General features: G+C 32.9%; 5 protein-coding genes across 6 annotated transcripts; 3 read left to right on the plus strand and 2 right to left on the minus strand.

Moving 5' to 3' along the window:
• Positions 1–7,143: 7,143 nt before the first annotated feature.
• LOC127879401 (uncharacterized) lies at positions 7,144–19,529 on the plus strand. The gene is made up of 6 exons (XM_052426185.1): positions 7,144–7,224; positions 7,525–7,638; positions 7,881–7,988; positions 8,142–8,261; positions 18,397–18,450; positions 19,038–19,529. The coding sequence occupies exons 3-6, from the start codon at positions 7,917–7,919 to the stop codon at positions 19,314–19,316; spliced, it is 525 nt and encodes a 174-aa protein (XP_052282145.1). The 5' UTR covers positions 7,144–7,224; positions 7,525–7,638; positions 7,881–7,916; the 3' UTR covers positions 19,317–19,529.
• Positions 19,530–19,891: 362 nt separating this feature from the next.
• On the minus strand, positions 19,892–54,372 carry LOC127878438 (acetylcholine receptor subunit beta-like 1). Its single transcript, XM_052424962.1, has 7 exons — positions 54,100–54,372; positions 33,161–33,285; positions 32,562–32,690; positions 32,174–32,341; positions 31,696–31,803; positions 25,950–26,129; positions 19,892–19,903 (listed from the first exon to the last, which is right to left on the minus strand). Exons 1-7 carry the CDS (start codon positions 54,290–54,292, stop codon positions 19,892–19,894), a joined length of 915 nt encoding a protein of 304 aa, XP_052280922.1. The 5' UTR covers positions 54,293–54,372.
• A 19,970-nt stretch (positions 54,373–74,342) lies between these two features.
• Positions 74,343–82,405, minus strand: LOC127878439 (acetylcholine receptor subunit beta-like 1). The gene is made up of 5 exons (XM_052424963.1): positions 82,213–82,405; positions 77,055–77,179; positions 76,441–76,569; positions 76,053–76,220; positions 74,343–75,762 (listed from the first exon to the last, which is right to left on the minus strand). The coding sequence occupies exons 1-5, from the start codon at positions 82,403–82,405 to the stop codon at positions 75,205–75,207; spliced, it is 1,173 nt and encodes a 390-aa protein (XP_052280923.1). The 3' UTR covers positions 74,343–75,204.
• A 26,302-nt stretch (positions 82,406–108,707) lies between these two features.
• Positions 108,708–123,194, plus strand: LOC127879376 (uncharacterized). Its single transcript, XM_052426156.1, has 10 exons — positions 108,708–108,760; positions 110,760–110,886; positions 112,641–112,726; positions 113,218–113,322; positions 115,470–115,556; positions 115,755–115,839; positions 116,121–116,234; positions 116,685–116,810; positions 117,855–117,965; positions 118,096–123,194. Exons 3-10 carry the CDS (start codon positions 112,656–112,658, stop codon positions 118,384–118,386), a joined length of 990 nt encoding a protein of 329 aa, XP_052282116.1. The 5' UTR covers positions 108,708–108,760; positions 110,760–110,886; positions 112,641–112,655; the 3' UTR covers positions 118,387–123,194.
• A 6,880-nt stretch (positions 123,195–130,074) lies between these two features.
• Positions 130,075–137,787, plus strand: LOC127879375 (uncharacterized). 2 transcript variants are annotated; one of them, XM_052426154.1, is made up of 10 exons: positions 130,075–130,245; positions 132,000–132,123; positions 132,320–132,423; positions 132,921–133,007; positions 134,288–134,374; positions 134,577–134,631; positions 134,923–135,036; positions 135,481–135,606; positions 137,002–137,112; positions 137,243–137,787. In XM_052426154.1, the coding sequence occupies exons 2-10, from the start codon at positions 132,007–132,009 to the stop codon at positions 137,531–137,533; spliced, it is 1,092 nt and encodes a 363-aa protein (XP_052282114.1). In that variant the 5' UTR covers positions 130,075–130,245; positions 132,000–132,006; the 3' UTR covers positions 137,534–137,787. The 2 variants fall into 2 exon arrangements, with proteins under 2 accessions (XP_052282114.1, XP_052282115.1); XM_052426155.1 differs by lacking the exon at positions 130,075–130,245 and adding an exon at positions 131,335–131,356.
• The last annotated feature ends 6,392 nt before the right edge of the window (positions 137,788–144,179 follow it).

Below are 144,179 nucleotides of genomic sequence, written 5' to 3' on the forward strand. Positions count from 1 at the left end.
GACCGTATTGTCATAAGAGAGGTTCAGTATCAATTTGAAGTCAATCGGTGTAGAAATGAAGAAATTATAGTAAAAGGCAAATTTGGGTGGGCGTGGCCTCTGTGGGCGGGGCGCCCCAGGGTTGGTAATTGGGCCAAGCATAGTTGAGATTGACCATATGGTCATAAGAGGGGTTCAGTATCAATTTGAAAACAATCGGTGTAGAAATGAAGAAAATATAGAAAAATAACCTTCAAAAATGAGTAAAAATCTCTGACCCGGCCCCACCCCAACCCCCATAACTTTTAACCCAGGGGTCAGATCAAAATTCCAAATAGTTCCCCGTCGCACATATGCTCATAGCTACCATGTGTGTAAGTTTAAAGGTTCTTGTGCTAATAGTGTAGGAGGAGCAGGTGGCCAGGACGGACGGACGGACGGACATAACCACAATATCCCCACTTTTTCTCCGAAAAGCGTGGGGATAAATAGACAGAAATGGACATCCTAGTACCAATTCACTGAAAGTGACTAATACTTCCACATACCGCTTTTACGACGACATAAAGCCTTGACAATAAATACGGCATGTTCACGTTTAATCTTCGAGTACCAACGTTAATGCGGCGATGTGTGTTTTTGTGAGCGAAAGATACAAATACGTAACACAACGAACGTCAAAAGTCCCTATATGCACCACCAAATGATAGAGATGAAAGGAACACACTTGTTTTAAACATTACAGTTCTCAGGAGTTGGCGTTGTACTCACCATTTAATGTATATTTGAACATTTGTGCGACGTTATTTAAAATCATTTAAGAAATTCAAGTTATATAATGGATAGGTCCTTTTGGACAATAATGTCCATAGTTTTACATTTAATTTCAACTTTGAAAGCTTTCAAAAATATTTCGGTGCATGGTCAAGCTATAGAGCGGAACATACCTATTTAACAATAAAGTTGTTAATTTTGCATTTGACCATACATTATGACATACACTTTTATTTTTATTTCCGGTAGTAAAATATGCAGATAATGCTGTACAAGCATTTCAATACTGTTCATGTATCGAAACATAAGCATAATTTTGAATTATTATATACCAGATAATCATGAAATAAGTTGACTATAAAGATTGAGTAATAATGATTTTATAAGACTAAAGAGAAAAAAAGAGATAGAGAAAAAGATTGATGTTTAATTCTACTCAACGAAACATTTAAGTTTCTATTTTGTACTCAATAAGAACAAAGGTTCGATCGTTTTCAATATCGCTGAACTCCCAGAAATATTGTCGACTTTTGAATATCAATCCTGAATACCGATATTAATTTATTTTCATTAAAGCGATGAGCTGGATGAGTATAAGTACATAGATTTTTAACGCGCGTTACGGATAATCACGAGATTTCAGGGTAAAACGGAATTTAAATCAGTTGATCGGTGTCTTAACAGTTAAATGGTGTATAAGTATCTCAAACGGTTTTGGCCGGATGGGCACGTAGCTTCCTCAGTTTCACACTATCATAAGTTTGAATTTAAATCATTATTCAATAAATTTCGAATAATTTATCATTCAACTTCAATCATATTGTGTTAGTGATCACAGGTCTTAGTTATGAAAAAGTGTAATAAAAGACTGCTTAATAAAAGTGAAAATACTCAACACTTTAAAACGAGCAAGAACTTCATTAATCACAAAATCACATAGATTCTCGGAAACAGACAAACGTGTTATTCAATATACGAATGTACAGAACATTCAACAACTAAAGAAGCAACTACAAAATAATTAACACGACCCTAATTATAGCTACTTACTGCGAGTACGGCTTCTGCATGAGCAGTGTCATTGTCAACATTAATGTATCAATTCCTCAAGCATATAAGGTTTCTTTTGGTATAACCTTATATCATGTTGGTCACTTTCAAGTAATGGCTAGTTGTGAATGAAATGCAAATCTGTTTTTTGAGATATGCGATGAATGTACTCGATTTAAATTTGTCCGAGATTGTTTAAGCCAAGCACAAAATTGGATTTGTGCATATTCCAATGTGTCATGTATCAAGTAAATTAAGTGTTTGAAGTATTTGACCTGAAAACAAGCCTAGCAGTTTTCAATTTCAAACATTATCACCAAAGTTATCACCTGAACGGTTGACGTCCCGCGTGATTGAGTATCAAGAAAATGAGGGTCTTAACAGACAAAAACCTCTTATACAATTTTTTTGTCAATAAAGTGTTGGTCTGTGTTGTTTTTTGAAAAGGTAACAATCTACTACTTCCGCCTTTGAACGTTTAAAATCAACCAGGTATTTTTTCACTTGATTTTTACATCGCATTACTTATAATGCTTTCAGCGAGGGCGTCGTCATTTAATGAAACAGAAGGTGTGCTGTGAGCAAAAAGACGTCAAATTCTATGGAGGGAAGCAAACATATCATTAACAAAGATTATAGAAATCACCCTAATCTAAGCCTTGCGGAATTGTGACCCTAAACATACTTGTTAAGATCTATATTTTAAATAACAGGATATCCATTTTTATTTATATTTGAATTCCTCTGCATGTTGATTTTTGATAACGTATTATGATTGAAATATTTAATTATACATATCAATAAGTGGATAGACTGTAGAATAGTTATATGTGTATTTAACGAAAATTATTTGAGTAACATGCTGACGTTGCTTCTGAGTTATATGACGGAATGAATATTGCAACCTTTTTGATAAAGTGGAATAACTTTTGCTGCTTTCGTAAATGATGGAAACTTATTTTCACGTATCGATCAATTAAATTGAATTGAATTAGTTAACTTATTGATTTGTACGATAAAATACGCGACAAACTGTCTGATATATGATACCATTTGTGTCAAGTTGTTCAAATGTATGTTTAATTCACGGTCAAGTTATGAAATGCACCACCTCTGTTTAGTAATAAAGTGCTGCTATTAGACCCTTGACATCAACGTGTTGTCTTAGCACAGAAGCCAGCCGTATGTTGAGTGCGGGGGATACAACTTATAGTAATGGTGAACAAGAGCAGAGTGCATTGACTTCCTTCAAACGACGGGGAATGAACTGTTTAAACACGTTTCGGGACAGTAGGATATATCGACAGACGGAAAGACCTACTGTTATACTATTAACTACATACACTTCTTGTTTATCATATGCATGAATTGTTCATATTAATACTGCGCAAATTTGATATATATATATATATATATATATATATATATATATATATATATATATATATATATATATATATATATATATATATATATATATATATATATATATATTGTTCGATTAATGTCTGTTAGTCAATTCTGTTGTGTGAACCATAGTACTTTCTGTTATATTGACATTCGATGAGAATGAGAAGAAGAACCAATCAGTCATGGGACAAACTGAATATAAGTCGACACGTGAAAAGGTCGATGTGAAGATGGGTTCAGACACTTCAACGTGCGTAATTATTTGTTGTGATTGATGCTATGTGTGTTTGTGCAAATATGTAAATATATATAACATAGACATTTACACGTTTTAATTTCATTCGCATAGTCTATCGATTATCGTCTTTACGAGTTGTTGCAACATGTCAAAAGTACGGTTTGGTACAGAAAACCATATGAACAACTAGGTTCATGAGGATAACAGTTACACATTTATAAACAGTGTGTTTTTGTTCTTTCAGTATGTTTATGAGGAGCATTATTTAAGAGCGCAATCTTATTTTAATATAAAAGCTAACTTATTTACAGTCGTTTTTGAAAAGCAACGGTATGCTAATTGTTATAAATGTTTGACGAGCTTTTGTTTTGATCATAACTGCTATTTTATCGTCATCCATAGCGGTCGGTTGTTTTTATCTTGTACACTTGTTTTTGCTAATTTTGATTTTGGCTATTAGCAGTACCTTATAGGTTTCACCGTATGACTCTATTTTTCACTTTCCGTCAATTATGTCTGTCTTTCCCTCTATCCGTTTGTCCGTCCGTCCGCAAAAAGGGTCCGTCGGTTTACCCCAAAAAACTGGTCACACTTATATGAAACACGCCATACCTATAATTTTTAAAGGAATTAAGCAATTTAAGGATTATTACCATCTCTTTTCGTCATAGGTATGTCTATCCGTCCGAAAAACTAGAAAAGTATCTATGATAAAGCAGGATCAAGCGATTTCTCAGACAGTATTGTAGATTCGAAGACGAAATTGGTTACACTTTTTAAGTGTCACGTGGGAATAATGGGAGACTGTTCGCTCTAGGTAAAAAAAGATCACGACTGTGACTTAAAGTGGAAAATAACTTAATATTGTCATTTCTGTACAATTACATAATATATCATAACGACTCTTTGTATACAATAATTTCTTTAGAGGGAAATCCCCTAAACTGTTCACCTGTCCGCCCAACTTAACCCCCGAAATCGTTTTTAAATAAATAACTCGAAAAGTACATAAAAGTACATAGAATTGTATCATGAAACTAGGTAAACATATCAATGAGATACTAATGCGTGACCCACCTTCAGATGTCAAATAACAGGTAGCTGCTATTAAGATAGTATTTATCATAATCAATTTTATTATAGAGACATGCTAATGAAATATGGTCATCGTAAGAATAGTAATGTAGGGGTCATATGCACAAGCCATCTTCATCACAGGCCAATCGTATGGGGACTGTTTAAAACAATGTTGTATTGATGTACCTAGTGGGTATTGGGTGTTATTAATTTGAAAGTTAACCACGTTTTTAATAGATAGGTGTTTTCGATGGACCGATCAGGAATCCTAAATAACGTCCGGCACTGTTAAAGCCTTCTTTGCATGTTTTTCACGCTAATTGTTTTGGAAGGCTGTTAAAGTTTGCACAGCGCATAAGATCGGCAATAAAATATTGCTTTTAATTGTTTGTAATACTATTTTAATTTGAAATTTTAACACTATCACATAAGTTTATAACAGCATATCGTATAACGTATTGATTTTACATACACGTATACGTATATGTACGTAAAACAACATTTTTTTAGTATGATCTTATAATTTTATGCATGCGTTTCAATCACTTAATTGCGGCATCGCTTGCAATCTTTTATTTGGATAGTGCAGCTGTAACTTGTGCAGACTGGCAACTAAATTAAATAAAGAAAAAATACAACTTTAGAGAAATCATATAGAGAGAAATTATTGCTGTCATCTTTCACTAAAAACGTGTGATTATTTGCCATATAAAACAGGACAAAGCATACAACACTACACTAACAATATAATGTTTTACTACTTACAAAGGTTGGAATCTACTATTTATGTATCTGTAAACATCGTGCATAGCACGTTTTGTAAAGGACTTTTATTAAACGTATAAGAAAGATTTTACGGAAAAAAAACAACAAGGAGATACAGAAAATACAACTGGGTAGGTATTATCTTATCCGTGTTAAAATATCTTTCAGATATATTCTCTATGGTCTTCATTAACACTTCATTACGTCATAACTGTTCTTCAAACATCAGTTAATAGTTATACAAATAGAATACTATAGACTCTATAGACGTCTCCCAATTTATTTCAATATATTCAATACTCGTCTTCATTCGCATTTTTTAAATGGTATTCATAATTATTATGAAATTTTTAAGGACGAAAATTTTATACAATATTTTGTGGTCATTATCTATTGATTCCTCTTAATTGATACTCATTGCAGATCGGGTCGTTTGAAAATTACCAGTTTGAGCCAGGAATACGAGGAATTGAAACGAGAAGTTAAAGACTTGGTAACGCAACTTCAGCGGTCTAAGTAATTTAATCAGTATTTTTGATATGGTAAAAGAACACGAATGTCGATTCAAATAATTGCTTTATTGTGGCTCGTTTAAATTCATAACTGGCTTGTAAATGATATTATTTAAGCTTTAACTTGTATTTGAGTATAAAATTCTAGTGTATGTCATAAATTATTTTCAAACATCGAAAGTGATTCGTACATGCCATAAATGGACGTTAACACGAAACGAAAAATATGTATGAACAAGTCAATATGTTGTTAATAAACGTTATCCTGTTCAGGCTATATTAAACATGTTTTTACCACAAATACCGTGTAGACGCTGTTCGGTTGATGAATAAAAATACACTTGATGTAGAATTAATAAACAATTAGTTTAACATGTATTTAATTATACCCCACTTATTATTATTCCTAATTCAGGCCAGCTTCCAAACAAGATCTCGATGTAGTAAAGGAACAGCAGATTAAAGCAGATCATGATGAACTTGATGAGACATTAAACAGGTTTGGGCTTAAATGTTAATAATAATTAAGAAGAAGCGAATAAAGGATGTAAAAGCATCTGTCCTATATAAATACTAAAATTCATGCTTAAATCGAATCTGAACTAATTATGTCCATTGATTGTGTTAACATTCGAAAGTTCCTGCTGCACATAACTCTATAGTTTGTCAGAAGAGCGATTCTACAAATGTGTACTTAAAACGCTTTATGGTCATAAAAACTAATAAGTTAATTAAAAAGTATTGCATAGTTATTACCTATAATAAATTCGCATTCCCGTGCATTTTTATTTGGAACAAGATACGGAAATTTATACATAAATTGGTTTAGCTTGTCAGTGAGCATTTTGCAGTGGAAAACGAAGAAAGAACAAGAGGAGTGACAATAAAAGTTAGCAAATTATCATGCAAAATATATAATCCATTATTTGAGCGCACTTTGAATATTTATATGCTCATTTACATTAAAAACAATTATTACAATTTATTTTTATTAAAACAAATAAATAAAATTGTTCACGTAAGTTTGTTTTGCTGTAGACTTGCAAACGCAACCAAGCGCTTGGAAGAAAAACTCGGAAGGGAAAAGGAAGAAAATAGCGTTATCAGCGGATAGATAAACTGACAAATAGGTACAATTTAAACGAAAACTATATAAACACATTTAATTCGTCAACTTTACAATCCGTTTGAACTATTCATTCATTTATTGAAAAAGCTTAATAAAAACATTATTATATATGCTATTTTTATTTTTAAATTCATTGATACTTGATTGAATAATATCTTGAATGTAACGATTTATATCAACATGTATTGCCATTGTTTAAACACAGACTATCAGCGTTCACGGCTAATCAGTTAACAAAGGACAATACACAAATTGCTGACCTAAGTGATCAATGCCGACCAACCAAACCGGTAAAACATTTCGTCTCGAAGCATCCTTTCAATAGCTTTCAATTGATTTTCATTGGTATAACATGCAAAGTATCTGTCTGTGTTTATTTCATATTAGCAAAACTCAAGTCGATGTCTGTATCTCTTATTTCCATTAATGGCAGTTAATTCATGTGTGCGTAATACTGTCCAAAGAAATCTAGTTTTAAGAAATCGTTGCTACAGGCTATGGGCATATATGACATACGTATTGTTCAATTTAATGTTCAAAGTATATGAAATCAGAATTCCTGTTAAAAATTTTCATGTGATGATTCGCAGGCAGAATGGTTCACCCAACTTTATGAGAATCAGTGGACCGATGTATTTGAAATATTGGACAAGAACGAGAAAGAGGAACGTGAAATAATCAACATTATTTCTGATACTATTAAGGTAATTTAACTATTTCAAAATCCTTATTGAACACACATAAATTGACCATGGCAAGCTGAAACTTGAAACAATAAATTTAAAAATTGTGTTCAGTTTACTATGTAACTTTATTAAGGCAGCATTTTTTTAATTTCGTGATATCATTCTTTTTACGATAACACATGATACATAGATGAGTTAAATTAAGATAAGTCCATTACACACACATAATTTGTTTCTTTATATTTAAATTGCACCCTAAGCAAGCAGATATATTCTGTGAAAAAGAAAAGACCGACATGACTGAGCGCATCCTTGTTTGCGTCGCTTATGAAATAAACAACCAAAATAGAAGCGCAATAGACCGTTCAGTGAGTACTTAGATTCAACCACGATAACATAAATGTAACATGAAATGTAACTAACAAAGCATAAACAAATACATGTTCATGTATACAATACATATCTAAATTTTAAATATTAATTCAAGATCACTCAAACAATCTGTGTTTGTTTCATATTAGCAAAACTCCAGTCAAGCCAGTAAGTTTACTGGCATGGAAGAGACAAAACAAGCCGCCGAAAGGTATATCAAATGCATGATGAAGGCTCTCGCTTTGCAGTCAAGTCAGCATACAGCTAAGGTAATAGGATTTGGTATCATCATATAAGAATGGAAATTGTGGAATACAAATATTGTTCAGAACGCACTACCCGTTTAGTTAATTTGAAATTTGTACGCAGAAATTTATTGTATTCATTGCATACAGTGCACAATTTGCATGAACATACTGTCGTGTAATATGCCTTTTTAAAACCAGTTTTACTTTGCCATCCAATTCGATCTAAGTAAAAAGGATTCTTCGTAAGTGGCCTATCTGTTTTTTTTCCCGGAAACTTTCGATTTCTTCCGTTCGTCCTTCTCTTTTGTCTGTATTCCGTCCAACCGTCTTCATGCCCGTTAATCCATTCGACCGCAAAACTGTATCCTGTGAATCTTTGATACACATCGTGCTATAGGTTTTCCATTAATCTGTATTTAAATATATTCCCCAATTCATACGTCTGTCACTCTATCAGACACCAAAAACTGAAATGAAAACGTACATTATTTACAACGGAATCCAGCGATTAATAACCAATGTTGAATAACTTGTAAGGAGCTTAGGGTAATGATAAAGAGCAATATGAGAGCTATGCAAGACCTTTTGTTTTTTACCAGAGGTCAAAGGTAGGGTCTCTTTTTGCTAAAAACGGACACAAATGTATATTATCAACACGCCAAAATTACGTTTGAGATGATAATGAAACTTGGTACAAAAATAAGGTTAAAGATCTGTATGTAAATCCCCACTTACTTTTGTATGCAAGTCTTTTTACCTCTGCGTAACATAAAATAACTTAAAACGTTCATACAAATGAAACTTGAAATACACAGTTTATATATAAATAAATAAATAAATAAATATATATATATATATATATATATATAAATATATATATATATATATATATATATATATATATATATATATATATATATATATATATATATATATATATATATATATATATATATATATATATATATATATATATATATATATATATATATGTGTGTGTATGCCAATCTGTTGAAATCTACCGAGTTAATATGTATTAGATTAACTACTGCAATAACAGAATAAGTACATGATATATATAATCTTGAAATTTGTTATTCACCATGACATAAATGTGAGGTTTATGCGAAATATGTTTCATCACTAGACATGTTTTGAAAATGAAAATAAATAAAAACAAATCTTAAAACAACGAAGATATGTAGTTAATCGACGATCAATATGATTATAAAAAAACAAGAGCACCGCATAACGGGTGCCAACGCTCGGCTGCGGGTGCAGTTTTGAATAATTTTAAAGCTTGTCAGCCTTTTTTTTAGAGGTCACAGTGACCTTAACATTTGACCCAGTGACACAAAAATGGGTGTGGCATGTTTAACTCATCAAGGTGCATCTACATATGAAGTTTCAAAGTTGTAGGTGGAAGCAATTTTATTTTAGAGCCAATGTTATGTTTAAGCACGACGGCTACGGCGGACGACACGACACGACACGACAAGACGAGCTTGCTATGACAATACCTCGGGTTTTCTCCAAAAACAGCCGAGCTCATTAATGTGCTTTGGTGGCAGTATGCACACTCTTTAATTAACATAAGTCTTTGACGGGTATTGGATTTCTGCATTGTTTGTAACACTGACAATCCTTGTTATAAATCCGTAATTAACCACACACGTGGCTGTAGTTATATTTAAGTGCATTGTTTATTTTTTTGTTTTATACTTTTCCATGGTTGATTTATGAATTTGCTCGACTAAATAATTTTTTACGTTTGGCATATGCCTTTTTGATCATTCTCTCTTAGATTATTCTTGACGGCCCTATGAAAGAAGTCGCAAGTAATTATAAAATTAAGGGAAAGCCTTCGCAGCTCGACACGTATGCTTTGGAGGCAGCAAAACTTGTTTGGGTGATGAAAGTCCAGCAGCCGCCCGTCGAATTGCTATGGGCCGAACCAGGAAGTCGCTTTACCAAAGAGACTTTTACATCCTACACGAAGATGGGAGACATCGTTGATCAATGTATATGGCCAGCGGTTCTGTTGCACAAAGGCGGACCAGTCATGGCACTCGGAGTCGTCCAAGGAAAATAACAGCGATGTTGTTAAACTTCAAAGAGTTGAACATTTTGATGTTCTTAAATATTATAGTGTTTTTAAACATAAAAGAGTAGAATATTTTGTCAACATAACAACTTCATTGTTCACTATTTATAGACATAATCTTTTATGCGGACGTTTTTGCGAATATTTTGTATTTCTGTAGATTAATATTTATTTCGGGCCGTTGATCGTCTGTATTAACATAAAACTATTTTGTCTGTATTGTTATTTACTTGAAATGTTTTATCAAACTTTCTAATCGAAGAACAAAGCAACTTTATATTGTAATGTTTAATTAAATATATTGGATCGTATTAGAAAAATATTCATAAACGTGGACCGTCTAACTCATATAAATGGTTACAAGCTAATCCGAAGCTGTAAATCTTTGTGTGGAACTATTTACCTTTGTGGGATAACAATATTCTTTATTGTGTTCACATGAATTAAATTATCGCTGATTTTATTAAAATAGAAGAACATTTTTGACATTGTTAATACATCGACTAAGCTTTGAATCACTTGAAGAAAACGGAAAATAGAGTCAATCGAAGTACATATTTTTAAAGTGTACAAACTGCGATAACAATGTTTACATGTTATGTCAGTGGTTGGAAATTGAATAAATTGATTTCAAAGTTGATTTTCAAAAGAAACCAACCTACCAAATAAATGTAATGTTCATAAAATGCCTGTTCAACTTTAGTGAATACCGAAATTACTATTTGAAAAAAATATTAAATAGTGACTGGTGGAAAATTACTTTAGGTCAAGCAAAGAAGAAATTGTCTATAAGAAAATGCTAACTAAAGGATTTAATGAAGTAAAAAGCCAATGAATGAATAACATAGAACATAACACGTGCCTTCTTGAATTATTTAACCATGTTTAAAGTTAAATGTTAACAACAAGCGTGTTTTCGATATTTTAACAACATTGTTTGCACAAAATAGCGACGAGCGAAACATGCAGCTCAATCGAAACTACTTTAACTAAATGCAAACATCACTATTTTATAATTGTACACTACTTGAGTCATAAACAGATTAGTTGATACAATACTTGATATCGAAATTCCTACAATTTACTGAAATGCTTTTTAAATCCCAAGAGAATGGCGGATGACGCTGTTATGCTTTGTTTTGTGTTTGTTTAATAGTAATATTTAAGTTGTGCAAACAATTTCTGTATGTATATTCTTTTCTTAACTTTGTTAATATTTAGAAAAACAATGTATTTGTGTTGATTTTTTTCATATTATTTTATTTTGCGTATGGTACAAGTGTCAGTACAAACCTTTATAACATATAAATAACGGAAACAAAATTAAATGTATAATTCTTAAAATTTTAAGAAATGTTATATGAACAAATTTATTTAATAGGTACTAACAATTACCTCAATTATATCTTGAACGAATGCACCGCTCAGGTTGTATGAATACATTAGCACTGTAGATATGCACACATTGTTGTTGTTACGCCTTGTACGTGTTTTTACTTTAATGTTTGTGATTGTAAGAACACATTATTTGTTGCTGTTGTAGATTTTGTTTAATGTAGATCTACAGTAGTCGTGTCAAATTTAATAGTATACTATGTAGTGCATAAGATTTCAGTAGACGACAATAAGCTATTGGGCGTATGCATGTTACAATTAACACAGTCATACACAATTAAAAGCACACACACGCACGCGCGGACACATACACGCACTGCTTTTTTTGTAGACACATCCACTGAAAATATGCCATTATGGCTGTCTAAATTTTCGATTTTCGTGTTTAATACATACTAAACAGTTAATAATTATTTTCTTGTTTTGCTTGGTAACCATAGCGTCAATCTAGCGTGCACTAGGTTGCCACAATGTACGGGATTTTTTTATTCATGAAATAAAGTTATGCACACATGCATACACACACGAACATACAAGCATGCGCGGGAGCACGCACATACGCATAGGCAACCATCTTAAACAGCAAGTACTCCTTAAATTGTTCCCAAAATTATGGTTACTGTAAATGCACTATTACCAATTTTACGACGATAAGGAATTAATTGTAGTTTGTTTAAACTGCACTTCGCTGTATTTCTTACTTAAGGGTATCGAATAGATAATGGCGGATATTGTTAAAGGTGTTTTTGCGGGCGAAAATTTACCATTTCATTGTAAAGTAATATCAATACTATTTAATAAAGTTGATTGTTTTATACTAACATGGCAAAAACTGTATGCATTTACAAAATGGTATTTATAATTGTTTAAAAAATATAAAATATGTTTTTATAGGATGACTTCCACGTATGTTTTAGCACGTTTATAGATGTATATATTTTTGTGTAGATATACTTTATTCGCCAATATGCATCGTAAATTTACATACAAACATGGTTGGAATAATTAGTAGACACCGTACAGGCAGTCCTGTTACAATAATGCATGCAAATGTTATAAAACTATAATACAAGAGGTATGGTAGTTATGAAGGCAAATTAGTATCCCAAAGACATTTAACCAATTACCACGATGTTTTGTTATAAGTGTTTGATAAATCAGTCATTTTGTATAACTGCAGAGGCTAGTTCATAGCTACATGTACTTCGCAAATCATGAGTTTTATGGGTTACCTTTTTACGTCTACAGTAATATTTCAAGACATATATGGTTATACCTTTCAGAGTATTTACCAACTAAACATGTTAAAAGGATTTAACAATACAAAAAATCTATGTTTTTAACAGCATACTTTAAAACCAGATTATTTGGAATATTTATGTAGGTTATCGAGGGTTTATTTACTGTGTTTTCACTTCCATCTAGCATGCAATGCAGTATTATACACAACATGTGTTATGTTATATTCCACCTAATGAAACAAACACCTTTGATGTTCATGATAGTTCTAATCCATTGTTTTGTAATGCTCGTTTCTAACGTGTGTTCATGGGTAAGGTTTAACAAACACTTTGTAACATGTCGGTCGAAGGAGCTTCGAGTTAAAGCATGGCTTCCGACAAAATATATAGAATTGAAAACAACATAAAACATATGATTTTCCTGAAGCTACATATCTTTATGATTTGCAATTGATACATTGATTGGTTTGGGAAGGTATATCAATGCTAATTAAATGTTACTTTCTCTGACCTCGAACATTTTTTACAACATTATGCATTATGTGTATACGATTATACTTCGGGTATTATTTATTATCTCGCTTTTAATCATCAAGCCAATGTGTCAGATAAAGCACACCTCGAGACAAGCCAACGGGTCACGTAAATACGACCTGTCTTCATTATGAGGATCGAACCCTATGTTTGGAACCTAAACAGTATTTAAGAGTGTGTTTACGATTGCATTTGGTATATATATATATATTAAAATATTAGCTAACAGAGCTATTAGGGCTTTAAGGCTTTTGGCCTAAATTCGCCTTCAAATGTTCTTCATTTCCTATACTTGAATTTATACATTTAAGGCATACATTGAAAACTTACAATTCTCATTAACTGTGAACAAACCGTGTGTGTATATATATTTATATATATAATATTTATGTTTCTTGCCTATCAGTCTTCACTTTAGGATTTATCCATGTTTTAATAAGAGTTATATTAGTAAACTTTTATGAATTTATGGTTTAACATATGTTAGTTCATATCAATGGTTCATTTACGTCAAAGTTCTCAACAATGAGTATTAGGCTTCTATGTTGGAAAACATGATGCATGTTTAAGATGTTTATGTCAATTGCTGGTATTAAGTTTTTTACCGGAACATTTCAATGATATTAATGCCAACATACTCTTACTTTTCTCTTCACAGTTTCAGGTGATTGTGAACTAAGGCGCAATCTTCAACGATAATTCACAACTTAACTGTTATGAATAGTGTAAATGCGCATAACTGTTTTTTAATGCATATGTCTGTCATAACTATTTTTAACTAATACTAAGTCTCCCCGCCCTAGTTATACTATTGTTTTATAAAACAGAACATTTCTTAATTATGGTGGCTTAACTAGATCTTTTACTGGTTGTAGGCGCGGTCGTCAATCCAATATGCATAACCGTTGTTTACATAAACGCTACATATACAAAAAAAAAAAGTAGTGAAGGAAAATAGCAAAATAGTAAGATTTAAACATATTTTGAATATTTAATTATTTAAATATTTATTATGTTAATGATATGCAGCGGGAACACTGACTCGCACTAGAAATGTTATGTATGGGTTAATGCTTACTTTCTACACTAGTTTAATGCATAAATCAATGCTGTCAATAAATGTATGTTTAACTCATTTAAATATGTATTCACATCAACAAATAGCATTTTTATTACGCTTGTAAAACGACGCTATAAAATTTCAATTGTGCAGTGCACGGGTTAGAAAGTTAGACGTTTTAAGTTTTATGAACGCGCCATGTCTTCTAAGTAATACATGTTTTATGTTTCACTGTTAAAATAATAAATGATTAATAGTTAAATTTTTGCTATTTTTCAAATAAATATCAAAACAAGAATACAAATGAAAACGACGGTTATTTTTCGATGATTAGCTTGGTCAATTTCTGGGTTGATAATGTGGAAACGTGTTAGTATAAAAGTGGCACTTACATGAAAACGCGCTGTAACAAAACAACAAGAACATATTTGCATGCCCAACATGTAGTGATTCTGCATAAAAAAGGCAATGTGAGTTCACACACAAATGTTAACGATTTCCTTTCATCTTTGTGTAACAATAGTATTGCCCTATGATACTATCTTAATAACAGGTTAATTACTTCTAGCTTGCTAGGTAACACAGCTGCAAAATAAAGGGAATCTTTTTTAAAAAGCGCGCGGCTCTGTTAACTTAAATTTAAGGATAATAATGTACGTTCTGGTCGCGATCTAATATGTATAAAGACTTACTTAAAATTGCAAAATTATACCAACATTTTTACTAAACGTGTTTCCCGAAGTATTTTGTGGTGACAAAATGGTGCTCATAAAGTTTCGATCAGGTATTGTTTTTGTATCGGATATGTGGTTAGTGTCTAGTGCCTGGGTGCAGTGTCACGCTCGTTGCCACATGGTCCCTTGCTATACATAAAGAGCCCTGGGCTACACTTCTCGCCTGCTGGTGACACTGACGTTTCTGTTGGCGTATATTTGTCATTCAACAACAATATTGATCTAGTTATGTTATTTAACGCACTCAGCGTGAAAATTCTTCGTATATGAATGGTGCGTACACAACATTTTAACATAACTACATCTTAATACATTTTACTGGTACACCATAATGATCATATACTCTTGCTTTTTAAAAAATTGCCTAATAATTTATTTATAAATAAATATAATACAAAGTGGTTTAAGATTTTTCTCACTAGTAAAAATATGGTTTTGTATATGATCGCATTATCTACGGCACAGATGTAAATAATAATGGAGCTAATCATTAAACTGTTTGATTGAATCTCAGGACTATCAACCACACCTTCACTATTTGTATGATTTGTGATTTGTATGATATGGTTGGGACATATAGATGTCATATTTTGAAGGCCTGGGTTTCTACGTCAGTTTTAATAACAAATAAACACGAGTAATATTAAAAATTGTTATAATACAAAAAAATACATGTTTATATATATATATATATATATATATATATATATATATATATATATATATATATATATATATATATATATATATATATATATATATATATATATATATAACTTTAATACGTTTTTGTTTGCCCAAACCTTACGTTGATACAATTATTTTAGTACAAAACGACTGGTAAGTACATAAAGTCAAATGACAAGACGTTGGTTTGACCTTTGAACCTGGATGTCTTCGAGTTTGTCGATATTCAAAGTAGAAGTGTATATGATATAAATAAATTAACTTTATTAAGATCCTACAAAATGTTAAATATATGCGTAATCATTTTATGTTCAAATACCATGTGATTGTTAAAACTGTGTCATTTAACTTTGTTGTTTTTCGACTTAGCTTACATTATTTTTTACACATTTCTTTAAATAATTATGCAATGGGAACATTTCTGCCAAGAAGCTTGAGCAAGAGATTGTATTTGTAAAGGAATGAAAACATAAAATATTGCCGAGTGTTAATGCGAAATGTTTATCTATGAAATCATCAGTTTATTAGCATGCTATTCCGCTAGTCCTTTATTTAAGGCGAATGCCTTATAGCCGTGATTAGCATGTCTTTTCGTAGTATCGGCCCTCTTAATGACTACATACGCGTTTTGGAAGTGAAAAAATACAAAATCACGCATGTTTATATATGTCAATGTATAGTTAAATGTGTATTCTTGGACATAACACCGAAAACTGCGTTTTAATCGGCATTGTTTTGACAAAATACTGGATAAACATAGCTCATTGTAGTTATCTGTTTCATGTACAAATTGTCTCCATGTATCGGCCCTTCTGATTGGTTGCTAAGATTTGTTACTATGCGCATGTGCTTGTCCTAAAAAAGCTTGAGAGAAAAACGAAACTGTTGCTCATGTTGTTCTTAAAATACTTTTACATTTTATAAAAAAATAAGCGGCATATACAACATTTGATAAAGTTACTTAAAATCCATTAACAAACTGAAATATTTGTGTGCAACGTAACTACAAATCATAGCATCACCCTGGAACATACATGACCTACTTTCCAACGAACTACGGAAAGCATGAGAATGATCGTAGTTATAGTCATGGATAACAAATAAATTACATTTTCTAAGAATTAAAAAAAAATAACTTTCAAGCACTTCTTGAAGGTTTTTCGTTAAAGGCACGAAACTATGAGGAGGGCCGATACTATGAGAGTAAGGGATTAATATGAGGTCACCGCCCTGGAACGATCAATGCAAAGGATTGATGGCTCTAATCGATTGAAGCGATCGCTAACTTATCACATAGCCCATATTTCATGTCAAAATATTCACGTATAAATAAATAAACAGACTATTTCAAACACAGTTGTTAATAAAGCTTACCAGTATGTTTTTTTTAGATAAATATTTCACCATGTGTTATATTTTACAGATGAAAAAATTATAAACACAAATATCATTGAATTCATTCAATTTACCGTTCAAGTCTTAAGACATCGATTTGAATGACATATGCTTTGCAGACTGTCCAACCATCCATCCAAGAATCCCCCCCTCCCCCTCAAAAATTTTTTTTAGGCCCCTACTGGCTTCACCTTGTTTTATATAGTTTTTAATTGTTGAAAGATAATGTAATAAATGACCACAATCCCACACTATACACCCCTCTCAACCCCACCACTAACCCCTTTTATGATCGGGGGTATATTGTTTCTGGCCTGTTTGTCTGTTTGTTTGTCATTCTGTGGAAAACTTTAACCTTGGTTAAAGTTTTGCAATATTGAATAACTTTTGCAATATTGAATATAGCAACTTGATATTTGGCATGCATGTGTATCTCACGGAGCTTCACATTTTGAGTGGTGAAAGGTCAAGGTCATCCTTCAAAATCAAAGGTCAAATATATGGCTTCAAAGCGGCGTCAAAACTTTAACGTTGGTCATATCGTTTGCAATATTGAAGATAGCAAATTTTTATTTGGCATGCATATGTATCTCATGGAGCTGCACATTTTGAGTGGTGAAAGGTCAAGGCCAAGGTCATCCTTCAAGATCAAAGGTCAAATTTATGGGTTCAAAGTGGCGCAATAGGGGGCATTGTGTATCTGACAAACACATATCTTGTTGATTGAAGTATTGAAATGGTCCCTTCACCTTTAAAAATAAAAATAGATGAGCGGTCTGCACCCGCTTAGCGGTGTTCTTGTTATTCATCTTTATGACACCGATACAAGGGTTATTTAAGTAACTAAATAACATACAACATTATTATGTTCAGCAACAGAATGGCATCACTCGGTTAACAAAAATCAACATTTTACATCATTACTGTTTTTTGTCAAACTTTTTGGTAATTATAAAATTTATGTACAGAGATTTTGTTCCAATATGTGTGCTCTGGCATTTTTCAGGTTAAAGTTGGAACAAGTTTTTTTTTCTGGACATTGACAACGACCGGAATGAAGGTAAGGATACCTGTCCGCCATTCTTAAAAAAAAGTGTGTGTATTTAATTTTGATTATTGTTACTATAACTACCCTTTTATGAATATCTTGCCAAATTGAATTTAATGTGTATTGACATACTTAAAGATGTATTTGTGTAGATTAAATCTATTCAAAATGGACATCTGATTCTTTACAGTCAGCATCTTTTAATTAATTTTTGGCTTAATAGAATTTCTGTTCTGCAAGTTTAGTTGACTTTATGCCAGGTAGGTATGAGTCCTTAAATATTATGTTGTTTATTAACCATGTGTGCTTTTGACTGATAATTTCCATCCTTACTTTTCGCGAAGATAGATAATTGACTTAGTATGTGTGTTGATAATACTATTGTTTTGTTGAAATCTTTGCCACTCTTGACAACTTCCTAAACTGGTTAAGCTGATAAAATTAAAGGGTAATCATATGTAGGATTCTGTATAATTATTAGAGCTAAATTGTCAAATTTTGCATGAAGATTATTAATGTGCATGATTTGTATTCATTCAAAGAAACTAATATTTATGTCTTTACGTAACATATCCTATTAGTGCTTCTGTGGTCAACAGCGTCTGCTGTTGTTCAGAACAACATGCATCTTTCTGACGATTGGGATGTCGAGATGGTGGCGACAGAAGTTTAGCTTAGGAATAATCCACACAAGGGAAGCTCTAAATGTCTGCTCAGAAGAGGACATAGCAAGCTGCCACCATATATACAGCATTGATAATGGGGTGGCAACTCAATACTGTTCTTCATCGAAAGCAGAAGCGGATCATCTTTGTTTACAAAGTGAGATTCCACAGGTTAGGCTTTCCATGCCACTTGCCCCTGAAGACATGTTATGATTCTAACAACAAAGTGCATTTCATTTAATGTAGGTAGATATTTTGTGTACTGTGAACTTTTTGTAGTGGTGCGATGTTTTATATCTTCCATTTTTACCAGCTTGATCTATTTTGTCCTATTATATTTAAAGTTTAAGTTTTGACATTTTGTATTTGATTTGTTTTAGTTTTTATCTGAGCATCTGTAAATTAGAAATAAATGATATGAATATCTGTACGACTAGCTAAATTTTTAGCTCACCTGAGCACAATGTGCTAATGGTGCGCTTTTGTGATCACCTTTTGTCCGTTGTGCATCGTGCGGCGTCAACATTTGCCTTGTTAACACTCTAGTTGATTTTCACTTATGTAATAAGTTATGCTAAGAAATGTGCAATGTTTGGTGAAACGTTTGTAATTTAGTTTTGAACATTCTGATTGTTGAGTCTGTGTATTCAATGTGCTGGCAAATTTGTTATGCACATGATTTACTCTGAGTTCTGCACACTTAACCGTTTGAGTATTATTTGTGTATATTATACAATATGGGCAATTTGTTAAGCCTGCGATTCACTTTATGCTCTGGCGTAACTTTTTTAGTACGACGTCTGAAATGAAAAATAAAAGAAAATTTGTCAAGCAAAGATTCATTTTCAGTAAAATTGTTAGGCATTGAGTTACTCACACATTGAATTGTATTTTGATGCTGGCTTCAGAAAATTTGAAAAACAAATTGTAATATATGATAAGGCGATTAATTTTTAGCTCAGCCGTTTTCGGGGAAAACATAAGGTATTGTGATAGCAGGCTCGTCCGCCGTCTGCGTAGTGCTGAAACCTTAACAGTGGCTCTAAAATCAAAGTGCTTTCACCCACAACTTTCAAACCTCATATGTAGCGTCACCTTGATGAGTTCTACACGCCATACCCTTTTTTGGGTCACAAAGTCAAAGGTCAAGGTCACTGTGACCCCTAATATCAAACTTTAACATAGGCTCTAAAATCAAAGTGCTTCCACCTACAGCTTTGAAACTTCATAATAGATGCACCTCGTTGAGTTCTACACGACACACACATAATAGTTCGTATTAATACGAAGTATAAAAAATGTTGATTTTTAATGCAAACAAACTGACTTTTTAGCCCTGGAAATGTTTTTATTAATACGTACATTGATGACATTTTCAAATAGTTTGTATTAATACGAAGAATGAAAACATTTGAATTTTACTGCAAAAAATACTTTTTGTTCGTGAAAATGTTCATAATAATGCGAACAAGGATGACAGTTAATAATAGTTCGTATTAATACGAAGTATGAAAAATGTTGATTTTTAATGCCAAAAAACTGACTTTTTATTCCTGATTTTTTTTTAATATATACATACACTGATGATAATTTATAATGATTCGTATTAATACGAAGTATCAAAAATGTTGATTGTTAATGCAAAAAAAAGAGACTTTTTTTCTCTAAATGTTCATACATAACGAACATTGAAGACAATTTATAATAGTTCGTTTTAAAACAAAGTATCAAAAATGGTGATTTTTTTCGCAAAATAACTGACCTTTTTTCCCTGCAAATGTTTGTATTAATACGTACAATGTTGACAATTTAAAATAGTTCGTATTTATACGAAGTATCTAAAACTGTGATATTTAATACAAAAACACTATAAACATTTACTTTTTATCCCTGAAAATGTTCGTATTAATACGAACAATGATGACAGTTAATTATAGTTCGTAATAATTCAAAGCATAAAAAATGTTGAATTTTAATGCAATAAACACTGACTATTTATCCCTGTACGAACAATGATTACAGGTAATAACAGTTCGTATTAATACGAAGTATCAAAAATGTTGATTTTTAATGCATTAAGCACACCGACTTTTTATCCCTTTACGAACAATAATGACAGTTAATAAAAGTTCGTATTCATACGAAGTATCAAAAATGTTGATTTTTAAAGGAAAAAAATGACTTTTTGTATTAATACGTACAATGATGACAATTTACAATAGTTCGTATTTAATAATACGATGTATCACAAATTATGATTGTCAATGCAAAAAAACACTGTCTTGTTATCCCTGAAAATAGTTGTATTAATACATACACTGATGACAAGTTAAATTAGTTCGTATTAATATGAAGTATACAAAATGTTGATGGTTAATGCAAAAAATGACTTTTTCCCTCAAAATGTTCGTATGAATACGAACAATGATGACAATTTATAATAGTTCGTATTAATATGAAGTATCAAAAATGGTGATTCTTATTGCAAAAAAATGACCTTTTCTCCCTGAAAATGTTTGTTTTAATACGTACAATGACGACAATTGATACTAATTCGTATAAATTCGAAATATCAAAAAGAAGATTTTTAATGCATAAAACACTAAAAACACTGACTTTTTATCCCTAAAAATGTTCGTTTTAATACAAACAATAATGACAGATACTAACAGTTCGTATTAATACAGGGTATCAAAAATGTTGATTTTGAATGCAAAAAAACACTGACTTTTTTCCCTGGAAATGTTGCTAACAATACGAACAAGTATGACTGTTAATAACAGTTCGTATTAATACGAAGTATCTTAAATGTTGATTTTTGTATTAATACGTACACTGATGACACTTTATAATAATTCGTATAAATACGAAGTTTCACAAATGTTGATTGTTTATGAAAAAAACGTATTTTTATACCTGAAAATGTTTGTATTAATACATACACTGATGCCAATTTATAATAGTTCGTAGTAATACGGATAAAAAAAATGTTGATTGTTAATGCCAAAAAAAGACTTTTTCCCTCAAAATGTTCGTATGAATACGAACAATTATGACAATTTATAATAGTTCGTATTAATACGAATTATCAAAAATGGTGATTTTTATTGCAAAAAACCCTGACCTTTTCTCCCTGAAAATGTTTGTTTTCATACGTACAATGATGGTAATTTATAGTAGTTCGTATTATAACGAAGTATCAAAAATGTTGAATTTTAATGCAAAAAACACTAAGAACACGGACTGCTATCCCTGAAAATGTTCGTATTAATACGAACAATGATGGCAATTTATATTAGTTTGCATTAATACAAACTATCAAAAATGTTGATTTTTAATGCAGAAAAAACTTTTTGTTTGTGAACATGTTCGTATTAATACAATCAATGATGACAGTTTATAATAGTTCGCATTATACGAAGTTTCAAAAATGTTGATTTTTTATGCAAAAAAAAAATGACTTTTTATTCCTGAAAATGTTCGTATTAATACGAACAATTATGACATTTATAATAGTGCGTATTAATACAAAGTATCACAAATATTGAATTTTAATGCGAACAAACTGACTTTCTCTCTCTCTAAAAATGTTAATAAGTTTACAAACATTTTTTACTTTAGGATGGTAAATGTGACTTTTTTGCATTAAAACTATTTAATTTTGATAATTTGTGTTATTATTATTATTATTATTATTATTATTATTATTATTATTATTATTATTATTATTATACCGGATTTATATAGCGCCATTTTCATGCAAGAGTGCACGTTCAAAGGCGCTTTACAAAAGAACATTTGACGTATCGTAGATACGAATACATTTCGCAACACTTTTTCAAAAGAAATCGATCAAAACTACTCAATTATACTATAAAACTACTCTATTATACTATAAGTACTACGTAAAAACATGCACAGTAACCATAGATTAGACAGATCAACAAGACACTATAAAACTACCCTATGTGTATAGCTATAAGACAATTAATGAAACAATAAAATCTAATAAAAGCTGCGCCATGAGCGCATGATACGCCCGTCGTTCGCCAATGAAGTAGTAAGGTAATAAATAACCCTTTGAATCATTTTTTTACTTCAGTTTATTTGTATTTGAATACATGGTTTATTTTATAAGTACATGAGCATGGAAATCACGAAATTTTGACGAACAAAGTCCCATAACTCTGGAACGACAATTCAGAATTCCGTCAAAAACGAAAGGGGATCAGGGTTTATCAATATTAAGATTGTGTTGAAATTTGAAAAAAATCCATCGAAGGATATTTGAGCTACAGTAGGACATTCAATGAAATCACGAAATTTTGACGAACAAAGTCCCATAACTCTGGAACGACAATTCAGAATTCCGTCAAAAACGAAAGGGGATCAGGGTTTATCAATATTAAGATTGTGTTAAAATTTGAAGAAAATCTGTCAAAGGATATTTGACGTAGCGTACGACATTAACAGACGGACGGACGGACGGACGGACGGACGGACGGACGGACAGACGGACGCGGGGTATACCATAATACGTCCCGTCATAGACGGGCGTATAAAAATTAAACAATAAGTACTACGTAAAACAACAAAAAATTAATTATGCTTCCTCTAAAGGGTTAATTCAAGTTCATGATGATTGAGATTTAATATAAAGAATTGAATAAACCACTGCTTATATTGCATAAGATTGTAGGAAGAGATGAGTTTTCAGTGCCTTTTTGAATGAATTCAGTGTTGAAGAACCTCGAATGTTTGATGGAAGTGAGTTCAAGAGTTTGGGAGCAGCGTACATGAAACTTCGCTCTCCATATGATACGGATTTAATCTTCGTTGGAATCACTAATGATGTCGCTTCGTTCTTTGATCTTAAGTTTCGACTTGGTTCGTAGACTTCAAGTAGGTTTTTCAGATATACAGGCGATTGTCCATTTAAGGCTTTGAACGCATTGGTAAGTATTTTGAAGTGGATTCTTTTTTCTACTCGGAGCCAGTGTAATTCTTTTAGGATCGGTGTTATGTGACCATAGCGGGATGTTCTTGTGATAACACGCGCCGCAGTGTTTTGAACATTTTGTAGTTTCTTGATAGCTGATGTTTGTGTTCCATACAGCAGTGCATTGCAATAGTCTAGCCGAGACGTGACAAGTGAATTGACCAATGATTTTGTGGCATTTGGTGTAAGATATTGCCTGATGTGACCTATTTGCCTAATCTGACTGAAACATGATCTACTTATAGCATTATTATGGTGTTCCATGTTCATTCTTGAATCAAACCAAGCACCGAGATTTCGTACGTATTGCAATGGTTTAATTGTCGAGTCCCCTACTTTAATAGTTAACCCATCTACGTACTTGGCGTTGTTTTGACTTGAAAATACTATGACCTTGGTTGTGTCGGTGTTAAGTTTGAGCATATTTGTATTCATCCACGAGATGATATCGTGGAGGCACGTTTCAACTCGATTTAGTGTTTCGTCTTGGCCTGCTCCATCGATGGGTTCAAAGGAAAGGTAGAGCTGCGAGTCATCGGCGTAGAAGTGATGCCCGAATCCATGTTTTTTGCAAATTTCCCCAACAGGTTTAGTATACATAGTATAAAATTTTGGGCCTAACAAAGATCCCTGGGGTACGCTGAAGGTCAGCAGCACTGGTTCTGATACCTTGCCGTCAATGCTCACCGTTTGAAAGCGGTCAGATAGGTAGGAAGCAAAGCCGAACTGTTTTTCAAGGCGGCTTAAAAGGGTTATGAGGTCGATGGTGACGAAAGCGTCAGAGAGATCTAGCATAACAAAGACAGTGACCTTTTTCTTATCTAATGATTGTATGACATCGTTTTGAACTTTTAATAAAGCTGTTTCTGTTGAGTGAAACTTCCTGTATGCAGACTGATTTTCTGAATTTAAATTGTTTTCTGTCAAATGTCCATCTATTATTTTGCTAACAACTTTCTCCAATAATTTTGAAACATATGGCAGATTCGAAACCGGGCGATAGTTTTGTAGTGTTTCTTTATCTAAGGTGGGCTTTTGAATAAAGGTCTTATACGTGATGTTTTAAAGGATCTTGGCACACTTGCTGTTTCCATCGAAAAATTGATGATTTTTGTCAGTATTGGTAGCAGTTTTGCATTCTTTCAGGAGCCAAGTTGGAAAAGGGTCAAGCTTGCAAGATTTATTTGGGGATTGCATAATGATTCTTTCAACTTCTTCCTCAGTTGTCGGACGGAAATGTGTCAAACTGCATGTTTCTGCTGTTGGGTTATTATCATTACTATGTTTTGAATTTGCTTGAGATAGTGCATGTTCAGAGATATCTTTTCTGATACCTTCAACTTTATGTATGAAAAACTTATTGAAATATTGAGCTAACTAATCGGATGTTTTGACAGACGGGAGAGCTATTTCAGATGGGCCATCTAGTAAGCGTTTTGTGATTTTGTGCATGCTCTTTTGATAACGGCCACAGGATGTTACTTATCTGAATAAAAATCTACGCGTGCTTTTTACAACATTTTGTTCATTTTGGCGCAGTGGTTTCTTTAAATTTCATAATCAATAGTGAGTCTCAATTTTAGCCATTTTCTTTCCAAATTTCCTTTGATATGTTTAGCGTCGTAAAGCTCATCTGTGTACCACGGGCAAGTCGGCCGCAGGGTTATAGATTTTGTTCTTAATAGAGCATGCTTGTCTACCAAAGATGAAAGTTTAGTATTATAAGTTTGGACAAGGGTTTCAGGGTCATCTTTATTTTTAAATTGTATTTCTGACTCTGTAATATCCTGTTTAAATGTTTCAATATTGATCTCTCGTAGTTTCCGAAAGGTTACAGTTTTTCTTACCGGAGCTGGTTTTGATGCTCTTGCATTAAAGATGACGGCATAATGGTCTTTAGAAATGTTTCCTGAGCCGACTGAAAGTCCAGGATCGGTAACAACTACGTTTGATACCGTATCCACAGTGTCCCTGGTGATAACAACGTCCAGAGTGTGTCCTCGTACGTGTGTTGGCTCTTTTACATGCTGCATCATACCAAAAGAATGGAGTATGTTATTGAATTTTAGAGTATCTTTATCAGACGGATCGTCAAGGTGGAAATTCAGATCGCCGGTTAAATTGATGTTTTTATCTGTTATTGCATATTCTGATAAAAACTGGGACCATTCTTCCTCTAAGAAAGTACTTGATTTCAAGCCATTTTCGTTTGATGGAGGTGGTCTGTAGATTACAGCCAATCTTAGAGAGTAGTCTTTGATATGTACACTACAGTCCATGTGTTCAAAGGTAGTGAATTGATTGTCTTTAGTTGAAGTCCAGACTTTTATTTCAATGCTAGTCTTGTGTATTAAAGCAACTCCGCCTCTACGGCGACCGCGGGGACGTGGTACATGTTTTATTTGGTAGCCTTCAGATAAGAGCTCGGTAAAGCAGGTTTTATCTGTCGATGTACCAAGCCAGGTTTCTGTTATGGCTACAAGATCAAACTCATAAGTTGATATAAAATCGTTGAGAGGCAGGGTCTAGTTTTTTACAGATCTAGGATTTATGTTGCATATTTTGATGTTTTTCTGCCCGCTTACGGTGATTTTAGCTTCAATTTTGACTTTTGTAAGGTTATCATGAATGGTCGTCTTTTGGGCGGTTTGCAGAGGTTTTGCTGTATTTGACAAGTTACTTGTTATTGTAGGAATTTCTCTTGGTAGTAATTTAATATTCTCCAAGTGAACACCCTGGTTGATGTCATGATTTCGTTTCAGCTTATGTTTACCGCCCCGGGCGCCTCTGTATTTCAAGATACTGTATCATTTCAATAGTGAAAGAGTTTCATTGTCCGGTTTTATCAATTTTTTATCCACACCTGCACAATGCAGTAATTGAACTCTATTGTACTGAATGAACGACATAATCCTTTGATTTTTCGCTCACTAAAAGGTGACAATTAATGTACAACGTATAAGTTATATACACAATATTTATAAGACTATTTGTATCTAATTATTTTACTTATTAAAATGAAAAAATAACTACAAACAAGCAAAAAGTACTAAGCTATGTGTTCATGTAACAATGTGACGATAATTCCAGATTCTACAAGTCTAAATAATCACTTAAATCCAACGTTTGATCAGAGTTAAATTTTTTCAGCCGACACTTGGCGCACTCGCACTTACTGTTCATGCATTTTTGTTCAAGGTTAAATGTATATGTAATAAAAGTTTGCAACGAAATAAGGGAATATGAAAAGATATTCCCTCATAGAATTCCGATGCGCTACCTATGATTTATTTTACAATGGACTTTGTAAACATTCACGACTACATATGGAGAAGTTGTCTCCTTTTAAAAAACGATAATAGAGTTAGACTGATGATTTGAAAGATGGCATTGTATAGAACATTATTATGTTCAGAGAATATTATTTAAAATAAGCACAACATATCTACAAGTAAATCAATACAAAGGCCATGTCAAACAAAATGCATTATGGAATTTAACTATGATTAATTTCTCAATGGACCATGTTCATTCTCGACAACTTTTGCAGATGCTCTTTTTGTTATCATTTTATATTTCATCGGTAACATACTATCTCATGCATATAACATATAATATTACACATGCACAACATTGTAATTTGTTATGATATTTTTGTTTTTGTAGATGTTGTCTGCCTTGATAAAACGAAAAGAGAGATCGCTATGGAAACATGATATTCTTCATAGGATAAACTATTTACCTTTAATTGTCATTTGGCCTTTGACAGTTGTAGTTACATTTTTAATGTTGGATTTGTTTCCAAATCTAATTTCACAACACAAAATATACTTAACGAACAACACATGTTTTATAACGTTACTGCGATAGGCATCACAATTTAATCAATTAAAAAAATAATTTAATATCAAAATTGTTTTACTGTCAACGTATACAGATTGTGGCTCAATTAAATTTACACTGTCGTAATGAATTAACACAAGAATGGGATGTGTGTACTCATGGATCGGGTAAAATTCGCAATAAGCATAACCCTACCAAAGTTGATATCACTGTATTACGAACTTTGTTACCTTTAGTTTGTTTATAGCAGATTTGTTTTATTTACGATTACATATTATATTATAACTTATTATATAATGTTGAATTTCCATGTGTGTAGTACAAAGGGGATTCCGCTGCTTTAATTAAACAAAACTATCCATTTGAATAAACACACTGTTAACGTAAACAAAGCTTCAGCTCGTAAACAGTACCTATCAAGTCCAAACATTTTCCGAGTCAAAGTTACACACGCATTGTCATTGGGATTCAACACATAGATTAACAAAAATCAGAGTAATATATAATAACATGATAATAACAATACTAAACATTGGTATTGTATGATATCTATCTTGCGCAAAGTAAATATGATCCAAAGCAACAATAGAAAAATTACACTCAACCATTCGACGAAATGCGACAGCTAAAAAAAACGCAACAACAGCTGCCTGTAAAACAACACTACACAATTATTTAACTGATGGAATACTGTGACACTTAATGACAAACATTACGAATTGCCAGTAAAATAGCCCGGCTACCGCAATCAACTCAGGAAGAGTCTTACGTCTTCAAGTACACAAGTAGCGAAAATACTCCAACGACGTCTTAAGGTACTAAAATATGCAAGGTCTTATAAAGTAATTATAGGTTGTTTTCGTATTGTTTTTGTATTGTGCCTACAAAGCGTATCCCAGGCTTTGACATTAGTTGATGCGTAGTATGCAGTACAAGGGTATTCCTACATAATCGAATACAACGGGTTACATTGCTTACCATCACTGAAACATTCACATCTGGATTGTTTTGAAAGCATTATATATGTGCATAAAGTATGTTCCTAGTCGTAATATTATTCTGAAACATGGACAAAACAGGATGATAAAGTGTATTTTTAATTGTATTGTGACAAGTACACTTAATAACCTTAGCTTGTCACCGAGACAAATGTTACATATGTATTGTTCTAAATAAACGGTTAGTTACTTTAAGTTTAACTTAAGTGGTGCTTTGCTAGTAACACAAATTCTTTAATCATAATTGTCGGAACAGTGACCATGGATTACTGCACGAATTTATATGATACCATGCTACATACGTAATTGCCACGTGTCACCTTGAAATAAGTTCCCAGCTATGCACGTTAACGTTCTAGACACAAAGTGCTCATGTATTCATATACGATTATGATCAAGTAATTTATAAGACATTTTTGCAGCATTACGTTGACTGCCAGTCTCACCCACAGAACACTCGTCTAAATATCATTGTATTTTACAAGCTACACTTTACTAATACAAATTTAGTGACACTTCCCATAATCTTAAATGAATCATTTCAATTTAGTTAAATATAAGCAAATTAATACAGAATTGATTATAAACATAAAGATCTCTTTAAATCCAAAACTATACGAGTATCGGTTTGGATTCATCGATACATATTGCGTAGTGATAATCGCTGAAACTTGTTAATTCACCAAATGTATAACTTAATAAATATTCAAACACTATAGGAAGGATGACTTGCGAACGTTATGACATCAAAATGATAGTTAATACATTTCTTATATCTCTCAAACACGTTACCATGAAATTGAACTACATGCATGTGACACAAAATCAAGATATCATTGTTGTGCACACAGGGCTGTGCTTGAAAATTTTTACAACAAAGATTATTTTGTCTTTTTACAATTACTTAATAAAATACACTTAAAAGCACGATTATAATCAACGCAGTTGTATTATGTATGTTATCTATGAATACAATCCGCTTAAGCAATAGGTTACAAATCACATTTAATGTCAACAGTAATAACATTTTCCTGTAAAAAATTAAGCAGGAACATGGAACATCACGTGTACTTGTTTCTAAAAATTAAAATGTTTATTTATTGCATATGAATTCCTCGCGATTTCGGACCATTTAATGGTAGTTTTTGCTTTTAAATGAACATCTTTTAAAATGAACATTATTCTTGCGGATTCCTATATTTAATGCCAAACGACTGGTGCACATCCAATCGGCAATCGGTTTGCCTCGATCCTCGTGTTTTCTCGAACTTGAGACCTATCAATCAACACTTGTACATCCAAACCACTTAGCAAGGTGCTGACAAATATGCATATTCAAGTGTGTGTGTTTTTATATAAGTTGCGTATAATATTCGTATATCCAATTGTCTTATTAATTTAAGTTGCGTACAATATTCGTGTATACAGCAAATGAACATGCAGAGAAAAGGTGCATAAGGGTATTGACAAGTAAAGCCACATTAAAGGGTAATACACGCTTCAATCGTTTGATTTTGGAAGTATAATGATGAACAACAAAACTTTCATATGTGCTATTGCGAGCAAACGCTCCAAATGAAGCATTTCGTTTTGCTAGACAAACATCTAAAGGTACAAAGTGTTTTTACTGATTTAAACCCATATAGTCAATACTACCAAACTCAAGTATGTCCTGGCTTTAACCGTGTACAACACATTAACAAAAATGAATCCATCTTGGATGTATAACTTCAGCTGTTCATCATTACAAACAACACTACAGTTGCAACAAAGGTAAGCACAAAAAATGGAACTTTAGACATATCAAAGAACACGTGAGCACCCAAACCACTAAGCAAGGTGCTGACAAACATTCATATACAAGTGTGTTATTAATATAAGTTGCGTATAATATTCGTATATGCAATTGTCTTATTTACATAAGCTGCGCATACTATTCGTGTAAAAAGCGAATGAACATGCAGAGGAAAGGTGCATAAGGGTATTGATTAGTAAAGCCACATTTAAGGGTATTAAACGTTGCAATCGTTTGATTTTGGAAGTATCAGGATGAAATACAAAAAATCATATGTGATATTTTGAGCAAACGCTCCCCATGACACATATAGTTTTGCTATTCAAAACATCTAAAGTTTAAAAGGTAAAAGTGTTTGACTGATTTTAACCCAAATATACAATATTACCAAACTCAAGTGTGTCCTGGATTCAACCGTGTACAACACATAAACAAATATGAATTCATCTGGGATGTATAAATACATGCTGTTTATAATTCTCAGAAATTTATTTTTGAATGGTACACTTAACGTTTGTTGACCATTACAAACAAAACAACAGTTGCTACAAAGGTAAGCACAAAAAATAACCAAAACAAAAAATAGTCCAATGCGTCAACGACGTCTTTCCATTCAATCTCATCTGCGGTACGTTTCTTGTCGTTACATTTACACTGACAGATCCGAACTAAGCGGTAGAAAGTTATATATCCTGAGCCGATTGAGTCCGTGTATTTATCTCGGGACGCCAGCCGCGATTCTAACATTGACGTCATTATCGCCGCTGTGCTAAGTGCTATAATTGCGATCATGTAAACTGAGAGGATTGATAGGGTGTTAGAGTTCTTCGGAATCTCAGACGATACTATTGTGAGGAAAACGGCCAAAGACAAAAGCACCGTGACCACATAGGAAGCGCGTTCACCAGATGATACCGTAAGTACAAATGTTAGGACGTTTAAAAACGAAAGAAGTACAATGGGGATGATTATGTAGAACACATAAAATATTGACTTCCGCTTCAGCTTTATCTTATAAATAAGGACTGAAGCATCACCTTTGCCCGATTCAGCTGTGGTGGAAACCTGAAATGATGCATTATATAGCTCACCAACATGATACCGATACAAAACGGTAACAATTATTAAAAAAAAAAAAAAAAATATATATATATATATATATATATATATATATATATATATATATATATATATATATATATATATATATATATATATATATATATATATATATATAGTTATATGTGTAATCTATACATGCCGTATATCGATGATTACGTTTGTCTAATTCTTATGAAAAGCTAAAGGATCAAAAACACGTGGGAATGATTCTCAGAATATAAAGCTTAAACATATCAAAAGTTTTTGAGGAGTGATGGTTATCTTAAACAATTGATCCGAGAATTCGTTTAATCTGAAAATATGCAATATGTACCAGCGACCATCTTGAATTTTCTTCAAACTCGTCTAAATAGATGCCTTTCTTTCCTTCAATCATGCGTACTTCATCTTTGAAATAGCTCCAAGCGGAGAACTTGAAAGGACATTCCTGTGTGTCGAATGGGAAATATGTGATGTCAACATCACACGAGGCCTCCAGAATCTGCAGATGTGAACATACAAATGTGTCAGTCCCTCGATTGTTTTTTGAAATCGCAATTCCTTTTGCTTTAAAAAAATATTGTATATTGAATGGTAAATTAATATAATTGTATTATATCCGATTTTCGTACATAGGCAAATGAATATAAATACATTCGGAGATGTTGTAATAACATGTTATATAAATCACATTATTTCATCATCGACATATTGTTTCGCACCTGGTAAGGACGCCAGTAAACTTCACCAGTATAGTAAACTCTCAGCAACAATTTACTAGATCCCAGACCAGTAAAGGTCTTGAAGGAGTTATGAAGTGCAACGTCCGGTCTCCAGACATCATTTTGTGGCTTCAAATGAAATGTTTTATTTAAGTATCATCGTTTTGTGCCAAACGATTAACACATACACAATACTAGATGGAAACACTATTTTTGACAGATCGAAATCCATGTGTGTACAGTAATGTGTGTATCTATATATATTTATGTTGAAACATTAAAACATATATTTTTTTTTCCGTTCAGCCACATCTACGAATAAAATTATAGATTATTTCAAAATGTCTTCATTAATAATAGCAATTATTCCTAATGAGCTCAATTAAAATGGCCATTATTGATCGGTCCTATCCACTTTTGACTTGGCGCGAATCACATATTTCTAACGCCATATAAAATGTTTGTTATTCTAATACGTTCCATCTACTTTTATTAATTAAATTCAACGTAATTACTTAAAAATAGAATAAAGGAAATACAAAGTCACATTTAAATTACATTAACGGAATAACGCGTAAATGATGATAAAACTGTGCTACCAATGTCAGATAATCAAGTCCTCCGTAGTCCGATGTATTCCAAGTCAGCAATTGATCATACCAAGAAATGTGAAGCATTCCGCCGATCTTCATGCTTTCTTCTTGTTCATTGAACTCAATTATAGCTTAAAGGAAATAAATAATATATGTGTTCTTTATCAAGTTAGCAATACAGCGCGAAGAAGTTTAAACTAATCTTTGCCAAATAAACAATTATTTAGTGTTCTGATATTTGGAATTCAAACCAGGATTGCATCGGACGCCATACAATATAACGACATGAGTTGTTATTTGTAAATAAATAAAAAATGTGAACATCATTGAGTTTTACATGATTGTACAAATACTTTGCAATTTAAATCAAAAATATATTTTACTATGATGCACTTAGATTCGGGAATGCAATGTGAAGTTTAAAAGATGTTCACGTAAGAATGACATGAAGCTTAAGAAAGTTGTTTTGTAAAAATGAAATGAATTTTCAGAGAACATGGTCAAGAACATTTCAAGATGTAAATATTTCATGTTTGCTCGTAATTTGACAAAGAAAATCGGTTACTCTATATATATTAACATCGTACTTTTAGATTCATGTTGTTATGATCAGTATCAGCGTTTCACTAATTAATGTTGGGGTTTTGATTGTAACGCATGGTGCCGTATTCATTTGTATTTAAGGACGTTTGCGGCAGTTATTTCGTTTTGCATATAACATATTAATTAACACTGGTTGCGAAATAAGTGTATGCCTGTTTGTATAGTCATATAAAAACTATGTGATTTAAAATAGGGAACAAAAACACTTACAATAATAATTAAATTCCAAGAAAAAAGGAATATAAGTGGCTGCGTCCACTATAAATAATACAAATAATAATGTATCAACCATTATACTATACAAGAAATGTATTTTGTGTGATAATAAAACTGTACACATACCACTTTAATTGAAGATACATGTATGTGTTTCGCGTGTTAGACTGGGTTTTAGAAGATAGCTCTGTAACAACCCGTTTTGCAATAAACCCGCTTTGCAATACATTTATTGCAAAACGGGTTGGAGTGTTTTATTGCAATTTGATTATTTTACAACAACCCGTTTTGCAATAAACCCCTTGTGCAATAAAATCTTCACTCTTGTTTTAATTAATTCAAATGAATTGGAAGAGTTAAAAGGGAGTTTCAAGTGTTGCATTATAAATGAAATTGTTATAAAAATAGACAAAACTGTAAGTTAAGACTTAAAATGCATGGAAGGTGATGAATTTCGAGATTTAATACGATAAAACAACACAGAATGTGTATCGAAAGTGAATTAAAACAATTTAGTACTAATGTTAAGTAAACTTAAAAATGCAATAATTTATGGAAAACGCGTTAAAATGTCTTAATGCAATGTTAATTTTGTGTAACAACCCGTTTCGCAATAAAATCATCACATATATACTAATTTTTTCATATTCATTTGAAACGGTATAAAGGAAGTTTTAAAGTCGTCTTGAACGTTAATATGATAAAACAAGGCTTAGTGTTTATATGAACTGATGTTCACCAATTTGGGAATTAAGTGAAGAATACCCAGAAGTGCAAAAATATATTGCAAAACGGGTTGGAGTGTCTTATTGCAATTTGATTTTTTTTACAACAACCCGTTTTGCAATAAACCCGTTTTGCAAAAAAAAATATTGCGGAATGGGTTGGAGTGTCTAATTGCAATGTGAAAATTTTATAATAACCCGTTTGTTAATACAATTTTCACTCTTGTTCTTATTAATTCAAATGGATTTTGAGAGTTTAAAAGGGAGTTTCAAGTGTTGTATTAAAATAAAATTGTTATAAAAATAGACAAAACTGTGAGTTAATACTTCAAATGCATGAAAGGAATTTCGAGATTTAATACGATAAAACAACAAAGAATGTGAATCGAAAGTGATTTAAACAATTAAGAACTAAAGTTAAGATAACGCAAAAATGCAATAATTTATGGAAAACGCGTTGAAATGTCTTATCGCCATGTGAATTTTGTGTAACAACCCGTTTCGCAATAAAATCATCACATATATACTAATTGTTTCATATTGATTTGAAACGGTATAAAGGAAGTTTTAAAGTCGAGACGACTTTATAAGAAAATATAATATATATTATTTATACGTATATAAGATAAAACAAGGCCGAATGTTAATATAAAGTGATGTTCACTTAGTGCTCTAAGCCCAGAAAACCCAGATTTCAATTATTTTATTGCTAAAGCGATTGCAGTGTGTTATTGCGATGTGATTATTTTTGCAGGAATATCATTGTAGATATACTAATTGATTAAAATTGATTTGAGACAGTATAAAGGAAGTTCAAATCTATATGTATTTTTTGTTTCAATATAAGACAGATGAGTGGATTTTGAACAAAACATAAAAGGCATAACACAGTAAAAGCCCCATACACATGCAAAGTCAACCAATATTTTGTTTAAACGAGATACAAAATGCTTGTTTTTATTTTTTGTGCCACAATATATTCAACAAATGTTCATGCACCATGTAAGTGTTTGTGTTCTATTCATACGACACACGAACACTAACTCCGATCCTAATAGAAAGACAGTTCCACTCGGCTTAGAGGACTGGGACAGTCATGTAAAACATCGAAGATAATGTTTATTTTTTATAAACAACTGGTAGCAAGATGAATTGCAGATATTTAGTCAGTCACCACATTTGTAACACACAATCTTTACTTAAGTTCCAAATTGGTTGATATCACTTTCTATTTACATTATGTGTAATTGTATCGTACTAAATCTCGAAATGCATCGCCTTCAATGCTTTTTAATTTTCAGTAGAAATTTACAGTTTTGTCTATATTTGGAAATACTATTATTTCAATACGATATTTCAAATTTCGTTTTTAATGTTTCCAATCCGTTTGAATAAATTAAAAGATGTGTAATTATTTTATTTCAAAACGAGTTTATTGCAAAGCGGGTTTTCAATTGCAATAAGACACTCCAACTCGTTTTGCAATTAAACTATTGCACATCGGGTTTATTGCAAGACGGGTTGTTATAAAAATATCAACTTGCAATAAGACACTCTAACCCGTTTTGCAATAAATATATTTTATTTCGGGGTTTTCTTCAATTAAGTATTACATTTGTTGAAATCATTTTCTACACCAATTCAGTGTTGTTGTATTACATTTACTCATGAAATTGATCACTTTAACTGCTTTTATTTGTTGGTCGAATCTTACACCACTGTCTAATTTTGAAAAACAAAACAATGCTTATTAACACCATTTGATACTTTGTTCGAAAAGTGTCCAATCAATAGGAATCAATTAGTACATTTGTGATGAATAAGTGCAAAACGAGTTTATTGCGAAACGGGCTTTTATTTATTTCCTACATCTCAATAAGACACTGCAACCCGTTTTGCAATAACATAATTGGGTTTCTGGGTTAAATTCGCTTAATCATGAAAGTGTTAAGATCACTGTTTATATACATTCTGCGTTTGTTTATCACATTTACTCATAAAATTGGTCACTTTTAATGTCTTTTATTTTTTATCGAATCTTGCAACTCTCTCTTCTAATATGTAAACAACATCCATATATACGACGTTTGAATCTTTCTTTTCAGCATTTCAAATCAATTTGAATCAATACGTTCATGTGTAATGAGTTTATGCGAACAGAGTTTAGTTCACAACGGGTTGTTATTAAAAAAAATGAACATTGCAATAAAACACTGCAACCCGATTTGCAATAAAATAATGCACTTCTGGGCATTCTTCACTTAAGTCCCGAATTGGTGAACATTACTTCATATAAACATTTAGCCTTGTTTTATCATATTTACATTAGAGACGACTTTAAAACTTCCTTTATACCGTTTCAAATCAATATGAAACAATGAGTATGTATGTGATGATTTTATTGCGAAACGGGTTGTTACACAAAAATAACATTTCAGTAAGACATTTCAACGCGTTTTTCCATAAATTATTGCATTTTTGCGTTATCTTAACTTCAGCACTAAATTGTTTGAAATCACTTTCGATACACATTCTTTGTTGTTGTATCGTATTAAATCTCGACATTCTTCACCTTACATGTATTTTAAGTCTTAACTTACAGTTTTGTCTATTTTTATAACAATTTTATTTAAATGCAACAATTGAAACTCCCTTTTAACTCTTCCAATTCATTTGAATTAATTTAAACAAGATTGAAGATTTTATTGCAAAACATGTTTATTGCACGACGGGTTATTTTAAAATTTTCACATTGCAATAAGACACGCCTACCCGTTTTGCAATAAATTTATTGCAAAACGGGTTGTTGTAAAAAAAATCAAATTGCAATAAGACACTCCAACCCGATTTGCAATAAAATAATGCACTTCTGGGTATTCTTCACTTAATTTTCAAATTGGTGAACATCACTTCATATAAACATTCAGCCTTGTTTTATCATATTTACGTTAGAGACGACTTTAAAACTTCCTTTATACCGTTTCAAATCAATAAGAAACAATTAGTATATATGTGATGATTTTATTGCGAAACGGGTTGTTACACATATTTCCCATTGCAATAAGACATTTCAACGCGTTTTTCATAAATTATATCATTTTTGCGTTAACTAAACAGTAGTACTAAATTGTTTGAAATCACTTTCGATACACATTCTGTGTTGTTTTATCGTATTACATCTCGAAATTCATCACCTACCTTGCATTTAAGTCTTAACTCATAGTTTTGTCTATTTTTTAAAATATTTTATTTTTTAAAACAACGCTTGAAGCTCCCTGTTTACTCTTCCAATCAATTTGAATTAATTAAAACAATAGTGAAGATTTTTTGCAAAACGGGTTTATTGCAAAACGGATTATTTCAAAATTTTAACATTGCAATAAGACACTCCAACCCGTTTTGCAATAAGACTCTCCAACCCGTTTTGAAATAAATTTATTGCAAAACGGGTTTATTGCAAAACGGGTTGTTGTAAAAAAAATCAAATGGCAATTAGACACTCCAATCCGTTTTGCAATAAATTTATTGCAAAACGGGTTTATTGCAAAATGGGTTGTTACATATGTAGCTCACTTCAGACTCGCGCATATTTTTTGTGAATTACAGAAGTTTTTTAATGGTAAGCTTATACCTAATAACTTAAACCTATTTATGCTTATACTTCAAACGACTGTAAACTTTTGCCTAAGACAGCTTTTTTAAGAAATTTAATTTAATCATTCATCCATGAGATAAAGAGGCACATTTGCCAGTAGTATTAAAACAATCATTTCGGCGCCACGTTTTGAGGTGCTTTGAGGTGCTCGTGAGGTGACGGTCAAGTTGAGGTCAAGTCGATAGTCCAGGTGTAAGGGTGTGAGTTATTGGTTTGCACCTGGTGCCTGTTATGCATATATTCGCTTAGGGATATGGTAATAAATTGGTGTTTATTATTGTCGGTGTAATGAGCGTGAATTCACCTGCGAGATATGCGTGACTTATTAAAAGCGATTTCATATCGGAGCGCTATCGATTTGGCGCTTTTTTACGAACCCGATATAATTTTGAATGTATTTGAAAAGCCAGCGGTATTGAACATCAGGCGCGCAGAACGTTTTACATGATTTGGCGTTTTTATTTTACGAACTCGATATATGTTTGAATGTATTTGAAAAGCGAGAACTTATTTGGTATAGTTTTCTACAATGTTTGTCAATAGTGGACGGTTATAGAAAAAAACAGAAGATAAATTCAGATTATGTTTTATTTGTTGAGCCTTAGATAAATTGGCATATTGTTCGTTTTAAGAATGCATGAGCATTCAAGCAATATGAAACTAGATACAGGCACATAATATTAAACTTATCACATAAAGGTAGTATTGAGGAAAAAGACAATACACGCAAATATTCAGCACTTTAAATATACCAAAATAACTGTAAGCACATTTCGTATTTGTGCTTTTGTTTGTGCAAACCCGATATATTTCTGTATGTATTTGAAGAGCGATCATTCCCAGTGCAATTTACACTCAATTGTAATATTAAGTAGCCGAGTTACGATACTCTCTCTTTTGTTAAATGACAATTGGAAATGTTCGAGTAAACTGTACCGAAACTCTGCTGTTGAAGTTTAATACAATCCAAAACTTTAGGGACCCGTTGTTTTCAAAAGTTGGCTTAGCATGAAAAATCATGTATGCACTTTAAATTATTAAGAATAATTACAAATATGCATAATAATTGTTAATCATGTGTTAAGTCATGTACATCTGAATATGAAATTTATGATATTAGTCTCAAAAGAGGATGGTAATGCCATTGATTACATTTCTCAGAGTCTGTAGACAATTTTAAATTTTGTGAACAAGAAAGTACACTCTCTGGAATAAATAGAGATCCTCACTACTAATTTTATTGTTATTTTCGAATGAGAAGGTCATGATGGTAAATCACCATCACAGATACAGAACCATTTAAATAAACATTACATGTGGTATAATTATTGGAGGCTTAATGTGACTTTGAACACAAAGATGATGTTGTTCGTAAATACGGTAAAATCCGATTAATATTATGGTCACAGCCTCGAAATGGTCCATAAGTTAAATTATATTCACACTTCCATTTATGACCATGTTACATTCACTTTACACCAATAACATCTGCCCAGGAAAGCCTTAAGGCTATATTTAGTTTTCATTACGAATGTCAACAGTATGATTTGAAGCCGAAATTAGTTCGTTCAGTTGTTTTGTTAAGTATGTTTTATGTTATGCCTCTAAAATATTGGAGTTTTAATACATTGCAAAATATCAAATGCATTTGTTCATTTTTTGGCAAAATATTGTTTCCTATTAAAGTAAAAAATATACAAACGTAATACTGCATTATATGTAGAGTTAGGCAGATAACCTTTATATGTTAATATATGTACGAATATTTTAAATAGTGGTATAACATATAAATAAAAAATACCATAGTACAAGCTCTTAACATCCAAACATAAGATGATTTTTTATAAAGGATGCAAAAATTGAGCTGGGAATGTGCAATACTTACAAACAAATAAGGATTTCTAACTTTGAATATTACTAATTTTCTAGCATTTGTATGTGAGTTTAAATGCAGAATCATTGCTATGTTCATTTGTCTTAATGAATATTCATTATTTTTAATATAATGTAAAGAAATGATTAAAACTTCTATGTTCTGTATTACATTTTTTTAAATGAATCAGACATAAAGAATGATTTCTATGAAAGGATGTAATGAAGCAATAAAGATAAACACAATTGAAAATTAGCGGGTTAGTCCTTAAACTTTTAACAATGGCCCCAGTTTTAATTGTTTACCGGTCCCATTACAACTTTAGAGTCGATTGCTATGTTTGTATTAATCTTTATGAATAATGTTTTGAATTCATTCAATATGTGATGATTGTTCTGCTATTAAGCAATAAGTAAAATGCATATACATACTAGATTAAAACAGAATTGATGCAGTATATAAACACGCAAGAGGAAAATTATTCTTGTTTAATGGTTAAAACCTATTTTTATTCAGATATTTACGTTCTTTTTCATAGTTATTGTTATTAATTTAAAGCTGTTATATCCGATTTAATTTTAAGGCTGTAAGGGAGATAAGAATTCATAAAGTATTAGCGAGATTGAACCTTATAAGATCTAAATGCAATTATTCGACAGTTACAGCAAGCGATGTTCACAGACAATTCTTCGAACAATTATAAAAACAAAGCCAAAATAAGAAGAGCGGATAGGAGTTTATTGTTTTGATATATACATTTCCATCATGATATGCATTACAATGTAATAATGCTTTCCTGTGTTCACTCGTGCAATCTTAACACTACTCTATTTATATGCCTAGAATGCAATAAGCTATCCAGTGATTAAAAATGTGAAAAGTTTTTTTCTAATCTGTTCTTTATTAATGCATTATGTTTGAGCATCATGTAACTTATGTGCCGATTTTTTAAAATTTAATTGTGAAAAATATGATATTACTATGAAAATAACGAACTCAAACTTTATCTGTTAAAGCATTAAACGTGTATTTTTGACAAAGTCCCTTATGTTCATACAAGTATATTTTATTGATAAAAAGCGAAATGAATGGAGGTGGTTGAAAATTTAGCAAACTGTAAAAATCACAAAACATTAATGAGGGTAGTCGAACATTTCCTAAACTGTTAAAATCGCAAAACGATTTAAGAGACTTTAGGCCTGTGATGTACATATCGATAGATTTTCGATGTTATTGTGTGTCTATTGATAGTTATTATTGCCGAGAGTTTCCTTTGTTTTGTTTGCGCTTACTGGTTTATAATCGATCTTTCATGTTAACTAATACGCATTTGATACAAAACATGTTGTGAATGTAATTGAATTAAAAAGATATATTGTTTGTTTCGATATATTTCATAAATGTATTATTATCACTGTGATCTGTAATAAATTGTATAGTATCTGAGAACAGTAAAAACACACACACGGTTAATTGGTTTTGTTTTGTTTTAGTAGTAGCCAACCTCTGAGGAAATTTAACTTGTACGTTTATTAATTGTATTCCGAGGCTGCATTATGTGAGAACGACCTTCATGATTGAAAATATCAATGGTATATATTATAACGTTATTTTTCATGATTTCAGACTTAAATTTATTTTTCGAATGTATTTACAAGACGAGAATACGAACATATGTGATTCATTCTGTTTGTTGTAAGGTCAGAGAGAAAAAAGATGAAATCAGTTTTAAAATTGTATTGTTTGAGTCATGCATGAACAGAAACACAATATGGAACTAGTTGCGAGCACATAGTATTTAACTTATCAACAGAAGATGTATCTGTTAAGTACTGAGGACTATGACAATGTATGCAAGTATTTAGCACTTGAAATATAACAAACACGTGTGAGATCAATATTTGATCAGCAATTATCATATTATAAATATCCTAAGCAACTTACCGAACGGTCTATTTTGATGAAAAATACATGACTAGTTCACAACAATTGGAATTGAACAAACATATATGAGATCTGTATTTGATAAACAATTATCACATAATTAATATCTAAACAATTATAACTGGTTTTGACAGTTTATTTAAAATAAAGATGAAACAATTTTAGAACATTGATTTGATTTGATTTGTACAAGATAAAAGTGAATTTGAAAATACCTGAATGAAAAATATTAAGCAAAAAGTTTTGAATAAAATGTTTAGAAAATAAGTATAACTCATTAAAGCAAAATGATTTTACGAAAATAATTTAACATATGAATTTTTTTAAGAATTTGAAAAGTAAAAAAGAAAGAAAAGTTGAAAGGAAAATATTTTTAAAGTGTATGTCCTAGAAGAATGTTTTTGAAACTAAGTTTAAGACATTTATTTACGAGTGAATTATCTTTTTTTTCAGAAAAGCAATGTTTTAGGGAAAAGTTTTTGAAAATAAGTTAAAGAATTTTTTTAAGAATGAAGTTTTATAAAAATGTTATGACTAATAAATACGTTTAAGGAAAAATATTTTTTAAACAGTAGTTTAAAAAAGAAAGTTGTATAAAATTAATGTAGACACTCAAACAAAAGTTGAAGAAAATATTTTTAGGTGAATGTCTTTTTTTAATAAGTTAAAGAAATTTATTTAAGATTGAAACGTTGTTTAGAAAAACAATGTTAAAGAAATTTTATTTCAGTCTGAAAAGTTTTTTAGAAATATTATTAAAAAATATGTTATAAAAAAGTTGTTAAGAAAAAATAAAAGATTTGCAAAACAAAAACCAAACATCTAGAAAGCAGAACACAAAAGTTATTTAAGAGTGAAAAGTTTTATAAAAATATTTGATAGAAAAAGTTTTGATGAAAAATATTTTGAAGCAGTAGTTTATGAATAAAAGTTGTGAAAAGAATTTTACACAAATTTTACAACAATTTTCGTGCTTTTCAATTTTTATAACGGAAAACATTTTAGAAAAACGTATGTTTTTTCATAAGTTGAAATTGAAAAGTTATGCACATTTTTTTAAACATAAGAGACTAGTTTTGAAAAATACGATTGAAGAAATAAATTTAAGAATGAAAATTTAATCAAACTTTTTTTTTAAATCAGAATAAGAAAAAATTTAAGATGACAACACTATGCAAAATATTTTTGAAATAAGAAAAAGTTTTTGAAATTTTAATTTTTGAAAAGTTAAATAGAAAAAAGTTAAAATGAATTTATTTTAAGGTGAATGTTTTTAAAAATAAGTTAAAGACTTTTATTTACGAATGCATTTTGTTTAGAAAAGCAATGTTTATGGAAAATATGTTTTGTAAATAAGTTTAAAAAATTTATTTCAGTGTGAATGTTTTTTTTAGAAATGTTATCAAAAAATATTTTTTAGAAAAAATGTTGCGTTGTGGAAAGTATTTTCCCAAAAAAAGTTGAAAGGAAAATATTTCTGAGGTGAAGCCATGTTTTAGGAGAAAGTTTTTGAAAATAAGTTAAAGAAATTTATTTCATAATAAAATCTTATTGAAAAATATTTAAGAATAAAAGTTGTGAAAAGGATTTACAGAGAAGTACGTGCTTTAAAATTTGTATATTTAAAAAATCTAAGAAAAAAGTTTAAACATTTTATTTTTAATAAGTTAAATTTAAAAAGTTATACACATCTTTTTTTAAAATATAAGAAACCCTTTTTGAACATTAGATTAAGAAATAACTTTAGAATGAAAAGTTAATCAAACTTTGTTTTGAAAATGAGATTAAAAAATAAATTTAAATGAAAACACTATGCAAAAATTTTTGGATATTAGAAAATACTTTTGAAAATTCAATTTATCAGCACTAGTTATAAAATGAAAAGTTTTCGTACATCTTAGCAAAAACAAATATGTTTTGTTAAGATGAAATTCATCTTTAAAAAGTTATTTATTTATAAAATGTAATAAAATTGTTTAATAAAAGTTATTTGAAGATTTTACAAAAAAACGTGTTATTTTTTAAAAGAAAAACATTTAAGAAAGAAATAAACATAAATTGATCAGAAAATGGTTTTTGGTCTTTGAAATTAGTTTTAGAAATAATATTAAACTATGAATGAGACGTGTTTAAACAACAACAACAACAACAACAACATTTATTTCGGCAATAAAGCTACACATAAGCTTCTAGCCTACAATTAGATAAAGCAAATGGTAATTTTTAATATTACAATATTACAATAGTGCATGCTTTTGGCATAATTAGAAAGCTATTTTTACTATCGACATAGTAAAACCAATATTTCACATATACACTATAGTATAAATGGTACAAATATTTCACATATACAGCATAGCATAAATGGTACATATTATCAATGAAAAATGTTGACTAATGTACATATATATATATATATATATATATATATATATATATACATTAACATAGTAAAACTAGTATTTCACATACACACTCAACAAATAAAATGATGTATGTTATCGATGAGAAAAGTTAAATAATGTACATATATAAAGACAATTAGTTAAGTCAATTAGTAATTCAATTTTCATTGACGTTTGAAGCAATGATAATTATTTTTTGTCAAAAAGTTACATGCTTACGAGTTCTTCTCTTAGTCTACTTGCATCGTAAATATATTTTGCAATTTGAAGTAGTTCATATTTATTTGTAGTGGACATGAGCGATTTAAATTTGGTTAATGTTGGCTATCTGCAGTTATATGATTTGAAGTATTTTCTTCTTAGATGTGAGTATCGTGGGCATGTTAACATGAAGTGATATTCGTTTTCTATTTACAACATATTTTGCATTTTCGTTCTGCTCTCTCTATATTATTATAACGTCCTTGTTCAATTTCTAGATTATGCGATGATAGTCTGAATTTACTTAGTGCTATTCTATATTTATTTTGTTTGATTATGTGCAAATACGATTCAAATTCAATTTTGGTTTTAAACATACAATATGTGCTAAGTCTGCCAGATTGATTAATGATACATAACCAATTCTATTTACATTGATCTAATATTCTAATTTTTATGCTCTCTAATGATATAGTAATACGTTCTTGATTAATCCATAAATTTGCTAACCCTAATTGTTCTAACATTTCTTTTATTTGTGACGCCCAATTGTTTTTGTTATAATTGATTCCGTTGTCGGCGTCGTTTTTCAATAGGAGATAACCTTGTTTTAGAATACTATTTTCATTTAAATTTAATTTTTATCCAATATCTAGTTCTATGTCTTTTGCCATATGATTACCCCAAACTTCAGCAGAATAATTGAGAATTGGGGATATTAATACATCAAATAATTTGAGTTTCTCTTTTAATTTAAACGCATATTGTTTGAATGTATGCATAGCTTTTGATGCGTGTTCTGAGATGTTCTTTTGAGTGCTGTTCCAGTTTCCGTTTTTAAAGAAATTAACCTCTAAGTATTTAAAGGAATTGACAATTACGAGCTTTTCGTTGTTTAAGAAAAAAACTATATTCGTATATCTGGTGCTTCTTTTAAATATCATATTTTTTGTGTTTAAGGGGTTTATCTTTAATTTCCATGTATTGCAGTATATCTCAATGTCCTTTAGCATAGATTGTAACGCGGCGGGTGAAGTCGCAAATAAAACTTGATCTTCTGCATAGAGTATTAGAAATAACTTTATACATTGATGGAAAATACATTGTCGATATTCGAATTGATATTGTTTAAAATAACTTCACGAACATCATAAACAGTAGCGATGAGCCGCAGTCTTACCCCTTGGTGTGAGTATATGATATCCAATAGCTCATTATTGTTTTTCACTACAGATCTTACGATGGAATACATCGCTTTAATAGCATTAATAATGTTCTTGCTTATATTTTGTGAAGTGAGTTTTAGCCATAAGAATGGAAGATTGATTTTATGGTAGCATTTTTCATAATCGATAAAGGCACTATATAATTTATGTCCACTATGAATGACTTTTGTTATTATAGCTTGTAATAGGAAAATGCAGTCAGTGGTGCTTTTTCCTTTTTGGTAACCAAACTGATTTTTAATTATAGTTTCGTGTTTTTTTTCTGTCCATTTTGTAAGACGGTTGAAAATAATTTGCGAATATATCTTGGCAAGAATGTTGTTTAATGTTATACCTCTATAGTGTTTAGCTGAATTCGGGTCACCCCCTTTAAATATAGGTACAGTGTAACCTAGTCCCAAGCTTTCTTGATACTCGGCGTTGTTGAACAATTTGTTAAAAAGTGTGTAGAGGTACGGGGATACGATATCAAATGCGTTTTTATAAGTTCTGCTGACAGAGCGGATCTATATAATAAAAAAAAGATTACAAATATCAATGTCGAAAGTCAAAAAATTCATATAATAATGCCCGCTGTCGTAAGAGGAATGATTTAAGGCGAAAGTCACCGAAAGAATTTTTGAAAATATTTAAATCGCGAAAACAATCGGCAACCGGAGATGATATTTCAAATGAAGAATTTAAAAACTATTTTAATACACTCATGTCTGGTGGCGACACGCAAACGAATGATGATTATTCAAACTTTATTAGCCAGTTTGATAATGACCAAGATATTGGATCGACATTTGAATGCCTAGATAGCCCAATCTCAGACTCTGAAATTTTAAAAGCAATTAAGAAACTTGGGGTTAATAAATCACCATCGATTGACAATGTTTTGTATGAATATTTTAAGGTATGCGCACCACAAATAGTCTGCCAGCTTAACACATTTTTTAATCACATACTGGACTCAAAGTCATTTCCCCGTGCTTGGGCCTCGGGCATGATTATCCCTATTCATAAAAAAGGTGACCAATCCGACTCAAATAATTATAGGGGGATTACACTAACAAGCTGTTTTTCTAAATTGTTCACTATAGTATTGAACGAGCGACTTAAATTATGGGCTGACAAAAACTCGGTTTTAACGGACGCTCAATTTGGATTTAAAAACAATTATGGCTGTATAGACCCAGTGTTTATTTTAAACTCGCTGATACAGAGACAAATATGTAATAAGAAAAAATTGTATTGCTGTTTTGTGGATTATCGTAAAGCATTTGACTGCATAGATAGGAATAGAATGTGGTACAAACTAATACATTTAGGAATCGACGGAAAATTATTATCCGTGGCCCGTTCTATGTACGGTAAAAATAAACTTTGCGTAAAACATTAAGGAACATTGTAAATTTTTTGCAATAGCAACATTGGACTATTCCAGGTGGAGATCACCTCTCCGATCTGCTTTTCTTTCTTTCTAAATGATATTGAGATGCACTTACAGGAAAATATAGATGCATGTATAAATATTGACCAAATCGCTATTTTCTTATTACTATTCGCTGACGACGCAGTGCTCGTATCTGAATCCAAAGATGGACTGCAAAATTCTCTCAATAGTCTTTATTCATATTGTCAAAAATGGAATTTAACAGTAAACATCGAAAAAACTAAATTAATGATCTTTTGAAAAGGGGGGAGGGTAAGTGATACCGATAAATGGTTTTATAATAATCAAGAGGTAGAAATTGTTAACTCCTTTAACTACTTAGGGATTGTGTTTACCAGCGGCGGGTCATTCGCTCTAGCAATGAAAACACTTGCGGGGAAAGGATTGCGATCTTTACATGCGCTTATGTCTTTAATTAAGAATAACAAAGTACCAATAAATATAATGTTTAACCTATTTGACGCGTATGTCCTATCAGTATTAAATTACTGCTCGGAAGTTTGGGGTTACGATCAAGGTGAAACTTTAAAAAGAGTGCACAAAAAGTTTTGGCTTACATGAAATATGGATGTATCCGAACTCTGTTAACATAGAAACATTCATCCCAAAGCTAAGAGTCCGACTTCGCGATATCTATATTAGCGATTGGCGATCAGGACTAGAAATCTCAACGTCTCTAGATGTATATAGAGAAATAAAACTTAATTTTGAAAAGTCAGCATATATTAGCCAGTTGGAAAATCCAAAATACAGAAATGTATTGGCCAAATTATATGAATCATCCCACAAATTAAATATTGAAATCGGTCGTCATAATAATGTGCCTAGACAAGATAGAAAATGAATCCTCTGTAACCTAAATGATATAGAAGACGCGTTTCATTTTGTCCTAAAGTGCCCCATATATATCCATATTCGGAAAGAATATATTTCAAAATATTTCTATGCTCACACGAGTATGCTTAAATATGTTCTACTTATGCAAAGCGAAAATAAAAATACTTTAAAAATGTTAGCAACATACTGCCAAAAAGCTTTCCAACTAAGAGAAAGTTAATATCTACAGTTTAATTATAAAATCGGTGATTTACACATCACTCAAAGCTTTCATACATCAAAATCGTTTTGAATATCCAGGTTTATGTATGCTGATTGCTGTATGTGTTTTTATTTTATTTTCAAATATTTAATGTATTGTATAATTGGTGTGAAAGTAAGTTTGACGCATACAAACCCTTACATCATGTTTATGTATTGTTTGTGTTGCTTCTCCTTTTATTTATTTTTCAAATACTTAATGTATTGTATAATTGTAACGAAAGTTATCTTGACGCATACATACCCCTGTATCATGTTTGTGAATGTTTGTGTGCTGTTTGTATTTTTATTTTGTTTATCAAATATTTAAAGTTTTGTGTAACTGCTACGAAAGTAATTTTGTCGCATACATAGTCCTAGATCATCTATATTTCTTTTTTTCGCATAGATGGTCGACGCTGGGGTATGATACAATTTAAATTAAATTGACTAGTGTATATAGAAGGAGATATTATTTTAAAACTAAGATTGCCCTCTAACTGATACTATTTTAATATTTACTAAGGAGCAATATCCCTATAGACCAACTATAGTTTCGTTTTTCGTATAGGTGGTCAACAAAGGGGAAAGAACTATTATTAACACTAATACATTACTTAACTACAAGTAAGCGTAACACTTTTCGACATATGATTTTCATTATAAACAGCTGTAAAGTTATTAGCATTTCTATCCGATTAGTACAAATTTCATTTAACAACGAATGAAAAATAACATTCAAATATAAAGTTGGATTATATATGCGGTTATATATGCAGATCATACGAATTCATATTCATGTATTTTTCCTTGTTAAAAAGACTCAAAGGTTAAAATTCATACAAAAAACGAGTAATATCTTCCATATGAAGATTGAAACAATAATTCTATTCACTAGTGCACCTTGTTGCAGAATAATACAATTAGTGCTGCAATAGTTGAACTACGTTTGAAATTATGTTATAACATTCTCACGAAAACACATTAATATGTTTACTCCTTATATCTTCGAAATGAGTATATTTTTGTTTGTATTTACTTCATGCTGTTATTGTATACGATTGTAAATGACGATGAGCTTGTAATGCGTAAGTCTGAATAAACGATTCTTATTGTGATTTTGATATTTCATCTGGTCCACAAGCTTTGTTGTTTTGTTGTTTAAACACTGCTTGATGTATTTCATTTAAGGTTATTTCGCAGTCTAAATCTGCATCGTTAATTGATGTATTTTCTGCATTTTCGTTATTAAAATTTTAATTTGTGGGTTGCGTTTCCCCTAATAGATTATTGAAATGTTCAAATAGGTCCATTATCTGTAGATTGTTTTTCTTTTTCTTTTTATTTGTGTAGCTTTGTTTAAGTGTCATCCAGAATTTTCTAGGCTGGGATTTAGCAATATTTTCGAGTTTTTTGCCTTGGTTGATTTTATAATGATATTTGGATCTATTTCTAATTTTATTATACATAGTTCTCCGTTGTGAAAAATGAATTCTGTTTTCGTCTTATTTACAGCGGTTGAATACATTTCGTGCATTATTCAATTCGCGTTTCGATTCATGACACTCTTTGTTAAACCACGGTGGTGTTTGCTGTGTACTGCGATTATGTGAATTTAGATTACCCCCTTTAAACGATTTACTAAAAACTCGCGTTGCTTGCTCATGCATGAAGTTCGTGAGCAGATTTAACTGATCGACCGTACCCATGCTATTTAAATCACGAAGTTTATGTAAAATTGCATTTAATGATTCTCGATAGGCGTGAATTGAATCTTGGTTAAATATTAATTTCGTTTCCGTTACATTTTTCGCATTATTATCTTGAACATTATCTAATATGTGATTTTTTTATTTTAATAACAAATATAATGCAGCATGATCTGAAAAGTTATTCCAATTTAGTACTTTAAAGTCATTGATAATATGAGTATGTTCTATATTAATAGGTAAGAAGTCTGTGACGCTGAGACCTCGTGTTGATAAGAAAGTATATTGTCCCGTTTTATCGTTTTTAAATCGTCCGTTCGCTATAATGTGACCTGAAGATTTGCATAGTGAAATCAATTTTTGTCCGTAGTTATCTATAATGCGATCAGCGTTAAGGCGAACGTTTAAGTTGTCAACATTTTTGTTATCCTGCACGTGGTCTCCAGTCACATTTAAGTATATAGCAATGCTAATAATATCTGATAAATGTCCAGTCCTAGCATTGAAATCACCAATAATACATGTGGCCACAATTGGCCCATAATGTTCTATACCTTTTTCGATTTCCTCGAAAAAATCGAAGTCATAGCATATTAACACTTTCGAGGTAACTGGTGGAATATATCATAAACAAATGAATACATCTTGGTCGGTTGTTAATATTTCACTGCTTATCTTTATCCATATTAAGCCATTTTTATTGTGTTCAATAACTGATATTTTATTTATTATTTTTTTTAATGAAAATAAACGCTAAGGCCGCCGCTATAACGACCTTTCTTTTTTCCGTGACTTTTGTTTCCGAAAAGATGGGAAGAGATGTATTCATTTATTTCTAGGTTAACACTCAGTTTTAAGTGTGTCCATGTTTCAGACAGTAAAATCAAGTCATGTTCTGCAATAAAGTTTAAAAAATCTTCATCATTAATTTTTCTTACTAGTCCATTCACGTTTCAAACGAGAGTTCTTAGTTCCTCCTTTTGGTCCTAGCAAACATATCCCGAAGCAATAAAGATAAATGTATGATAATGTAATTTCAATAAACACAATTGGTCATTAGCGGGTGTCGTTTACTATATGACGCTGTACAGATAAAAGGCGCAGTTTTATAACAAAATATTGAATTTCTGATGTTATCTTAACAATAAATAGAATCCATTGTTTCAAATATCGTTAACAATCCACGAGTTCAATCCGATGTTATTTTAACACCTGCTCCGGCTCGCTGCTAATAAGGAATATGGTTGTTCTACAAACACTCTCTGCTTAACTTTTAAGTCACTTTTGGTATAATTTTTAACAAATGGTCTTGATTTTGATTCATTTTTATCTCGTTTTGTACGAATTTCAATTATATTTTTTATCATTTTCACTTGTTGTTTCACGTTTTTTTACTAAAGTCATCAGCTTTTTGTCGTCTGTGAACACAATTTACACCGTTTTTTTCTGTCGTGTTTGATCAGTTTTACTAGTATTTTGCATAAAATTGTAAGTTTTAGCTAATAAAATTTCCTTTCCTTTGGTGTACACTTTATGTTTCTACCTTAATTTATTCATCAGTTATAGTCATGTGAAGTTAATCGTTGTGTGTTTTACTGGGTTTCAATGCAAATCTATCTCTTTCCAGCACCTAATCTTTGAGAAATTGGTGTTTTACATCACATACATATAATTATGTTTGTGAATATTCAGGGTGTCTTCTTATTTTCCAAACTGTATTTTTTTACTTGAAGGATATTACTGTTTTTTTTTTATTTTGTAGGCAAGTCTCTAAATTCATGTAAATACTTATAACATTGGATTAATCTTACAATACTTGGAATTTCCATAACATTTGAATTTACCAAATGATTTATTAATATTTATATGTACCGGTAAATATTTGTGGTTATTCGACTAAATATTTTTTGTTTTTTTGCACTTGTGTTTGTCCCTAAAGCGATCTATATTGTTTTCACAATATTAAAGTTAGATAAAACATAAAAATTAAAGACAATGCCATAGTGAATATCAATATTTATTGCTAATACTAAACAAACCACACAATAAATTTTCACATTTAAAGCCAAAAAAGATCTTACTATCTATAAGCAATTCACCTGGAATGCATTTGTGCAAAATGCACCAGATACATGTATTGATGCTGTTGAGTGTAACTTAATCATTACACATGTTGACATTCATCGATTCTGTTAATCAGTTGGACTGGTATTTGGTTTTATTTTAATGCATATTAAAAAATATCCATAGAAATTGAACAATACATCAACCAAAAATAACACGTGTTTTGTAAAATCTTCAAACAACTTTTATTAAACAATTTCATTATATTTTATAAAAAAAACTTTTTAAAGATGAATTTCATCTTAACAAAACATATTTTTCTTGCTAAGATGTACGACAACTTTTCATTTTAAAACTAGTGCTGATAAATTGAATTTTCAAAAATATTTTCTTATATTAAAAATAGTTTGCATAGTGTTTTCACTTAATATTATTTCTTAATCTAATTTTCAAAACAAAGTTTGATTAACTTTTCATTCTAAAGTTATTTCTTAATCTAATGTTCAAAAAGAGATTCATATATTTAAAAAAAAGGTGTGTATAACTTTTAAAATTTAAACGTTGTTTATAACGGAAAACATTTTAGAAAAAAGTGTTTTTTTCATAAGTTGAATTTGAAAAGTTATGCACATTTTTTTAAATATAAGAGACTAGTTTTGAAAAAAACAATTGAAGAAATAAATTTAAGAATGAAAATTTAATCAAACTTTTTTTTGAAAATCAGATTAAGAAAAAATTTAAGATAACAACAGTATGCAAAATATTTTTGAAATAATAAAATGTTTTTGAAAATTTTAACATCGCTGCAACACTTCATTTGCTATTGATACAGTTATAAAAAAGGGTTAAAAAGCTTCGCCGAAAATGTAAACTGACAAAGGTAATGTAAATTTTATGAAATGCATACATTTTTAAATAGCCCCCCTCATTCGAAGCACTTTTCAGAGGTCATGACTGAGAGCTGTTTTTTTTTCTCTAAATTATAAATTTAATTACATCAGTTGCGGATCCAATATAAGATAATTAAGCCGCGCTCTGGAAAAACCGGGCTTAATGCATTTGCGTAATGTGTCATATGAGCTTGTGCAGTCTACAAAGGCTAATCTAGGACGACACTTTCCGCGTAGATTGTATTTTCGTTAAGACGAGATTTCCTACATACGAAACATATCATAAAGGCGAAGAGCATCGTCCTGATAAGCATGCGCGGACTGATATGCGTCCATGATTGGCATGTTCGGACTAATCAAACGACAAACATGTTTTGTACTCCACTATTTATCTTGAAGACGAATAGTTTTATAAACACAATGTGGTGATGCATTAATTTCGTGTTTTCCATACCAGTTCTTCCGAAGAAACAGTTAACGATTAATTGTACGACTTTCGAACGTTAATTTTGTATTATCACATATACAAGGATCTTCTTATACACATACAAGTAGTAATTGTTTAAATGACATTCATTCCCGTATTATGTTCAAATAATGATTGAGTGTCAAAAAATAGAACACATCGTTTCAGCGACACAGTGTCAATTAAAATACCTTACTGGGGAAGACTAGAAACTGTTGGTGTTGACCTCAATGCAATCTTACTTAACACATTCGCCTTATATTGCGGATGCGAGTTTGACGCAATTCATCAGTGAATATATTTGTTAGAGAACCTTTTATATGTACACATCAAAAGCAAAATTGAATGTTTATAATTATATACTCTTCATTCTTGTAGGATCATGTTAAATATTGGAATGCATTTTTTGTGCTGTGATAAAAATAAAAATTAATTTAATAATAAAAAACTTACAAGTAAGAACCATATCTGTGTATACTTCAACCACGTCGGTCTGGTCTAGTAATGGGCGGAGGGTTTTGCTATATCCATCTGTTTGAAATTTCTTCTTGATAAGGTTTTTGGCATCATCCAGTGTCTCCGACGCCACAAAAGTCGCCGAACAAATCCAGTTTAATATTACCAGGCCTGTGAACACGCAGGGCATGTTAAAAACAGTCGTATTTATCCGTTTATACTTAAGAATGATGAATATATTGTTTAACCTTTTCAAATACAGTACACAGTTTGAAGCTTTCCTTCGTGTTTCGCTTTGTATATGGTTCAGGTATCATCTAAATGTATTTGATGCGCTTCATTGCTGGTTTACAAAAGGCGTAATCTCGTACACGGTCTTCAATGTACTATAAAGTGGTACAGCTCTGGCCTCTTTATTAATACTTTGATTAGATTTCTCTATAAAAAATATAAATACATTACACTTTTGATTTGGGTTATATGATGTTTTTCCTAAGATGCATGACGATGATCATAAATGTCTAATATACAAGGCTACGTTCTTAAATCGTATTAACAAAAAGGGATTTAGCAGATAGTTTTATTTTTTTGCGTGCTTTAAAAGGTTTATTATTATTATGTACTGTTTTTTTACATTTTTTCATGAACATGACATCTTATCTAATTTATAGTATTTGTTTACAAAATTGCGATGCTATGAGGTTTATATTTATTAATATGCGCTTAGTTTTTATTTATTAATATTTTTATGTGTTCCATTTAATCATGGGCTTAGTGTGGGTTTAGGTTCCCTCCAAGCTTTTTAAACCTAAAATTCTGTGACCGTCATAATGACTATAGCTGCATTCATCTTTAATTTTAAACATCGTAATGTATGTATTGTCTTCTATCATATAAGCAATTGTCATTTGTCGGAAAAAAACACAAGCGGATAAGCATTTCTCCCCTCATGATACTTTTTTAATTTTAGTTTATATATATATTTAACAAAAGCTCTTATGGCAACAGCGAGGTTATGAAAATACTACGTCTTGTTTTGTAGCGATACTTAAGACGTGGTAGAACTTCAAGTTCTTCAGAGGACTTCATTGTAATGTTGTTGCATAATTCATGAAAGCTAAATTGTATGTTCATTTGTTTGCTCGGCAAAGCTAATATGTAACTGTGATCACTCACAGACGCATATACATGATGACATATGGTTCCATGTTCGGGGAATAACTCACACATTATCAGATGCATCAACCTGAAAGTTCATAGTAAAAACATGCAATTGAATACGGGGCAGTGCATGTTTATTGAGCTTAGTTATGTTTTATACTGAAGTGCCATATGCGCCTTTACCCTTTCTGACTCTTATCATAAATGCTTCACGCCTCTTGACGGTTGGGGGGGGGGACGATGATTATTCCATTCTTCTTGTTCCGTTTATTTGGCCTTTTCGACGTTGTTAAGAGTATTTTACAGACATCGCGGCGGTCAATTAACACTTTTAATCCTGCTTAAGTGCACATACTTAAGCCGGTAACTAACAACTAACTTAGACCGCGGAGAAAAGTTGAACTATAACGCGAACGTCGGAACTGTCTTCGAGCTCGATCATTAACGACTCTATTTGATCAAAGGTATGGGGCACATGACATCCAAAATATATGCATATATGCATATACAAACACGTTATGTGCCCTTGTCGATATAATGCTATTCCAATAAAACTGGGTAACCTAACGCACAAACACATTTACAGAACTTAAGAAATATAATGATTTACGTTAGGCGATAAAGATAAACTTACGTGAGTTAGATATTATATAACCTGGCTGTCAACATAAATAGAACTAATTCGACGCTTTGATTAATATGACATTGATTAGGAACATAGGAACATTATTGTTGAATAACGTTGATCATCTCACAAATTATTTCTTGAAAAGGGTAGACACCAGACCATTGTCAGAGATCAACGCAAATGTGTTTTATGCAACCCAACTGATATCGAGGATGAACATCACTTTGTTATTAAAGGGGCCTTTTCACAGATTTTGGCATGTTTTGAAGTTTGTAATTAAATGCTTTATATTGATAAATGTAAACATTTGCTCTAAAAAGCTCCAATAAAAAATCAAGAATAAAATTTAAAAAAGAAAACAAGTAACCCTCATCAGGGCTCGAACCACTGAACCATGGAGTTCTGGCGTAAAAAGTCGCCAACTTAGACCCCTCGACCATTCTTCCGCATACAATGTACACAGGCATTTTATACTATATATAAGTAATCCTCGTAGTTTTACAAAATAAAAAGACAAAAACAAAACTCTCCAAATTATTCCATCGTTTCGCATTGCAACGCTTTATAATGTCCAGGTTTTTAAATCCTCAAAAGATGCATATACTGACTATATTAGAGCATGTTAAATGTTCAGTATTGCTGTTCCCTCACAAATACTAAATCGAACATTTGCGAATCTGAAACAACTTTTTTAAATTTTGTCAATTTACCAAAACGTGAAAAGGCCCCTTTAAATGTCCTTACTATGAACACTAGCAATGTTTTATTTAAAAGGCTTTAAAATGCTTTAAAATGTATTATTTATTTTTTTATTAATTATGCATATTTCAATAAACCAATAAGCTTAGAATAATATTAAACTTGTTGCAAGTATTAAACTACATTTGTACATATGTGGTCACTATGTATTAACATCATCCATGTGAAACTCTCACAAAAATGTTGTATTTCATTCCTTTTTTTAAATCGATCTTTCATCTAAAAGGATGTATGTTTCGTATTTTATTCAAACGCACGATGCTATTAAATATGCATGTTTATGACGATGAGCTGTATATATGCTTAAGTCAAAACAAAATATTCTTTCATGTTCAGTATACAAGTATTTGTTATACTAACGTTACTAAAACAATTATGTTAAACAGTAAAAAGCAGTAAACATCTTAGCGAAACTTATTTTTTGCTGATATGGCAGTTCTATACCGCCATACATTTCATACTTATTTGAGTCAAAGCTCAGGACTAAGTAGATTATTTAAGTGCTTATTTTTTTAAATACATGTTCATATAAAATTAATATATATATCGCAATGACGATAAAACGATCTCGTGATAACTATTGAAGTGTCTTTATTTGTAATAAACTACTTGTCTGCCATATTATATTCTGGTTTTCAAGCATTCAGCAAGAAGTGATGAACGTCAGACTAATAAATGCATAAACATTATCAGTAACACACAATCACAACATGAACTGTAGATAGAAACCATATATGTATTTAAGAGCTTTCTTTTTCACATGTTTAATTGCGCAAATGCACTAACGATCGATCGGTCGGTCGGCCTGCCTGCCTGCCTTCCTGCCAGTCTGTCTGTTTGTTTGTCTGTTTGTCTGTCGGCTTGCCTGCCTTCCTGCCTGTCTGTTTATCTGTTTGTCGGCATGCCCGTGTTTCCGTTCGTCGGTCAATATGTCGGTCAGTCGGCCTGCATGCCTGTTTTTCTGTATGTCTGTCGGCCTGCTTGTCAGTTTGTCTGTCTGTTTGTCTTTCTGAGTGTATGTTTGTCTGTCGGCCTGCCAGTCTTTCTGCCTGCCTGTCACTGTCTGTCTCCTGCCTGCTTGTCTCTGTCTGTCTGTCTGCCCCTCAGTCTGTCTGTCTGTATGTTAGTTTGTCTTGTTTGTTTGTCGGTCGGTCGGCCTGACTGTCTGTCAACCTGCCTGTCTGTCTGCCTACCTGCCTCTCTGCCTACAAGTCTGTTTGTCTATCTGCCTGTCTGTTTGGCTGGCTGTTTGTCTATCGGCATGCCTGCCTGCCTTTCACTGTTTGTCTGTCTTCTTGCCTGCCTTTCTGTCTCTGCCTGCCTGTCTGTCTGTCTGTCTGTCTGTCTATCTGTCTGCCTGTCTTTTTGTCTGTCTGTCGGTGTGTTTGTGTGTCTTTTAGTCTATCTGTCAGTCTTTCAGTCTGTCCGTCTGTCTGTCTGTCTGTCTGTCTGTCTGTCTGTCTGTCTGTCTGTCTGTCTGTCTGTCTGTCTGTCTGTCTGTCTGTCTGTCTGTCTGTCTGTCTGTCCGTCTGTCCTTCCGTCTGTCTGTATGTCTTGCGATGCATTTAACCCTACTTACTATTCAGGTATGGACCTTCAGTTTCTAAAGGACAATGATAGAATAATTCATGGCCCTTTTTTTACTTAGTGGTCAATAGACGGGTCATAAAAAACAACATGGTTGACATTGACGTTGTTAAATAAATTGACTCAGTTTTGAAGTAAAAAAACACAATCATGATAACCGGGAAATACAGTTGACCAATGTTACTATTTTTAAAGTTGTTACAAACTGCGCGAACACTGTTTATATGACAATTCAGTGTTTATAAATTGAAGTAAATACTGACAAATTTGATTGTGAAAGGTTTCATACCTACCGCATACAAATTATGTTTATAAATGTTACTGCTCAACTTTAATTTATAACGAAATTTCTATTTAAAACACTTTATTAAACTGTTGTCAATTGGTGCGGAATTGCATATTTGTAAAAGCAAATGATTTAATAACAGAAAATGTAATACGTACCTACTTTAATTGTTTAGCAATATTTTAAGTCAGAAGTTGGTACTTTAACAACCGAGTTTAAATAAAGTAGCGAGGAGTAAAACCTGCAACTCAATGGAAATTATCTTTATAAATAAGTTGCAAAACAGTTAAAGTTTAAGATTTATCACTATTTAAGTGTTAAACAGATTTGTTGTTATTATATTTGTAGTCAAAATTGCAACACTTAATTTAAATTCACTAACAATTTCAAAAGAATGGCGGAAATGACGCAGTTGTTTTAATTTCTTGTTTTTCTAGATAACAACGTCAATGACGGAGTTAGTTTTGCAGACCGCGTCACATTTAAAATAAATGTAAATACAAAGTGTCTGAGCGGTCGAAAAAAATGTGTCCTCTTCGCGTAGCAATAACAATACTATTTAATGACGTATATTGTATACTCGCTGTGCATAAACTGTGTGCATTATCAAAAAGTTATGTGTATTTGTTTAAAGCTCATTTGTGTTTATATATGCAGACTTCGACGATTATTTTAGAACTTTTATAAATAATTTTATTTTTTGAAGATATACTTTTTATCCCATTATGAGACGTGCATTGACGGCATAACAGCCCATGGAATAAACTGGCCTCTATCCCACCTTGTTGGATAAACCTGTTGCGTGCTATTTTTAGATCATTTGTGTTCTATTCCAAAAATTGAAGAATCTGCGTTTGTCAACTGCGGAAGAACAAAATCGTATAAAAATGCGATATTTGAACATTAGTAATGTAAAAATGGAAGAAATAATAGGGTAAATAGAAAAAGATAGATACATTTTTACATAGAGTTTATCAAAAGATTGATAAAGTTTATCATGCTCGGTTCGGCAAGCCTCGTGCTACCATGGTTCTTAGCCTCGCATGATAAACTTGGTCTTTATCCAACATTCACATAATATTCTTTATATTCGCCTATGTGAATTGTACATTTACATACATACAAACCTCGCTGGTGTATTCATTAAATGCAGTAAAACCAGTCATGCGGTCGACAATAATGCAAGCCCAAGCTATATAAATATATTTCAAAAGAGTTAAACAAGGTATGAAAGTAAATTAATATCACAAAGAGATTTCACATATTCCCACACTTTTTAAATATAAATGTATGATAAATCTATTCTTGTATAACTGCAGAGGTTGGTTTGAAGCTACTTCGCAGACTTTGAATTGTAAGGTTTTCAAATTGACATCTACACTTATAATAAAGCGTTTTATTTAAAGACATAGAATGTTCTACTTTTAAAATCGTTTACCAGCTTATCCAAATACAAAGATTTTGCAATTAATCCAAAAACTGCTATCAATGTTTCTCATAGGAGATGTGATGGTGTTTGAAAACTATTGTATGACATAGTTTGAATCGCTTATTTTCATTTCATTTAAAACATTATTTGTAACTAGTTTATTGTGAGTCAGTTTTACTAGAACCATTGATTGTGTCAAAATTTCGTGGTTTGAAAAAACATGTATGTAGACTTTCCCATTCTGAGCTCTCAGTATTAAAAAGGCTGTACAATTTGCTTTGCCTATTGATCTTTTATTGTTGCGTATTGATTTTTTTATGTATGCAAGTTTATCTTTGTTATCCAAAATTCAAGGCTTAATATATCCCCAGATAATAAGAAAACAATATTCACTATTCATTATTGTGATGTTCTCAAGTTTGAGGGATCCTCAGTAGTGTTTAATCGCATTCATTCAAATTGGTAGAAAAAATTATACTAGCGCAAAGTGCTTTTTCAAACTCCGTTATTGTTGTATTAATTACTTGATTTTACAAATCGCATACCTTTAAAACGTTATACCAACAAGAAAAATAGAAAATCGCTATTCAATCGATAACTTGTGACATAAGAATAGCAGAAATTCCACACATTTTGTTATATTATCTTTTGAAATAAACGATCGTTGCAATCTCCGCATGATTTTAAGAAATACTTTTAAAAAGTAACTAAACATCTTCGAAGCACACAACTCAATAATGTATTTCTGAAAGTAAGTTGCTTCTTTCATACAGGTGCATTTCTAAGCCCTTATCAATAGGATTTTATAGTAAAGAATGAAATAAGTCTGTGAAACCAAACTATTTTTTAACTTCTTCACATACATTAAGACTTCAATAATTTGTAAACCTCAGTGTCAAAATCGTTATTAAGGACTTTACTCTTTATCAAAGACAACCTTGCAAAAACACTCGTAAAATGTGTGATACATTTTATTTCATATTTGTGGATTTGGGTTTGGTAGTTTTGATTGTATGTTTGTAAAAATCGGTAAAATCACCTGAAAACTTCCAGTGGCGGACATATTTGTTGTCTTGATTTTGTCTGTGCGTTTTTTATTAGTTTTTGCAATGATCTGATATTTTTGTGTGGAGTTTTGTGACAGTGGTAGTGATATAAGGAATGAAATAAATATCCGAATACAGTACTGTTTCCTGTATATTGGTAGCAACAGGTAAATTAAACTGTGAGTACGCTAATCCATTGTCGCAATCTATTTTTAGTAGCAACTCTAAACCGGTTTATTTCAAAATGATGTCGTGATTGTGTCGCATGTACTTTACTTACCCACAAAATACACGTTTCTTTGATCTATACTGAGCAAAACAACACCAAACCTCGTATTATGAATTTTGATGTGTCCACCCCGAATTTAGCAACGAAAACAAAGAGAACAATTTCATTGTTGTCAACGCCAGAGGGAGGTGGTGAACTAAAGAAAAAACGTATTGCAAGTGACTCAAGTTGTGATTTCGATTTCAATTACACATATGAAAGTAGGGCAGGAAAAAAAATGTCAACACCTTTTTACTTGATGACAAATCTATGATGATCATTGCACAGGCTGTCCAGGAAACGGTCCACAAATTATCTGAACAATTGAAAGATATGGTCGAAATCATAATCAACGGCGTTGTAGATGGCCTCTCAAAGCGCATAGAAGCTCTCGAAAATGAGAACAAGCATCATCGTCAGTCAAGAAAACAATCTTTTAAAAGACCGCATCGCCAGTATTGAAAATGAACTTGATGCAAGCGAACAATATAGCCGACGAAATAGCGTGCGTATTTTCGGCATTCCAGAAAATTCAGATAACCAGGAAGTCACCGGCAATGTAGTCATGAAATTGTGCAACACACTGGGAGCAAATATCACACTCAATCAGATTGATCGACCTCACAGAACAGAAAAACCCCGGGGTCGCAAACCAAGGCCAATTTTTGTGAAGTTTGTCAGCTACAGGTCTAGACAAAAGCTGAACACCAAACGCAGAGACCTTAAAGCACACAGGAAATTTGAGAACACTTATATAATATAAACGAGGACATCATCGTGCCCAGTTACTTTACATAGCACGTGGACTTGCCAAGTCCAAGCAAATTGAAAGTGCCTGGTCGGCTGATAGAAACATTTTGATACGGGTAAATGAAAATGGACAGTCAAAAATCAAAAGCATCAATACCGAGCACAAACTCGAGAAATATAAACTACCCTAGATATAGCTTTCATTTTTGAGCACCATACATCACGGTAAAATGATTCGACCTAACCTACTGAAAGATTTGCACGTGGATTTGCGGAATACATACATCACGGTAAATTGAATCGGCCTACTGAAAGATTTGCACGGCGATTTGCTGAATACATAATTCACACACCTTTTATATTTTTCTAGTCAAATAAATCTCACACATCGTACATCCTACATCCTACAACGTGAGCACGTCAGTATTGAGAAGAAACATTTTTTTGTTATTACATAAATAGACGTATGATTTAAAATGCTGCTCACTCGAGAAACACGCCCTTGACATACATTTCGTTTCAGGGTGTGTCATAAAAGAAAATAACAAAGAGACACTTTACCGGTGTATGCAGACGAACTTTTTTTTCTCGTTTCGAAAAGTTTGGGAGTAAAAATCATAATAATTAACATCCTTAGCTGGAAATAATCGTACGTGCTTGCCTCTCAAACGAAAAATATAGAATTGCACCTTGAGATTCTAACATTTCTTTTCGTTATTAGAGTCTCAGCATGGTGCATAAACAACAACAATAACAGTATATTTAGTATACGGAATTTACACTGAGTTATCATAGCCACTCATATTACGATAGAGATGCATTTATTGTGTTATTTTGAATACAGGATCTACTAAATACATATGTTAATTCATATGTGCATATCAAAATTTACTAACTATACATGTAAATAAATATGTATATATTAAAAAGTAAATACTAAATGTAAATGTAAATATATATGTACATATTAACATACTAAATGTATCTGTAAATAAAAATGTATATTTTAAAAATTAAATACTAAATGTTAATGTAAATAAATATGTATATATTAAAAATTAAATACTTAATGTATATGTAAATATATATGTACATAACAAAAATTAAATATAAAAATACTAAATGTATCTGTAAATAAATATGTATATATTAAAAAGTAAATACTAAATGTATGTGTAAATATATAAGTACATATAAAAAATTACTAAATGTATCTGTAAATAAATATGTATATATTAAAAATTACACTTCGTGACTCTAGCTTTTCGTTTCGCTATAAGAGTCTTTTTAAAGTGTAATATCGATAAGTAATTTAAACGAAATATACATGGAATTATTATTAAAGTTTTGCATTGTTGGTGCTAAACGTCTAGTAAATATTTCTTTCTTTTCTGGCTTTGTGAAACGTGAAGGTGTCTTATGACGCATTGTTTGTTTTTTAACAAATAATTACTATTGTTATAAATATACAGCATAGTATTAAATACATGAAGCAATGTTTTAATGGAAGCAACTTAGAAATGTATGCCTCTTGTTTGATATGTTGTATATTACTGAATTGTACTTGTCATATGTTCAAATGTCTTATATAATTTTTCTAAATTGTTACCCATAAATAGATGATTGCATTGTTTATTTTTCGCTGTAGCCACAACACAACCATCCGATATTGGTATTTGTTTTGTCTCCGTCGGTTGATTGACGATATTTTTGGTGCCTTGCAAGATGTGCAATTGTCTTATATTTCCTTCTGTTGCGTGGCGATATTGTTGTGCCTCGCAAGATGTGTAATTGTCTTATAAACCTTTTCTTTTCTAAATTATTACACATAATTAGATTATGGCATTGTGTTCACGCTGTAGCCACAACACATCCATTTGATACAGGAAGTTTTTTTAATTGTTTTCTTCCTGTGTGTGTGCTCGGCTCTGTGTTTTTTATGAAATAATTGAAATAATTGTGTATGGTATGACATAAAGATATACTTTATTGCTGTTTCGTATTCTTGTTCAAATAAGTTAACTTTCAAAGAACATCCAAAATTGTCACACATGTACATTTGTTTAGATTGAAGTCTAGTAGTATACTTGAAAATTGTACTGTATCACTCACTCATTGATTGACTTAGATGGACACAATCGCTAACCACACAGGAACGTAAAGCAATGACTCCATTACTTAATTTTATAAGTGTGTATTTTACAATATACCCAACATGACCATTATAAAGTCCTTTGTATGTTTACTAACAAATTATTGTTTCCTATGCTCTGCTCTTGCTTTATCTTTTCTTTCTTCTTTCCTTCCTCGATTTCCTCACTACATCCGTTCTGCAGCAATGTCTGTGATCATAGTCTTAAACAGTTAATTTTGAAGCGTGAACAAGCGTATGAATGCAACAAACGAATCATGTCAGCGTTTCAGTCTCATGTTGTATTTATTTAGACATTTCATTATGCACAATATTAAATATTGATCGAAATCCGCTGTCATTATCGTTTATAGAGCTTTATTACATTTACCTGTGCTACTGCACATGATGTGCGCATATCATATATTGTCAAATCCCTTAAACATTGTTTCAATACACATTAGTATAAATAGATGCATGCATGTTCCTTTAATAATAGAACATCTACGCAAGCGTGTTTAAATAGGAAGAAACATTTATTATGATATTTCATTTCTTATCACAGTTTTAAAATGGTTCTCGATGGTGTTACTACTGTCATGGTTTTCAATTATACTTCTGCGATCAAGGGGCATACAACTAAACCCAGGCCCTTGTCCAGCTGAGCTAAACATAAGCGGTGATTCCGAAAGTTATTTATCAAGTAGCAATACTACAGCGCGAAACCATATATCGTTTGTACATTACAATAGTCAAAGTCTGGTTAACACAATAGATGTACTATACACAGGCTTACGAGAATTTGACATAATTGCGTTTACGGAGACATGGTAAAAAAATTCGATTGTATCGAACGAGCTTCTGTTTAATGGCTTTCATGAACCAATTCGCAACGATCGTCCTTATGATTCTTATGGAGATGTTGTTATATACGTGAATCAAAATATTCCGTTTAAGCGCAGACTTGATCTTGAGCTGAATCAAACTGAATGTATTTGGATTGAACTTAATAAAGTCAAATTGAACTCAATAAAAACAAATCAATTATATTCGGAGTTTTTTTTATAGACCTCCAAGTGCAAATACTTCTTATTTAAAAGCTATAGAAAACTCATTTGGACTAGCGTCAGATACAAATATAAAGGATATAATTATAACGGGCGATTTTAACTTTAATATCCTCTGCCCATTTTCTTCGCGTAAAATACACGAACTCTGTCTGCAATTCAACTTAACACAAATTATCAATTAATCTACACATTTTACAGAATCGTCTTCTTCAATAATCGACTTGCCTGTATTTGCGCGATGATTATCTGAGATATTAACTCTATGATTCTATATTCTCAAATCTTTTCTATAAAGAAGGAATGTAGTTGACAATTGTTAATAGTTTTATTTGATCGTTCGTCAAAAAGTTGTAATTCTGTTACTCTTGTATCTTCAATGCAATTGAGTAATTAAATAGTAATTAAATTGAATGCGTTTTAATTCCCTTTTATTATTGTTTAATTTGAGTTACAATGCTATGACGTTAAATTTTATTTACACTTAAATGTATTATGAATATTGCTGGGCCAAGTGTGAGGTTGAGCGCTCTATAACCAGGTTTAAACCCCCAATGCTTTGCATTGACCGTTCCAAGGCGGTGACCCCAGCTTTATTCATATTTTGTGTTTATGTTGGTTGTATTGTGCTGTATTGTGCTGTTTTGTACTGTTTGGGCAATCAGTCACTTGCCTTAAATAAAGGACCTACTAATTGTTTTTAATGAAAATTCAATACTGCTCCAGCAGCTGGAGTTTCACTTCTTTATATTGCTATTTGTAAGTTATCAAAGTAATATACGTGTGTCAGATGTAGGAGAACCAATATTGGATCAAAACATCCGTTACCACTGCCCCATAATTGGAATTTTAAAATACAAAAAGCCTACTTCAAAAGCTTAATTTCGACACATATGGCGTTACAACCTTGGGAATTATGATAAATTACGCTGTTTATTATCAATGATTGATTGGGAACTTATTAAAAATGACGACATAGATACTTATGCTGAGAATATAACAAATGCTATCTTACAAACTGCTAATGAATGCATTCCAAATAAAATTGTATATATACACTCTTATAATCTTCCATGGATGAACTCTTATATCAAGAAAAAGATTCGGCTACGAAAAAGATTGTATCGGAAAGCCAAAAAAGTTATCAAAATTCCGAACCGTTAGAAACGATGTTGTTTTACTTTTGAAAAATTCTAAAAAAGCATACTTTGGTAAAACTGCCAATAAACTTAAGTCTTGTGAACTATGTGCTGAAGACTAGTGGAAAACACTTCGAACAATTATCTCATCTGACTTAAATAGATCTATTCCGCCTCTTTATGATGAACAAACAAATATGTTCGTGGATAATGATATCAACAAAGTTGATATACTTAACAATTATTTTGCTAGTCAATCATTAATTGACGAACCAAATCACGGACTTCCGCCACTACAAAATGAATGTACAAACACCATGCAGTCAATACACATATCTTCTGATGAAGTCATTGACGCAATTAAATGCCTAAAATTAAGCAAAGCGTCAGGTCCTGATGCTTTGGATAATCGTATCCTTAAGGAAGCAATGCATGAAATTAGTACACCTCTATGTGATTGTTTAAAACTATTGTCTCTCTATTGGCAAAATGCCCAGCTCTTGGAAGATTGCAAATGTTTGCCAGATCCTTAAAAAGGGTGACCCTTCGCAAGTATCAAACTATCGACCAATTTCATTATTTAATACTTTTGAAAAAAAATTGAACGTATAGTTTATAAACACGTTTTAATTTTCTTAATTTTAATTCATTCTTCACACCGAGTCAATCTAGTTTTCGGCCAGGAGATTCAACAGTAAACCAGTTAACATATATCTATTACACTTTCTGCAAAGCATTGGACAATGGCCTAGAGGTAAGAGTTGTTTTCTTCGATATTAGTAAAGCATTTGATAAGGTTTGACACAAGGGCTTATAATACAAACTTCAAAAAGCAGACATTCAAGGTGACATGCTGTTATTCTTTTCTAATTATCTTTCTAATCGCAAGCAAACTATTATTTTACCAGAGCCACAGTCCAATTCTATTAACATTCTCGATGGGGTTCCCCAAGGCTCTATTTAAGGTCCGCTCCTTTTTCTGGTGTACATAAATGATATAGTTACTGACATACAGGCACAAATAAACTTGTTTGCCGATGATACTAGTCTCTTAATGGTTGTAAAGTTGCCAAATGAAACTGCAGCAATTCTGCAGTCTGATATAGATACAATTTTCTCATGGGCTGACAAATGGTTAATACAATTTAATCCCTCCAAATCTTAAACTATGATTATATCCCGCAAACTAAATAAACCGTTTCATCCAACACTTTCAATGCAAGGCGTCGAGATACCTACTGTTAGTGTCCATAAACATTTGGGTGTATTTTTATTAAATGACTGCAACTGGCACAATCATATAACATCTATTAAAGAAACAGCATGGAAACATATCAAATATTGCGTCAATTAAAAATGACTTTAGATAGAAAATCGATTGACATAATTTACATTGCATTCACAAGACCCATACTAGAATATTCAGATGTTGTATTTGAGAATTGTTCTCAATACGAAACAGACGAATTAGAAAAAATCCAAACAGAGGCAGCTCGTATATCATCTGGGTGTACTCGACTGGTATCTTTAGATGAACTTTATCATGAAGTTGGCTGAGAAAGTATAAGTGAAAGACGACGCAAGCATAAGCTGCTATTAATGTACAAAATGAATTCTGGAAATGCACCAAGCTATTTACAGTCACTGGTTCCCAATACAGTTGACGAAACTAGCCATTTACTCTTTAAGAAATGCATCTAATTTTCAGTCTATCCATGCAAGAACATAGATGTACTTACATTATTTTCTTCCTTCTACACTCGACGATTGGAATAAACTTCCTGACAACACTAAATGTGCTGAGTCAATCAACTCATTTAAAAGGCTTATAAATTTAGACCGACCAGTGCAAAATCAACTTTTTACTTTCGGTGAAAGGCGTCCACAAACATTACTCACGCATATCAGAACAAATTCTAGTTCGCTTAATGCCCATCTTTTTAGACGCAATATTGTGGCTTCTCCGCTTTGCCATTGTGGAGTAATAGAATCGCCTACCGATTATTTTTTTGGAATGTAATGATTATGTTAACATTCGTGGAGAATTGTTAAATAGTATATCAATGTACTCCGTCCCAACTGTTGAAACTATACTGTACGGTGATTATTCACTCAACTTCAACACAAACACATTTTTTGATGCAGTGCACAGAAACATTGTCAATAGCAAACAATTCGATCATAGACTTGTTACAGAACGTCCATTACTTTCTTACTTCTCATCTACATATGCTATATACACATGTGTGTAATTATTGCATTTTATGCTATTCATTCAGCTTCTTTGTTATTCAAATTGTCTCTACATTCTAATATATTTATTTTCTGTATTATTTATCTAACTGTTATTCTTTCAATTCTCATACATGGTTCAATTGCTACTATTGTCTTATTTTTTTTCTTTATTATTCGCACTTAACGCATCTGTCTAACTTACTTTTTTTGTAAACCAACTATGTTCGCATGACGACATACACTATATATTATACTATACGGAGAAGAAAAAAATAAGAGTACATCTTTCGTTCTAATCCTTTTCAAACATGTACTTACTTAAATGGTGTATACATTGTTTTTGTGCAAATATATTCTTGTTCGAAATAAATATGTTTATACTAAAGTCGATAATAAAAGACAGCTAACAACTGTTATTGTACCGATAGGCGTTCGTGCTCATCTTTTCCATATTTTGATTCATTTTCAATACTTTGTATTGCGCCCTTTTAAATTTAAGGACGACATGTTTTCCAAGTAAATATAAGATTTAGTAGTTCAAACTATTGCTTTCCCAAACCAACTTATATTTTAATTTTATCGAACGAGTACTATATTAAAAGGAACCTATCCGAATAACACGTGTTTGGTCGAAATAAACGTTTAAACCTTAATGTTGGGTTAATAGATGTTGGGTATCGAGGGTTTTATTAACCGTGTCGATTCACGCAACATTACAGTTTTAAAGGTTATTTAAGTTATACATTGGAAGACATGATTCTTGTATAAATTGTGTTTGCCGATTGTGTTTTCTTAACGCAAACTTAAAAGATAACTAGCAATTTTAGTGCATTGTTATGAATACAGCGCATGCGCATAACTGTACTTTATGTATTTGTCATTGATAACTTATTTCAACTTATACCGAGTTTTTCTCGCTCTCAAAAAAGTTTATTTTCCAGTTATACAAGTGAGTATTTGTCTATGCATTTATGCATTTATAAAACAGGATATTTGTCTTTAATTACAGTGGCTTAGCTTAACCTTTGTCTGATGGTAGGCGCAGTCCTCAATCCAATATACGAAACCAATGCTTAATTAAATGTTATTAATTTAATTTGAATGTCAAATGAAAAATTGGTAAATAATCAAACATGCAGGTATAAAACATGTTCTAATTACATGTATTGTGTACATATTTTGTAAAATACATTCATTATTCGTGCACTAAGGTGAAAATGTGTGCCTTAACTAAATGCCGTCACGTCACCTTCTTAAAATGACTTAGCAGACGATATTGTCAATAATGGACGACGAAGCTATTTACGAATATCAATTTTAAGTATATCAGCGATTTGCTGTCTGGAAGGAGTTGACTTGATGTCTTCACAACACCAGCTTGTTATATTTGTCATAGAGCTGTACTAATCATCACTTTTTCCCGCTGTCTCATTATTACTTAGGAGTATAATTTATTATTGACCAATGCGTGGAAAAACAATAAGATGTGATCTTTGAAGCCTCACTTCTCTGCTTTTTCAGGTTAAATGCATGAGATTTCATAAAAAATAAATCTGATACCATGTTATATTGTTACCGCAACCTCCGAAAATTTATAGATTTGATTCTTCCCTAGCTTGCACGTAGCATGACCCTGCAACAATTTCAAGCGACGTGTAATTGTCGAATAAAACATATTTGTTTTTTTATGATTTTAAAGCGTGGCATCTATGATTTTTAGCGAGGCTGTTTTCAGAGAAAACCCGAGGTATTGTCATAGCCTGCTCGTCGTCCGCCGTCTGCCGTCCGCCGTCCGACGTCAGCCGTCCGCCGGCGTCGAGCTAAAACCTTTACATTGGCTCTAAAATCAAAGTGCTTCCTCCTACAACTTTGAAACTTCATGATATGTAGATGCACCTTGATGAGTTCTACACGCCACACCCCTTTTGGATCACAAGGTCAAAGGTTAAGGTCACTGTGACCTATAAAAAATAATCATTCTGACAAGCTTTTGCAGCCGAGCGTGGCACCCGTTATGCGGTGCTCTTGTTTATTAATCTTATGTTCTACATTACCACGTGCAATTCTGAGTTTGGGTAGTAGGAAGTATTACGAATTGTAAACGCGTTTAATGTTTCTTTGTAAAAAGTAATACATTAAAAGTTGTAGTTGTTTTACTACTTTTCAAATTAAGATGAAAACAATAATATAAGTGAAACCGATGGATGCTCGCATTACGAAGATGCGATTTGTCCATTTATTGGTTTAATGTATGGAAACGTAGTATTATTTAATGGGAAATTACCTCGTGACAACACACTAAAGCAAATCAACAATCCACTATGTAGGGCTACTGCATAGCGAGGCCCTGTCATATGACACATAAATTCATTAGAGAACAACATTTTATCAATGTTGTTTTTAAGAGGAAATAACTCATTGAAAAATCAACAGCGGGTTTTATAAAGACTATATTGCTTTTGATAAATGTGTGAGAGCAATATTGCTTTTCGAAACTTCTTAATTACCGCTCAATTAATTCTAGCTGGTTTGTTAACAAAGCTGAAAAACAGAGAGACTCTTTCTAAAAATATCATACGGCTCTGTTTATTCAAACATTTCAAAATTGTATTTCATTAATGTCATAGTTTAAAGTTAACTTGTGGTCGCGATTAACAATTAATTCAGATTCGCAGTTGAACTATTATACTTACTGCTTTTCTAAATATGTTATTTTTGTTAAAATGTGGTGACTTAAGTGATGTTCATACAGTTTTTTTTTTATTTATTGTATTTGTTTCTTTTGTTTCAGATATGCGTCTAGTGCTTTGGTATAGTGTCACGCTCGTTGCCACTTGGACTCTTGCAATAAATAAAGAACCACGTGCTACACTACGGGCTGTCGCCTGCAGGGATACTCAAGTTTGTATTTGTTTATTTGTGTCATTCATCAAAACTATAGATCTAGTGATGTTATTTATCGCAACTAGTATGAAAACACTAGTTTACATACGAATGATGCGTACAATATATTGTTTAAAACAACTACATCTTAATACATTTGACTGGTACAAAATAAGTCTAATATACTCTTGCTATTATTTACTAATTTTTTTTTTATTTGCATGACAATTTATGAATCAATTAACCGTACTGTAGTTTAAAATTATATTCACTGATGAAAATATGGTGTTATATGTGATCGCATTATTTACGGCACTGATATTTTTAACGATTTATTTAATGAAGCAAAAATATGGGTTATGGTGTCCAAATTCACTTTTTATTTCTATGATATTGTTGAGACAAAATTTTGTCACTTACGTAGACCCGAGTCTCCAAGGCCTACATGCAGCTTTGCCAATCTTAATAAAAATAAAAACAAGTACTTATTAAAAATTGCCATAATTCAAACTATTAGCTGTTTATATATGTCTTCAATACCTGTTTGTCAAAAACTAATCATTGTAGTACAAAACGACTGTCAATACATTAAATCAAATGACAAGACGTTTTTTTGACTTGCAAAACTTGATGTCTTCGAGTTTGTCGGTAATCGGAGTAAGCGTGTACATAATATAAATTGAGTTATTTTATTATAATTCTACGCAATTTGAAATATATTCTTAATCATTTTAGTTTGAAGATCAAGTGATTGTAAAAACTTTGCCATTCAACAATTAAGACGTGATTGTTTTTCGACATAGAGTATATTTTGTCACCTAGATGTATTCCATTAATTAAGCAGCAGGACAATTTCTTCGAATATTCTTCAGCAAGAGATTGTAATTGTTAAGGAATGCAAACCTAAAACATTTCAAAATGTTTAAAATCTATGAAATCATAAGTTTATTATCAGGCTGTTCCGTTAGTCCTTTATTAAAGGCGAATACCCAATTGCCTATTCAATACAAAACAATAATACATACTGCATTAAATATAACAATTTGATGAAAGATGGGGTCACCGCCCTGGAACAGTCAATGCAAGCAGTGGTAGTTTAATTAAAGCGATCTCTAAATACACACATACTTTCATGTTTGCAGTACACAGGGATTTCCTCGATCAATTTAAATAACCGCACTGTTGGCGTAAACAGATTTAAGCTCGTAAACAGTACCTATCAAGTCCCAACATTTTGCGAGTCTACGTTACAAGTCCATTATGATGTACCATTATGATGTACCAGATAGATTCAACCCCCAGAGTACTATATAGGAACATGAGAATGACAATACTTAATATTATTATTGCATGATATCTAGCTTGCGACATCTGTAACGAAGCGGCTGATGTAATTTGATCCAAAGCAACAATGGAAACATTACACTCGACCATTCGACGAAATGCGACAACTAAAAAAGCAAAAACAGCTGTCTGTATGTCATAGGAACACCAGTATTCAACTGATTTAATATTGTGACACTTAATGACAAGCATTACGAATTGTTAGCAAAATAGCCCGGATACTGCAATCACCCCATGAAGAGTCTTACGTCTTTAAGTACACAAGTAGCCAAAATACTCTAACGACGTCTATAGGTACTAATATGCAAGGTCTTATAAAGTAGTTATCGTTTTTTTTCGTATTATTTTTATGGCTCTTGCATCAAATGGGTATCCCAGGCTTTGACATAAGTCGATACGTATTGTGCAGTACAAGAGTATTCCTGATCGAAAACAACGGTTTATATTGCTTACAATCATTATTAAATTCACATTTGCATTGTTGTGTAGAATATATATTTGCATGAAATATGTTCCTAGTCCTAGTGTTATTCAGTAACATGAACACCATAGCATGTTTTTTTTTTTTTTAATTTTATTTTGATTCCATACAGAAAACTAAAAGACTAAACTATATTTACATTGTTTTTTACATGATCTATACCTTTTTGTACTTTTATCAACCTTGGTATTCTAAGCACACAACCCGCGATGATACACAAGGCGTCCAGCAGATGAATGAGATTAAAATCAACATCAATTACATGTGTGTTATAAGGCTATTTGAAGGCGATAAACTAACTTTACTTTGATACCAACGAGTACCTGCAATTAAAACACAAATCGAAATATAACACATACGTTGGATTGAGCGTTAATTGTCTTTCTATAATAGATATTAACACAAATACAAGTACACTTGTACACTAATAACCTCAGTTTTTCACCGAGAGCAATGGTACATATGTATTGTCATTAGAAAACTTTTATTTACTTTAAATTTAACTTAATTGGTGCTTTGCTAGTAACACAATTTCATTAATCATAATTGTCGGAACAGTGCCCATGGATTACTGCATGAATTGATATGATTCTATGCTACTTACGTAATTTCCACATGTAACCTTGAAATAAGATCCCAACTATTAACGTATTAGACACGAAAGTGCTCATGTGCATCAATACGTTGATTGTCAGTCTCACTTAAAGAGCACTCGTCTATGTATAATTGTATTTTACAAGCTTCATTTAACTAATATAAATGTAAAGACACTTGCCATAATCTTAAATATACTAAATTATGTTTGGTAAGATTAAAGTAAATAAAGATATTATGATAGATATAATCATAAAGGCCGCTATATATGCAAACTGTAGACCACCATACGAGTATCGTTTTGGATTCATCGATACATATTGCGTATGTATTCATTGATAATCGCTGATATTTTCATTGTGAAACTTGCTAATTCATTGAACTAAATGTATTACGTAATACATATTCAAACACTATAGAAAGGTGTATTTGGGAACGCTACGACATCAAAATGATATTTAATACATTTATTCTCTAAAACATGTTACAATGTAAATTAAATACATGCATTTGACAGAAAATCAGAAATCATTATTGTGAACACCGGGCTGTGATTGAATTTTTTTTTAAACAACCGCATTAAGATTGGACTGCACAAAGGTTAAGCAGGAACATGGAACATCAAGTGTACTTGTTTCTAAAAAAGAAAACGTTTATTTATTGCATATGCATCCCTCGCGATCGAGGGCCAGTAAATGGTAGGTTTTGCTTTTAAATGAACATCTTTAAACATGAACATTATTCTTGCGGATTCCTATCTTTAATGCCAAACGGCTGGTAGACATCCAATCGGCAATCGGTTCCCCTCGATCCCCGTGTTGGCTCGAACTTTAGACATATCAATCAACACATGAGCACCCAAACCATTAACTGACAAACATTCATATACATGTGTGTTATTAATATAAATTGGGTATAATATTCGTATATTCAATTGTCTTATTTACATCAGCTGTGTATAATATTCGTGTAAAAAGCGAATGAACATGCAGAGAAAAGGTGCATAAGGGTAATGCCACATTAAAGGGTATTACACGTTGCAATCGTTTGATTTTTGAAAGTATCAGGATGAAATACAAAAATTTCATATGTGATATTTCGAGCAAACGCTCATCATGACACATATAGTTTTGCTAGACAAAACATCTATAGGTAAAAGTGTTTTACTTAGTTAAACCCATATATACAATACTACCAAACTCAAGTGTGTCCTGGTTTTAACCGTGTACAACACATGAACAAATATGAATCCATCTGGGGTGTATAACTTCATGCTGTTTACCATTCTCAGAAATTTATTTTTGAATGGAACACTTAACGTGTGTTCACCATTACAAACAAAACAACAGTTGCTACAAAGGTAAGCACAAAAAATATCCAAAACAAAAAATAGTCCAATGCGTCAACGACGTCTTTCCATTCAATCTCATCTGCGGAACGTTTCTGGCCGTCACGTTTACACTGACAGATCCGAGCTAAGCGGTAGAGTGCCATATATCCTGAGCCGATTGAGTCCGTGTATTTATCTCGGGACGCCAGCCGCGATTCTAACAATGACGTCATTACCGCCGCTGTGCTAAGTGCTATCATTGCGATCATGTAAACTGAGATGATTGATATGGTGTTAGAGTTCTTCGGAATCTCAGACGATACTATTGTGAGGAAAACGGCCAAAGACAAAAGCACAGTGACAACATAGGAAGCGCGCTCACCAGACGATACAGGAAGTACAAATGTTAGGATGTTTAAAAACGAAAGAAGTACAATGGGGATGATTATGTAGAACACATAAAAAATTGACTTCCGCTTCAGCTTGATCTTAAAAATAAGGATTGTAGCATCCCCTTTGCCCGATTCAGCTGTGGTGGAAACCTGAAATGATGCATTATATAGCTCACCAACATGATACCGATATAAAACGGTAACAATAATCAATATATATTATATTGTTTAATATATACATGCCGTTTATCGATTATTACGTTTATCAAATCCTTTTGAAAAGCTTAAGCATCAAAAACACGTTTGAATGATTCTTAAAATATGAAGCTTATACATATCCCTTAAAAGCTTTTTAGGAGTGATGGTTAGAATATATGCTATATTTTATGTTAAGCAATTGATCCGAGAATACGTTTAATATGAAAATATGCAAAATGTACCAGCGACCATCTTGAATTTTCTTCAAACTCGTCTAAATAAATGCCTTTCTTTCCTTCAATCAATTGTACTTCATCTTTGACATAGCTCCAAGCGGAGAACTTGAAAGGACATTCCTGTGTGTCGAATGGGAAATATGTGATGTCAACATCACACGAGGCCTCCAGAATCTGCAGATGTGAACATACAAATGTGTCAGTCCCTCGATTGTTTTTTGAAATCGCAATTCCTTATGCTTTAAAAAAATATTGTATATTGAATGGTAAATTAATGTAATCGTATTATGTCCGATTTTCGTACATAGGCAAATGAATATGAACACATTCTGAGATGTTGTATTAACATGTTATATAAATCATATTATTTCATCATCGGCATATTGTTTCGCACCTGGTAAGGAAGCCAGTTAACTTCACCAGTATAGTTAACTCTCAGCAATAAATTACTAGATCCCAGACCAGTAAAGGTCTTGAAGGAGTTATGAAGTGCAACGTCCGGTCTCCAGACATCATTTTGTGGCTTCAAATGAAATGGTTTTATTAAAGTATCATCGTTTGGTGGCAAACGATTAACACAAACACAATACTTGATGGAAACACTATTTTTGGACAGATCGAGATCCATTTGTGTACAGTAATGTGTGTTTCTATATAGATTTATGTTAAGCACAAGATTGAAACATTAAAACATATTATATTTTTTTCCGTTCAGCCACATCTACGAATAAAATTATAGATTATTTCAAAATGTCTTCATTAATAATAGCAATTATTCCTAATGAGCTCAATTAAAATGGCCATTATTGATCGGTCCTATCCACTTTTGACTTGGCGCGAATCACATATTTCTTACGCCATATTAATTGTTTGTTAGTCTAATACGTTCCATCTACTTTTATTAATTAAATTCAACGTGATGACTTAAAAATAGAATAAAGGAAATACAAAGTCATATTTAAATTACATTAACGGAATAACGCGTAAATGATGATAAAACTGTGCTACCAATGTCAGATAATCAAGTCCTCCGTAGTCCGATGTATTCCAAGTCAGCAATTCATCAAGCCATGAAATGTCAAGATATCCGCCGATCTTCATGCTTTCTTCTTGTTCATTGAAATCAATTATAGCTTAAAGGAAATAAATAATATATGTGTTATATATCAAGTTAGCAATACAGCGCGAAGAAGTTTTAACTAATATTTGCCAAATAAACAATTATTTAGTGTTCTGATATTTGGAATTCAAACCAGGATTGCACCGGGCGCCATACAATATAACGACACGAGTTGTTATTTGTAAATATATAAAAAAAAATGTGAACATCATTGAGTTTTACATGATTGTACAAATATTTTGCAATTTAAATCAGAAATATGTTTTACTATGATGCACTTAGTTTTGGGAATGCCATGTGAAGTTTCAAAGATGTTCACGTAAGAATTACATGAAGCTTAAGAAAGTTGTTTTGTAAAAATGAAATGAATTTTCAAAGAACATGGTCAAGAACATTTCAAGATGTAAATATTTCATGTTTGCTCGTAATTTGACAAAGAGAATCGGTTATTTAATATATATTAACATCGTTCTTTTAGATTCACGTTGTTATGATCAGTATCAGCGTTTCACTAATTAATGTTGGGGTTTTGATTGAAACGCATGTTGCCGTATTCATTTGTATTTAAGGACGTTTGCGGCAGTTATTTTGTTTTGCATATAACATTTTAATTAACACTGCTTGCGAAATAAGTGTATGCCTGTTTGTATAGTCATATAAAAACTGTGATTTAAAATAGGGAACGAAAACACTTACAATAATAATTATATACCAAGAAAATGAATATAAGTGGCTGCGTCCACTATAAATAATACAAACGATAATGTATCAACCATTATGCTATACAAGAAATGTATTTCGTGTGATAATTAAACTGTACACATACCATTTAATTTGAAGATACATGTATGTGTTTCGCGTGTTAGACTGGGTTTTAGAAGATAGCTCTGTAACAACCCGTTTTGCAATAAACCCGTTTTGCAATAACTTTATTGCAAAACGGGTTGGAGTGTCTTATTGCAATTTGATTTTTTACAACAACCCGTTTTGCAAAAGACCCGTTTTGCAATAAAATCTTCACTCTTGTTTTAATTAATTCAAATGAATTGGAAGAGTTAAAAGGGATTTTCAAGTGTTGCATTTAAATGAAATTGTTATAAAAATAGACAAAACTGTGAGTTAAGACTTATAATGCATGGAAGGTGATGAATTTCAAGATTTAAAACGATAAAACAACACGGAATGTGTATCGAAAGTGACTTAAAACAATTTATTACTAACGTTAAGTTAACGCAAAAATGCAATAATTTATGGGAAACGCGTTAAAATGTCTAATTGCAATGTAAATTTTGTGTAACAACCCGTTTCGCAATAAAATCATCACATATATACTAATTGTTTCATATTGATTTGAAACGGTATAAAGGAAGTTTTAAAGTCGTCTCTAACGTAAATATGATAAAACAAGGCTGAATGTTTATATGAAGTGATGTTCACCCATTTGGGAATTAAGTGAAGTGCAAAAATATATTGCAAAACGGGTTTGAGTGTCTTACTGCAATTTGATTTTTTTTTAAACAACCCGTTTTGCAATAAACCCGTTTTGCAATAAATTTATTGCAAAATGGGTTGGAGTGTCTAATTGCAATGTGAAAAATTTATAATAACCCGTTTTGCAATACAATTTTCACTCTTGTTTCAATTAATCTAAATGGATTGGGAGAGTTAAAAGGGAGTTTCAAGTGTTGTATTTGAATAAAATTGTTATAAAAATAGACAAAACTGTGAGTTAAGACTTCAAATGCATGGAAGGAATTTCGAGATTCAATACGATAAAACAACAAAGAATGTGAATCGAAAGTGTTTTTGAACAATTATGAACTAAAGTTAAGAGAACGCAAAAATGCAATAATTTATGGATTTTATTGCGAAACGGTTTATTACACAAAATTCACATTGCAATAAGACATTTCAACGAGTTTTTCATAAATTATTGCATGTTTGCGTTAACTTAACTTTAGTACTTAATTGTTTGAAATCACTTTTGATACACATTCTGTGTTGTTTGATCGTATTGCATCTCGAAATTCATCACCTTCTTTGCATATAAGTCTTAACTCAAAGTTTTGTCTATTTTTTTTTTATTTTTTTTTTAAACAACACTTGAAACTCCCTGTTCACTCTTCCATTTAATTTGAATCAATTAAAACAATAGTGAAGCTTTTTTTCAAAACGGTTTTATTGCAAAACGGATTATTATAAAATTGTCACATTGCAATAAGACACTCCAACCCGTTTTGCAATAAGACTCTCCAACCCGTTTGAAATAAATTTATTGCAAAATGGGTTTATTGCAGAACGGGTTGTTGTAAAAAAATCAAATTGCAATAAGACACTCCAACCCGTTTTGCAATAAATTTATTGCAAAACGGGTTTATTGCAAAACGGGTTGTTACATATGTAGCTCACTTCAGACTCGGGCATATTGTTTGTGAATTACATTAGTTTTTTAATGCTAAGCTTATACCTAATAACTTACACCTATTTATGCTAATACTTCAAACCACTGTAAAATTTTGCCTAAGACAGCTTTTTTTTATATTTATTTTAATCATTCATTCATTAGATATAGAGGCACATTTGACTCCGCGCGGGTGTGATTGCATCTGTGTGCGAGTGTACTTAGCAATATAGAAATGTTCTTGGGAGAATTTTGAAAAAAACAACTTATTCGTTAAAATATTTGGTTGAATTTGATTGACACCCCAAACACTTTGCAATTAGACACTCGCAGACTGGCCGATCGCATATAGCTATGTATTGGAAATCAAATTATGAATCGCAACAGAAATCAAGATGTGTTTGTAAAACACTTCACCACTCAAAAAGTGCAGCTCTATAAGATATCTATGCATGCCAAATATCAAATTGCTATCTTCAATATTGCAAAATTTGACCCTTTACATTGACCTTTTACCTTGAAGGATGACCTTGACCTTCACCTTTCACCACTCAAAATGTGCATCTCCACGAGATACACATGCATTCCAAATATCAAGTTGCTATCTTCAATATTGCAAAAGTTATGGCCAATGTTGAAGTTTGACGCAAACAGACCAACAAGCAAACAGACAGGGCAAAAACAATATGTCCCCAGTATAGACTGGGAGAAATAAAAATAATGTTTTTGGTGGCATAAAATCATCCGATTAAAATATGTTAAGTTGGTACTGTGAGTATGTGTTCGACAAGTTGAAGTTACATTTACGACGTGTAATCCTGCGTACTATAATTAGGAGTCTCGACGCGAAACCCTCAGTAGCAAACGGCCAGTATACGAATCAAGTTTCTTTTCTATCAAAATCAATCCTCTGGTTATACCTGTGCATTATTAAGGTAACATAATTATTCAATGTATTCATGGTTGATGAATCGATTTAAACGTACACACGCAAAAGTGTTCAAGCACGTCTGATGTGAGATTAATTTATCCGGGTAACATGATATTACATTGTCAGTGTATCAATACGTTACCTTTATCGCCAGAGCATTTGATAAACCATTTAAATATACAGACACACGCTGGCGTATTATCATGAAATCACTATTACACTTAGTTTTTTACTTAGACTTGAGATTAATGGTGCATTCACTAGTAAATCAGAACAAGAGATTTCTTGAAGACTATAGTCGGCGTCTGAAAATACTAAAATTGTAAACAAAAAGACCGCAGATGCTTTAAAAAGAACTAAATTGCATAGAATTAAATTATATTTATAAAGAAAACAATACAAAATAGAGGCTTCAAAGGGCATAGAGAATGCACCGAGTAAATAAGCATTGCCTATCGAATACGACATGAACTGTCTTTTTTACAATCGCTTAAATTAAGAGGTGAATGCAAAATGGTAGATAACTTCCGTTCCTCGTACAGCGATCCTTCCGAGTTAAGGCTCAGCACATACACATGTTAAAAGATAGGTCATAACAAATGATTGTCTACCCATATTTTGCTTAAGTTTTAACAGATTTCTCTAAACTTAGTCAACGCTATAATATAAATTATTAATTCTGATCTAATGGCAGAACATCGCTGCAACACTCCATTTGCTATTGATACAGTTATAAAAAAGGGTTAAAAGGCTTCGCCGAAAATGTAAACTGACAAAGGTAATGTTAATTTTATGAAATACATACATTTTTAAATAGTCCTCCTCATTGGAAGCCATTTTCAGAGGTCATGACTGAGAGCTGTTTTTTTCCAAATTACAAATTTAATTACATCAGTTGCGGATCCAATATAAGATAATTAAGCCGCGCTCTGGTAAAACCGGGCTTAATGCATTTGCGTTAAGTAACATATCATATTAGCTTGTGCATTCTACAAAGGCTAATCTAGGGCGACACTTTTCGCGTAGACTGTATTTTCGTTAAGACGAGATTTCCTACATACGCAACATATCATAAAGGCGGAGAGTATCGTCCTGATAAGCATGCGCGGACTGATATGCGTCCCTGATTGGCATGTTCGGACTAATCAAACGACAAATATGTTTTGTACTCCACTATTTATCTTGAAGACGAATAGTTTTTATTAACACAATGTGGTGATGCGCATTAATTTCGTGTTTTCCATATCAGTTCTTCCGAAGAAACAGTTAACGATTAATTGTACGACTTTCGAACTTTAATTTTGTATTATCACATATACAAGGATCTTGTTATACACATACAAGTAGTAATTGTTTAAATGACATTCATTTCCGTATTATGTTCAAATAATGATCGAGTGTCAAAAAATAAAACACATCGTTTCAGCGACGCAGTGTCAATTAAAATACCTTACTGGGGAAGACTAGAAACTGTTGGTGTTGACCTCGATGCAATCTTACTTGACACATGCGCCTTATATTGCGGATGCGAGTTTGACGCAATTCATCAGTGAATATATTTGTTAGAGAACCTTTTATATGTACACATCAAAAGCAAAATTGAATGTTTATAATTATATACTCTTCATTCTTATAGGAACATGTTAAATATTGGAATGCAATTTTCTTTTGCTGTGATAAAAATAAAAATTAACTTAATAATAAAAATACTTACAGTTAAGAACCATATCTGTGTATACTACAACCACGTCGGTCTGGTCTAGTAACGGGCGGAGGGTTTTGCTATATCCATCTGTTTGAAATTTCTTCTTGATAAGGTTTTTGGCATCAACCAGTGTCTCCGACGCCACAAAAGACGCCGAACAAATCCAGTTTAATATTACCAGGCCTATGAACACACAGGACATGTTTAAACAGTCGTATTTATCCGTTTATACTTAAGAATGATGAATATAATGTTTAACCTTTTCCAATACTGTACACAGTTTAAAGCTTTCCTTCGTGTTTCGCTTTGTATATGGTTCATGTTTCATCTAAATGTATTTGATGCGCTTCGTTGCTGGTTTACAAAAGGCGTAATCTGGTACCCGGTCTTCAATGTACTTTAAAGTGGTACAGCTCTGGCCTCTTTATTAATACTTTGATTAGATTTATCTATCAAAAATATAAATACATTACACTTTTGATTTGGGTTATATGATGTTTTTCCTAAGATGCATGACGATGATCATAAATGTCTAATATACAAGGCTACTTTCTTAAATCGTATTAACAAAAAGGGATTTAGCAGATAGGTTTTTTTTGGCGTGCTTTAAAAGGTTTTGGTATTATTATGTACTGTTTTTTTACATTTTCTCATGAACATGACATCTAATCTAATTTATATTATTTGTTAATAAAATTGCGATGCTATGAGGTTCATATTTATTAATATTTGTATGTGTTCTGATTAGTAATGCGCTTAGTTTTTATTTATTAATATTTGTATGTGTTAATCATGGGCTTAGTTTGGGTTAAGGTTCCCTCCAAGCTTTTTAAACCTAAAATTCTGTGACCGTCCTAATGACTATAGCTGCATTCATCTTTAATTTTAAATATCGTAATCTATCATATAAGCAATTGTCATTTGTCGGAAAAACACACAAGCTGATAAGCATTTCTCCCCTCATGATGCTTTTTAGTTTTAGTTTTTATATATATTTAACCAAAGCTCCAATGGCAACAGCGAGGTTATGAAAATACTACGTCTTGTTATGTAGCGATACTTAAGACGTGGTAGAACTTCAAGTTCTTCAGAGGTCTTCGTTGTAATGTTGTTGCATAAGTCATGAAAGCTAAATTGTATGTTCATTTGTTTGCTCGGCAAAGCTAATATGTAACTGTGATCACTCACAGACGCATATACATGATGACATAGGGTTCCATGTTCGGGGAATAACTCACACATTATCAGATGCATCAACCTGAAAGTTCATAGTAAAAAGATGCAATTGAATACGGGGCAGTGCATGTTTATTGAGCTCAGTTATGTTTTATACTGAAGAGCCATATGCGCCTTTACCCTTTCTGACTCTTATCATAAATGCTTCACGCCCCTTGGGGGCGATGATTATTCCATTCTTCTTGTTCCGTTTATTTGGCTTTTTCGACGTTGTTAAGAGTATTGTACAGACATCGCGGCGGTCAATTAACACTTTTATTCCTGTTTAAGTGAACATACTTAAGCCGGTTACTAACAACTAACTTAGACCGCGGAGAAAAGTTCAAGTATAACGCAAACGTCGGGACTGTCTTCGAGTTCGATAATTAACGACTCTATTTGATAAAAGGTATGGGGAACATGACATCCAAAATATATGCATATATGCATATACAAAAACGTTATGTGCCTTTGACGATATAATGCTATTCCAATGAAGCTGGGTAACCTAACGCACAATTCATTCGTGTTCAAATCAGAAAGGGAGATCACAACCACTTACTATAGCCTATCCTCTCCCCTGATTCGAGATCAGTGTTCTGATTGGCCAAAATGATTTGGGCGACTGTGGACCAACAGGCCTCTGACTTTGACTGCGATCTCGGTTAACAAACGTGCTATAATGACGCATGTAGATATTATGGACAGTTTCATCTGCACTAGTGTAATAGTGCGTACGTTCCGGATACATAACGTTATATTGTTATACGGAACACCCGATCTTTTATAATTAATGATAATGTCGTAAACGCTTTTACTCAAACCACTGTTAAGTATTAAGTATCAGTCGTTTTAACAAGTGTGCTACACAACAGAAGCTCACCGGAAATGTCATTTTCATCAACACAGAATCATCATCCCCATCACCGGCATCAACATTACAATCACGGATATCACGAGCCTAACAACTAATAACAGAATCAACACCAGCGGCTTCCGCACCAGCACCACCTTCATCAGCATAACACCGTCATTATAACCACCACGACTGTTATCAGCATCCGCCCACCAAATTTAATGTCACCAATCCCAGCACAACTAAAATTTTGCATTATCGCAAACGCCAACATTAACAGCAGCACGACGGATATCAGTAATACTACTGCTAAAATCCTCAACACAACCACAGAGATCAGCAAGATTACCATAACTTCAGAATAACCTCCTACAAAAACTCTCCTCAGCATCAATAAAAACGAGCCTTACCATTTCCTTCTCACGCAGCAACTATTCAACGAATAAAACAGGACCGCGCACGAAACATGTCAGCAATTGAATTCAGAAACGAATATAATTTGAAAAAAAAATGCAGACGACGTTAAATGGGCAGCCAAAGCCGACTGTGATGAGTTGTGTTGTTTTTTTTTCGTTTTTCAATTACCTTTTATTTTACCAACTGAACTTACTTGTGTTCGTTTGCACGTGTGAATAAACGAATTAACATGCAAGAAACCACATTCGCCTATGCGAATTTTCAAAAATAACATTCTGAAAAAATATTGGTTTACATACTTATACCTGTAATTTTACATGTAATGTTTCTGCAACCTGTTTAGTGGAAATCCTTTTAACGGAAAAAATGATAGCCTTTAATAAAACTCGACTTCCCAGTTAAATTATGTAGAGTTTATGCAGCCTCTTAGCTGAAATATATTCATTCGGTTGTAAATCTTCCGATATAAAATATACCATCTTTTGAGAAATGAATCATTATAACAAGCAACTTGGGATGAACTTTACTTGTATTTGGCATGAATACTGTTTACATAACATCGCAATTTTGCGATTAACGAACATCCTTTATCAGACCCATGGACGAACGAGAATAGATTAAATAATGAATGCAATTAAAGGACTTATTAAATTTGTAATTTAATAACACCCACGTAGACTATGTATTGTATTGACGTACAATACATAATCCTCCTCCTCCTCCTCATCATCATCATCATCATCATCATCATCGCCATCGTCATCATTGTCATCATCATCATCATCATCATCATCATCATCATCATCATCATCATCATCATCATCATCATCATCATCATCATCATCATCATCATCATCATAATCATCATCATCATCATCATCATCATCATCATCATCCCCATCATCGTTATCATCGTCATCATCGTTGTTATCGTCGTCTTCGTCGTCTTCGACATTGTTGTCATTTTCGTCGCCGTCATCATTTCGTTTTCATTTTGTCATGATCTTCACTACCTTTATTAACGATAGCAATAGCAACAAAAAAAGTGCTATCATCACAAGCAGCTTCAGTAGCAGTAGCAACAAAATCATCATCGTGCAACTGTAGAATATTTAACCTTAACATAATCGACAAATTAACTAATCGTATCCATTCACGCTATATATCGGAGAGGTTGTAAAATGACATTAACCTTCACACTTTTATTTGCGAAGCATCATTCCAATATATTTACTTATTACTCAAAAGTCATTAAAAAATATTAGAATATATTGGTTTAAATTTGACTGGCAATGTAGTCATGTGTTAGTGCGTGTAAATTGGGTGTATCGATGTTTTCAAATTCAAATACTAACTTCACATCCACAACCTTAAACATATAACATTATTTTATATGTATGTGATATAAAAGTTCAATCTTGTACATATCAACATGTTTGATTTTATTTATAATCATGTTCCTTTTTCGCGGCTGAATAAGGAAAACGGAACAAGTTCCTTATTCCTTATTTAAGCCGAATAAGGAACTGGCATTTTCTTAATTACTTTCCAACATTAAAATATATTTATTATTTATTCATCACAATTATCCAAAAATTGTTTAAAATTGGCCTTTTCACAGATTTTGGTTTATTTTGAAGTTTGTCATTAAATGCTTTATATTGATAAATGTGAACATTGGATCTTAAAAGCTCCAGTAAAAAATCAAGAATAAAATTAAAAAAGAAAAACAAGTAGCCGGTATCAGGGCTCGAACCAGTGACCCCCAGAGTCCTGGAGTTAGTCTGAAGTAAAAATGCATTAGTCCTCTCGGCTATTCCGCCGGATATACATTATGCAAGTATTTTATACCTTATATATGGAATCTTCGTAGTTTCGAAAATTTAAACGACAACAACAGAACTCTCCAAATTATTCAATCGTTTCGCGTTGCAACGCTTTATAATTTTTAGGTTTTCAAATCGTCAAAAGATACATATAATGGCTATATTGGACTATAGCAAATGTTCAGTAATACTGTCTCCTCACAAATATCATAACTAAAACGAAAATTTGCGAATCCAAAACAACTTTTTTCAATTTTGTCAATTTACCAAACCGTGAAAAGATCCCTTTAATATGATGTTTTCTTTGTATTTAATTTTATACAATAAAACATACATCATCGCACTGCACAGACACACTACTTCACGCACACGTTCGCACACACGCACTCTCGCCTTCACGCGCGCACGCAATCTCAAGTACATACTTACATTACGGCATTTTTCATACTCACAAGGATTACACCTCTTATCCCATTCATCCCAATCACACAAACTTGTCACCGCCATAATCAGCTCATACTGCGTCAGACACCCACCGTGATACCAGCATTCACACCCGTCACACCCATACGACTCAACATTCCTCTCTCCATCGTCCACACGTCCTCTCTCCCCACAGTTGGCGGATAAATATGCCGTAGCAGCAGCCGCTTCTGACATGGCCTCCACTCGTGCACGTTTGCGTTCTGCAGCCTCCTCTTCTCTCTGTCGTTTCTTCTCCAGTCTTTCCGTTTTTCTTTGCTCCTTTTGAACACGCTCTTGTTCTTACTTTTGCTTTCTCTCCTCAGCTTCTTTTCTTCTCATCTCAATACTGTCTCTCCTCTCTTGCTCTTGTCTTTCTTTTTACCTGAAATAATGCCAATACAAGCATTGTACATAAACATGCCATCGTATATATGTTCATGTAAAGATTGCAAGAGTTGTGGATGTTAAACAAATAAACAAGTATGCATTGGTATATTCCACAAATAACTAAATGCTTTATCGATATTTTGTACGTCACGTACTCTCAGTTCGCCAACAATCTGGCTTGAAGTCAAAACTCGGCCTTTCTGCAGACGCTTTGTTGATGCCTTTTTCTTCTCCATTGGTGGCTCTGGAGTTGGGGCCAGGATCTTGCCCAACTGTGCGGGAACAATGCCCATCTCACCCAGTGGTTTTTTTGTGTATACTTCCCGCACGTTGGACACGTCTCCGCAACGAATGTTGGCGCTTCTAAAAAATAACATTTTTTCACCTTATACCGGTACAAAAACAACAAAACGATTCCATCTCCGTCTTACCAGTTAAAGCAATTCATAATAATATACTATAAGACATTGTTCTTCAAGTTCTAAAATGCACCAGCAACGCATGCAATGTCTAACGTATGTACAATGCTTAATACGTAACCCTGTGCGATTTGACTTACGATTTACGTTTGTCGGGGCGAATGACGGAGCCACCAGTTGTGACGTGTTAATTGCTCTCCGGTTGACTGGATACAGACCCGACACAGCAAACGAATTCTGTACGGAGGCTCGGGGATGCCTGGTACATTGCGTGCCTCAACAACGCAGGAAACTTCGCCTTGGTTACCAATAACCGCTTTTTGGCGTATGGAAGGCTGGAACAGATGGTGTCCACTCTGGATTTTGGAGGTCCAAATATCTGAAAATCAGTAAAACAGAAACGCTATTAAAAAGAAATACATGTAATAAAAACTGGTATGAACTAAACCAATCAAACACTTGTTTGACTTATTTGTATAATTACAGTGCAGAAAAAAAACACCACGTTACAAAAATGATAGTATTACTTTTTATTTTACAGCTTTGTAAATTTACCTTAACATCTAACGGGCAATCCAAAACAACATCATTTTTTATGGACTCTTCAATCGTAGATAACGTCACGTGGCTTTCGTGGTTGTCCGTGACCAATAAGACTGGTCGTGCATTGCCACAGTGCGGGACGAATATGTGGGTAACCAGTCTCATTGGCCGCGAACAACCACGAGTCTGGCACATCCTCGATCTCTGTATGGGGGAGACATCCCTGTCAAAAATATTCATACAAATCACGTTATATCTACATGCCAGAGCGGTAGCATTATAATGGTTTTAAAAAGTCATACGATGAATCAATCATAATAGTATTTTAACTCTTGATAAATGTTTATCTTTGAGATGTGAATGCTTACGTGTGTGTTCATATGTAAAAAATTAGTATTATTAATAGATTAATTACTAGCGGGAATGACTATTCTGACTTACTTTGTCACTCACTCACTATCATTTTTGGAAAAAATCTGCCACTGCCGCCGACGCACACTTGAGCAGTGATGTGACCATTCACAGACGTTTTCCTTTTAATCACTTGGCTGGAATCTGTCGGAGCGATAAAACGCCGCGTAGACTTTTCTTTACCAGTCCAGCCCGTTTCGTCGACGTTGAATATCTGCAAAAACATGTCCGACTTTTAATTTTATGTAAATAAAAATGATCGATTTCCATAAAATAAGTATGCACACGTAATACTAATTTCTACAAATTTGAATATTTCTACTTTTACATGAACATGAACACACATAGGTATGAGTTTTTTTTACCTGTCCAGGTTTGTCTTTCAGTTCATGTTTGTCCAAACTGCTTCAAACAAGTAAAAAAATTCGTCTATGACGACCTGAGAGGACATCGCTGCCCTCGCGGCACTCATTGTCTTCGTTAACCGATCTGACAGCTGGTGGCGAGTTAGAAATTTACAAATCCATTTCGGAGAAGGGCCGGACGTGCGGTTGATACGACAGGATTTGTCTAAAATTACAACATATGTGACAGATAGAAAAAGGCAGGATAATTACATGGAGGAATGAAATGAAAATATATTGCAATTAATGATTAATCAAAGAACTGCAACGAAGAACAATAATTGTTAAAAACATAACGCACTATCACAATAGTCTAGTAATATGAATTGATAAATTGTTAAATTATATAAATGATAACTTTAGTATGCAAATGGTCTGCATTGACCGTTCCACGGCATTGATAAATTAAGGACTGGTGGTGGATAATAAGGGCCTCCTTCCCGAAAACGTTCCTGAAGTTGCATTGTTTCTCTAGTCTCAAAGTATGTATTCTATTTACCAGACGCATTTATTATGTTTCTAACTTTGGACTTCAACACTTCACGGCTCGCCGGTAACCCCTGTCCAGCCATGTATTTCAGGAATCCGGCAAGGGCGGCCTCTTCCTCGTCAGTGAGGTCCCTGTGACGCGGACGGCCTTCAGAAACAATCGCTGGGGCCTTCAACCGGTCAATTCAACTGCGGCACCCCATATTGTTTGGCCGCACTTCGTAAAGTCAAATTTTTCCTGTGCAGGGCACTCATCGCCATACTCATGTTTTCCGAAGAATACGATGTCTTGTTTGAGTAAGACATATTTCGATGGGTGCAACTATAAAGAGCACGTTTAATTAATAAAATAGCATGACTCTTCAACAGGATTGCATAAACCATTCTCTATTATAATACACAGTAATAAGGGAGTGTATTGTGTTATGATTAATCGATGTTTTATGTGGGAGTTGCCTCCCTTGAATTGAAAATTTCGCCAGGACTCATTTAGCTTTTCAAATGCATAATATTAGGGCGAGAACATTACTATATGATACCAGATAAACGAGTTAAAAAAATACGTATTGCGAAAAAAGGACTACATATCTTTAATTAAAATTGTATATCATAAGGTACTCTACGTCGGTAATGAATAATGGTCACTGTTAGAAGACAAATTAAAGTTAAGTTTGCCCCCATGTCGCACCTCATTATCAGTGCGCGCGCTCGATGACGTCACATTCCCCACGTGATCAAATTTTTCCTTTTATGAAACTGACTTTTCAACCCAAAAGCAAACATGGTTATACTTATATGACTTGTACAATCTTTGGAATTTCATTGCTATGGTAAGTGCATTTGATGATACGGATAAAAAAAATTGTAGTCAGTATCGCTGAAACGCTTTAAATAGGTTGGCCGAATTTTTACGTATAGGCCGGAATTACGTTCCTTACAAAGAAATACCTTAATTAAAATAAAAATATCAACTGGTTAGTCGTTGATATTGTATGACGCAATTATTGTACAAAGTGGCTCGGCTGTCTTCACGTGGCTGGTTATTACGGCATGATTTGATATACAGCTATGCTTGGAACCAGTTGAATCTCCGCACGGAGGTTGGATCCGCGGGGCTAATATCTGCAATTCTTACTTTCGATAAAATAAGCTTTGGTTTGATATAAAAGTAATTCGAAAAATAAACGTTTCGCTTGAGACGACTACGTGAGGAAGATAATACATAAATACACATGATTTAAATTTTAACGTGGTAAAAATAACCAGGTAAAATGGGTAATGAAATAAACACTATGACGTATTTCATATTTCATTATTTTGCAAGTAATTTTAATCTACCAGGGACATTATTTTAATCAATATACTAAAATAGTGTAATTTTTGTACCAGGCATATTAAAACTATTCTAGATTTGGGATACCTATTTATCCGGTTAAGGCCGGCTTTGAGTTGAATACGTGTTAACTATATTTTCTGTAACGTCACTAGCTAGTAACATTTGACATTTTTGGATTTTAGGTATTTTGTAACCTTTTAAGCGCTGTGCATGTCAAAATAATTTCGATAGCATCTTTAAATGATGTACATGTAATAAAATAACAACAAATTTACCATGTTTATTTGAAAGCTTAAGAATGATGCGTGTGTGTCTGAATTAATCAATACTTCAGGTTATCAAAATATAAGGTATGAATTTTCTTGAATGTTTACTATGTTCTTTGGGTACAAATACCATGGGAAAAACACATTTTTTTGTATTGCCTTTTAGCAAATGTGAATATTCATAAAATCATACTAAGTATATTGAAAATTTAAAAGTATTTATCACTTCTCTTGTATGTACATGTATATATATGTATGTCTTTATCACATGATATTTTTTCCGGACTGTTAATTATGTATTTGCGATTTTCAAATAACTTAGCACATATGATAACCATGTGGGGAAAACTTGTCGCACAAAATACCCGTGCCTTAAGCTCCTATAGTCAAAATCAAAAAGATCAAAGCGAAAGAATGGCAATTCCCCCAGAGGGCTTAATCCCGTGACGAGTACGTGTTCGAATTTCAAAAGGATTTGGAATCTAATGAAACATAATCACTGTGTATATATGTAGTGTTAAAAAGAAATACGTTTTTTTACAAAATAATAAGGTCAGAAATATGTAATTATACCTATATTTGTAAATCTATATGCATAACATTGTGTGACCACTGTGTATTAAACCCATCCATGTACCATTCTCACGAAATATGTTCACGAAATATGTTTATTTCGTGTTTATTTAGAGTATTTATTCTTTAAAATGATGTGTGTTTTTGTGTGTACTTCAACGCATGCTGTTATTTATATGTATGTTAATGACGATGAGCTTCACATGCTTAAGTCAAAAATAAACTATTCTGTTCTGTTATGTTCTGTGTACGGAGAATGATATTTGACACTGCTACTCACCAAATACTTATATATCCACGAACGTAAACGGTAATGAGGTACTTTTCACTAGATAGTCAGGTCACTATACATTTTGACCCCGCAAAAAATGCTACAAAAGGTATTTTCACTGATCCTAGTAGAATGGCACGTACTTTATAACATATTAAAAGTTTACCGAAATCGCACCTCCGGAAAAAAAAGTCAAGATGGCCGCCAAGATGGCCGCAAAAACCTATTTATGATCATAACTATGTAACTATCCATTCAAATTTGATGTTTTTGGTGTCTATACCCAGGTATCGGGGACAACAGAACACGTTAAGATCATCAGACATAGTAAAAATTTATTATGAAACACATAAATCTAATATGTCCTCCAGAATTAGCCACCGCAACAATGAGAAGGATTACAAATCCATAGCGTTTGACTCAAAGGTGATGCTTTGTATGTAAAACGTTATGGTTTTGGAGACAAAGAACACTTTGATGAATTTTTGATATCACTAAGCAGTTGATTCATCATAAAATCCAATTTATGACATTCAGCTGTCCACTATCACCTGATACACAATCTGTATCATCGCCGATAAGGGTTGTGGGGCTATGGAGGGGATCATTCCATTGTTGCTTTAACAGTATCAACGTCTGCATCCCTTTGCGACACAAGGACATAACGTCCCATTTTAGTCAGAGCTATGCTAATCAGCGCAATCATGCCTGCTTTTTTTGTCAAGAGAAAATAAATCGTCATTTTATGATTAATCTGCTCTTTGTTGAAATTCATACTCGGGTTCACGTTTTTGTCCTTGTCTCTTGTATGTTATATCTTTGATATAAACACCGTCTTCTTAACCATCGAATACCGCTGTTGCTTGTCATTGAAATCTGCATAAGACTCGACTATTGCGTTGTGTTTGTCGCCCATTTTCAAAATAAACGATGTAGCAAAGAGCCACCATAAAGAACATAACAGTCTGATTCAGAAATACAGTTCATCACAGCCTCACTTGAAACGTTCACAGCTTGATCTCTCATTGAATGAACGATCTGAGGCTTGACTGCTTTACGAAGTATTTCATTGGCCTCAAAGAGGGCAGCAGGATGGGGACAACGTTCATAAGACAATATGTCTTCAAGGGAAAGATCTCCAGGCTTTGACACTACCAGGAAACGCTGAAACAGGAGGGTAGGATAAATAGCACGGGCATTAGCAATCTTAATAGCTGAGCTATTCCCAAGATTTTGGTATGTGCCTTTTCTCTTAGATTTATAAAGCAACGTTCGACTTTCTTATGATATCTCTTATAATCTTGTTCCCAATCTCATGAAATGCATGAACATTCACACCTGATCCAGCCACTATCCAATTGACAATGTTTTTTAAAGAGGATCAGCTATGTAGGGTGAGCAGGTTGTAATCTCTGTCTGCATTTTCTCGAGATCAAAAGCATATTGATGCGCACCTCAGTTGAGTCTTTGTGTTGTAGATTTGTAATATAGGCCAGTTTTGTGGAATCCTGTATTGCACTGTTGTACTTGGATGTTAAAGGTTCAGAAACGGTCGAACGTTTATGCATTACCTCGTTGTACCCACTGCCGCGACTGAGACAACCTGTGTTCTTCAGAAACCTCATCAATGTTTTCTAAATGGCAAGGTCACTGCTTAGCCGAACCCATCACTGATTGCTCCTACGAACAACGAGAAAACAATTAACGAACGTTCGATTAAATTCTGGATGCGTTTCATCTAGGCTGCTCATTGGCCGAATATAGTTATAAGCAGATCGCAGATAATTGTAGTACCCAGCTGCAGCAAAGACCGAAAAACAATTGGATACTGTCTGTAAATGCATCATCCAATAACAAGTACAACCCGCCTTGATCAACATACTTGCCTTGATTACCATAAGGTCATAATTAAGCAATAATTGGCTTGTATTTGTGGTTTGGGCAAGTTCATATTTCTTCTTCTATGTAGCTGTCTCGAATTGGATCCAAATGTCAGAAATGAATCATCTGCGTCGCCTCGTCCCTAAGAATGGAAGAGTACAACTTTTCTTCCTGATCAAGCAATCTCTGAATATCGGGATCTTCCTGACATGATCTGGCTTTGTAGGTACTTGTCAATAGAAAAATGGCCCCGCAAAGCCGTCTGAACAGCTTTCCCTGTCATCATGTGCAAAATGGCATTTCACCAAAGACAGTCTCAAGTGTGTTTAGACCGGTTCCTTTAATGATGAATCCTATGGCCCACAGCAAGTTCATGAGTGTATGAAAATACCCCATCAGAACAATACTTTTAGGCATCTGCTTTGTGGCACATCAATGATGATTTCGGCAGCTTTCCTATACAAGGGTTTGTCAAACGTTAACATGGTGGGAAGGTTGTGCTTCATGGCAAGGCTACAAACAGAGTCAAATGTTGACATATTGCACGACTTATACCTAGAGTATAAATGATTATAGGCAAGAATTTGACTGACGATTGCTCAGGGTGCTGGCTTTCCTGAGGCAAAATATGCATCATTCCCTGCCAATTCGGTGTTGCCTGTTGAAATCTCAATCTGTAGCATATTATACACAGATCTTGCCTGGATGTGTTTGCCCTCATTATTTAACCATTTATGACAAAGAGAGACAATAAACACTTATTTAATGCTCTGATTTGAAATGCTGAAATTAACACGGAAAGGGTCAAATGTAATGCCATTGTTGATGCCACCCTAAAAAACAAACAAGCATGAGGCAGTGTTTAGCACACGCAGGTCTGATATGTTTGTATATTGTGTTACGTTTTTATATTGTGTTGTTTATGACGCTTGAGTTTAATAACGGAATACAAGGTTATAATTTTGATAAATATTTAAAACAAAACATAAAAATCTATTTATTAGAAAATTGCGAAAAAAATAATAACACGTTTGAGTCAATAGTAATGCACTTGCGGTCATTGTATTAGCGGTATTAGAGTGCCATGTTGGATTTCTCTGCTACGTAATATACTTACAAATTATATATTATCTTTATGTGTTATTTGTCACCCAAATCCTAAGTTTAGACACCAAAATAATGAAATTGTAGTGGGTACTCACATAGTTATGATCATTTATAGGTTTTGGCAGCCATCTTGGACGCCATTTTTCCGGGGGTCCGATTTTGGTAAACTTTTTAAATATGTAATACAGGACATTCTACCCTACCGGGATCAGTTAAAATACCTTTTGTAGCAATTTTTTAAGGGTAGAGTGGTATTTTTTCATATATTGACCCGACTAAGATTGATACTCTGCATTTACTCATTGAATCGGCGACATAGAATACCGCTGCCTATATGTTAAGCATTAATTTAAGGCAGAGATATTAAAAATAAATAAAAAGAACATATCAGTCTTCAGTCAGTTCATCAGTATACCAGTACAAACTGCTGCAAAATCGTAATACATTTACTAAGATAATGATACATGTACTACAGTCATCACTAACTAACAATATTCAATAAAATTTTATCGTAATTTGTGTTGCTGTAATAATGTTACAGTTTTATCACATCTAACAACTTTGGCCGATCTTGATAACAGCAGTCCATTTAGCACAGGGAAATCAACAACTGGCTACTTTCGGACGATACAAACGCAACTGACATTTATAGACATTACTGACCACAACTGATCATTGCGGACAACAATAACTAACAACTGGCCGTTCTGGTGGAACCTCGTCGGGTTATCTAGATTCAACCTTAAAGTTTTAGTCCTTTTACTTCAACTTTTCATTTTTACATGACTTACAAAGGTGTGCGACATTTGTAGTTAATGTTGCGACATATATCGGCAGTTGACGTTTTTGCGACTTTTATCGTTTAAGTTGCGACTTGCAACTTAAAGTAGGATTTGCGAAATTTATCGCCCCTTGCGACATTTATTGTCAACGTTGCGACAAATCTCGTAGCCTGTGACATATTTCGGCGATGCGACATTTAACGGGGCAACAAACAACTCTTTTAAGAACACACTTTTTTCACTAACTTGAATATAATTTAAACAAGTCAAATCTCTACCGGCTCTTTTTCTACTCACAAAAAGTGTTGTATGGATTTAAATCACAATGTTTTATTTTCGTCTGGTTTTGTTTGCTTCCATCGCAATCCTCCTTTTAATTTTAAAAAAGTTGATGAAAGCAGGCGATTGACACCTCGCCACTTCTCACTAGCTCAATATCGATCGACCATTAAACGATCGATAAATCGAGCGCGCCGGTTCGCCATTTTCAAGACCTGCCGTATGCTTAGTTCTCAATTTTTTCAACGAGTTTCGTTAACCTTGTCTAAACAAACGGAATTTAAATGTGATAAAACGGTGTGAAATGGTTTATGTAACTCGGACAGTAAGTATCCAGAAAGTTAAGTTTGCGGAATTGAATTTATAAAATTTCCAAAGCGGAAACGTGGTCTTGACAAATGCGAGTGGAAACAATGTGTAGAATTACCGAAATCTTTCCTAAAGTACACTAATTTATTTAAAAAAAACTTAAACTGTCATATAAGCATTATAAAGTATGAATTATGAAAATAAAACGAAATGTTGGCACCCCCTTTGTGTGACTGAACAAAATCCCCTTATAAATCGCTTTGTGTCATAAACAAGTAAAAACAATATTATTTTAATATTTTAATAAATGCGTATCGATACATACCATCGTTCATATTTATGTTATAGAGATAACTTAGACAAAATAACAACATGTCCCCTTTTGACTTTCTGAAAGCATAGAAATTATGATGAAAATTGTATTTTGAATCCAAATATAATAGAATATTTGCAATAAACGTCATATTAAATGAATATTGTTGAAATATCGAATCCCTATCATTCTAAGAATATGATTTCATGATAGAAATTCCCTGTACAAAACTTTACTTTTAACACCATATACACATTCAAAATATACTATAAGATCATTTATGAAAATAAATAAAAAATAAATCTGCGAGCAATACTTTTTACGCACATTAGGTAGTTATAAAGACAGCTCTTTTGACCCGTAATGTGTTGTTGATGAATTACTTGTTACCCTAGCAATTCACACGGTGTCAACGGGTCTCTGACCTTAACATCAGTTACGGTATGGAACACTTACAGGCTTTTTCGGTGAAGCTGTTTTACCCAGCTTTTCACCTTAATTGACTTCTACATAACGCAAGCAGACACGAATGAATACATTCGAATAATTCATTGGCGGGTTCGAGAGAAATCCCCTTAACTTTGGCTACATACCTATGTCTGTGCACAGCGTAAAGGATGTAGCACTGTTGAGTGTACGGAATTCCGGACTACTCTCTGCATGTTCAAACGACACATAGACACAAGTTGTGGCCCAGTTTAAATTTCGCGTTAAAATCCATATCGCAGAAATTCAGGGTCTGTACTCAGTTACTATATCGTCAGGGGAAGATATAATTTACTATTGATGAACACACTTTTGCTTTTAAGATGATAAAACAAGCACTACTGTAATACTATATTGTCAGGATAAGACGAAAATTATTTAATTATTTTACCACAAATGTTTGTCCTACTTGGTCAGCACGTCTGAAAATCGTTCCTGAAAGCATTGATACGCTAACCACATTAACAAGTTTTCTATATTTGCTATTTTGAGTTCAAATTTGTATTCAAAGAGATTTTGAAAGATACGCGCCATGCGGAAATGGGTCTTATTCCATATGCGCCCATCATATATATAGCCCACACAGCCTGCGCATCTCTCATTCTGGTCAGGAGACACATACTAAGACCATAACACCTGTAGTGATTTTATAGCGGACAGCATCGCCTCTGACCAGACTGCGCATATGCATAGGTTCGGCTTGAGCTAAGCTGGCCGAAACACCATAAGACCTATTTGCGCATGACGCGGCTATGAAGGTGTGATTTAACTGTGTTGAAAGAAAACTGCGTGTAAATCAACTATTAACAGACGATATATTTCGATGTTGAAGAGATAAACCCAAAATAAGCCGTGTTAGGACACGTATGATTCCCGTAGTATAATTTTATCTACTTACATTAATGTGTGCCTTGATTATAATAACACACAATACATGAGGTGAATATGCGACTAGCAAGTGGAAAAACATTAAGACTTTTGCTGTCAATTTAATTTATTTGATAACGCAAATATTTTAAAGTCAGCATTTACGCAAAATATCTTTTTAAAAGATTTTTTGTTATATTTAGTTCTTTTTTTACATTCAGTTTTAACGATTATAAATCGTTTCGTCGTTGTCTATAGTAAACATGTAGTTATTGGTGAACTCATGTTCAACGTTTAATACATTGAGAACTGTGAATGTAAACAAACTTAACCGTATACTATTGCGTTGTTTTCACTTGTGCAATAGAGAATACATGAGATATCTCCGCTACGTGTAAAGAAAAAAGAACGTTTCCCAGACATATCAAATTTAAACCCGCTATACTAGCGAGTACTATCAACGAGGTTAAGAAACAGACGTATGGCAAGCGGTTGTATGGCAAGCGGTTCGACGCATAATCCCAAGAAACTATGTTTCTCGTGAGAACCTAGGTTCTCAGAATGAGAACCTAGGTTCTCATGAGAACCTAGGTTTTCAAATGAGAACCTAGGTTCTTGTGAAAACCTAGGATACCAAACGAGAACTTAAGTTCTCTCATGAGAACATAAGTTCTTTGTGTCTATGTCACAGTCTGCGAAATAAGCGCACGTCCGTTGGCCTGGGCGTGTAAATTATAGCTCGGGCCTATTAAAATTGCCATATTGTACGCCCGTCGGGCCAGTAGAAATTCCGTGTATCAATATTGTTTCATTTTTAAGTGTGATAAAAGTCATTATTTTGTGAGTACTTCGCGAAGATTTCCGACAGAACTTCGTTCAACTTCGCCTAAAATACGAGATTTAAACGCGTTCCGATTGGTCCATACATTCAACGGTCATTTTCGAGTCGTAACACAGGCCACGTGGTGAACAATTTAGACTGGTTTTTTACTATTGGCACACTTCATGCTGATGTGTTTTCTGCTGAAGTAAACTTATCGACGTACGCGGATTGCATTTCCGGAATAAACATCGTTTTACTTTGTAACCTTGTTTGTGTGTGTATTTCCAAAGTTGTTAAGTCCCTACGCGCATAAGGCTGCATAATGCTTAAATACGTAGCTGGAGCGAAGCCTGGCAAGAAACTGCCCACTTCTGATCGTAAGTCAACAAATGTCTATGAAAAATCACGGAAACGTGAATTTCAAGAAAAGTGGTAAAAAATCAGTGATAAAGGAGAAGCTACTTCTGTAAGACAGAGTTTAATAAGCAACGCTTAAAAACACAGCATAAGAAAAAAGTCAACACGTATGATAAAAGTATGCCATCTATGCCTTCACTTGTCAAGAAAACTTCTGGAAAATAACTATCAGGTTGCTTGTTTTACAGGATATGGTTTCTGACTAAGAGGATCTCCAGGATTGCAGTGATGATTAGATGAACGAAGAAGTTGTTTATCACATTTTAAATACTTATAATTAATAAAGGACATAATTACATTGACTTGTTATGTTGTGTTGTAATTGTTTTTGCAATAGGCTTTACAGTTAACATACCCTGGATACAATTTTACTTTTAATAGATTAACTGCTATTGAAAGATGAAACCCTTTAACAAGGTGTATATTTTAACAAATTTACTTTGGGCTAGTAATTTTGCTGCTAGGCTACTTGTCTGTACCATTCCAGTAGCCCGAATGGCTAGTGGATAAAATGAACTATCGTGAAGACTGCTATGAGAACCTAGGTTCTCATGAAAAGCATAGTTTCTCATGAGAACCTAGGTTCTCAAGCGTAAACCAAGGTTTTCAAATGAGAACCTAGGTTCTCATGAGAACCTTGGTTCTCATGAGAAACCTGGTTTCTTGGGATTTCATAAACCTTGGTTTTCATGAGAACCTCTAGGTTCTCATGAGAAACCTGGTCTTTTGGGATTTCATAAACCTAGGTTCTCATGAGAAACCTAGTTTCTTGGGATTATGCGTCGAACCGCTTGCCATAATTAACCTCCAGTTGTCTCCCATTGCTTGGTACACGCTGGCGGCATATGTGTAAAATGAATAGAAATAGGCGTGAAACCGTGAATGTTTCTCCCCAAGAGCATTTTCTGAACAATGTTCAGACAATGCTCAGTAATATTCTACGAAACTTATCTGTTGAATATTTTTGACAACAGGCATTAGCCGTCGGTGACCGCCTCTTGTTCATGTTTCCGTGCATGGGTGTTTTTGAGGAATGAAATTAGTAAAGTAATCGGTCGACGTTGGTCTGAACACGTTAATAAAAAATTGAACTGTTTATGAAATACATCTTTAATTGTAAATATTATTTTGAGACTAAAAATTCAGATCAATCGTTACATAATACATTGTTACAGCATTAAATGAGTTTCAAATATTCAGTTCCCTTGGTCGGGCCTCAAACGACTGTACGGTACAGTTTTCTATTTTAAGTATGTCTGTGACCTACATGTCGGAAGCAATCATTATGGTATAAAATACAACTTTTATCTCTATTGATTATGTGTAATAATGTATTATTCAATCGTTAGATATCGGCAACACTGCAAGAAAAACTTATGCGCTAAAGACTTTGCAAACATATTTCAATAACTTGAGATATCTGCAATAATAAAGTTCTTAACGGCGTGTTTTCATTCTGTCCAGCCCGTGTGTAATCATATGTGAACCCAATTGATCCTGCGCCCTGATTAATATGTGTCCCGTATTCCAAACGAGCAAGTTTACGCCGTCCGACGCGTAATTCTGAAACCTAGGTTCTCTGAAAACCTAGGTTCTCAGGAGAACTTAGGTTCTCAGAGAACCTAGGTTTTCAGAGAACCTAGGTTCTATGAGAACCTTGGTTCTCATAATGAGAACCTAGGTTCTCATGAGAACCTAGGTTCTCTGAAAACCTAGGTTGTCAGAGAACCTATGGTTCCCAAATGAAAACCACGGATATGGCAAGCAGTTCGACGCATAATACCAAGAAACTAGGTTTCAGAACTCAGAATGAGAACCTAGGTTCTCATGAAAAACCTAGTTTCTTGGTATTATGCGTCGAACTGCTTGCCATATCCGTGGTTTTCATTTGGGAACGATAGGTTCTCTGAGAACCTAGGTTCTCATGAGAACCTATTTTTTCAGAGAACCTAGGTTTTCAGAATTACGCGTCGGACGGCGTAAACTTGCTCGTTTGGAATACGGGACACATATTATTCAGGGTGCAGGATCAATTGGGTTCACATTTGATTACACACGGGCTGGACAGAATGAAAACACGCCGTAAAGAACTTTATTTTTGCAGATATCTCAAGTTATTGAAATATGTTTGCAAAGTCTTTAGCGCATAAGTTTTTCTTGCAGTGTTGCCGATATCTAACGATTGAATAATACATTATTACACATAATCAATAGAGATAAAAGTTGTATTTTATACCATAATGATTGCTTCCTACATGTAGGTCACAGACATACTTAAAATAGAAAACTGTACCGTACAGTCGTTTGAGGCCCGACCAAGGGAACTGAATATTTGAAACTCATTTAATTCTGTAACAATGTATTATGTAACGATTGATCTGAATTTTTAGTCTCAAAATAATATTTACAATTAAAGATGTATTTCATAAACAGTTCAATTTTTTATTAACGTGTTCAGACCATTGTCGACCGATTACTTTACTAATTTCATTCCTCAAGAACACCCATGCACGGAAATATGAACAAGAGGCGGTCAACGACGGCTAATGCCTGTTGTCACAAATATTCAACAGATAATTTTCGTAGAATATTACTGAGCATTGTCTGAAGATTGTTCAGAAAATGCTCTTGGGGAGAAACATTCACGGTTTCACGCCTATTTCTATTCATTTTACACATATGCCGCCAGCGTGTACCAAGCAATGGGAGACAACTGGAGGTTAATTATGGCAAGCGGTTCGACGCATAATCCCAAGAAACTAGGTTTCTCATGAGAACCTAGGTTCTCATGAGAACCTAGGTTCTCATGATAACCTAGGTTTATGAAATCCCAAGAGACCAGGTTTCTCACGAGAACCTAGAGGTTCTCATGAAAACCAAGGTTTATGAAATCCCAAGAAACCAGGTTTCTCATGAGAACCTAGGTTTTCATGAGAACCTAGGTTATCATTTGAAAACCTTGGTTTACGCTTGAGAACCTAGGTTCTCATGAGAAACTAGGCTTTTCATGAGAACCTAGGTTCTCATAGACACATAGAACTTAGGTTCTCATGAGAACCTAGGTTCTCATGAGAACCTAGGTTCTCATTCTGAGAACTTAAGTTCTCGTTTGGTATCCTAGGTTTTCACAAGAACCTAGTTTCTCATTTGAAAACCTAGGTTCTCATGAGAAACCTAGTTTCTTGGGATTATGCGTCGAACCGCTTGCCATACAGACGCGTGATAGTGTATTGGACTCTCGGTATCCATATACTTGTTGATCAGCAGTAGTTTTATTACCCCTTATCTATTTAAGGCTTAGATTTTGAATGACCTGTGCTGGCCACAAATACAACGTGATAAAGACGCAGCACATAGTGGACTATTTAAATAATTCATAAACATTCTCTTTCGCGACACGTATAATTCAAGCATTGTTATTTAATTTCTTTTCTATATAAGCTCCGTTAAACAGTATTGCAGTTAACATGATTCTCACATTATGTGTCCATTTGTGAATGAATATAGGTGAAGAACTGAAACTTCTATCATATTATTATCCAACTCTTTCTCGGCGCGGATGCGGCAGTTATCAGGTTAATCGTACCAAACGAAACTGGATTGAAAAACGTGGTTTTGATGACCTTAAAAAATACTATACATTTCCCATTTGCTGTCAAAAACATTCCCAATTGCAGATTGGTTGTTTTTATGAATAAAATGCAAAATTAAACTAGTTTTCTTATGCAGCCCTTAAACTTGAATCTACATGCAAGTAGATATTATATTGACATGACAATACTTAGTGATCAATTTGTAGGTTATTGGGAGCAAACATCAAATACACCAATTTCCAAATATGAAGACTTTACGACGCAAATTTTCCCAATTTCAGGGCTTTCGCACACATTTTTCCAAATCGGGCTGGTACCGGTACTTTTCCCAATTTGGCAAAAAACACGTTGTACTGATATCACCAATACAAGAGGTAACTATGGGGGAGTCGGTTTCTTGCGCTAGCGTCTGATACTGGTGGCTTTATTAAGCAACCTTACCGAAATACCCTTCATATAACGGTACTTTATATCAGTAAATAACCAAACTCATTTGTTGTTTTACATTTTCAATGATAATGACTAATAAATGCCCCAACTGCAATGTTTGACATCGTCGGATACCCACGTTCGACCCATTCCGCTACTTTCCATTTATCGACCGTGGGATATTACGAACTCTTTTCACCGTTTTAGGATGTGTCAAATCCAGTAATTTCATTGGATCCCGGTTTCATGAGGATATTTTCTACCAATGATACAACTCGTACTACAGAGACTTCGGGCTTGTTGTCAAAATGGCGTCGTCCGTAGAAATGGAATTTCGTCGTGCATGCGAATACTTTAAAATTGAGAATTTAAACGACTTTCAGAGTAAAAGTATCTCTAGTCTCTTACATTGGCGCGATGTCTTTGATGAAGGATTTCTGTATGTTTTCTCTTTTATAATGCTGCAACAAAACACTTATTTATTTTTTTATGGCGGCCGCCATTATCAAGACAAAGCATTGACACCTCCAAAGAGTATTCTTTTTGTAAAGTGCTATTTCATTGGTTACGGAAAGGTTACAGTGAAGGTCAAAACGGCGTGTATTGCTTATATTGCCCCACGGCTAATGCTGGAGAGAAACGGAATGAATTAGTCGTGGGTATCCGACGATGATGTTTGATAGTATTAACATCACTTCTATATGAAATGACATGGGGGATTTTGGCGTTAGAAAGCGAGTAAAACTTAACCGAAATCGAGATATAAAGCGCTATTTCGTGTTTAGCGGTAACAGGGGGGCACGCGTATAGGGAGCCTACCGCGTTTAAGTGAGAAAGTTGTTGCAAAACTTCAAAGATGGCGTCGTTTAAGTGTTTTTCGTGAAGGAGTAGCGGATATTTTTACCCGGTAAGCCAGTCTATATTTATATTTCTTTTAAATGAATAAGCCCTTTCGGCTCTACGGTGTTTTTGCTCCCCTCGGTTTTTTGTTTCAAAAACCATAGACGTCGGAATAAAAAAGTTATTGAAGCAAAACCGTCGACAAATTTGTTGTTTAATTTCTTGACCTTCGAGATGTTGGATGTTCGAATATCATTTTCTCTCATAATAAACATTATTTGTGCATGTGTACAGTAAAATATAACATAAATCACGAATATTTTATTATTTTGACGCGTTGTTATGTCTATTAATTCATTAAATCCCGAATTATAACGGGTTAACCCCCATTTTTGGAACTAAACTTCCTTTTAAGCACATTTTGGGACCTGACTTCCAATTGATTAACAGCTCTTTCCTATGTTACAAGGTTTTAGGCGAAATAACTTTCGTGAATGAATTCCACATTGATGCGAATGTCTTGGAAAACATTTTCACTTGAAGAAATCAAGAGTTTTCTTTTTTCTATTAATTGTTTTATTATTAATTTGTATTATTATATGTTTTATCGCGTATTTAACGCTAACATTTAGTGTGTACAATATAGGACATTCGACGGTATTATAAACACAGTGTAATTCTTACCTGTTTATTTTAACACATATGGACATACTTATGTTTGAATATGCATCCAACGGAATACTATGCTTACTATTTCCAGATATCTAGACGCCAGTTATATATGTTGAGGATGCTAAGATTAAAAAAGACGGCGTAACGAAGTGTGTACCGCTCTAGAATGCGATAGGTACATGAAAACCCACCAATCAAACAAAAAAGATTACGTCGAAGTACCTTGCCAAACAATCACATATACGTGCAATAAAAGTGTAATGAAAAACAGAACAGGGTAAAGCCGATTTGATACTAGTATAAGGTTGATGTAACCAAATACTGCCATTGTTGCGATTCGGAATACATGAAGTAATTTGGAATACCTGACATCTGCTTAGAAGATGCATATCGGTGGATGTTTTTTTTTTATGATACTTAAATATGAATTGTTTATCTTATACAATGACATTTGACGCGTTTTACCATAACGATACTGATACATGTATGTGACTTTGATTTGACACATTTTGGACGACCTTCTTTTAAACCAGTTCTGAGTTGGTCACTATATTATAACCGCACAAAAGTGAATTTGTAGTGGATAGAAAGATTTGTGCAAATGCAATGCACGATATGATTTCAGTAGAAGTGATCAATACAATTTTTATACGTGTATGTTTTTTTCTCTTTTATACCTATGTGAATACATATTATTTATGACTGTTGTATTGAGGGAATAAAGTATTGATTCACTTAGAAAGATTATTTCGTTTGTTCCCAACATTGCCTTCTAATCGTTAGTAATGTTAAAATGTCAAATGCATAACGAATTAAATCCGACCCAAATCTTTTTTTTATTATGTATGTAAGTGCTGAATACAATTGAAAATTTATGCAGAGACATCGTAGGAAGAAATGACGTAACACAGATAATGGTTTATTTTCATAACAAAGTGAGAAACTAGCATCATGACATATACGGAATAAAACGTGTAAGTAAGTAGCACTCATAGCAATTATATGTCAGACGTGTCTATGTAGACTTTATAAATAAAACAAAAACACTACAAACATCAGCTGTACATGTTTTGTTATGTTCGTGTTTTTTATTTGCTGTTTTAGTCCGGCTCTGTTGAAGGATTCTTTCTTGCATATTCTACATTTAAACTCATGTGGTCCATGAATGGGGCATGATATCTCAATCCTCCCCTGATGTAAAGTTCCTGATTACACATACTGTAACGAAAGATGCACTTATTTTCGCCTTTTAACCTACATCATCTGAAAAGACAGTAAACGAATGGTTTAAAAAAGTTCTTAGCAGAATAAGTTCGACACGTCATAAAATACATGGAATTAATTATAATATTACTGAAAGATAAACGTTCTATTATCTCGTACATTAGCCACCACACAACCCATCTTCTTGAAAATAGGTGAATTGATTCAATTGGTCGGCAGGTTTTTCGAACAGCATTATTATTATTCTACAGTAAGTAACGTGATTAAGAAAACACTCATATTGCACCACGTGACATGCTATAAAACTATAATATTGAAGTACACATATACACTTTATTTAAGATGGGTAGGTATATCATGTCAAGCTCTTTAACATATGAAAGAGCTGTTTGTCATTTGGAAGTCAGGTCCCAAAATGTGCTTAAAAGGAAGTCAGTTCCAAATAAGGGGGTTAAACCAATAATGTTTGCCAATAAATTAATTATCAGTGATAAAACGGCATCGGTAAAATGAAATAATCATGATTTTATTTATATTTTACTGTTCACGTGTGTCAATACTGTGTATTATAAGAGAAAATGATATTTGAACATCCAATTTCCCGAACGTCCCGTGAGTAGACAACAGATTTGTGGACGGTTTTCCTTCAATAACCCTTTTATCCCGACGTCTGCGATCTTGAAACAAAAAACCGAGGAAAGCACACACACCGGAGAGCCGAAACGGCGTATTCATTTAAAATAATTATAAATACAAGGGGGCTTACCGGGTGAAAATATCCTCCCTTCCTTTAAGAAAATCCAACAAACGACGCCATCTTTGAAGTTTTGCTACAACTTTCTCACTTAAACGCAGTAAGCTCCCGTATACGCGTGCCCCCCTGGGTAAGTCATATTACATGTATACTTTCGTTTAACATGGGTAAAGAGTAGAAGTATTAATTTATTACTAAAACCAGTTTACACGTAGTAACAGGTTATATTTATGTAAGCGCGCAAGCGTTCGCGAGCGTTTTAAATATACCGAAATACCCGTTATAGATAGTTACTGTTGTTTATAAACTAATTTTATTTTGCATTTTAATAATAAATGAATGACACAGACCATTTTGACCAGTGTCCATTTAAATCATCCTGAACATCGCATTATCTGAAGGCAGAGAGGCCACTTTGGTGTTAGCTTGTCTAGGTTTTCTAACCGCTAAGCCACGTGATTAAGTGGGCGGAGTGATCACCGTCCAGGTGAGATGTAAACTTGTGCATACACATTCTTTGATCAACTAACAAAATAACGACCTATTCCTCAAAGAAATTACCATTGAAATTGTACGTCAATTTTCAATGAAAAGTAAAAAAAAAACACAATACATCGCAATAATAAGATTCAACATAATTTCAAATCACTGGCACTTTTCTCAATCCGTCAATTGTTTGAAAAAAAGCACTACATTTAAAACATCGCAATATTCCAGTACATTCTACATTATTTAAGAAATCTACAACGCAATGTTTTGATTAAGGTTTCTGAATTAAAATATCGATTTTCATCGGAACAGGATACAAGTTTGAGTACATAATACTTTTTCGGTGATCAGTTATCTTACAAAAGGATTTGTCAAATTATAATTCTGATTTGAACGTATAGCATTAGTAAGATAAAAACCTAATAATTAACAAGTTTTGTATTATTTGCAAACTCATTTTCTCCCCTTTATGCAGTTTTGACTGGATCTTTAAAGCTGAATACCGTTTATATACAGTATCCAATAGATTAAACCATATCAAATATTTATCGACGATCTGTTTAAATTCTCAGTCATTCAATATTAAAGGACATATGAGAGCCATTCACAATCGCTTAACATTTCTTGATCTTTAAACAGCAACAGTTTAGAAATCTTGAATGACGAAATCGACGTTGGTCGGTGGTATTATACAAAGTTTAAACCAGGAGATGGATTATTTGATATTGATTTAATTTAAACATGTCTATGATAATTCAATGATAAAGATTTAGATATGATTGGTAAATCAAATTATATGTGTTGTATTTTTTGTATATTGCGTATTCCCTATGATATGGAAGTAACTTGTAATGCATTATAATAATGACGAATACTACTTATAATGCAGTTCAATGCGATAAAGATATGCATAACATCGATTTTATTAAGAATTCGTATTCTACACATGTTTAAGTATCTGGGAATATGAATATGATTAATGACAAACATACCATTATATATATATTTGATAAGTTCTTATCACTCAAAATAGGATATTTTACAAGTATTAATATTGAAATACTGTCATAAATGTTTCATAAAAGATAGGCTGAAAAAACAACAATATGTACCCTTAATACATATTGTACCGTATTAACGAGTGTACTTCAGGAAAAAACGACTACCGCTTTGAAAATGCATTATCAGAAATCATCAGTTTCATGTTTTATTTCTTGTGGTTTAATGAATATCCGATATCGATGAGGATTTAAATAAAAATAGTTAAGTACTGTGAGCGCTTTTGCTATGTCAATATACTTAGTATCTTGCTGGATTGATCAATAATGAGTTGCGGTATTTTTAGAACAAGTGGAAAGCCTTTAAAATCGAAAGCGAAACTATATAGATGAATTTAAGATGTTCGGCAATTCAAGTAAGTTGTTCATATGATGTATAAACATTGATTTAGTTATTTTATAACAACAAAACGTAAACATTGTTAAACTTTTTTTAAGATCGCGCAAGCGTTAAACCCACTGTGTTTAGTATAACTTAGTAGACTTTTTGTATTCGACAGGGCTGACGACGAAGATCTGTTTTATCTAGATATCCCCAGTTGTTATGAAGAGGTCAAAATAAAAAGCAACGAGTATTGTGCACACTTTAAAAAAATATTTAAATGCAAACTGAATATCCGTGTGAAATAGTTCTAGATTTAAATAAATTATTGTATCTATTATACATTATATTTTACCGAATCCAAAGCTGAATTTTAAATATAATATACAATATATAAACTTGGGGTTGTCTCACGCTGTTTGTCTCATTACACGGCGCAAGAAAATGAATGTGTAACTAAAATTATATACATTCAATATTCTTTGCTTCTTGATACGACCGAGTTTCATGTCATACAGACGTCTAATGTGTTCGTTCATGATTGAATAAAACAAAAAAGCTTAGAATTCTTTTTTTTATATAAATTAAACTCCATATATCCACGCAGCTTCTTTGCTAGTGATGCGTATAACACGACGGAACGTGCAATGGAACATGTGGTTTCCTTGACCCTCCGCAGATTTTAAGTGGCACCCCAATACCATGCCTGTTGATACAGTAACCTGAATAAATAGGTATAATTTTTAAATAAGGAAAGAAAATAAACAGTAAAAATATGGATATAGGACAAGCACCACACACTCAAATTAAATGTACTGTTAAGTTGTCGTTAGTTAATGTTAAGTTTTTAATTAACAATACATAATATATAAATTAATATTTAACGTCGTTTATTTTACTCGCGCAAGTTTAACTGCGTAGTAAATATATGCTCTGTGTGTATGCATTAATCAATTTAACAGTGGACATGTGTTCAATGTCAGAATTAGAGGTAAAATATCACATTTGTGCATAAAATAATATTACTATGTCGCTCAACTCTTACTTGTTTAATCACTTCTCACAGCTGATCAGAACTGGCTTGTTGCGCTTACCTATATCTTTATCTGAAAGGTCAAACTCTCGATTAGAGGTAAAAGGTTAATGTTGACACCAGTGACCTTGTTAAGGTGAACGCGTGAACGGCATTCTTGAAAAAGGGCTAGACTTAAAACCAAACTGCCTCTAACTTATTAAATTGTATTTCATTATTTCAACCGCATCGGAAAAAGTATACCAAACTAATAGCAAACATATGTTTAACAACTGAACATTTAACGAAATTCATACATATTTTATGTATTTGTAAACGTTCCAGGATTGAATTAATAACTAATTCAGTATGACATGCAACAATTTGGCTTTTGAAGTTAACACGAACTTGTATCATAAAACAGTACAAAATCGAGTAAGAAAATATTCAGCGATTAAATACATAAATAAATAATACAATATTGCACGTTTGATGCAGATGATAATTCTTATATCAAATAACTTAAACTTGAATGCCATTGAAATTTCATTGTAGGCCTAATGCCTTAACAACAACGTAGTTAATCGACTAAAATATATATTACTGCAATATATGTTATAACTCTTTCACTAAGCTTCGATCAAAAGCAGAATACTATTGAAGCGTCTTTTATTTAAAATGTTGACACAATCCCTAAAAATACGGTTGCATCGGATTTGTATGAACCACGGCAAAAGCTGGAAATGTCTACTAGGTGTTTTACGGTAGCTTAGAACGTATCAGCGCATTTCAACATTATTTCAAATATTACCATTTACGCTATGCATGCCATGCCGCTGTGTCAATAAGCGTACGAAGAATACTAAAACCGATAATTTCAATAATTAGGGACCAAAGGTATTTATATATTGCACGTACCAGTGGTGAAACAATGCAATATTGATTTATAAATACTAGATCTACATACTTACTGAAGTTTTGTCAAATTATTGTTGGTATATATTGTTTTTCATTCAATCAGGAAATATGACATCAAAGAACACTTAGATGCTATTGACGCATTTCTCGAGAAGTTGTCCACTGGAAGAGTTTCTAACCTAAAATCTGAAATTAAACATGCACAAGATCATTTAAACGCAGTTAAGGAGGTAAGTAATACTTGTTATTTACACTGCTACAAACGAGGTTAATGAAACATATGCTCCCTGAGCGTGCATTTTATTAATGAATGAGTTTAGTGTAAGCATGAGAAAGGAAAATAGACCAATTAACAATAACAGCACAATTATTGCCTAAACAAATAACAGACTGATCGACCTGACAATATAAACATTGGCCCGGTCCAAAATGTCACATTTGTTGATCAGTTCCAGAAATATTAAAAAGAAATGCAAAATTATGATTTGTAACAAAAGGAGAAAACCTTCCTTAAAAATCAGTGAAGCAAATCGACTTGAAACTAAGCGCATGTCTATCTTGTAGAGGTAGTACATATAAAGTTTATATAAGCAAATTTATCCGTAAACAATTTGCCTGTTCTTTTTCCGATTTCAGCCGAAATATTATTTCCTGAGATCATTCTGTCAAACGAAAAATCATTTTGATCATATCCTATATTTAATCAACGGCATTGACATTATTGCAACGATTAGTTGACATATAGTTGTCTTGCATGTAAGCATGCCGTGTTTTAACTTTCATCATATTTGACGATCCTGTAACAGCGAAAAAAAAAATCGGGAAATCATCGGAACATAACGACCTTTCAACATGGACATGCCAAATTATAGAATTCCTCTTTTAAACCTGATTAAGATAGTGCATACATTATAAATCCCGCGCGACATATCAACTGCTGGCAGATAGAGGCCTTTTTGTGTGGTGTAATCGGATGATATCGACCTTATTCGGAACATGGAGATCGGCTGTTGTATGAAAGATTTCGAATTTTGTTTTGGTTGCTGTGGTTATTGATGCTGTCATTGTTGTTGTTTGAAGAATGATCATGCAATAATTTAATGTCCCTGAAATGAAAAATAATTTTACAACGAAATGATGGATGATAAGCATCTTGTATGATAGTCATTGCTATGATTAAAAGCTAAAAACTTGAAGTGTAGTTTTGTACTGTTTAATGTTTTATTTCTTATCGAAAACAAATAATATCTGATAAATACAATCAATGTTTATCTATTCTCGAAGATGAGTGCGGTAAAGAAAACATCGTTAGCAAATATCCACTTGGAAATAAAAAACAAGAACCAAAATATGTACATTTAAACACGTATGTTATGCTGGATATACCGTTTCATCAAAATGTGAATCCTTACTTATAAAATTATGCAGAATTTGAGCGGAGTCGAAACTCCTGCCTGACGCAAAACGAACGAATTTACGTCTAATACGATTGGTAAAATGATCGGGGATATTCGTTTTTCACGCCCTATGTTCTATTACATCAAATTTTGAATTATCCTGACCGGCAAAAGGCGACTACATGCCCGCCTAGTTTGGAAGTATTCATAAAAAAATATATTTTATTTTTCTTCTGTTCCAAATATTTAGTTGGGTCATTTTTTTAAATTAATGTATGCATTACATTATTATCAACTCATAGCTTAGTTTGATATTTTGTCTAGCCTAACAGTTGGTTTTAACTAAAATACTTTGTAGGTAACCCTAGCTTTAATCATGAATATGTTAAGTGTTAAGTTGTAAGAGTTGTCTGGTATTGTATAGGCCCAAGGGTCACACGCCTGAAACATGGCAATCGCTTGTTTCTATAGACAATACTTGTTCAGTTTAATATTTATTGAAATTGATATTATTTTGCCATATGCTATCAAAAATAAAATCAGTTTCTATAATTGCAAATATATTGGTTTGAAACGTCTGCTTTAAGAAACATCGAGATGATATGACAAAAATAAGCGACCCGCTTTCTCAAGAAAGAGACCGAGCGCAGCCAGGCCAACAGACACAAACTAGGTTTGTAAATTGCGTCTTTTTATTTTGCTTTCTCAACGATTACAAGCCATAACATTCGCGAGACTATTATTTTTTTGAAATTGACAATTTATGTGTTGGTTGGTTTTACCAAGTTCCTTATTGGTCATGGTTACCTATGGAATTATGTACTTTGTAAACTTTTAAAGAGTTTAAAAATATAACAATTACTCCTTTGAAATAACAAAACGAGTTAACAATTTTACCAATCAGTTGACAAAGAAACCACAGTTCGAGTTGTACAAAAATGACAAATGTAACATGTGTAAACAACAGATTCTAACCTTTATAATTAAAAAAAAACACTAAATAAGGAAGTTTTCTCGCTGACGCCTGAATATTTTTTTTTAGTAAAACAAACGTACATTTCGCACAGATCGCAATTAAATTAATCTACACCTTTGTTTTGTTTCAAGAGCATATGTGAATTTATTGCATTGTCGACCTAAATGAGTGACCTAATTTTTGAACAGAGTAAGGCTGCCGCAGATGGCATTTCAAGAACTGCAAACAGAAAACGAACGTCTTATCGAAGAAAACCAAAACCTAAAGCAGCAACTAACACATATGGAAAACAGGTACATCGAATTGGATAAGTTTTTTTAAAGTTTGTATGCCCCCCTTCGAAGAAGAGGGGGTATATTGTTTTGCACATGTCGGTCCGTCCGTCGGTCCGTCCGTCGTCCCGTCGGTCCGTCCACCAGACGGTTTCCGGATGATAACTCAAGAACGCTTAGGCCTAGGATCATGAAACTTCATAGGTACATTTATCATGTCTGGCAGATGACCCCTATTGATTTTCAGGTCACAAGGTCAAAGGTCAAGGTCACACACACTCGAAATAGTAAAATGGTTTTCGGATTGTAACTCAAGAATGCTTAGGCCTTGCATCATGAAACTTCATAGTTGCATTGATCATGACAAGCAGATGACCCCTATTGATTTTCAGGTCACTAGCTCAAAGGTCAAGGTCACAGTGACTCGAAACAGTAAAATGATTTCAGGATGATAACTCAGGAACGCTTACGCATAGGATCATGAAACTTCATAGGTACATTGATCATTACTGGCAGATGACCTCTATTAAAATTCAGGTCACTAGGTAAAAGGTCAAGGTCACAGTGACTCGAAACAGTAAAATGGTTTACTGATGATAACTCTAGAATAATTAGGCATAGGATCATGAAACTTCATAGGTACATTGATCATGACTGGCAGGTTACCCCTATTGATTTTCAGGTCACTTGGTAAAAGGCCAAGGTCACAGTGACACAAAACGTATTCACACAATGGCTGCCACTACAACTGACAGCCCATATGGGGGGCATGCATGTTTTACAAACAGCCCTTGTAATATCTCGTTAAGCTCGATAATGGCCTGACATTGACCTGAATGCTTTAAAAACCAATACGAAGCAGAAGCTTCAGTACTGGATAAGAGTTTTAATCCTCCACCGCAAAGCTCGTTGAAGATTTAAGGTATGTCCGTCGTTCATTCATCCATGCGTCACTCATTCCGACAGTCCAATCAGTGCGATAAGTCGGTTACACGTTCCTGTCCGCTGCATATCTGCTATACCCTGTGAGGGATTTCCAATAACCCTTCTTAAATATTAAGGACATTCGGACGATTTTCACAAGTCGCGACCCAGTCATGCCAACTCAAGGTCAAAGTTATACTTTATGGTCACAGTTTTGAGCATCCATTTATTGCCTACTCAATGTATCCTATACCTTTTGATGGATTATAATTACACTTGCCTCAAATGTTCAGGATATTTATATAATGTCCATAATGAACAAGTCACTTATGGTAGCTCAAAGTCGATATTGTACTTTAAGGTCAAAGATTGAGCCTCCATGTCGTGTCCGCTTAATTGTCTGCAATACCGTTTGAAGGACAATTCGTGAATCTTGGCTGAAATGTTTAAGCTATGAAAACACAAAGTCGTAATAGGCTTGTGAAGTAATACATTTGCTGTAAAGACAAGATTTCAAATCACCAGTACGGTAAAATATGGTACAAATACATGACGCGTTGTAATTATTCAGATGTATTTAATGGATGTGGTTCAACTGAGGCTATTATGTTGACTGTTTTATTTAATTTTGGATCGTTATTGCACAGTGTGTTCTCGTTCTGGTAGTTTGAAATCCTGTCAAAAATTTTATGTTATTACGTGATATGCTTTTTTATTGAAATATATTTTAAGAAAATCTTATTTTCCTACAACAAAACTTATAAATGTTCTTAAAGTAATTTGTATGTGTATTTATTTTGACCTTGCGATCAAGGATAACTCATGAAAGTGCAAGCACTTATTTCCAATGGGGTCCTTTGGTTTTGCTGGAGAGAAAGCAATCAGAAGAGACAGTATTGGGATACAAGGAATCCGGGTGCGATATCCTAGCTCTTTGCGAATAGATACATTGGTTCTTTAACGTGCTCAGTGTATAGTACCGATACACGCGAGAATTACCTGGGTTTCATACCAGTACATCGCTACATCTTAATCACGTTTTTCAATTTGTTAATTTGTAACGATGTAAATAATGTTGTAAAAAGTTATGTTTAAGTCTTTCTTATGATACTCCTTAACTTAATCGGTATTTAATTTTTCGAATAAGCCCTTAAATTGTCGTAAGTTAATATTTGATTTGAATCACACATTTCACATTTCTGATTTGTTTTCTATATTTATTTTGTTACTTCTGTTTTCAATAGGTCTGGAGAGGAAAAACTACGACAGGTGGTTAAAGTGAACGATGAGAAGAAAAGGCTGCAAGAAGAAGTCGAAGAACTGTCCAAAAGGTGTGTATAAAATGTGCTCTTTAACCTTAAGCAGACAAAAATATGTAAGTTATTAAATATGATTTTGGTTTAAAAAAACAAGAGGTTGTAGTTAATCATAAATTTCACCCCCTTTTTGATAACAATTATCCACATGTTTACATTATTTAGTAATATAGGTGCTTACTGGCATGTATGACGAAGTTTTTATTACTGCAGGCTTAGTTCCGTAACAAGTCAACAAATTACAAGAAACAATCCAGCTATTGCTGATTTGAGTGATCCATATCGACCTACAAAATTGGTAAAAATCATGTTTTTTCATTTATTCTTATGTGAAACTCTATTCCTATGAACAAAAAATGCCATTGTCTCTGTTCTCATAAAACATTTTTAAACAAACCGAATTTTAGCACAGCATAGTACAATCTGTTTAGTAAAATTAACAATTCAAGAGGTATCATATTAAAATCAGAAATGATTTCCATTATCTCTGTATATTGCGGATAAAAAACGATAAATGCACACTTAATATGTTTGAATGTGTAATTACAATTTGACAAATATTGAGCGTTTCCTTTTTAGGTAGAATTATTCGGCTCGCTTTACGATAATCAGTGGACAGATGCTTTTTCGAGTTTCGAAAAGAAGGCAAGAACAGAAGACGATGTTATAAACATTCTTCGTGAAATCATTAAGGTAAACGTTATGTATATATACGGTATAGCTTAATATGTCCATTTAAAACGTTTAAATATTGTCACGTCGTTCTGCTTCCAGGTTTTTTACAGGTATTGTGTCCCAAATGATAACCGAAACGACACTTTGTTTTGTTGCTGTACGAATTTTCATGTGGATCGAAAAGCGCCAATTGTTTGGTCGTTTCGCTCCAATTATTTTTAAGGTGGCATAGGTCTTTTAAATGACATCTTTGTCGTCGCGAACGTTATCAGAAAATAATTAGCCAATGTCAGTTACATTTGAGTCTGTTTTAACTTAGGCTTTACACAGCAGATATTCGGTGTTTATGTAGTGATCAGCTTCACAAATTTTTTATTGTTTGTATTTTAATAGAGGTAGCACAATTTTAATACATGTATAATTTTCAATGAAGTAACAACGACCAATGAAAAATATATCACTTTACAGACAGCGGATAGTTTCTGCACCGAAAGCTTACTCCAAGTGACGGATCGTATTCGGGGTTACGCAATTAACGATATTAGTAAACCAAATATACGGTTAAGAGGAGGAAATGGCGAAGAATATCTCCATGTAAGTATGGCATGTGAAACGTTTCGCCTAAATTGATTGTAAACTTGATAAAAACTGGTATTCAGAAAGCCATAGCAACTTGTCTCTCAAAAATTAATCTTAATTTTAAGGCTATATCTCAGATACGTTACAACATTTCAACATGGAACTTCATGGGTGTGTAGATATCAATGAGGAGAACTGCAACTCATAATCAAACGCGCTGTAGGCGCCGAAGGCCTGGGGCTAGATTTAGTGTGCTTGGGAAGAAGTATTGTCCGAATTTCTCCGTTTGTCCGAATTTATACGGACTGACTCTAGCGGTTGAGTGCAGAAGCTCAGAATGATGATAACTTGGGAGATCTTTTAGGGGAAGGGGAGTTTTGCGATTAAATAAGTACCATTTTAGTCGTACAATTACTTAAAATGTAATAAAGGTAGATGGTGCAATTGAATACAGTAAAAGATGAACTTGTAGGTGCCTTTATTAAAGTAAGATGCCTTTGTCGGAATCTCATTTCCTAAACTGTGTTTCCGACGGGTCTTGTATTTTGGCAAATTTAGCCTTCTTGGAAACTGCGAGCCAGTATATGTTTTATGCAATAATTTGAAGAGGACATATTTATCTTTAAAAGGGCACAAAACTTGAAAAATGTAATGTATAGGAAACGAATGAGCAATTTTTTGAAGTTGGCAGTATATAACCGGGCTCATATGCGATTTGCAATAAGTGTAATCGAGCCTGTAGGATTTTGAGCGTTTTATTGTTCTAGGTGACATTTTTTTCTTATATTCTCATTGCATTTGATTGTTATGCATAAAACATACACATACGTAAATGACAAATGAAAGTATAGGTTTTAAACCAATAATATTTTGTTATAAGTAGATCTATGATGAAAAAATACAGTTTAGCCCTTTGATATACTAATATGTTTTGTTTCAATTGATGTACATGATTTCGTTAATGTATTTTGCCAGTCTTAGAGCTGATAAGAGCAAAACAGCAGTACCAAAAATATAAGGACGGAATATCTATTATCAAACGTACGTCTATCTCCTTAGGCATCTCGTCTCACAGTCGGTATTGAGTCTTCAGTAAAGGACAAAGTTGAAGGTCCCATCAACGACTTGTTGAGATTACTAGCTTCAGTCTCAGGCAAGAACATAGCAGATGTAAGTGAAATAAACTATATGAACCGATATGCAATTGAAATTCGAATTCGTTTTCATTAATCGTTTAAATGGAAAGAAAATAAAGTGTTAATTAAACATAATAATGTGCTTATTTGTTGTTTAATTGTAGATATTTGTACAGCGCCCAATGGAATTTGTTGAAAAGAGGTTCCTAGAAAATGAAACTATCCGTGAATCTCTTGACACATTTGCTAAACAGGCAGTACAGATTATTTGGATGATGAAGGTCCAACAACCACCAATGGAGCTGTTATGGGCAGATCCTGAAAGCAAATATGACAAGCAGTTGTTTTCATTCTATGTAAGACAAGGTGAAATCGTTGCCCAATGCATTTGGCCAGCTGTTCTCTTGCACAAAAAAGGTCCTGTTATGGCGCGCGGGATCGTGCAAGGAAAGTAACTTTCTAATAAACTGTATTCAATTCGACAATTATGACAATTATTGTTTTGTTTATAAAAAGTCTTCTTGTTTTAGTCTGGTCTGAGTTAAAAGTGAATATTACATCGAAAATGGCTTCAAAGAAGAAATTTCTTAAAATGTGAACTTCATGTAGAAATACTGATATATAATAAGGGTTATACAGGTTATACGTAATTTGACTGTATATATAACTCAATTGTTTGCATTGTCAATTAATAGAATTACAATCAATGTGTGCTTAACAATAATGATAGTGTCGTTGGAAAAGTCACAGATCACTTCGATTTAGTTGTATGACTACTATTTTTATTGGGTTCCTTTTACATGTAGATGTGTATTCCTATATGTATGTTTGTATTTTTTTAACTTAGCACAAGGATAAAGCGTTGTTCTAGCATATTGTATTCTTTAAATGACTTAAATGTATAGTTATAAACATCGCAAAATAATGAGCTTAGATCGAAACAACACATATATTTAAACAAAAAGAGAAAACACCCCCAATGGGCAGGGCTTTTTTCCTGATTTTGTGAAGCGGCCCTTGCCCCATCACATGGTTAAAACAATGAGTCGCAAACTTCTGAAAATTGTGAAAAAAAACAAGTCGCGAATTTGTTAAAATTGTGATATTAAGTTGGTTCAGAATTTGTATTATAAAGCATGTTTAATACTTGCATCATATAAAAATGTCTTTCAATAATGCATTATAATCATATTTTCATTGTATTGACACTTTTTTTTACAACAAATAACCCCTTACATTGAGATCAAATATATTCTGACTGGTAAACGCTATCTAAAACCATAGAAATTCCTTACCCCTGTCAATATTTTTTCTCGCTTATGTAAAATATTAAATCAAATTGTAATTTTGAATTGTGAAATGTCCATTTTTGACAGTTTTAAACCAAAAAAATCCGATTTTTACTGTTAAAAATGGCATTTTCTGTCAAGTATTATGGTTTTGCTAAATTTGCGACATATCCATGTTAAAATTGTGAAATGGCTGTCCACGGCTATTCTATAAGACGTAAAAAAGCCCTGATGGGAATCGACACGGTATACTTTAGATTTGAAGGTTATGGACCTAACCTTTCGGAAACCATTTATAAACTACTTATACGGCTGTTTAGGCGAAACGAGCAGGTATTCAATTTTTGCATTGTGTACGAAAAGATTGTTCGAATTTTACTTCAACTTGATAAAAAAAAATATTATTTAAAACATATTTGCTAAAAAAACTTGTTTTACTCATTTTTTTAATTTAATGCATTTTAATATTACTTTTACTTTCTTTACCATAGTGACACATATGATATTTTGAATGAAGATATAATTGTGTTTTTTTAATTCTTAAATAACGTACCTGTGACTAGTTCAAACAAATTCTGTTTGAATGTAAATCGAAAGTGCCAAAATTGTTTTAGTATTGCATATTCTTAAAATTATTTGATAATAATAAGATTGAAAAAAATATAAACAAAAATATTTAAGAAAGATAAACTAACATTAGAGTGAAATGTATATAAGTGGACAAACATTATGAGAATTCAATCCGATTCCATTTTTTTTCAAAGATTTGTAATGTGTCATTACTGAGGGCTGTTTCTTTCTCAATCTGGATTTTAAGTTTAAGACTATGGACAAAACAATTAAAATTTGGTACTTGTTTTTTGTACTCCATGTTAAAGATAAAATATTTCATCAATATAAGAATAAAATTCACAATATTATTACAGTCAATTGATTTCAATGAGTAAATTCCGAAACTTACATTTAAGAAAGATAGTTTAACGTTTAGTTGCTGTTGTTCAAGAAAAGATACTAATTGATTCCAAATAGGATGGATGTGTTTGCACTCCCAAAAAACATGTTCTATAGTTTCGATGTTTTCACCGCAGAAGTCACACAGATTTGAGTTAGATAATTTGCATTTAAAGAGATATTTATTTGTAGCTATAATTCTATGGATGTATTTATTTCTCAGTGTGCTTTCAATAGTTGCTTTATATGACATGGTAAATATGTGTTTCCAATTAAGTTCATGTTCTCCGAAAAGGACTTGCCATTTATTTTGGATTTTGGAGTTTTCTGTAGGATTTTTAATTTGTAGTGTGTAAAATATTTTATTTGTTTTGTTTTTTCTTCCAAGTATGTTTTCTACGAATGTTGTTTGAGTACATGGTGTATTATTTGTATTGATTTCAGATTTAATATGTATGGGTATGCTTTTGATTAGTGTGTAGTACTTCAGAAAATTATTTGAAGGTATTCCGTATATGTAGCATATATCATCAAAAGAGTAGAAATCCTTAATTCTGTAGTCATATAATTGGTCGACATATTTAATGCTTCGTTCAAACCAATCTTTATAGAAAAACGTCTTATTGTTTGAAGTTATGTCTTTATTGTTCCATAAAATAGTTTTGCTGCTGGTTTGGGTTTCTAGGTTATGATTGACATCACTCCATGCTGATAGAACATCAGACAGAAATATTTTTTCGTTTGCAATTTCATGTAAGATAGTATTGCTGATATTACATTCAAAGAGTAAGGAGTCACCATATTTATTTAGGATTTTCTGGTAGAATGATTTCCATTTACTCGTTTTGGTATTATCTAGGTATCTTTTAACCCAGCTGCATTTTATTGCATTCAATAATGAGTAAATGTTCGTTAATTGGATACCTCCATTTCTACAGATTGAATTAACTGAGTTCGTTTTATTTTATCAGGCTTACCGTCCCATATGAAATTAAATATTGCTGATTGTATATCGTTAATAACATCATTTGGTGGATTTGGGAGAACTGTTAATACATAAATTAATTTAGGAAGTGCAAACGATTTTAATACTGTGTTTTTTTCCGATTAGTGTAAGTTTACGGTGATGCCATGATTTTAAGCAATTTTAAAATTCTGTAATTTAGGTAGTATGTTTTTGAGAACTGTATCCTTTTCATTATTTGTGAAAGTAATTCCTAACGTTGTGGCTTCATCGGATGTCCAATTAAATTTCATTTCTTTTTTATATATGACATTACTTTGTTTTAATTTACCTACTCGTAGCACAGTACATTTACTTTTGTTAAGTTTAAGACTATGTCATTCCGTAAAGGGTTAGTGACTCTATTAGGTTATGGAAAGAATCGTAATTGTCGTTTAAAAAATAAGTTGCATCGTCAGAAAACAGGGACTGTTGTATATCTTCATCAGGTTCTAGTGATATGCCTTTTATGTGTTTATTTGATTGGATGTGATGTGATAGATACTCGATGCAAAAAATAAATAGCGATGATGAGAGTGGACATTCTTGTCGAACCCCTCGTTCGATGTTAAAACTGTTTGAAAAGAAGCCATTGTTTATGATTAAACTGTTAATATCGGTATAGAATAGTTTGACCCATTGAATGAGACTTTCACCAAAGTTCATATTTTCTAAGCAAGAGAACATAAATGAATGATCAAGCGAATCGAATGTCTTTTCAAAGTCTGCAAAGAATATTAGAACAGGATTGTTTGAATTGTTGAAATAGTTTATGCATTCTTGGATATGATGAACGTTTTCACCAATGTAACGTCCTTTTATGAAACCAGATTTTGATTTTGAAATGATTGATGGTAATATTTTTTTTATTCTGTTTGCTATACGTTTAGTTGCAATTTTATAATCATTGTTTAGTAAACTAATCGGGCGCCAGTTTGATAAGGATTCTACGTTTTTCCAGGTTTTGGAATAAGTGATATAATTCCTTGTTTTATTAGCGTAGTTAAGTTTTTGTTGTTAAATGAATAGTTATGTGAATTAATTATATGTGTTTTTATATCATTCCAGAATATTTTATAAAATTCGATTGTGATTGTGATTGTGATGTGCGTGCAATTATTAAAGTCTGTAGGTCATAATATACTAAATAGTATCCCTCTATAATTCAATGTAAAAGCGACAACTTTGAGCGAAAATAAATACAACATTTTGCACATAGAGACCCCCATAACCATACTTTTTCTTAAAGACCATTCTAAGCGAAATCGATTTATGCAATAAAAAAGATAGGTCATGTTCAATCCAAGAAAGAACTTAACACGAATCAAAATCGACTGTTTTTGCAACTTTTTTTCGGCCGTTTCTTAGTAGAATGTAACCTTTTTTCAGTGCAAGGCTTTACTTTAGTCTCAAAGTTTATCATATTTCATGGATTTGGTCGTGAACACCTATTTATACCCTACCATTATCTCCGAAAGATAAAACCAGAATAATAGTTTAAAGTGTAAAACATGCCTTTGAGTCAACTATGATATTTTATTAGAGAGTACAGCCCTACATGAAACGATTCAATCTCCACGCAGAGTTGTCGTTCCCTACATGAACCGATTCAATCTCCACGCAGAGTTGTCGTCCCTTGCTCTCATATACACCTCTGCGAAAGGCTCAGCATGCCATTTTGCACAGAATCTGGGGAGCCGAACAAACGCATTCTAAGTATATTTGAATTGGATTTTTAGGATCAGAGGCGTTAAATGATGAAATAGGAATTTTAAATTAACGATACATCGTGAAAACATTTTGTAGTTTTAATGCAACTCTTTGGAACTATCGAATTGCCCATTTACGCAGATGGAATAATTCCGCGCACTTCACATATGTTAACAAATGAACAAATTTGTTATTGAGTGACGTTAGGCATTGCTTCAGCGGAAAAGGTGTATTTACAGAGAGGAGACGGTCAGTTCTGTTGTACATTATTTTGCTAGTTGTATACGGGAAAATATAAGATATTATGGTATTAGAATGTTTTCTTTAATTCAGTGAATGTAATGTAACCGTCGTACAAGAGATTGTTTAGTATAGTGTAACCTCCATGATGAATGCTTTGAATGATCGTGGCATGAATAAGACGCTTTCATTAAAATAGTCCGTTCTGAGCCCATCACAGAGGTGAATGTAATGTAACCGTCGTGCAAGAGATTGGAAACGATTATTTAGTATATTGTAGCCTGTTTTTATTCCATATTCCACAGTTGAGTACAAGCGCACTAGGTCACACATGCCCAATTAATTTCCTTCTTTGTTATATATAGCATTCGGAATCTTTGATATAAAATTTCACCATAACATAGCGATAAGCCAATATATCACTATACATGACTGGAAAGGTGGCTTCATAAGCTTATAAAAAACTGCAGGCAAAGGCGAAGGCAGATAGCAGTGTCGGTCCAAAATTGCTTGCATGGAAAAACAACACTCTTAACATTTTTAAATAGTAAAAGGCTAAAAAAAGTAAACAATAGTAATAAATACAGATAAGATAAATACATGAATTAGGAATTAGGTTCCTTATTGAGATTGATGCAAATTAATGTCAAAATGTCACTGAAAAACAATTCCGAGTGTTGACGTAGTCTTAGAATATGTCTCCTGAACAGGTTTCGGTGTGATTTTCCAGCATTCACCCCCCTTAGGACCCCAAGTGCAACAGCCCAATTGCAAACAGCCCTTTATTGGGTCAAAATGACACCTGGCAGTTATATTTTGCAAAACAGAGAGTTTTTGATGGTCAATTGTCAACATTCTGGAAGACGACTAACTTGGTCGGAAATTCGTAAAGGTTACACATGCCCAATTAATGTCCTTCTTTGTTATATAAAGAATTCGCAATATTTGATATACAATTTCACCATGACCTAGCGATAAGCCAATATATCATTATACATGACTGGAAAGGTGGTTTCATAAGCTTACAAAAAACTGCATTTGAAAAATTTCTATACGACGTAGCTCAAAATAATAACTTAAGAACATATGAACCGGTTTTGACAGCGACCGGCACTGCCATTTGAAGGCAAAAACCATACCCTACTATTGAGGCTGGCAACCACTAACATACGAAGAAATGCACAAATCAGGCCTTTTGCCCTGTGACTTACACATGTACCTTTAAACTGATACCTAAACTCATCCTTTCAAATACATTTTTAAAATCTTATGCACCAGGACCTGCATCATATATGCTTAGTAGCGAACTGACTGCATGCAACCACCCAAATTCCACTTCCGTTTAGGGTTATGTAACCACTAAGCCATTGTTTTATTACGATAAAAGCCGTTACATAGAAAAAGTATCCGAATGTACAATAATCGATTCACACGGGCGCTTGTCTTGAAAATAGCATAGATGCATTTTTAAATCAAATTAAAAATTAAAGTAAAACAAAGAGCTGAAGAAAGGGATATAGAATAAAAATTAAACTGTACAATACGTGATATATTTGGACTCGCACTCGCCTAAAGGCTCGTCCAATATGACGTCAAACAGTATGCTCGTCCAAATATATCTCCGTATTGCACTGTGAAACGTCTAATAACCTATACGTATTTCATGTGTGTGTTGCAATACGTGTGGATAAAATAATGTGTTGCAGGTTTTAATTAAGCTGATGTTTTAATACATTGCCTCATTAACGATCGAGCAGTTTGAAATCGTCTTTTTGTACGGAGCTTTGTATTTTTAAATAAAATAATTGAACATATATAAGTTTTTTTAAGATCACATTGAGAATAAATTATTTTTTTAAAGCAAGTATTACTTATCATTTAGCATTACACTAAACTGCAAAACACATAATCGTAACCCAAAATGACATGTGTTGTGCATAAGCCCATCTAACAATTTGTTATGGTTTTAAGTTTATATTTATTAAATTATTTTTCAATCAAAATCGTTCAGTTCCCGGCCACAATAATCGTATTTATCTACACAAAAATATGTACACTGTTAACCTTGCCTTCTTTATGTCACCGAAGAAAACCATGTATACCTTTTACACTATCGTAACGGGTAATTAAAACAACCCACACAACGAACACCGAACGGAAATCAATGAACAAACTAATATAACATTATCTGCTATTAATGTGTATGAAACCACAAAGTCACACACTCTCAACTTGACCCTGAGTCGTCACTGCCTTCGACAGAAAACGTAATGAATTTAATCAATTGCCTTATGCAATACCGTAGCATATAACTCCATGAAGCTTCTTACAGATCTTAGAGTACACAAAGAACCGAACACATGGGAACACAAGCAAGATATACCGAAAGCATATAATCATCAATGATCATCCCATAAACGACAACAACGCACAACGTGCATCGAAACGGTACACACTCATCCTGAATAAAACGAAAAGATTTGCCCACTATAAATTTAAACATATATATGAGAACGTCGGTGTACTGGACACGAGGTATATTTGCACGTAATGTTGGTGTACTGTACACGAGAAAACACCTGCATGAGATTTCGGTTAACTGTGCACAAGTGATAATAGTAGTATGTGTTTGTGTACTGATAAGAGAAACACACGATATATTTATGTACTGGAATATTTGCATGAGCTGTTGGTGTACTGTACGAGAGGGATTCCTGCATGAAATGTTGGTGTACTGTACGAGATGGATACCTGTATGAAATGCTAGTGTACATTACAAGAGGGATGCCTGCATGAAATGTATGAGATCTTGGTAAACTGTACAAGAGGGATACCTGCGTGATATGTTGGTGTACTGTACAAGAGAGATACTTGTATGAGATGTTGGTGAACTGTACGAGAGGGATACTTGCATGAGATGTTGGTGTACTGTACGAGAGGGATACTTGCATGGGATGTTGGTGTACTGTACACAAGGGATACTTGCATAAGATGTTGGTGTTATGTACAACAGGGATGCCTGTATGATATATTGGCTTACAGCAAAAGCGGGATACCTGAATCATATGTTGGTGTACTGTACACGAAAGATACCTGCATGAGATGTTGGTGTACTGTACGAGAAGGATACTTGCATGAGATGTTGGTATACTGTACAACAGGGATAGCTGCATGATATTTTGGTGTACTGTACACGAAGGATACCTGCATGAGATGTTGGTGTACTGTACGAGAAGAATATATGCATGAGATGTTGGTGTACTGTACAAGAGGGATACCTGCATGGTATTTTGGTGTACTGTACACGACGGATACCTGCATGAGATGTTGTTGTACTGTAGTAGAAGGATACATGCATGAGATGTTGGTGTACTGTCCGAGAGGGATACCTGCATGATATTTGGTGTACTGTACAAGAGGGATCCTTGCATGAAATATTGGTATACTGTACAAGAGGGATACCTGCATGATATTTTGGTGCACTGTACAATAGGGATACCTGCATGATATATTTTATTGTACTGTATGAGAGGGATACCTGCATGATATTTTGGTGTACTGTAAAAGAGGGATACTTGCACGAGATGTTGGTGGACTGTACAAGAGGGATGCCTGCATGATATGTTGGTGAACTGTACAAGAGGGATACCTGCCTGAGATGTTGGTTTACTGTACGAGAGAAATACCTGCATGACATTTTGGTGAACTGTGTAAGAGGGAATCTTGCATTTATATAGATGTAATGTTAACTCATGTTTTAACATGTTTATGTTTTCCACTGATTGTTGTGTTGTTGAGAATGACCCTCAGTAAGTGTTGAGATTTTAATGTGGATTGAGAGATAACATTTCTATCGCAATGTGAGATGTGTGTGTACCAAGATGTGCATGCTATGTTTTTGAAGACCACTGTGCTAAGCGTTGAGATTTTATGTCAATCATTGTGAGCATTGAAACAAGCAGTGTATTGGAGCTCGATATAACGTCAAGACTGGCTTCAAATGGCAATGATGGTCATTCACTTGTTTCTCCTCCAAAGTCAGGGCGTCAGTGAACTTTTTTTTATCAGAGCAATACAATTGACATAATGTTTAAACTGTTTCTGTGCATCAAATTGTTATAAACAAAGGATGGACGTATGCTATGTTATTTTTTATTTGGCTAACAAACGTTGCTTTTTTAAACTCATGTTCCAAATTATACGTTGGATTAAAGTATTGCGATCCGTAGATCATATATTGATAAATACCAAGTACTATACGTGATATATATATATATATATATATATATATATATATATATATATATATATATATATATATATATATATATATATATATATATATATATATATATATATTTATATATATATATATATATATATATTGATGGAACTAAATTTTCCGTCATAAGTAAACTGACATATGTTTAACCAGCCCACATTAAAACATACTTAGAAACAGAGTTATCATGACAAGGAATATGCAATAGTAATGGTTATTGTGCACTGCACCTTCCATCGATGAAATATATTTAGCGGGACAGATTTATGTTGTTACTTCTGATAGATTGGTAGTAATTCCATAGACAAAAAAAACGAAAGCCTTCTGAAAGGATGGAAAATAAGTATACAATACGTACTTTATTTTTGATGTCGCCAAGGCAAAAGGTAAAACAAAACACATAAGCTTTTATTCAAATGTTGATGTATTCATGGATATCTACGTAATGTGGCATTTGATTTTTCTTATGATGGTTAGTTTTTGCGGAAAATATGCCACAATGTCGGACTTTTTTTATAGGAAATGTGTTCCTCACATTTAAATGAGACAGATTTTGAAGTTAGAAAGTCTTTCTTGATTTTGAATAAACATTGGATAAAACACTTTTATATTGTTTATATTTTAAAAATAACAATTGACTACACTTGAAATATAATTTGTTCCTGAAACGCCGAATAAAATTACGATATTAAGGGCAACTTCAGTAGTACTTTTTAAAATTATACATGAATGCTAAACCTCGAGTGAAATAAATATTAAAAACAAGCGCAAAGCAAAGGTAATAGCTTAAAAAACGCACCAGCTTTACATTCAATAAAAATGTCAACATGATTCATAATAAAAAAAAATTTTTTTTAAATTATCAATCATTATGAACATTATATGTTTTCCCACTTTATCATGTAATAAACTTGACTTTTTCTACTGGTTTTTCTTAATTGCATTCAATATAATTATGTGATACGTAATATAAGAGAGCTGGCTACTTTGTAACATTAATAAATTATATAATTTTCTGCAATCTAATTAAGAACACGGATTATCTCTATGCTTTTTGTTTCTTTAAACATTTATTATTTTCATGTGATCAGTACCTATATAAATGTGCAAGTTGTTAAAAATATTCGTCGTTAAGTGTTACAGGAAAACACGGTGTTGAATCATGTGTTAAATTCATTCGTTTTGTATGTAGATAAACTTTGATAAGACACATAGCCATCTATCTACAACTTGGGTACATACATTTTAATTGAAATAAAATCTGTAAATATAGTTTAAAATATATGAATTAACAATTGGCTGACGTTAGTATGAGAACATCAAGATTCCTTTGATAAAACTATTAATTTGTTTTATGAAAGTAACAACCTGTAAAAATCTAAAAAGTTTAATAACATTGGTAATATATGTTTGAAAGATTAATTGTTATATATTCCTGCTTGCACGGTCTTCATGGTGATGCAAAACAATATTGCTGCTAATTCGATTCGATAAACAGGAATGTATTCGAAATTCCAACTGGATCCTCATGTTCGGAATATACTTTAAATTCGGTCTAATCAATTAAAGAATTAATTGACCATCCGTTGCACACGAGTTTCTTTTTTAGCTCTTTACGTACATTTCCTTTAGTACGCTTTTGATATTTGTTTTTGTACGCATTTGTGTCAAATGCCTTGTTTAAAAAAACAACGCGTCCGACATTGCTTTGGTATGAACTATCTTCTAATGATCCTAGTACCAGGCTATACTACTGTATAGTAAAAAGACATAATCGCTTGAGAAAATCACGTGTTTAGTGGTAAAACAAATAATACAAAAGAGCATCGACACTTTATTCGTACGTTTGAAACAAGGAAGTGGTGATTTTTGAAATTTATATAGATAAAAATCATTCTTCTGACAAAACCTAAATGGGAGGTTTACGTTGCCAATCCGGGATCGGTCTATTAGAACTCAGACGAACAAAAACGCACATCCTTCCTTGAACATTTTACTAATCGGATGCCCTCATTACCTTTAAAATATTGCACGTCTCATAGCCGTGTTGTACATATATTCCAATAAATTACTATTGATTTTAAGCAAACCGCGGGATTTTATCCAGACACCAATTGTTTAGAAAAAACCCATATCACTTTGCATTTATTTAGACACAACATGTCATTTCATTCATCTTTTAACATTATATTAATATGTTATAAAAAAAGAATTGCTTGAAAATAAAATACCGTTTACGCCGTCGATAAGCCACATAAAGTGATTCACTGAATAAAGCACGTTCATTAAAAACACAAGTTTCATGAGTTTATTCAATGATTTAAGTATTTGTTTATATAAATTTCTGATCCTGAATCGCAAGAAAAAGCTATGGTTTTGCTTTCATCCTTTGGTCGAGGTGGAATAATGGTTGCATTGTGTTTTATTAATAAAAGCGCCTATGTTTCAATATTACTTTTGTTTAATTTGTAATTTCAAATTAATACACCAATTGTAATATACATTAAATACGCTGCATTTAATAGGCAATCAAGAAATTTATTTTTACACCAGAACAGAGTGTTTGTTGTTATATATATAAGCCCTTACATAATGATAAATTGCTATTCGAGCGTATTAGCGTAAAATCTCGGACACGGTGCAATTATTTTGAATACGAAAGCTTGGTTACAATCGAAAGAGGAAGTATATTATTTACGTTTACGTTGAATCGAATAATACTGAACACGATTTCGAAAGAATTAGTTGAAATTTGTGCCAAATAAAAATAAAGAAGTTTCTATAGTATACTTGATAACAAAACTAACAACAAAAACTGGATTGGGAACATATCTACAATGTTTGTATTATCGTTTTTATCACAGTTTTATCGTTGACAATTGCTGATTGTGCATTATGCTTGAAGTAAAAATGTCTTTGTATTTTTTTATTCTTTACATTTCTTAACATTATGTGCGATATTAAGTTATTAATTTTACAAGATTGTATAATACAATAAAAACTATAAATGACAATATAAACAGTACATTATCAAATAACTCAGTCTACAAAACAAAAACGAATGATGTTAGTGTTATTTAACCTTAAAGGGAGATTATGCGATTTTGTCAAATATTTATGAATTTATATAAAACGTGTAGAAAACTTACTATACATATATTTCAATACAAATTTTAAAAAAAGTTAAGAAAAACATGTGTCGAAAAATGCGAAATAAGCCAGATATTTAATTCTGAACGAAAAGGTCTGTACAGTATGCCAGCATGTATATCATTGCATGTACGATGTGAATCTAAATTTAGTTTACATATCATTTTAATTTCCTGCAACGATATCTATTCATACGACACACGAACACTTATTCTGATCCAAATAAAAAGACGAATGCTTCGGTTATTGTAGGAAAATGTGTACAAAATTTCTTCGTCACAATCGGCTCGGGGCGCTATTTTGTCTTTGCTGCATTTTATGAAATTCGTCTTCAATGTACAATTTTACTTGCCTGTTTTGTGTTATTGTAACTTATTTTTATCAATATATTACATTTTAACACATATAAAAATCGTATAATCTCCCTTTAAAAGCAATTTAACAGGTAAAACTAGTACAATAAATGGTGTTGACTTTGTTATTTATGATATACGTGCGTATGAGCGTGAAATCTCGGTCACAATGCAATCATTTTGATTATAAAAGCAAGGTTCAAATCAAAAAGGAAGTATATTATTCACGTTTACTTAGAACCAGATGAGACGCGGCTGGATTGTGAAAGCATTAGTTTAAATTTGTGCCAAAGTAAATAAAGGAGTGCCTTTTTAAACTCGATAACAAAAGAAAAACATAGGGTTGGAAACATGTCTATAATATTGGTGTTACCGTAAAAATCATAGTAAGATTGTTGACAATGGCTGATTGTGCATTACGCTTGAAGTCAACATGCATGTATAAAGGTATTGATTTTACTACTACTTTCCATGTTATACAACTGTACATGATAATATAAACAATGTTTTATTGAATAACGCAGTCTTCAAAACAAAATCGCATGATGTCAGCTTCGTTTAATATAGATAACAATTACACGTGTGATAATAGTAAAACAAATGTGTGTTTTGCATACCGCATTGCTTTTTTTGCGTGGTTTAACACTGAGACATGGACATGTTTCAAATAACCTTAGTCTTATACGTTATATTGTTATATCAAAGAAGTTCGAATCGTCATCGTTTTGTAATCTCGATTAATGGCAATATGTTCTTGAAATATGTAAACTTTACTTGAATAGAAGGCAGTTTTTAACAGTGTTCGTAGATTTTCGTTTAAAAAAATATAATAACATATATTTACTAAGACATTTCAAATTTCAATTTATATTTTCTAAACGCAGAATAAGTCCCTTGAATTGCTTCAATAAAGGTAATCATTCAAATTATAGTAAAGCATTGACTAAGTACGTTAACTGAGTTTTCAAGAACAAAATGTCATTAAGTTCCGAATGATCGCCGATTTAAATTCGTAATTTATACAATTAATTTTCAAATTCTCATATAACAAAGTATTCGTTGAAGTATTATTTATTATCTATAATTTCAGACAAAACATGACAGTTAAGGAAGACTTGGCTTACATAACCGATCTCTTAAGTGATATAATGGAGGAGAACGACTACAAACGCCGATGCGGAAAAGCAAAAACGCTTTTAGAAAAAATAAAACAGGTTTTAAAACATAATGTTTATAAACTTTTATATACAATCATTAAGTATATTTTAGCTTATGAAGATTAACATTTCTCATAAATACAATTTTCTAGACGGATAGACGAAATTTTTCTTGATGAAAGATTTATTGATAAACATAATCATAAATCGAACCATTTTAATAATTAATGTTGCATTTAATTATTTTCTATAGAAATTTGAAGAGAATGAAAAGAATATCGAAACACTCGTGGTGAAGAATCACAATACGTCAGCAGGTGTAATAAGTGATGTAAAGATAGGTGCAAAATCTTCAACGTGCGTATTCAATTTTGAGTTTTTCTTAACAAGTTTTTTTTATTGGAAATTGACAATTTACTTGTTGGTTATTTTAACCAAGTTCTCTGTTGGCCATGTGAACCTCTGAAATTATGTACTTTGCAAATTTTTAAAGAGAATCTAAAAAAATTACAACTTCTCCTTTGAAATCGGACAACGAATATGATTTGTATTTTAATATTGACACTTTTAACAATCAGTTGACAAAGAAACCAGAGTTCCAGTAATACAAAAATGATAAATGTAACATGTGTGAACAATAGATTCTAAAACAGGACGACATAAGGAACATTTCTCCCTGACGCCTGGATAAATTATTTTTTTAGTAAAACAAACGTACATTTTAAATGCACGGATCGCAATTTATGACTTTACTTAATTGTCGACATGAATGGCTGACCTAATTTTATGCACAGAGTTAGGCCGCCGCTAATACAATTAAGTCATATAATCTAACCTTTATTATATATCTCAAGGGAATTTCAAGAGCTGCAAACCGAAAACAAACGTCTCCTCGTAGAAAACCAAAACCTAAAGCAAGAATTAACACATTTTGGAAACAGGTACCTTGCATAGGATATGTTTTTTATTATTTATATCCTCAAGCTCGATAATGGCCCGACATTGACCCGAATGCTTTAAGAACCAGTGCGAAGCAGAAATTAGTTTCAGTACTGAATAAGATTTTTAATCGCCGCCGCAAAGCTCGTTGGCGATTTAAGGAATGCCCGTCGCCCGTTCATCCATGAGTCACTCATTTCGCCAGTTCAATCAGTGCGTGCAATCAGTACGATTAGTCCGTTACTTATACGTTCCTGTCTGCTGCGTATCTACTATACCCTGTGACGGATGTTCATTAATCTTGTCTTAAATATTAAGGACATACAGACGATTTTTAAAAGACGCGACCCAGTCAAGCCGACTCAAGGTCAAAGTTATACTTTATGGTTACAGTTTTGAGCATCCATGTTTTGTTCACTCAAAGTATCCCATACCTTTTGATGGGTTATAATTAAACTTGCCTCAATTGTAAAGGGCATTCAAATAATGTCTACAGCGCACATGTCAATTATTATAGCTCAAAGTCGATATTGTACTTCAAGTTCAAAGGTTGCGTCCATGTCGTGTCCGCTGCATTGTCTGCAATACATTTTGAATGACTATTCATGAAACTTGGCTGAAATGTTTGAGTACTTAAGACAATGTTCAGTTGGAATGAGCCTTTCACGCCGGCTAAAGGTCATGGTCATACATCAAAGTCATCAGTTTGAGCCACAACATTTTCGAGCTATGGAAACACAAAGTCGTGCTATGCTTATGACGTTATAAATGTGCAGTAACGACAAGATTTCAAATCACCATTACGATAAAACATGGCCCAAATACATGACGCGTTGTCATAAATCAGATATTTTTAATGGATATGGTTTAACTGAGGTTACTATGTTGACTGTTTTATTATAGTTTGGACCGTTATTTGTACAGTGTATTCTCGTAATGGTAGTTTGAAATCCTGTCAAAACTGTAATGTTATTACGTCACAGCTCTTTATAGATATGTATTTTCAGAAAAAACTTCTTTTTCTACAAAACATATTAACAGTGCTTTTAAAGTAAGCATGTTTTCCACTGTATTAATTTATAAGGCCTTAGATGATTTCAAAAATAGATTTCGTCATGTTATTTTAAAAATCATGCAATGTAATGTTTAATTCTTTTTTATGATACTTTAATTGTATCTTTATTTCATTTTTCGAATTAGCCCCTAAATCGTCGTTTAAATAAAAATATTTGTTGTGAATCACATAATTTACGTTTCTGCAATGTGTTTTCTTTATCAATAGGTCTGGAGAGGAAAAACTACGATTCGTGGATAAACTGAACGATGAGAAGAAAAAGCTGCAAGACGAAGTTGAAGAACTATCAAAAAAGTGTGTTTAAAAATGTGCTGTTTACACTTAACCAGACATAAATATACCAATTATTATTGAATATGGTTTTGGTTTATAATACAAGGGTTTGTTGTTAGTCATTAATTTCATCCCCCTTTTGATTACATTGAACCACATGTTTATATTATAAATAAATATAGATGCATACTGATATGTATGACGAAGTTGCTTTTTACTGCAGGCTTAGTTCCGTAACTATTGCTGACTTGAGTGATCCGTATCGACCTACAAAATTGGTAATATTCATCTATTATCATTTATTCTTATATGAAACTCTCTTCCTATAAACAAAAAAATGCCATTGTATATGTGATCATAAAAACATTCTTAGAAAAAACGAATTTTAGCACAGCATAGCACAATCTATTTAGTGCAAGTTAACAATTTAAGACATATCATATTAAAATCGGAAAATCGGAAATGATTTCCATGATCTCTATATTTTTCAGATAAAAATGATACATGCACACTTAATATGTTTGAATGTGTAATTACAATTTAACAACTATTGAGCATTTCCTTTTTAGGTAGAAGTCTTTGGCTCGCTTTACGATACTCAGTGGACTGATGCTTTTTCGAGTTTCGAAAAGAAAGCAATAAAAGAAGACCAGGTTATAAACATTCTTCGTGAATTCATTAAGGTAAACGTTATTTATATATACGGTATAGCTTAATATGTCCATTTAAAACGTTTTAATATTGTCATGTTGTTCCGCTCCCAGATTTTAACAGGTATTGTGTCCCATTTGAAAACCGAAACGACACTTTGTATTGTTTCCGTACGAATTTTCATGTCGATCAAAAAGCGACAATTGTTTGGTCGTTCCGATCCAATGATTGTTCAAGTTGCATAGGTCTTTTAAATGACATCTTTGTCGTCGCCAAAACGATATCAGAAACTAATCAGCCAATTTCAGTTACATTTGAGTCTGTTTTAACTTAAACTTTATACAGTAGATAATTAGTGTATATTTAGTGATCAGCTTCACAAATTATTGTATGTATTTTAATAGAGGTAACACAATTTTAATATAAATTTTTAATGTAGTAACTCTTACCAATGAAAAATATGTGTAACTTTACAGAGAGCGGATAGATTCTGCACCGAAAGCTTACTCCAAGTGAAGGATCGTATTCGGGGTTACGCAATTGAGGATATTAGTAATCCAAAAATATGGATAAGAAGTCAAAATGGTGAAAAGTATCAACTTGTAAGTATGGCCTGTCAACCGTTTCGCCTAAATTTATTCTAAACCTGATACAAACTGGTATTCAGTAAGCCATAGCAACTTGTCTCTCAAATATTAATCTTAATCTTAAGGCTATATCTATGATACGTTACAAGATTTCAACATGAAACTTCATGGGTGTGTAGATGTCAATTAGGAGAATTGCAACTCATACAAACAATTACCCTACACTTAATTATTATACTATATATCAACGGATTTGCACTGATACACAAACACAGTTTATTAGGCAGGAGATATCAATTCAACGCATTTACTTTTTATAATACTAGTTTAATGGATTCAATTGAAACATGCACTGTTATTTCGCAGCTAAAGATCTATATAGAAATAAAGTCACGAAGTCATACTTTGAGTTCTTAAAGAAAAATAATCAAGACACTTCTCATTTGAATTATCGTTGTATTTGATTAACGACAGTCATTCATGATATCTATAAACTAAATACAACGCGTATATTGCAAACTAGATGTAAATTTATTGTCGACAATAAAAATTACATAACTTGTGTTCCGTCTAAAATATGCAAAACGCCGTATAAATACATTACGTGTATTAAATTCCCATTCTAAAGTGCATTAAGCAGTCATTCATGTCAGTATAACACAGCATAAATGATGTGCAGCAATCAAGAATATCGACAAAATGTAATAATATATGATGATAATTTGGAAGATCTTTTAGGGGAAGGGGAGTTTACTTAAAATGTAATAAAGGTAGTTGTGCTGTTGAATACAGTAAAAGATGAACTTGTGGGTGCCTTTATTAAAGTAAGATGCCTTTGTCGAAATCTCATTTCCTAAACTGTGTTTCCGACGGGTCTTGTATTTTGGCAAATTTAGCCTCCTTGGAAACTGCAAGCCAGTATATGTTTTATGCAATAATTTGAAGAGGACATATTTATCTTTAAAAGGGCACAAGACTTGAAAAAATGTAATATATAGGAAAGGAATGAACAATTCTTTGAAGTTGGCAGTTTATAACCGGGATCATATGCGATTTGGAATAAGTGTAATCGAGCCTGTAGGATTTTTAGCGTTTTATTGTTCTAGGTGACATTTTTTTCTTATATTGTCATTTCATTTGATTGTTATGCATAAACCATACATATGCGTAAATGACAAATGAAAGTATAGGTTTCAAACCAATAATATTTTGTTATAAGTAGATCTATGATGAAAAAATACAGTTTAGCCCTTTGATATACTAATATGTTTTGTTTCAATTGATGTATATGATTTCGTTAATTTATTTTGCCAGTCTAAGAGCTAATAAGTGCAAAACAGCAGTACCAAAAATATAAGGACGGAATATCTATTATCAAAAGTACGTCTATCTCCTTATAAATTGTCATAGGTATCTCGCCTCACAGTCGGTATTGAGTCTTCAGTAAAGGACAAAGTTGAAGGTCCCATCAACGACTTGTTGAGATTACTAGCTTCAGTCTCAGGCAAGAACATAGCAGATGTAAGTGAAATAAACTATATGAACCGATATGCAATTGAAATTCGAAATCGTTTTCATAAATCGTTTAAATGGAAAGAAAATAAAGTGTTAATTAAACATAATAATGTGCTTATTTGTTGTTTAATTGTAGATATTTGTACAGCGCCCAATGGAATTTGTTGAAAAGAGGTTCCTAAAAAATGAAACTATCCGTGAATCTCTTGACACATTTGCTAAACAGGCAGTACAGATTATTTGGATGATGAAGGTCCAGCAACCACCAATGGAGCTGTTATGGGCAGATCCTGAAAGCAAATATGACAAGCAGTTGTTTTCATTCTATGTAAGACAAGGTGAAATCGTTGCCCAATGCATTTGGCCAGCTGTTCTCTTGCACAAAAAAGGTCCTGTTATGGCGCGCGGGATCGTGCAAGGAAAGTAACTTTCTAATAAACTGTATTCAATTCGACAATTATGACAATTATTGTTTTGTTTATGAAAAGTCTTCTTGTTTTAGTCTGGTCTGAGTTAAAAGTGAATATTACATCGAAAATGGCTTCAAAGAAGAAATTTCTTAAAATGTGAACTTCATGTAGAAATACTGATACATAATAGGAGTTAAACAGGTTATACGTAATTTGACTGTATGTATAACTCAATTGTTTGCATTTGTCAATAAATAGAGTTTACAATCAATGTGTTCTTAACAATCATGATAGTGTCGTTGGTAAAGTCACAGGTCACTTCGATTTAGTTGTATGACTACTATTTTTATTACATGTAGATGTGTATTCCTATATGTATGTTTGTATTTTTTAACTTAGCACACGGATAAAGCGTTGTTCTAGCATATTGTATTCTTTAAATGACTTAAATGTATAGTTTTAAACATCGCAAAATAATGAGTTTAGATCGAAACAACACATTTATTTAAACAAAAAGAGAAAACACCCCCAATGGGCAGGGCTTTTTTCCTGTTTTTGTGTAGCGGCCCTGGCCCCATCACATGGTTATAACAATGAGTCGCAAACTTCTGAAAATTGTGAAAAAAAACAAGTCGCAAATTTGTAAAAATTGTGAAATTCAGTTGGTTGAGAATTTGTATTATAAAAGCATGTTTAATACTTGAATCATATAAAACTGTCTTTCAATAATGCATTATAAGCATATTTTTATTGTATTGACACTTTTTTTCAACAAATAACCCCTTACATTAAGATCAAAAATATTCTGACTGGTAAACTCTATCTAAAACCATAGAAATGCCTTACCCCTGTCAATATCTTTTCTCGCTTATGTAAAATATTAAAACAAATTGTAATTTTGAATTGTGAAATGTCCATTTAAGACAGTTTTAAGCCCAAAAAAATCCGATTTTTCATTTAAAAATGGCATTTTCTGTCAAGTATTATGGTTTTGCTAAATTTGTGAAATGTCCATGTCGAAATTGTGAAATGGCTGTCCACGGCTATTCTCTAAGAAGGATAAAAAGCCCTGATTGGAATCGACACGGTATACTTTAGATTTGAAGGTTATGGACCTAACCTTTCGGAAACAATTTATAAACTACTTATACGGCTGTTTAGGCGAAACGAGCAGGTATTCGATTTTGGTATTGTGTACGAAAAGAAACTTCAACTTGATAAAAAAACTATTATTTATAACATATTTGCTAAAAAATCTTGTTTAACTCATCTTTTTTAATTTAATGCATTTTAATATTACTTTTACTTTCTTTACCATGGTGACACATATGATATTTTGAATGAAGATATTATTGTTTTTTTATTCTTAAATAACGTACCTGTGACTAGTTCAAACAAATACTGTTTGAATCGAAATCGAAAGTGCCAAAATTGTTTTAGTATTGCATATTCTTAAAATTATTTGATTACGAAAAATATGTAGGCTTATTAATTTCAATGATAAATCAAGAATACGGCTTCCAGCAGCTGGAGTTTCACTTCTTTATATTGAACAATTACGTAAGAATTTACTTAACTTATAAATAACACGAAGTGTCTGTGAATGTTTATGTATGCTCTTTTATGTATAAGATGTTACTCATAGCAGCTTTTTGTGCGATACGGCTCCTGGATTAATCTCAGTTGATACCCCCTGTATCTTTTATAAGCAATCGGTATTAAAATTTTATAGTTGTTCGTAGAAAAGCATAAATTCCTGAAAAATGCCCGATCGAGTTCTTTTAGGCTACACAGTGTTGCGGGTTATGTCCGTACGCGCATGTGCAACTCGTTGACGTTTGATAAAATGAGGATTGTGATGTGCGTGCAATTATTCTATATCCAATAAATTCATCCAATCGGCATTCTTCATATGTACCACGTGACGGTCCAATATGTTCCGGTATTGCATCCAAAACGTCTGTAGGCCATAATATACTAAATAGTTTCCCTATATAAATCAATGTAAAAGCTACAACTTTGAGCGAAAATTAATACAACATTTTGCACATAGAGACCCCCATAACCATACCTTTTCTTAAAGACCATTCTAAGCGAAATCGATTTATGCAATAAAAAAGATAGGTCATGTTCAATCCAAGAAAGAACTTAACAAGAATCAAAATCGACTGTTATTGCAACTTTTTTCGGCCGTTTCTTAGTAGAATGTAACCTTTTTCAGTGCAAGGCTTTACTATAGTCTCAATGTTTATCATATTTCAGGGATTTGGTCGTGAACACCTATTTATGCCCTACCATTATCTCCGAAAGATAAAACCAGAACAATAGTTTAAAGTGTAAAACATGCCTTTGAGTCAACTATGTTATTTTATTAGAGAGTACAGCCCTACATGAAACGATTCAATCTCCACGCAGAGTTGTCGTTCCCTACTTGAAACGATTCAATCTCCACGCAGAGTTGTCGTTTCTTGCTCTCACATACACCTCTGCGAAAGGCTCAGCATGCCATTTTGCACAGAATCTGGGTAAACCGAACAAACGCATTCTTAGTATATTTGAATTGGATTTTGAATTGGAGGCGTAAAATGATGAAATAGGAATTTTAAATTAACGATACATCATGCAAACATTTTGTAGTTTTAATGCAACTCTTTGGAACTATTAAATTGCCCATTTACGCAGATTGAATAATTCCGCGCACTTTACAAATGTTAACAAATGAACATATTTGTTATTGAGTGACGTTAGGCATTGCTTCAGCGGAAAACGTGTATTAACAGAGAGAAGACGGTCAGTTCTGTTGTACCTTATTTTGCTAGTTGTATAAAAATACAAGATATTATGGTATTAGAATGTTTTCTTTAATTCAGTGAATGTAATGTAACCGTCGTACAAGAGATTGTTTAGTATAGTGTAACCTCCATGATGAATGCTTTGAATGATCGTGACATGAATAAGACGCTTTCATAAAAATAGTCCGTTCTGAGCCCATCACAGAGGTGAATGTAATGTAACCGTCGTGCAAGAGATTAGAAATGATTATTTAGTATATTGTAACCTGTATTTATTCCATATTGGACAGTTGAGTACAAGCGCACTAGGTTAAACATGCCCAATTAATTTCCAATTAGGCCAATATATCACTATACATGCCTGGCAATGTGGTTTCATAAGCTTACAAAAAAAACTGCATTTGAAAAACTTCTATACGACGTAACTCAAAATAATTACCTTAGAACTTATGAACGGTTTTGACAGCTACCGGCACTGCCATTTGAAGGCAAAAAACATGCAGGCGAAGGCAGTTAGCAGTGTCGGTCCAAAATTGCTTGCATGGAAAAACAACACTCTTTACATTTTTAAATAGTAAAAGGCTAAAAAAAGTAAACAATAGTAATAAATACTGATGAGATAAAGACATGAATTAGATTCCTTATTGAGATTGATGCAAATTAATGTCAAAATGTCACTGAAAAAGAATACCGAGTGTTTACGTAGTCTTAGAATATGTCTCCGGAACAGGTTTCGGTGTGATTTTCCAGCATTTACCCCCCTAAGGACCCCAAGTGCAACAGCCCAATTGCAAACAGCCCTTAATTGGGTCAAAATGACATCTGGCAGTTATGTTTTACAATACAGAGAGTTTTTGATGGTCAATTGTCAACATTCTGGAAGACGACTAACTTGGTCGGCAGTTCTTAAAGGTTACACATGCCCAATTAATTTCCTTCTTTGTTATATATAGATTTCGCAATCTTTGATATAACATTTCACCATGACCTAGCGATAAGCCAATATATCATTATACATGACTGGAAAGGTGGTTTAATAAGCTTACAAAAAAACTGCATCTGAAAAAATTCTATACGACGTAACTCAAAATAATTACCTTAGAACATATGAACCGGTTTTGACAGCTACCGGCACTGCCATTTGAAGGCAAAAACCATGCCCTACTATTGAGGCTGGCAACCATTAACATACAAAGAAATGCACAAATCAGGCCTTTTGCCCTGTGACTTACACATGTACCTTAAAACTGATACCTAAACTCATCTTTTCAAATACATTTTTAAAATCTTATGCACCAGGACCTGCATCATATGTGCTTAGTAGCAAACTGACTGCATGTAACCACCAAAATTCCACTTCCGTTTAGGGTTATGTAACCTATAAGGGAACCCAACCCCTTCAAATTTGAATTAAAGGCACTTTTTCCATAGGTATTATCTGTTTTAAAAAAGATCACAAAGTTCCAGTACCATGGCTCACAGATTTATTCATTAAAGTTGACGTTGAAAGCGTCACGCGTAACAGCGTTTCGCGTGAAGAATTAAGGTAAAAAAGCCGACCTTGGTTACATCATACATGCAGCACTTAGATTCCATACAAGGCATCACTTTTGATTCTAATAGCAAAGAAGATGCAACATATGACTTAATAAGTGAACAAAAATCATCAATGGCATTATATGTGCATCATAGCAGGTTTTGAACAAGATTCGAACAAACATTTTATATATTTTTTGGCACATTTAAGGTAAAATCCATGTAGAAGCAGCATTTCTGATGTCATTTGACCCAACAAAAGGGCTTGCTTGCATGGGAAAACAACACACTTTACTTCCTGACTAAAAAAAAGTCATCGTCAGACATGAGCTTTAATTTTTCTGTCACACCTGGACCTATGATTCCTCGGCTCGAGTTCCGTCTCGGACAGGCTCCGGAAAGTGTCAGTCTGGCACGGGTGCTCAATTCCGTGTTTTCTGAGAAAACAAGAAGTTTTTTTGTGCACATTTACCCATAACGGTGCCAACTTATGTAAGTGAGATACAATTAGAGTAAGCTTTCAATAGTCGTTGTTGCTTTATTTGCTGAAAATGGATAAGTCACCACGCCGGCATCACATTGTCGGGCACACTGGCAAAGTTATCACCACAAAATGTGGTTTCAGAGCTGCAGTAATTGTGAAAAAAACACAATTTTCCTAATTTCGGTGACAAAAGTGTGCCATGATATCAAAGAAATCATTTTACAACAGATTTCATTGAAAATAACGGCGTACTAACCTGCAAAGACACCGATCCTCTCGACACGACTGGGCGAGTGTTAAGGGCCGTCTCCGAATCAGTCATACTTTGCAGTTTTTGATGGCCTGTCACTTCAGCCGGACTTGTAAACCAATTGGACAGCAGTTTAGGCAGAGCTATAGACCAATTTCGACACCATCTAAAAATCACACTTAGGTTTACGTATAATATTGAGTTCACATAAATACAGATTCCCTGCTGTTTTTCACGCACGGTCTATCACAACTACATCTTTCCAGGAAAGAAAGCATAATATTATTATCATTTTTGTGTTTTCAGCTGAATACTTGATTTAACTTGAACTCAGCAAGATATCCAAACAGGAACAATAAGGCAAAGTAGTGTTATATTGAGTAAATCTGCCTGACGGGGTTGAAGGCGAAGGCAGATAGCAGTGTCGGTTCAAAATTGCTTGCATGGAAAAACAACACTCTTTACATTTTTAAATAGTAAAAGGCTAAAAAAAGTAAACAATAGTAATAAAAACAGATGAGATAAAGACATGAATTAGGTTTATTATTGAGATTGATGCAAATTAATGTCAAAATGTCCCTGAAAAAGAATACCGAGTGTTTACGTAGTCTTAGAATATGTCTCCGGATAAGGTTTCGGTGTGATTTTCCAGCATTTACCCCCCTTAGGACCCCAAGTGCAACAGCCCAATTGCAAACAGCCCTTAATTGGGTCAAAATGACATCTGGCAGTTATGTTTTGCAATACAGAGAGTTTTTGATGGTCAATTGTCAACATTCTGGAAGACGACTAACTTGGTCGGAAGTTCTTAAAGGTTACACATGCCCAATTAATTTCCTTCTTTGTTATATATAGATTTCGCAATCTTTGATATAAAATTTCACAATGACCTAGCGATAAGCCAATATATCATTATACATGACTGGAAAGGTGGTTTTATAAGCTTACAAAAAAAATGCATCTGAAAAAATTCTATACGACGTAACTCAAAATAATAACCTTAGAACATATGAACCGGTTTTGACAGCAACCGGCACTGCCATTTGAAGGCAAAAACCATGCCCTACTATTGAGGCTGGCAACCACTAACATACAAAGAAATGCACAAATCGGGCCTTTTGCCCTGTGACTTACACATGTACCTTTAAACTGATACCTAAACTCATCTTTTCAAATACATTTTTAAAATCTTATGCTCCAGGACCTGCATCATATGTGCTAAGTAGCAAACTGACTGCATGTAACCACCAAAATTCCACTTCCGTTTAGGGTTATGTAACCTATAAGGGAACCCAACCCCTTCAAATTTGAATTAAAGGCACTTTTTCCATAGGTATAATCTGTTTTAAAAAAGATCACAAAGTTCCAGTACCATGGCACACAGATTTATTCATTAAAGTTGACGTTGAAAGCGTCACGCGTAACAGCGTTTCGCGTGAAGAATTAAGGTAAAAAAGCCGACCTTGGTTACATCATACATGCAGCACTTAGATTCCATACAAGGCATCACTTTTGATTCTAATAGCAAAGAAGATGCAACATATGACTTAATAAGTGAACAAAAATCATCAATGGCATTATATGTGCATCATAGCAGGTTT

The sequence above is a fragment of the Dreissena polymorpha genome, chromosome 4 (assembly GCF_020536995.1).
Source record: "Dreissena polymorpha isolate Duluth1 chromosome 4, UMN_Dpol_1.0, whole genome shotgun sequence".
NCBI classification, from domain to species: Eukaryota; Metazoa; Mollusca; class Bivalvia; order Myida; family Dreissenidae; genus Dreissena; species Dreissena polymorpha.

Excerpts from the sequence above, each read along its gene's own strand:
- LOC127879401 (XM_052426185.1), top strand. The coding sequence starts at position 7,917 with ATGACTGAGCGCATCCTTGTTTGCGTCGCTTATGAAATAAACAACCAA. Across the intron at positions 8,262-18,396 it reads CAAGTCAGCATACAGCTAAG|GTTAAAGTTGGAACAAGTTT; the intron begins GTAATAGGATTT and ends GGCATTTTTCAG. Across the intron at positions 18,451-19,037 it reads TGACAACGACCGGAATGAAG|CGTCTGCTGTTGTTCAGAAC; the intron begins GTAAGGATACCT and ends TGTGGTCAACAG.
- LOC127878438 (XM_052424962.1), bottom strand. The coding sequence starts at position 54,292 with ATGCCCTGCGTGTTCACAGGCCTGGTAATATTAAACTGGATTTGTTCG. Across the intron at positions 32,342-32,561 it reads TTTACTGGCGTCCTTACCAG|ATTCTGGAGGCCTCGTGTGA; the intron begins GTGCGAAACAAT and ends TCACATCTGCAG. Across the intron at positions 31,804-32,173 it reads AAAATTCAAGATGGTCGCTG|GTTTCCACCACAGCTGAATC; the intron begins GTACATATTGCA and ends GCATCATTTCAG.
- LOC127878439 (XM_052424963.1), bottom strand. The coding sequence starts at position 82,405 with ATGTCCTGTGTGTTCATAGGCCTGGTAATATTAAACTGGATTTGTTCG. Across the intron at positions 76,221-76,440 it reads TTAACTGGCTTCCTTACCAG|ATTCTGGAGGCCTCGTGTGA; the intron begins GTGCGAAACAAT and ends TCACATCTGCAG. Across the intron at positions 75,763-76,052 it reads AAAATTCAAGATGGTCGCTG|GTTTCCACCACAGCTGAATC; the intron begins GTACATTTTGCA and ends GCATCATTTCAG.
- LOC127879376 (XM_052426156.1), top strand. The coding sequence starts at position 112,656 with ATGACAAAAATAAGCGACCCGCTTTCTCAAGAAAGAGACCGAGCGCAG. Across the intron at positions 116,811-117,854 it reads ATGGCGAAGAATATCTCCAT|GCATCTCGTCTCACAGTCGG; the intron begins GTAAGTATGGCA and ends CTATCTCCTTAG. Across the intron at positions 117,966-118,095 it reads CAGGCAAGAACATAGCAGAT|ATATTTGTACAGCGCCCAAT; the intron begins GTAAGTGAAATA and ends GTTTAATTGTAG.
- LOC127879375 (XM_052426154.1), top strand. The coding sequence starts at position 132,007 with ATGACAGTTAAGGAAGACTTGGCTTACATAACCGATCTCTTAAGTGAT. Across the intron at positions 133,008-134,287 it reads TTAACACATTTTGGAAACAG|GTCTGGAGAGGAAAAACTAC; the intron begins GTACCTTGCATA and ends CTTTATCAATAG. Across the intron at positions 137,113-137,242 it reads CAGGCAAGAACATAGCAGAT|ATATTTGTACAGCGCCCAAT; the intron begins GTAAGTGAAATA and ends GTTTAATTGTAG.